Raw genomic sequence first — 144179 nt, 5'->3', positions numbered from 1 at the left:
TGCTTCTGATCAGTGCTTGACTCTTGAATCTGCTGTGGTTCCTGGGGTCTTTTTATTTTTCCTGAACATTCAGCCTACAGTCAAAAGTCAGCTTCTCAAAAATAAATGGTCAGCCTGTGGTTAAGGAGTGCAATGTAGAAGATGATAGTTAATTCTCTGCTCTGCCACAGACATCCCAAGTGAGACTGACCCATTTTCTTAAGGCCTGGTTTATTCCAGAAGAGCTAAGCTGCCCTAGACTAAGTCGCGGTCTACTGAAGTTTTTTGTGCTCAGTGTATTGGAAGTCAGGCCCTTCAAATCTCTGCTAACATCTCTGTTGCCATCAACAACTGTAGGGTAGAGACAAGTGTATTACCTTTCACTTGCCTTGTCTGAGCTGGAAGCTCATTAAGAGACACTCTTTTCTAAAGTGCTTGTACAGCACCTAGCACAGGGGAACCCAAGTGAGTTTAACAGGGAAGCAAAAAGAAGCAGTCGAAGAGCAGAGACACCTCCCTTGTGAAAGGCTCGGCAGGAAAAAGGGTTCTCCTAAACCCTAGAAAAATGGATCAGAATATGCCAGAGGAAAAAAAAGATTCTAATTCTCTCAAATACACTTAGAAGATTATACAGGCTGACTCACGGGCACATTTAATGGGTTTTTGGCAGAGTGATTGTACCTCCTCATTTGAACTGCTCAAAATGAAGGCAGAATTTTAGTCACACAGAAATTACATCAAAAGGAAAAGCCAGATGTTTTGTGAATCCCACCACTAATGAGCTACAAGTGCTGGTTTCTTCCATTGTACAAGAAAATTATGAATTTTTAAACATATACAAAACAAATTGTTTGTGATTACATTAGACCTTCAAAAGAAAGTGGGAACATAAATTCAGAGATGAATAGCATAATATTGGATGCTTGCCTCACTGCTTGACTTCAATAACTTATCTCAATAAATCCCCCAGCAGAAAGCATCTTATGTACTTCAAGTCTGCAGAAGATGAGCCATGAATGCTGGAGGAATTACAAGACAGAGGGGCTTTCTTGCAACAGTGAACAAGCTGAAAATTACAAGGTAATGGAAACTCAGCGGGAGGCCCCGTACCCTGCCATTAGCTAACTCCTACAATGATTGCTGCAGAAACCACTTAGGTTATGTAAGCACTGTACACTGTTTCTGCACTTTGCATCTCCCTTCCACCTAAGCACAAAGACAATTTAATGAGGCAAGAGGAGATACCTGAGTAACAGGGACTTTGGCTTGCAGATGAAACAGGGTTACAACCCTTCGACCCCAACAGGACTGTCTGCCCGTCTCTGTTGCACTCCAACACTGGCTATACAGATCTTTATATTAAAACCTTTACTTTTTTAAGACAGCATAGCCCCATCCTCCCAAAACCACACTGCTCTGGAGAATGAAGAATGAACAGCAGAAGGAGAGCATCAGGGTTGGGTTGTTTATACAGTCAATTGGAGCATGTCCTTCACGCTTCTTACCATATTCTAATCTCATAGAAACACTTGTTATCCCAGTCTTGGTTAATAAGTCCTATTCATAGAGGCCTCCCTATGCTGTGGCTCTTCTTTTACCAACCAGGAGGTACATGAGGGTGAGATCCTGTTTTTCAGGACAAAAAGGGAAGAAGGAGACCAACACAGCAGTGTATTAGAGCAAAACGGGAAGTGTCATTACAAGAACGTACAAGAAAGTGGGCAAGAAGACAATGCTTCTTCAAAGCAGCTAGGACACAGAGACAGAGGAAACCCTTTGCTAGGCATTGCGAAGATGAAGGAGACAGAGGGGAGATCACATTAGGTTTTCCTCAGAAGTTGGGGAGGAGGAGAGCAGCAGTAAAGGCTAACGGAGCCTCACTTCATGTTTAGAAAATGACACTGGTGCTGTGACCGGACTTCACAATGCAGGCACAAGGAGGCATAGTGCTAGGATTATGGAGCAGAGGGCTCATCCTGGGGCTCTATACACTGCAAAAGGGCCTTCCCTGAACTTCGGATTGGGGGCACTAGGAAAAGAGCAACAGTCTTCAAATTTTGCCCTCTAAGAACTGCTCTCCTCTTCTCTCCTTTAGGCTGTCACATCTAGATGTTGTCAGTAATCTTTCCTCAACCCTGAAGACCAAGGCAAAATGCTGTTTGGGAGCTTGAGGTCTCAGAAGAATCAGGTGAATGAGATGACCATGTCAGCCTGAACTTCATACTTCTTATCTCTCAGTACAGCGTTGACTCCACAAAGCCTTGGGTACACTGCCACTGGCCAGCTTTGGCCCTACCACAAACGAGTTTTAGAGATAAAGAGGACAGCCTGTCCTCCAAGGTCTGAGGCAGACACAGGGAGATATTTTACACATCATACACTGCTAGGTCTCACCAGCCAGCATTCACCACAGCAGAGAAGAAACATAAGTCACAGGTGAATCAGACCCTCAGTCCAATTTTTGATTTTCAGTGTTTAAAAGATAGGCATCTAAATCCATATTTAGGTACTTAAATGTCTCAATGAAGTACTTTGGAGTGTAACAGCAGAAAGCTTGACTCTCAAGAACGTAAAGCCAGATATGACTTGATACTCCTGATAGCTGTGATCTCATTAACCCACACGCAAGTCAGGCCTAACCTTGCCTGACATCCATCACAGCATCCTCCAGAGAGAGGTCAGAATCAAGCCCAGGCTGCAGCTAGCTTAAAGCGTGCATTAATGGAAACTCTTGCACCATCTCTCTAATTCCTTGGCACCATCTCAGCTCTTGAAAAGGAGGCTGTGAGTTATCTCCTCAGAGACTGTGCCCTGCATGTGCCCTTCCACACTATCAGCCTGTGCTATAACCATCAGCAACTCCTTTGACATATGCTGCTTGCCTTTAAACTCAACCTTCCTCCTGCATTTTCCATCCAACACTATGTCAGGATATCTGAGACACCTTGATATTTTCCAATAACTATGACTGAAAATGCCAGATGTATTGCAAATGCCACTGAGGTCACTAGGTGACATTTATTCCTGCACTGGACCTCAAAATCAATGGGACAGATCGTGTTCAGAGCTGAGGCAGGGATGGATTTCACCCTCCAGGTCTCAGAGATGTTTTCATCGTGGTGACTGTTGCCTCCTTGGTATTAAACGCACAATTCTAAAATCTTGTCTCTTACTCTATTCTCTATTGCTTCTAAAATTCCTGGTATTAACTGTTAGATATTCCTGTCATTCACATGCTGGAAATGTTACCCTCCAACTTCTGCATCAACAGGACAAAAAGTTCAGAAATATTGGTACTCCATGTGCAAAAGTGAATCTCAGATCCCAGAAAGTGTCTTAGTTCTTATGGGTTTCATTTCAGGAGCTGGCAGACTTTTCAGTTCAAATCACTAAAATGCATGGGTGCATTTACACACTCATCCAGCTTTCTTAGTCATGCTAGAATTTTTTCAAGCTTGCCTTACTCTAATAAAAAACGGACCACTGGACAATAAATTTAAATTTGTACCAACTTGTAATTACAATATTTGCTCTATAAATAAAGGTGGCAAGGGAGGAGGGACTTCAGTGGGATTTTTTTGATGTTGCCCAGAAAAACCTAAGAGCAAATCGTTTGTCCTAAGTTTTAGTGTCAGAATTTTTCTATAACAACTAAAATAGAAGAGAGTGGAAGGTAAAAATCTTAATACCCGCTATGAATTGATGCTCATTCCAGTCTTCCTGCCATCTGACCAGGCTTCTTACATGATGAGCTGTCGCTCTCTGTTTTTCAAATCAGCTGGTCATTTTCCTGTGCTAAGTGTTTTTATAGGCACATCTCAAGCTCCTGCTTGACCATCCTAAGGCAGAGTGTTACCTTCTTCTGCCTTTCCTCCTCCTCCATCATTATTCAGGCTGTAGCCCTTGCCAGAAATACAATCGAGTGCTTCAGTTCTGCTTCCCTGACCATCCTCCCTTCTGAACTGATTTTTTATGAAAAAGATTACTCTTCTCCCTGAAGAGCTATCCTGCTGCTGTTTGACCAGCACCTCAGCATGCAAGGTCCATGCCTGATTTAGCCCAACAAATCAGGCTGTTTTCTTCCCTGTCTCAGCACCTGGTACAACAAGGTGGTTCTTACAGCCTCAGCACAATAGTACGGCAGGATAATGCTGTACGGCTAAAATGTTTCCTGTTTCCTATACCTGTATGATGAATTCCATATCCCATCCCCAGCAGTAGAAAGCCACTGCCAATTTTGCCTCTCTAATTCAAGCCCTGTCAATTAAATGACAGCAAATAAATGACAACTTTAATGACACTCCATAACTAAAACGACTTTGCAACAATTTTTGCTTTATTGCTCACTTGAGTCACATCAAGTATCACACAATTCTGAAAAACATCTCCAGAAGGAGGGGGGGGGGGGGGAAGAATAGAGCAAGGAAGCAAAAACTGTGAAAGAAGAGACCTGCTTTCGATTGTGTTTACATTGTCCATCTCTTCTCTTACAGTGGCATAGCTCAACGCAATTGATGAACAGGTTGATAGATGCTCATGGTGAAGCTGATCTTTCACAGCAATTCGCATTTCCATCTGATATTTTTCATGCCAAGACAGTCACCTATTGTCAACACTGAGTCACTGCTGGATATTCAGAGAAAAAGTACACTGTTCAAACCTGTGATTTAATACTTTGAAATGCTGCACTTACTCTGCTCTCAGTGAGATATCGGCCAAAAGCTTAGGTTTAGGAGAACCAAATTACTCAATGCTGACATTAACTTGTTTCATTGTAGATTCTTACTTGTTCTGAGTGATCTTCAAGACTGGAGTGTGTAAAATGTACACCACCAACCAGGAAATGCTTATAAAGGCATTTACTTGCCATGTATTCTCTCACCACCAGATGTCTGCAGGGTAGATGTAGGTCCTGGCAAGCAAGGAAGTCATAAAATAATTAGATCAGAAGGGACCTTCAGGAGGTCTTTAGTACACCCTTCTGCTCAAAGCTGTCCCAACTAAATCAGGTTGCTCAGGGTCTTGACCAGTCAATTTTTAAATAACTCCATCAGTAGAGATCACACAGGATCTCTGGGCCCATTTTCTGGTCTTTGATCACCTTTATGAGGAAGGTTTTTTTTCCTTATATCTGGAAAGGTGTATCTAGAAAGGTCTCATATCTGGAAAGGTTTCTTTATTCTTTTTTTCTCACATTATTGGAATTTATTGCATTGCACCATGTGTCTGTTGCCTTCTCTCCTAAGAGAGATAAAGCTGTGTGAAAATCTCTTTGTCAGCATCATTATTTTGCAACATTCTTTAATAATCAGCTCCTGTGCTTATATCAAGAGATGTGTAAACTCTTACGAGGATCTGAGGTCTAACTCTGACGCTGCTAAAGTTAATGAGACTTTTCCCTTTAGTGATACCTAACATCCCTTGATGTCAGTCACAATTTGTGACTGTTCAACAGCATTTTAAAAATATTAAATGGCAAATCAAGTGAAATCAGTCCGACGTAGGATTTTGCTGGGCTACTGCCTACGCTGCAGTAACTTGCGCTGTCAACCAAATTTGTGCTTTTGCAAAAATAACAGGTTGAAGAAGAAGGATCAGTGAATTTACTAGAAAGCCTGAAGCACGTCAGCACAAGAGACAGGACAGTAAAAGAAAGGTTATCACCGGCTGACGTATTCAGCTCAGTGGTCTGCAGGCAACTCCGGCTAGTACTTTGCTTATCATTAAGTACGGAGTCACTCAATTTCTCTCCCAATATTTGCTGCCATAGACCTCAAATATAATTCTCTGTGAACAGGGAGGCACTCCACAGATGTATCCGTTCCATTCACCATGAAGGCAAACTGGTCTGCTTCATAATTGATTTTCCACAGACAATTGATTTAAACTTTGCAAACCCCTCGTGATGGTAGGATTAGATCTGAGTCTTTACAGAGCCCTGCAGTTTGCAGGGGGAGCTCTGAGCTACGTTCCTCTTTCCCTGAGTTCTGCTTAATTGGAGGAAAGGGACAGAGTTCAAGGACAAGCCAACAGAAAGTATTTTATTTAAACACAGCCCTAAAGTACCTGTAATGAGAAAGTGTTTCTCTCACTGGCAGGTATAAATAACATCAGTACTGTATTAATTCCATTTACTTCTCTCGGCTAAGTGGTTAATACAGAAAACTGATGTATTTTATCCTATAGCGTTAGTTCAGGGAGATGTGTTTATTATGAGTTCCATTATAATATACTTACGTAGTCCTTTCAAGTGATGACTAGAGGTTTATTTAGGAACTAATTCAGCAGCAGCTGAGGTTAAAAAGGAGCTTTCACACGTCAGTGGAAACTGCAATGGATCTTTACTGGCTGTTACAGTTAAAAATAATTATTGCAGTGATAGAGCTGAGGGAAAGAGATTAAACATTTTTACTTGGAGTTTATTGGCATAAATTATGCTGCTTTATCTAGTGCATTACTGTTTCTAATAAGTTTTCTTATTAGGATAGGTAGGAAACACCAAACCTCCACGGCTGCTGAGTGAATGCTTTTTCTTTCACAGAAGTGTGATACTTTGGAACTCCAGAATCTGGAGTTCTGAACAGCAACTAGAAACATTTCCACCTTGAAGTCATCCTAATTTTGTGAAGGTAAAAAAAGATTAAATTTTGCAGTGTTTCCACATCCTTAAAGCATTCACAGATTTAAAATCAAATATGAAAAAATTTTATGTGCAAGTTATTCTATTTCTCACTCTCCTGTTGGGCACTCATCAATTCTGCTGCCCTCCAGCGGAGAGGACATACCATCTCCACACACCTCGCTGTTTATACTAATAATGGCTAAATGAGAAAGGAGTAACAGTTTATAGAGAGAAGATGTTTTAGATCAATTAATATGTCTGAGATTCTTTGGCTAAGAAAAACGAGATTGAGGATTTGGTGCATGGTAAAGCTGACAACCATATGTCAATAAATAAATGCTAGATTACTGAGCCATTTATGTTTGGAGTACTATATTTAAAATGATCAATATTGGATAAAATGCTTGGAATTAAGTTCCTGTAATGAAAGTTTCTAAATATATATATATTTTAAGCTAGCTGGGAAATGCTTCTAGGACAGAAGCTGAGTTGGACAGGTCTTCCAGGTAGATTTGCCTAGTCCTGCTCTCCTCAGCACCCCACGAAAGGCCGGCGGCTTTAGCAACCAAAACACGGGAACTAGAAGTAAAAGCTTTTTTTTTTTTTTTTTTTTTTCCCCTATACTCAGAATCATTTGGGCAAGATACTAATCCCCATTGTATTCCTGAAGGACAGATCCCCTCCATGAGGCTTGCTCTCAGTGCAGAGCTCAGCAGCTTGCTGGCTTGCAGAGGGTTCTGGGCAGTCCACATGGACAGCTAGAAAACTTTTTCGCATGCCACTTGGCCTTTTTTTTTTTTTTTTTTTTTTTTTTTTTTTTTTCCCCAGGTCCAGCAGGCACCAGCTCCCTGCTGTGCTCTGGGCTCTCCACTTGCAAATTTCTCCCTGCCTGAAGTCCGCAGCTGTCTCGCGAGCATCCCCAGCACACTCCAAGAAGGAGCAGTCTCCCTTCCCTGCAAGGCTTGGACCTGACACAGTAGCTCCCTTCTGAAAGGCACATTATTATGGTCACAGAAGTATAAGCATCACCCACCACAATCACGCATTCACCTTTTCCTACCATCCTTTTTGTTTTTTTCAGTTAACTCAAGGACTTGCTACTCCTGTGAGTTTGATCCAGAAATAGGTCTTGCCTTTCAGAGAGGAAAAAAAAGCAGCGGGAATTTCCTCCAGTCTGTACTGGTTTTGTGTCTGCAAGCAGAGGCAGAGCTTGGTTTGGTAATACCACCTCAGGGATACATATGGAACATGTGTCTCCAGATAGAGCCGAGATTAGTTCACCAACTGATGTGACCAAAGGGTCTCCTGCGCGGGGCCGCAGGGGAGTGCCACTGCGCAGGATTAGGGGACCCCAAGCCGCTCCTCCTGGGCTTCCCACTGCAGTTTCCCACCTGAGCACCCTGCAGGGTTCTGCAAAGAGGCAATCGCCCCCAAGACAGCAGTTCCCACCTGCTACATTCATGTCCCTCCTTCCTAAAGTGCAAACTGCAGTAGCCAAGCAGTGACACAAGGGTGATAAATGCCATTGTCTTCTACACTACCAAAATACTGCTGCTCTGCGAAGAAACAGGCACATCCCACTTCTCCTCCTCATATAAAAACTGGGCTGTTTGTTTTTCTTCACAGTGACACTGTTAAGTTATTCTGAATTGCTAGAGGAGCCAGTCAATAGAAAGGGTACTCTTTGTGGCAGGCATTCAGGACTCCCAGCTGACAAGGTGTTTTTAACATTAGAACAGCAAGATTTTTAATGGAGTGTAAGTGTCTTTAATCACATAGGCTAAACAGCACTAAGCACATGTTCAAGGTGACTCCAGCGGCTCCTATTCAAAATCTGCATTTCCATCTTCCTTAGATTAATTCATATTTTAATTGCTCGTATCACTGATTGAAGTGCTAAAGAAGGGAGCACTTTCATTCCTTTGATCTCCTGCTTTCACTATACACAGGCAATGTTGGACGTTAGACAAACCTTCAAAAATTGCTCTGCTTCAGGGGACAGCAAGTGAAAAAATTGTGGAATGGCTGAAATTACACTGCAGGAGTGGAAGCAAGACCCAGATCAGCTCACCTACTGCTTCTCATATTATCCTGTGTGTTTAATTGCTTACACCACTGTCGAAACAACAGAGACTTTAACAATTTTATCAAAATTTGAACCAGGAAGATATTTGGAGAAACCAAAATGTATACAAAAATATACACAAAAGACTATGCAAACAGTTTTTGCAGTAAGCTTGCAAATGTCCACCCCAGAGTCACTGCGACACAACCCTGCCACAGTCGGCTCTCCTGGAGATCACTACCCCTCATACCGAGCTGTATGTGCTGAATGACAAACCAACCAACAAAACTACTCTTGCACAGACAGAGAAAAGACAGGACGGTAAGCCAGTGCTTCACAAGGGCAACAAACAGGAATGACTGTGATAAATGGAGGAACAGCACAGACAGGCTGGAGAAGGGACTATGAGACCACTGCACACGGTGAGGAACTTTCAAAGAAGCTACACGGAGATAAATTCAGAGCCAGCAAAAAGCAATATTTTTATATTGTGATTAGTCTATGGCACTCAGTGCCACAGGATATTCCCAAATAAAAAAGATTCAAAAAGGCACTGGAATTACATATTGCTGTGATGACTGTCTAATGTTAATGGCTGTGAATAAGGAGGAAGGGATCTTAATCTCTTTCAGTGTCGCTCTCCTGTGAGATGTTTGGTCCATGTCCGTCTTTCAGCATAGTTTTAGTACTACAGCCCGAGGTATCTGCTTCTGACTCCCCTCAGAGGGAAGATCCTGAGCTAGATGAACTGCTGATGCTGCAGTCTGAGATGTCCCTGTATTCCTGATGAGTACAGATGCCAGGAAGTGAGCTCATGCTGCTGAGCACAAGTATCAGCTGTACCATCAAGGTATTAAAAAAATGTTTGCATTCTTCACACAGAAAATTTGGGTGCAGCAACTATTTTTCTCTTTTTTTTTTCTGGTGATCCAGGTAGTGCAGTATCCCTGCAGGGCTTCTCCTGAGCACACAAGCCCACAGGACCCCTTGGCAAGTGAACCCAGATCATTTCTGAAAAATATATCCATACTTAAAAAAAAAAAAAAAAAAAAAAAAAAAAGGCATTTCCGTGTTACCAGAAGAGGTTTTGCACAAAGCCCTCCCTCTCCTACCTATTTCTGCTCTTACTCATTTCAAAGCCCCAGTGAAGTTGGGAGAACCAGCAAGAGCACTCCCCCAAGCCTGGCCCTGGGGCCGGCAGAGGGGCCCTAGTCCTTCCCTGCACCAAGGGAGATTCATTTGGCAAGAAGCTGCTAATGCCCATGGGAATTAATTCTGACAGCAGCCCTGTGTCCGCCTCTCAGTCCTTGCAGAAAAGGCCTTTCAAACCAGACTGTCGCTTTCCTCCTCTTCCTGCCAGACCAGTTTCCCCAACTTTAGATTTGGACTTCCTCCTTTAATTTGATTAGTGACAGCTGCTATTATCTGAGGAAATCTAAATTGCCTCTTCCTGTGCTAATGAATCACTGCATTATGCGTGTGGGGATTAGAGAACAAGATGGATTTATTAATACGCTTCTAATTAAAGGGACAGTTCCACTGTTCCAGTGGCATTTGGTGAAGGGGTTGCAGCAGGTTCTGGAGGTGGCCTGGAGAGCCATAGATTGTCACTTCTAATTATAAGCCATATTTGCACCTATATATCTTCACAGATTGCAACTGGTGAGTGATGATACTAATTTGTGTCAAAGGAACAGGATAGCCACATTGATGGAAATACTACATTAAACCCTCTTGTCTCCATGAACTAGTTCAGGTTCAGCATGGTGCTGTTAAGGCTGCAGGGCCCATTCCAACAGCCAGGATGTCCTTAAACCGCTGATGACTTGGAGCTGGGAGGATGTACCAAGCAAAGAATCACCCTGCGTTGACTTCTCTCCTACATTCCTTCTTAAGCATCCTTTGCTATCTATCACATAATAAATCACATCCATCTGTCTGATTAGATGGATTTTGGGTATGACCCAAGGTAACCATTCTGACATTAGATTTTTAAGTTACAATTGCTCTGCTTCTAACATAGAAGACTTCAATAATCTTGTTTTCGGGGTAGCTGGGCACGTAAAAATCTCGAGCTATTTTGTAAAATGCCACTGAAGGACTTTGTAAACTAAACCTAATTACAGGAACAACAGACCTATTCCCCAAAAGATGTGATCTGAATACATGATGCCTCAGAGAATTTCTGTCATTCAGTCTAGTTAGGTAAAGAATAAGGAATGCAACTGAAAAATTGACTCCCTGTATATTCCTCTTTTCTTGTATCTAAAGCCAGGAACCCAGAGAGACGGCTTCCAGGCTCCCTTCACAAAATGTAATGGAGAAACTCATCTCCTGCAGTAGTGCAGAAAAATAGGACTGGTCAGGAATTGCAGCACAACATCTCCCCAGTCACAGCCCAGATCAACAGCCTGGAAGCCCACTGATAAAAGAGCTAAAAAAAATCCAAATGCAAACACCACCAAATAATTTAATCTTTTTGGAGAGCAGAATATCTAATCCGGTACGGCCATTCTTACATTATTAACTCTTTAGGGAGAATCTTGACTTCACCATGGGATGAGCCAGTCTGGGACTCTGTAATAGAGGGAATGTAGGAAAATCTTTCTCCCTGAACTCACTTTTTGTCCTAATTCATTTTATCCCTGACTCATCTAAATATAGATTTGGCATTAGCAGGAATAAAACAGAACAGGTAGTGAATAAAACAGTAATACCACATCCAGGAGGATAAGACGCTCAGCTGTTCTAAGCTGTTTACTTCTAAACACAGCCTCAACTGTTCAGAAGAGTAATGTTTACACTAAAGCAATCTTGTTTGTGTGGTGAGGATATTACTTAGATGCCTGGGCAATATGAATATAGGTACTAATAATCTTGTTTAGGACTCATTGAAATCAACAGAAGCTTCATGAACTTCATCTTTGGCTTTAGATCAGACCCTGTGCACCAGACCGTCAGCAGATCTAAATCTCTGTATTCCCACTGAATTCTCTAGAACTATGCCAGGTTAGGCCAGGTGATGCTTCTGCCCTTTCTCTCTACCTTACACTAATTCTATATGCATAATTACCTGCAGTCTTGTCTTCTCAAATGAACCATTTTCACTGCATTCTCAGGTTTTTCATCTTCTCTAATAACTTCATACTCTAGGTGGATTATGTATCACCATAATATTGTTCATTCTTTCATCAAGTTAATTTTAATGAGGTTGGCATGGACATTGACAAGCCATTGATCCGTGTTTTTAGATATAGTAAACAACTCAATTTCTTTCAGTCCTTACACTTGAGTGTGCTAAATAGATTTAGAACATTAGCCAAATTTGCATGCTGGACATAAGCCCACCTTATTACTGGAGAGGTCCAAACAATTCCTACGAGGTGATCATTGTGCACTTTGCTGTAGAGAAAGAGAAACTAAAAGTATATTGGTGTGAACAGAACTGCAGAATAACTTGATTTCCTGTAATCATTCCAAATAAATGAACAAGATTCAGGCTTCTGTTATCACTTTGTAAAGCTGACTCATAGCTCACATTGCCCCAGGAGAAGCCTGAGGAAGCAGAAATGCTTTTCATTGTAGATTCTCTCTTTCACTGAAGGGCAAAGATTAGGGGTATCCAGACTGCTGTTATAATGGAGGAAGAGATGACCTCTGTTTTGACCCCAGCTAATCTTGGTATTGGGGAGCTCACCGCTGTGGTCAGTGGTGACTCACATTGATAGCAGCAGGATCAGATGGAGAATCCTAGTCCAAAAACTGTTATTCAAAACATAAAAAGAAAACTTTTCCCAACACTTTCGAGCTATCTGGCCCAAGTCACTACTCTCCATGCTCCTGTTGTATAGATACCTGCATTTAGCCTGTATGCGTGCTAAGATAAATCTCTGCCTACACCTTAATATATAACAGTACCCTTTTAATACATTTAAAAACTGTAAGTCCCATCCCAGTGTCGTGCTTCAGAGCTGCTCACCTGCCTTGCCTGTGGGGCCTCCCCGGGCAGTCTATTCTTGTCCTGCACAATCTATTCCATGAAAAGCTTTTCTTGGCAGGCAACCTGAATCTCCATAGCTGCAATTTAAAGCCTGAGACTCCTTGTCCCATCTCCCGTGGATAAGAAGAACAAAGTAGTCTCTTCCCTTTTATGTGTTTTAAAGACTCTTCATCTTCCCTCAGTCCTGCTCTGTCATAACCACGGGCTTTACTGTAGGTTCCTCTAGCTTTCACTCTCCACTGACAGCAAAAGGAGAACAGCACCATGCCTTTCTTCCTCACAGGGACAAACACATTTAGAAGATTACGACGTTCAGACACTACTGTAGGCAGGATGAGATTTTTCAAGGTACTTTGAGGTGATGGATAACACTGTCAACTATAAACTTAGCTCAAGCATTGGAAAACAAGAGCACTTCCCTCACAAAAAATTCAAGTGGCCTCATGTATTACCCCAAGTCATCACAGAAAGTCAGCCAGGCAGCGTGCTAAGTGAATACTACAGCGCTCTGTGATATCCAGCTAAAGTTGGGAAGCTAAATTATGAAACTAAATAATAGGAAGCTTTTGTAAAAATATGCCACTTGATTGGACTCACTCTCATGGTCCTTAGCTGCTACACTGATTGGATTAAGCTGCAGACATGCTTCATGCACGAGGAAGGACTGGATACAGATAGGACCTCCAACATGAAAGGGGGCCCTGAGGGGACTCCCACTGCCTGGACAACCTAGAGCACATGCTGAATCAGGCACAAGCAATAAAGGGGGCCATGGCTCTTGCCTTTCATCAACACATTAAGCATTTTGACATGCAATACAAACAACATTTTCACTTTCGCCTAATTAAGAAATGTTAATTTAAGTGTGGGTTTCAATGTTTGCTTAAGAAGTACAATTACTTCTGCTTTCATAGTATAAAATAAAAATCTCAATTAAGCTCCAAAGATAGGACCTTGGGTTTAGGGTCACTGAACAAACAAACAGGCTTTGGCATCCTGGGATTCACAGATCATGAAAACCTATTGCTGATAATGTTCTTATGAGACAAATTCCCAAGTCTTAGGGCACAAATCTGTTAAACAGTACTTTAGCTTCTATTCCTATCTCCAACGATAAGCTGATGTATGCACAGATCAGATAAAACTGAGTTTTTAGACTATTAAGCAAGTTAGATGTCCATGTTTCCAGAAGGCACAAATGAAGAAAGTAGATACACGTATATTTTTAGGCATTTAAATGAGGTACTTAAATTAGGACAACATGGTTCCCCATATAACCTATGGAGACCATGTAGTACTTCTTAAGATTTTGGCCCATCCTCTGGAAGCAGTTGGTTCCTTCCTTGGACTATAGAGCGATCTTTGCAGCAGCGCTATTCCTAATTTAAGTGCTCCACTTCTGATTAGGACGAATCTAGTCCTAAATGTAGTAGAGTCTTAGATCAAAACAACCTGAGAGATGTATCACTTCTCCCAGCACTCATTCAGTTCCAAGGGGATAGGAACCACTACAAGGACTACTTTTGGCATTCAGCATGAGAATATGTCTAGAAAAGTTGAATAGCTGTCACGTGTTGTACATGGGTTTGCAAAACAAGGCTTAGAGAGACCCTTCTCAAGCATTTCAAAGGACGCTAGCCCAGAGAATGAGTCTCTAGCCATGGTTCCCTCTTCGCTCCTCCTTCATGCTGAAAGTCATGGAAAGGAGAAAATGAGAACCCTTCTATGTTGATTAGGGAGTGGAGTCACAAAGGACATGTGGAAAAGCAAATGGCAGTGGGTCACCCACAGTGTTTTCACAGGGGCTATGGATTACACATCACCCCCAAAGCTTCCCTTAGGAATGCTGTTGCAGCGCCTGGGACAGCTTGGAGGTGCTGTAAGAATCATGTGTGAGCACCAGGGGGGTCCTGAGCCTGCAATTCTCTCACTGCAGGGTTCACAGGAGGGACCCACTGGTGGAACATCTGCAGTGTTCAATAAACCCCTTTATCAGCATTTGCCAGAGCAGAACTAACAAAATGAAGGAGGACAGGATGAGAAAGAAACCACTTCACATTCAGTGCTCCAGTAAACCAGCACTGTAGCATATAACACTATCAGAGGAGAAGGGAAGGGAAAATGAAGCTAAACCTGGGTATTATTAAATGCAAAATGTAAAAACATTTAAAGTGACACCTTCATGAGGAGAGCTTTTAAATTATTCACAGTCGATGCAATACAATCCACAGCTAATTACAGTCTATACATGCAAATGAAAGTAATGATAATCATAATTACTTTGCACTTATATACCGTAGCAATTTTCATCTGAGGGCCTCAAAGTCTTTATAAACATTAATTAATCCTCACATCACCCTGGTGAGCTAGGTAACTGTTACCATAATTCGTATTTTAAAGACAGGTAAACTGAGGTTCAAAGAGGTTAAGTGACTTGTTTGCCATCACATTTTGGTGAGGCAGGTGGGAATAAAACGGATGGTGATGTTGTCTCATCACAGCAGAGCACACAGTCCTGCCTGCTTACAAGCATTACAGGTAAGGGAGGAGAGAGGTGCTGTGTGTACAAACAGTGCAGGGTGAAGTACAGATCCTTGAGCTGAGGAATGAGAGTCCGAGAAAAACATTTTGCCTATGCTATAAAGACAGCACTATAGTGCATTACACTGCAGTATTTCCAGGGGCAAGATCCACCGACTGACCCTAAGGGTTCTGACACTGTTTTTAAGGTTTCATTTGCCTTTTGTAGTGCTGTTTCATTTTGTTCTTTTGTTTTATTACTTCAAAAAACAGTTCTCTCACAGTGACTTCAACAGGAGACAGGTTTGCAAAGAAAACAGCAAATACTAGAATCACCACTGTTATCTGCTATAGCTTTATCGAATAAAGACCTTTTATCCGGACTTTACAAATGTAAAGTACAAGGACATAGGCCATTGCTGGGAAACAGGGCTGCATTTATGGAAAATTTTGGCACACGGGCTCAGATTAGGACCACTCAGTCAGTCCTGTGCCTCATGATTTCTGTACACACACTCCAGGCTCTCAGCAAAGCTCCACCGCTAGGTAACACCAAGCACAGAAGCTTAGGCAGTTTGGGCTGGATGTATCTGGCAGGCAACATTAACAAGCCTCACAAGTCAGGTATCTATTTCCCACAGACATCCCACTGAAGTTCGAGACTCTAGAGAAAGAAGTATTTTTTCTGTGCTGCAGCACTTGCTAGGGGGCAAGCTGACGGGTGTGACTACAATAAAAGTAATTGGTCTAACACAACACAGATCTCCAGAACAGGTTTCTTGCTCTTTCTTGGGCTAACAATCTGAGTCACAGGACTCACAAGATGAACAGAGTTCAGAAATCCTCTTGGCAGAATATCTGAGTGTCCAAAAGGACTAGGACAACCAACAAAAAGTAACTTTAAATTCTTCCCACCTGCAATTACTTTTCTGTATTTGCAGCCAGTGGCTCACAAAATGCACTAAGATTTTTGTCTGTGCACACACTTCTAAAGGCTGTTGTGTGTTAATCATTGTCTGGTACCATAAAATACAACAGCCATCAATATCAAGCCTGCCAACTTAACAGACTCTTGTAATGGGTATATTTCTATAGACCTACACAATAAGACTAATTGCATGGGCTTGCTGTAAAAGCCAGAGGTCGTTTGATTACTAGCTGTTTTGTACCATGAAAGTGCACATTAATTATTTAAAAGATGGACTTATAATTATTGTAAGCTCTAAGTAATTACCTATAATTTTGGCAAGTGTTAGAAAAACTGATAGTCTAGCAAATTCAGGTTTTAGTCATTAGTAAGCTCATAATTACATTTAAATTGCAAAATGAGAATTATGCAATTTATCTCCCCAATAATGCATAAACATTACAGTGATTGTAGGTTTTAATGGACTATATTATTACTATAAAAAGCAGAGCAGTGATGGGCAGTGAGGGGCAATTTGAGTTCATTGCTGTTATTTTACATTATAATTGCTTATCAGCAACTGCACGGTGATCGTTCCTCTCCTCTGATTAACATGGGATAAGTCTCTTTCATCTATCAAGCTGTACAGGAAAGTATCAAAACTTACTGAACAGTCCGTAAAAAGAAGTGATTAATCTTACATCAATATAGGATTAATTACTGCAAATAAACAACTTAGAATTGGCATATTTACTCTTTCTCTAACCCAACACCAGAGATCATTATGAAAAGCAGAATTCCCAATTCATGCTGTTTTGGATAGGGCTGCTTTTTCATTCATTTTTTCAGGATCTGTTCCAACAGACCCCTAACCCTAAGGCTATTCCACACTATCCCACTGTGTACAGAGAACAAGCATGAATCCAAAATACTACCAAGAAACACAGGTGCAAGAGGATTTTTCACATGCTGCTATTCCCAAGCACTCTGCACCTGTCTCGTATCTCAGTACATCAATGGCAAAATCCATTTCAACATTAGAAGAGCAGTTATTATACTAGAGAGAGTTTACCAGATAACAGGACTGGTGTGAAAGAGTAATTCTGTCACTTAGTTGCTCAGCATCTCTTCAGAAAGAGGAACTTTCTAATAATAATAAATATAAGCTATCAAATCTGACTAAGTAACTACAGATGTGCACGTGAGAAGCACTCTGGGCAGTTCACACGCTTACAGATTTTAATTAATATATTACCCATATATTCTCAAGGGCAGCATATTTATTGCAATTTAATAATGCCATCATCCCTTTGCTTTCAGGAGAGGGGTGGAGTGATTTGTGTATGTGGATTAGACACTTCATCTATCAGAGAAAAGGTGTCAGTCACATAAGATGTAAGAGCCAGACTAAAAAACAGATCCAGATAGGAACGTAGGATATTTTATCCATCTGAGGATGACTGTAATTAATTCGCATTAGAATCTGTGTGAGACAGAAGGGTTTATATCAAAAACATGGCATTTTCAGCCTATTTTCAGTTTCACTACAGTCAAACAGTGATATTGGAGTTCAATACTTCCTGAAACGAAAAGGCAACTCCAACCACTCTGAATCAGTCATGCAATTTCCTTATGGATTTTCACTGTCCCTGTTACATGGACTTCTCAGAAAACTGAGCAGACAGATTGATAGAGGTGAAGACCATGTCATCTACCTTAAAATGGGGATTTGCCCATACTATTAATTGTTTCATGAGTTTAATCTGACTCTTGTCTGCAGCAGTCCCTCTCGTCTGTGGAAACGAGTTCCCTTACGATGTGGGAGGAATCACATGCTGGGCCTGTAGTTCCAGGCTTGTCTGCAGCGAAACACTTTCACGCTGTGTGCACCTTAAAAGCTGGAGTCCTGCCAGTACAACTGGCTTGGTTTGACACTGGGGAAATTTAAGAGCTGCTTTGTATTGTTATTTTACAAGCCCTTATACAGTGTTTGTTTTAAATGATGTGCTGTGTGATTTAGTGGTGTTTGCTGAACTGATGAAAGCCAGTGCTTGATGTGCTCTACTCTGTGATGGTTGTCTTCTCCCGGAAATGAGATACTACTTTTCACTGGGATTTCAAGTTTAGCCTTTGGGGTACCAGATTGGCTCCAAAATTCCAAAAAAATAAAATCCAAGGGAAAGGAACTTACTTTTAGCCCAGCTCTGCACACCACTGAGCAGAACAGCTCTTCCAGGTGATGGATGGCAGATTGCTGCTTTGTGTCTCAGACAGCACGGTGCCCATTGCAGGCAGGGGCCCCAGCAGCACCCACGCCTCACTGAGCATGCCAGGATCACCAGCAGCACAGTAAGAGCCGTGCTGAAAGCGTGCATGAGCTTGCCTCCAACCCACTAATGTCAGTGGGGGGTTTGTTACTTACTTCAGGGAGCACAGGGTCAGGTTTTTATTAGCTATATGTTTGAAGGCCACAGTCAGATCATTTCTGGTGCCAATAGCCAGGCTGACCCTCCTTCCCGTTCTACAAGTGGTAGAATGAAGGGTCTTCTGTCTGGACAGCCTTGTTAACTCAGTCCAGTCTGGTTGGTGTGTATTTCTTATGCTGACGACCAAAGTCTCTGCCTCACAGGACTGACAGGAAAAGACAGTCAGCTTTTTTTGCATACGATAGACTCTAACTTTCTTAAGAGCAATACAAAATCAGCCTTTGAAACTCAAAAGCAGGTGAAATTCCTGTCCTGTGTAACTTCCCGACTTCCAGGTTGCTACTGGGGTGTAAGAGTTGAAAATAACAGGACTCTTGGGACTTCCATACTTCTCCAGAGACAAAATCTTGTCTCTGCCAATGCCTAGTATCGGGTACTTCAGTGGAGATGTAGTAAGCCTTACAGGAGGTATGGAAGGGATGATGTTACCCCACAAAACCCTCTGAAGGTTTTAGCCTAATCCCATTAGCAGAGTTTCAAATGGACGCTTGAGCATGAGAATTTATATCCCTTTCAAGCCTCTTTACTAAGTAGTATAATTCTGCACTGAAACATTCAATGCTTCTTTGCACCTCCCTAAATTCTTGCCATTTGTAGGAACTGCTAATTAATATTACAGATGCATCAAAGCATTGAAACAACTTTCTTTCTCTGGCAAGTGCTCTTTGCCCTCTGGTTCAAAGGTGCAAGTGGTCACAGGTCAGTGAGTAACCACTGAGGGCATCTTAAAAGAAAAAACTTTCTTTCCAATGCATAGTTTCTCTTGGCTGATGATAGTGATGGTTATGTGGAAACATAAGATCACAGGGCTGGTAGAGATTGGATGGGTCATCAAGTCCCATGTCCTGATAGCACAGACTGCTACATCCCTTCATCTCCTTCATAAATGTTACAAGTTGTATCTTTAAGCAGAGAGTATTTTTGCTCCCATCTTTCAACGTGAACACTGCTCTGTTCCAGAATCTTGCTGCTCTAATGATCAAGAACTATCTTATTTCCAGCCTAACTTAACTCATAGTTAGTTTAAATACGTTTTCTCTTTGGCAGTTGTGTTCCTCTCTTTCTGCTCTTTAGTACCATGCAATATTTTTAAACAGTGACCAGATCTTTTTCTTGGCCTGTGGTTTGCTAGACATCTCAGATCTCCTATTTTACAGTAGGTTCTACTTTTCCTTGATTCTTCTGTTGAAGTTCACCTTTCCTGGATATGTCCTAATGGAATTGTGTTCAGCCTATTTCAGACACGGACATCTTGCCTTGTATCCGGTATGATAGTATGGATATATCCTTTTCCCTCAAGGAAGATGCTCATCTAAGAAAATTCAGCATCACATTGTCATTTCCATAGCTGCAGCACACTGATGCTCCTCACATGATCCACCAGCACAAAAGGAGGTTCACCTCATTTGTTTCTAACTGATTGATGCTTGTTAATCTAATAGGAAAAATTCTTGCAAGTGTATGACCTCTCAGTTATTACATTTAAATTACGGCAATTAAGTTTGCAAGGTCGGAGCAGCCATGTAGCAAAGCTCAATGCAGGCTGCCGAAGAGGGAAAGGTGGTTTAAAATTAAAACAAAATTGATTTCACTTTTTCACTGCCACTCATGCCCACGTACTGATAAGCACTAAGATATGTGTGTGTCCAAATTGACTTCCTGAGTTACTTGCAGTGACACAGAACAAAACGGACACCAGCTACCCAGCCCTCACCATGTCTTCTGAGTCCTTTTCCTGCTAGTGACCCCAGACTGGTTTGGATGTGCCTTTTGAACCTTTTAGGAGCTGACAGTGATTCTCTCACTCCTTCCTGTCCTGCCTCTGTCTTTTGTCTCCTTATCTGGGTGTTTAATGGCTTCAGTTCTGTTCTCTCCTTGCCATCATTTAACAGCCCCAGTCTCTATATCTTACTTCACTTTTGTATAGGTGTGTGCTGTTCTTTCCGGATCTGGGTGTCCTGAGAAGCTGCCTGTACTGTGAAGCGTCTTGTGATTTTGGTGAACTCCTAATCTAGCGGCATCAGCACAGGCCGTTCTTTTATTTCTTTTTCAGCTGTTTCCTCAGGTACTTCTGCATGCAGACCTTCCCAGTCTTACCTCATTCGTATCAGTCTATTCTATTACAGATCGCTACAAAATTTCATCTCTTTTCTATTATACTAGATTTCAAGGTTATACAGTTCATCTGCTATTCTAATCTTCCCTTCTAAAAATGATGCCTCATAATTTATGTGACTAGCAAATTTAATCTGCAAACTCCTGCTTTTTGCACCAGATCATTAATGAGAATGTTACAGATGGGTGACCAGCTATGTACACAATATTCCAGATGAAATCTCATCAGTGCTTTTGCAGTGGTACTAATACTTCCTTACCTTTAATGCTTGGAGAACTCCTTTAATAATCTTGTGCATTCTGATCTCTCCATTCTCAATGCTAGCTATTCTCTCCCTTTAATATTTCTTACTAGCTTTGTAGTTCTTCTATTGGCCTTCATCCACTCCAGCCCCACTAATAATTTGTCATATTACGCAAGGACAAACAGAAGCCAGGCCTCAAGTCCAAGTAGCTCATAATTTAAGACCGCATTCTTAGCTACTGGATTGAACCGCATAAATGCAGCCTACCCTTTACTTTACTTCAAAATCTATCCTTTGCAAGGTAGTGTGAATACAAAACATAATCCTCAGCATGAGCCAGACCAGCACAGCTCACCTAGACCAACAGTCAAACAACCAAAGCCAAAATTTGTTAGTCTACAAGCAATACCAGAGATCAAGCTATTTACCACCACGTCAGTGTGACACCAGTCACTTTTTCCAACAAATCAAAATTCCTTACAACTACTATAAACCTAGTTGAGTAAATGCTTGCTCGAATTCTTCCTACAGGTGTGGCTTACACAGCTGCTAGCAGCAAGGACTCTGCCAACGTCTTCACCCTTGGTCTTGAAGGAACATAAAGCTGTTCTCCAAGATCTGCAGGAGGAGAGAAAGAGATGCACAGTCTTGGCTTGACCCATCTCAAGTAAGCTCCTCTCTGCATAGCCCTCAAAACTTTGGGGAGCACATAAAATACAGTGATAGAACTACTGAGCCCATTTTGCATGTGGTTCATGAAGGGAAAGGGCAAACCTTTGTTCTGTCTGTACAGCTGAGAGTAATTAGCTAGCAGGCACTTCTGAAAGGTATTGCTGCTTCTGAAGTCACAATTCTTACTTTTCTGTGAAACAAGCTTACTTCGTTTAGTCTCCTTAAGTCTTCTTTGATAATCAGTGACAACTTATTAGCCTTTGGAAATGCTAATATCTACCCACATACAGAAGGCAAGGAGCAATAACATTCACAAGACAGGTATCCCAGGTATCACCAGTTTGATGAGCCTAATCCAGATCTTGGTAACTTAGTAATAGAAACCCCAATATACAATTACTTTGATCCTAATTCTGTTCTTGCTGATATCCAAGGAAATAATTTGTAAGTAATATTTACATCTTATGAATTAACACAAAAATAATTTCTTTGATTTTACTGGCACAGCAGAAATAACCATTTGCAGTGCTCTGTATATTAGGATATACTAACAAGGGATGCACTTTTAAGGACAGAAAGTCAGTGTCTGAACATGGGAGCAATTCCTGCTGAGAGTGCATGAGGTGTCTGCATGTACAAAACCCACCAGTGACATTGCTGCCAGATAGGCCCAGTTACTGGGGGACTGGAGGGAATACCTCTGAAATCCTCATGACCAGGTTTTACAGATCCCTCTCCAGCCTGTCTGGGTCTCAAAAAAGGCATCTGAGCCTCATTAATGAATCAGCCAAGCAGGACAGGTAGCCTCAGGTTACACTAACGAGCCAATTAAGAGGTCTTATAAAGGGAGCTTGGCTGGGTAACAAGGGAGGAGAAAGCCTGGCAGCCCTGGCTGGGGAGGCAGAGCTGTGCAGTCAAAGATGGGCTGCTGCATAATTAAAAAGGTTTTTTGCATTGTGTCATTGGGGGAAGGATAACCTTAAAGGATTAAAGATGGCTGATTTGGGACTGTGATGTTGTTAATTTGTCTCATCAGAGCCTAAAGTAAACCAGATACCAATAAGTAATGACATCCATGCCCTCCCCATAGACCCTGTGTGACAGAAGGTCTTAGGGCATTTTGGAGGCTCTCCTTGATCTAATGACACTGCACCCAGCGTCCCACCAGCCCGCTTAATGCCCTTAAGGCTTTCTGAGTTAGCCAGATGTGAAGGTTGCTCAGCACTTTACAGCAGTGTTTTCTCATGGCAGTAGACTGGGCCCTATCTAGCAGGAAGGAAACAGATGTTAATTACAGGGTTGTTACTGTGATGCACAATCGGCCAAGCCAGAAGCTGGAAGATCACCACTTTCAATAAGTGCTTGACAGGAGATGATAATATACGTGACATAACAATACAACCTGAACATTGCTCCATCTTGGTTCTCTCATGCGTAAACACTGACCAGTAAGGCTGCTTAAAGAAAATATAGAATCATAGAACAATGTATGTTGAAAGGGACCACTGGAAGTCACCTGCTTCAAACTCCCCCTCAAAGCAGGCAAGCCTTGAAGTTAGAGCCTACTTCAAAATTAGATCAGGCTACTCTCTTACCATATAAATACCAGTGAGCTTGCTCACACAGATCAGGATTTAATTCAGCAACCCAGAACACCACCAGACGAGGTGAGAGCAATGACCAGAGTGACCACATTACTGACAGTGCAAATAAATGTACAAAACTTTTACTTCCAAACAGAAGCTCACAGGCTTCTAGTCATAGAAGTCCAGACTGGGGTAAATTTTTGAAGGTACTCTTACATCTTCAGCTAGCAAATCTCAGCTTCTCAAAAACACAGAATTACATTCCAATACTCAAAAGGAAGTTGCTATTAAAGTGTAGTGTCAAATGAACATCAGATGGATTCAGATATGTGAATAAATATCTTTCATATATTTCACACAAAGGTGAAGCCCAGAAAAAGAGGTGAGAGCAAAGCAAACACAGTACTTCAAAGTGCCTGTTCTTTCCTTACAGATATTTCTCTTCAGTCACCTTACATTCTGGGATTTTTTTTTTTTTTTTTTTTTTTTTTTTGCATTGCATAAAACACTTAAACTTTCAACTATTTTAATTCTTCAGTGTCGTGGATATGCAACTCACAGACTTCTGGTGTCGTGACAGCAAAGTGTTTCACACAGAACAATTCCATTATACACAAGTTTTTGGTTACCAGAGACCAAATCCAAATACACCCAGATATCTTACGGAAGTCAAATTTAAACCCCGATCTGTCTGGGTCTTCCTATGAGGGTGGAAATTAAAATCCTAGTTCCAAAATATGTTCACATTTTAATGAAGTTATGAATCTGTCTAGAGAGTAGACTACAGACAACAATATCTTTCTTTTTGGGAAGGGGGGTTCTGGGCTTTTTGGTTTGAGCTTGAGGTACCTTGATCCTTAATATGCAAACTGACCTATTTCTTTATAAAGCCATTTGAAACTGATACCTGAAGCTATTTGTTGTGTCCTCAAAGATTTGGTACAAACAAGAAAGCCAGGATCAATCCACTGAGATTTAATAAATTTGGTTGGCAAATTTCTTACAAGTTTTCTGAAAGTCTGAGCTTGAACTTCAACCTGAAATCAGAGAGCGCACAATAAATATTTGGCCAAGAAACTGGGTAAATAAGTTTTATGTATCAAGCCCAATGTCCTGTTTCTTCCATTAGCCAATATCCAGTGCTCTCTTTTCTAAGCAGTTCCTTCTGCACAGGTTTTAGCGGAATCTGCTAAGCAAAAATGGCCCATAAAACTGCATAATCATTTTACATTATATGAGAAGAACATACAGAGTTCTGATCTGAGTTAAAGTCCATAGCACATTGCTAGCATTAGACAAATATTAATAATAGCTGCTTGCAACAAAGTTGCTCAACTGGAAAGAATCCCAGCTTAATCTCATGGAACAAAGCTGCCTACAGGAAAAACAAACACAAATAGGTCCTGTGACACCTGAATGGGCATCAAAACACGTATTCCATCCAGATGGCTGTCTTCTGAAACCACAAACTGGAATGGCAGACAGTGAAACCCTTGTTTGTATTTAGCTCATCTGAATGATTGCATGACATAGAGTTAAATCAGATCTACATGACTGGATATGGGTTAGAAGTTATCTATCCTTTTCTTTCTTTCTTTTTTTTTTTTTTTTTTTTTTTGGAAAGAATTCAACGGTTTCACTTTTGAAGTATTCAGACAAGGAAATCATAAGCTCTCACTTCATTGCTTTTTTTCAATAAAGTACATGGATATTCTTCTGTTATTTAAACAGATGGATACCATGCTTGGAAAGAAAATAAAATTTAGTGCTTTTTGTAGCTGAGTCACAGTAAAATTGAATAGATCAAATAAGATTTGCTAAGATCAAAATATAATGGGGCAAAGAAAGAAGGGTTAGTTTTGAGAGCCCTGGGTCTGACCCTGGAATAGGAAGAAGAGGGTAAGGCTTGTTCCTATGAAACATCTCAAGGTCTACCAATTTCAAGGCCTCTCAATATAAGAAATATATTATCTCTAGAATATCCATCAAGACGTGGTCTTGCTGTTCAGCCTGGAAACCTTCTAAATTACTCAGTGGACATACGTATTTGACATGGAGTGAATGAGTTTATCATTTAATAGGTTTTGTATTTGACTAAATGACATGGAAGAACATCAAAGGTTTACTGGTCTAAGAATTTTTTTAGAGCGCTAGAACATGATTAGGTATTACAAAGGATCTGTGAAATATTCATTAATATTCTATGCTATCCTTCACCCAACTCTTACAAAAAAGGTTGTTAACATGTATCTGCAGATATGCTACGATTGTCGAAGTTGTATGCAGAATTTGGCATCTTAGGTGCAAATTAATCAAAGTTATTGAAATCAGGCTTTCAGGTGTCCAACTAAATTTTTTAATAAATAGTGCTCAAAATAATACTAGAGAGAAAAACATCAAAAGATGGTCTTGGTGGCAACAGCACTGACATTCGGGCAATCTAGACATAATTGCTCTCTCTGGTACATATTTCCTGAGTGAACAGTAAGCACACTGCAGTATAACTGTGTCCCTGCTATAAAGCAGAGATAATAGTTTTTCTCTTCCTCCATTCTTAATTGAAAATAAAAGAAATGTATGAGGGCTTATGATGTTAATATATAACACTTAACACACTATCCTATGGATGCTGTTAGTGTTTCCAAATATTAATAGCAGAGAATTATAACTCGAGCCACCACAGACTGCTTGGCGTTATCTTCCGTTAGACCAACATAGTGGCTGGTTAAGTTAAAGGCACCACTTTTACTTCTAAATCCTTCCTCACTTAAATTCCCAGATCACCACAGTGATATGAACATCACTGCTACTATGAATTACCTTTGCATGAAACCCTCTTGATAGAATTACAAGTGGAACAAGAAGCTTTCAATAGTGTGGATACAGAAATAAACAGAAACAGATTTTAATATGAGATCTTCTATACCTGACAAGGGGGGAAAAAGAAAAAAGAAAAAAGAAAAGAAAAAAGGAAGACTTCTTAGAATAGCAGTACTATTTCTTTAGTCTAATGTCAGTAAAGGTTGATGTAAAGGTTTTCCATCTCATAGTGAAAGAGTTTTCAGTGATTAAATTCATGAAGATCAGAGGAGACTTTGAATTTAACCACATTTTTTTTTTTATCTCCACGTGGAAATATTTTAGGAAACTTCTTTTACACATGAATCTCTGAGAAGGTGAACATGAAAACTACAGTCATCTGCACTGACTTTAAGTAAACTAGAAACATACAGAAGCTAATGGAACATTAAATGAAAATGCTCCTATCTTTAGCTACTTAATTCCTCATATCTTGTTCTTCAGAGGCAAAATGTAAAGATAACAGGAATAAATCCACAGTTTTGAGAAGCTGACACTGAAGCAACCTTTCATGCAGATTGGTTCATCACTAGCTCCTGTTCAGTCAAGAAGATCTAATCTCAGCATCTTCCGACCTTTCTCCATAGTTCATTACTTTCTAATCACTTACGGCCCTTATCGAAGAAAGCTCTGAGCCTCTCAGACTGGAACAAATCCATAAATCAAAGACAATAGCTTTTTTGCTTTCTTTAGCAGCTTGTCTTTTCTTTACAATTTCATTCAGCTGTTGAATTTGAAATTCACTTTGTGTATATATGTATATACTGCTAAAGAATAAATGAACTAGAGAAAATATTTTTGGTAGAGAATAAATTGTCCATTGACTTTCTGAGCTAGTATGATGAACTAGGCCTGGCACAAATCCAGGGAACCAAGAGTACCTACTGCAATCTGTTATCTTGCTTGTCTTCAGCAGAGTTTCTCAGTATTCTTTTATTGATATATAATCTCTTACCCATGGGTAGACAATAGGAAAAAAAAAGAAGTCTAACAAAATAATGAACTGACTATTTGGATGGCTGCCTATAGTTTCCATTGAAAATTTTGCAATGCAAATTAAGAACATGTGCTTATTAACTATCAATCTTTGTGTCAACTTCTGAAAGGATTTAACAATAAATAAAAAAAAATTTTGCTATCAAAGAGGGCTTTTTCCTCCTAATATTCTGCATCAAAATCATTTTGGGGGGCTATTTTCTTAACTTACAGCTAGATCTCTACACTTTAAAGAAAATTGCATGAGTGATATTTGGTCTAGTAATTATACCCTCTAGATCAGAAGAGAGCTCTGCATTCAGACCTTTTAAAATGGACATCTTGGAGGGTTTAATGGATTTAACAAGGATTGAAACAACACCTAGGCTAAGAGGATGACAGCAGCTAGCACGAGCTAAGAAGATGAGAAAGAGCACCTCTTCATTTCAGCTGGATAAATAGGACCTGTATTCACCCACTTTCAGTAACAAACTCATGAGGCTTGCCAATTAAAAACAGCAGGAACCAGAACAGTGCAAAACAAGGAGAAGATACACTACGGACTCTGCTCCTTCTGCAGATTTTGGCCATGTAATAACTGCCCATGCGCAGAACTGAATGCAGGGGAAGATGGTGGATGCGGCAGGGAAAAGAAATACAGAAGGGAAGAAAGATGGGAGAAATCAGCTTGCAAAATCTTCTTCGCTTGAAAAGGAGTGAGATATAAATACAGACTGCGAAGAGCTTGCCATGCTCTACTTTTTTGGACATCCTTTCCAGGGCTGGTGAATGGATTAGAAAGACAAATTTCCCACTGCATACAGCAGCTGAGACCCAGCGCAGTGGAAAATTCCACAGCATCTGCCCACAGCAGTAACTTTCTAATGAATAACAATATCACTCGTGAAACTGGTAAATCAGTCTCTCTAATACAAGCATATAAATACCTCCAAATTGGCATTTAGTTTCACCCCAAACTGTTTTTGCGCTCTTTGTATTACCCTAGATGTGTGCCTAAAGAGAAACTCAGGCTCCAGTTCTGATTCAGAAGGAGCTGATTTGATCTATCTAAGATAAAACATCCATCTGGTGTTGAATTTACAGACTAAAAGCACTGGAAAGCAATAGGAATCCACAAAGATAAAGATAATACAGTTCTGGAATATAGATAAATTTAAGACATATACTGTAAATGGGTTAGATTTCTGAGGCAACATAAAATGTACTATACCTCACCTCTGAATTCCCTTTACCCAGACAACTTATTGGGATTTATTTGCAGCTGTCTGACATTTTGATGACATTCAGACATCGTTTATCTCCGGACATGCAGCCAAAGTCGACCATATTATTTAGGAGCTGAACAACCACGGGATAAAAGCTGAGCTGCTTCTGAAGATCAGTCTCATTTAAAAGTATTTAGATAATTAATAGATGGGTTTATTCTTCTTTTTAAGTTCTTTTTTTGTCGTAATAAAACTGCCAACAAAATTAAGCCTGCTTGTAGTAATAACAAAATAACAGCTACAAACACTGTTCCTCACCCTTGGCGCGTTTTAGTTGCCATACTTCTTTTATCTAAGTGTAGGCCTAAATAATTGCCTGGTGCCAGTTACTTCTGTCGGACAGCTGCTCTGCGCCTCCCCAGAAGCTGCATCTCTCTACTGGGTAAGATAACGTACTCTTCAAGTACTTTATAATTTTGAGACCTCTCTGGACAAACAATGCTGTAAAGGATGTGCCACATCTTGTCCTCAGTAATCCATCTCACTGTCAACTGGTTACCATGAAATAAGACCCCAGAGCAAGTGAGGAGTAAGGTAAAAAAGCCTCCTTAATGGGGGGAGGGGGGAAGTTGATGTTAAAAGTACTGCTTGTCATCACGAATGATTGTTTTTTTGTAAAAGTTCTGCCCCATCTAAGGACTTGAGAGGCATCTTTCCTTAAATCTGGCATAACTTTAAAATACAACCTCATACAGACTATCTCAGGCACAAAAGCAAAGGACTGTCATGTTCCCCAACTTCTGAAGAGCCTGTGGAGGATAACTTCCCTCATATGCCTTTGTCTAGCTCACTTTTCCTGCTTTAAGGATGGTTTTCAAGTTTAATCGGGAAAAACATTTTCCTGGGCAGGAGCTAAAAAGTTCAGGTTATCATGAACTGCCACCATCATCCAAAACTCACCATCATAGTGCCAGCCTAGGCAGATTCAGAAGGGATGCATCATTAGTGAAAAGGAGGAATCAGCTGAGAGTCTCCCAGGTTTGGGATACTCCCAGGTTTGAGTTAAGTAACACAGACAGAAAAGATGAATCTTTAGACCCTAAATGACTTTTCCAAGCGGGGCCCCCATGGTGCAACCAAGCAATAACCCAGGGAGACAGCAGATGCATCCATCCCAACCCCGATGCCCAAAGCAGCTCCTATTGTTTGAAGCCACTGCACATTTGGTGTGTCTGTGTGTGCAAGACAGAGAAAGAAAAGGAAGGTTATTAAAAAAGCAGTTTGGCTAAAAAAGGGAGCTCATTATGTGTGCTATTTTTGTTCCTCAAATGTCTGCCTTCCTCTCCTTCCCATGAGATTTCCAGAGAAATCTGACAATCAGATTGAGGTTTACTGTCAGCTTCCATTAGGCAAATCACCTAGGTTGGGGGCGGGGGAAGAACAAGGGGAAGACTGCCCTAAAAGCAAGCTGATTCAGCACCAATAACGTCTCTCTGTGTGTGAACATACATGCATGCTACCAAAAATTACTTAACTGAGGCCCTGTCCTGTAAAACAAGTCCACCCACAATCTCCTGCACATCTCCCTGCACCATGGCTTGAACACAGTTTTCTGTCAGGTCTGCAAAGCCAGGCTTGGCTAACAGCATCTGCCATCATTGCTCCAACAAAGCAAATGACCTTCTGCGTGATCACCTGTCAGGGAACTCCTTTCCATATTGTAAATGATGTGTAAAAATGATCTTCATTATTTGACCTAAAGACGAACTAGCCTGCAAAACAGAGTTTCCCAAGGAACGGAACAATCTCTTCAGGGCAGAGAGGGTTTGATTTGACATTTTAAGTCTCAGATTCTCTTCCACTCACTTTTTTTTTTAAATTAATATTTTAAAGCTTAGAAATAAAGCTTTCCAATATATCTAAGTGTTTTGAGCTCCCAAGTCCCAAAGCTAAGCCTTTCAGTGGGAAAGAAATCATTTTAAAAATGAGGTTCTCCCCATTAAGGAGTCCAGAATTTCAGTCTCCCAAGTCTAGATTTTTTTCTTTTCTCAGAGAGAAAAGCACTGGTTCAGTTCACAGGTTTGGGAACTCCTGCTTGAAGCATTAAAGAAATAGAAGCTCCAGCCTATGTTTTTCTTTGGTGTAGCAATGGAAAAACAACCTGCAAGCTAGTCCCAAGGAACAGCCAATGCAAGCAGGCCCACGAAGACACAGCTAGCTCACCGTTCGACCCAGTGGGGCAGACAAGTGGGGCCCCTTGGGGCAGAGCTGCCCTATGGATGTGAGGGGCTCTGACAGGCCCAGAAAGACATGGAGAGCTCTTTCCAAGGTAGTCTTAGGCCACAGAAGAGAAAACTAACTTCTCCCCAACACAAGGGCACTCCTGCTGCACACCCATGTTAAGGGCCCAGAGCTGAAGCTTATGGCATAAACCATTCGACCTATGAGGAGTTGTCAGAAATGCAGCTAAATGGCAAACACATGCAAGTCTCAGGCATTTCCCTGAGCCTCACTTATTCTTTTTTTAGCCTGAGGAGAAAAGCACATTCTTCCGCATAATTTATTTCTTCAGCAGAATTATACAGAAAACTGCAACTAAATTGCTTTTCCTGATTAAAAACAGAGTATGTAATAGTTATCCCTTCCTCAATTTGTGGATTGTTTGCTTTTTTACCCTATAGCCTCTTCTCCCTGGATCTCACTGCTTAATTTTGCAAGGAGGAAACAAAAGCCTCTTTCACTCCTAACTTTATAGCATGTCCCCAGGTGTAGGCAGGGTGATTTCCCTCCCGCAGCCCCTGCACCACCCCTCTAAATAGGGCTTGTGACAGCCCAAGAGATGGTTCAGTGATGGGTTTTTGTGGTTTGGGGATGTTTAGGCTTCCTTATGTGAAAGAGAGCTTCCTTGCTTACACTGGAGGAAGGGGGACATCATCTTATCTCAGGAAGTAAAACAGCTTTCTAAAAGGGCTTATGCTTTTGTACAGTGTTAGAGACAGGTTTTCTTAACTGAAGGTCTACAAGTAGGAGTTAATAGGATTGAAAACAAAACAATTCTCTACCAGGAGCTGAATAACGCAGTTAATAGCATAGGCATTTCTATAACAACAGAGCTAGGCTCCAGTGCTCAGAAATCACAAGGCCTAAAATATATGTTTTCTCCCTATGAGTGTGGGATACTAATTTTGTCTAACCTGGAAAGAAGGACTGGCGATCAGCAGTTTGTGGGAGAGCAGGCTTACCTCCCTGCCAACTCATTTCTTTGTGCAGTAGTGACATTATTTGTATTTCTTTCTAGGTGAACATGTTGTCTCAGCTCTTCAAAACCCCGTCCTTTTGATAGCAGTTCCAGTCCGGGGGCTGGTTATAAACCTTTGCATGCCCATTACCATACTCTTAACAGAAATAAAAAAAAATGAATGGATTTTCACTTTCATTTAAAGTCCTTGCCTGGTACTAGGAATCTGAGGTGATGAGTCAGTGCTGAGCCATGCTTTACGGTGTCAGCCCGCATCAGAGAAATTAGGGCTGTGGTAGCTAAATACAGACATGCTCTGTACTATGTGACAGGCTTCCTTTTCAAAACGACGGTGCTGCTGCTCTTTGGATGTCTGTGTTTCTAGCACTATAGGATGTTTAGCAGCACCAATGGAAATAAAAATGCAATTGGTGTAGCTCTGCGGGGATCTCTGGGTTTTCATTATAAGAGTATGGCCATTTCCCTCCTCATTCTTGTCTTTATTAACTATAAACATAGTAAGTGCAAAAGAGCAGGCTCTGGGTCATGTTCTCAGATGAAGGAGGCCAGAAGATACGTGATAGGGAGCTGGTGTGTGGGGGGGTACTACTTTTTTTGTCAGCTGATATAGGCTGTATTTTTCAACAGAGGAACAAAATATTACTACTGGTCTCCTTTGCATCTCTCCCCTCACCCTTCCTTTCCCATAAACCAGCAGTCTGTATGGCTGCTGTGTCTGTATTGTTCACTTGTCTGCTCTGGTAGGTTTAATCTATACTTAAGGAGTCTTCTTCAAATACAGAGTTGAGAGGTAACAACACAAAAAATGTCTAAAATGTCAGTGAGTCCATTTCATATAAGGCAACTTAGCTGTCAGTGAATGAAGTGCCAGACAGTAAGTTCAGGCAAAATACATAGCAAATCTTAAATAATCTTTGTTTAAATATAGGAATATTCATCATAACTCTTCAACATTCAGTCTAACTTCTCAAAAAGCCTGGGAGAAAAGATGGGTTTTGAAGCATGCCTCAAAAACATTCAAGGCCTCATTGTGGCAAAGAGAAAAAAATCCTACTGTCAAGAACTCACCCTTGGGAAAGACAGTGCCAGGAGTCATTTTTATTTATATACCAACTAGAATGCCACCGCTGGAACAGAGATGACCTCTAACATGTCTATCTCTACTCTATAAATGGACTATAAGCTCACTTCAGCTTCTGGCTGCTCCTGGGGCTTATTCCTCTGCCTCACACTGATTGAGCATGACTAAGAACGTTGAAAGGCCCAAGGATATTCAAAACAGACGGGCCTGAACGTTTTATGTATTCAGACTGTGCTAGTTTTATTAGTGCAGGTTGCACTAATTATGCATTAATACTATTCTGTTTATCATTTCCCTTACATTAAGGAATATCAATGACTATAAACCCATCACTGTAGAGTCTATTGACACATCCAACATGTGTCAGAAACATTTCTCTCTTTTTGAGCAACAGATCATTAGTACAGTGATGCTGGCTTTCTTCTTGAATCCATTAATCATTGAACTTGAGCTGAAAACTTCAAATGAACTGTTTTCTCTTATCTGACCTATTTTTTTTGCTATTAACTTCACTCATGACAATATTATGTAGTCACGTGAGGTTGCCTAAACTTCCTGGTAGGAAAGAAGTTCTCTTAACAGGAGAACAGAAAATGATGATTAGTATACTAATGGGCATTTTTTGACTGGTAGATTTCTTGAATGAATTTAATTTGAGCAAAAATTCCCAAATTTCTCCAGATTAGTGAACTTTTTGGTTAATTCCAAGGTTAATACATATGATGACTCCACAAAACCCAGAGAACAATATTTAGTACTTTTATTTGCAAATTAGTCTGTACTATTAGGCCAGCTTTACTTTTGATAATACCTCTTAAGGTGTTCTCTGAGAACAGGAAACCAAAATCATCAAAGGAGCTTCTATACTATTCAGTTGCAGAAAGGTGTTTTTGTTCCCTGCTTTTGACTTTGCATTGCATTATTGCAGGTAATAATCTTTCAACAGCAGTGATTAAATGTACAGATTGAACAAGTCTGTACATATTGTGCTTTACATTCCAGCTGATTACATTAAATATGCCAGATTCACTGGGTCCTCTCACTATATGCAATGCTCCGCTGAGCAGACTCTCATCATCAATATTTAAAGGTTCTTTCATATCAAGCTGCTAACAGTACTATTTGATGTAGCAATGGCAATGATTATTAGATTGGAATAGGTGTTTACCCTTTTGCCAATATCTTCTGACTACACCGCTATTTTCTTTCTCTTCCTGAGTCCACCTCACTAAGTAATCCAGTATTACAGTCCACAGAGCTACTCTAATCCTAGAGACTGGCCATCCTACTAACAGAAGACAAGAGACCCTTTGACCTGATGTCAAGAACTTCACTTTCTTTAGGCCCGTTTCCTTAGGGCTTCACTGTTTTTATCTTGTGCTTGTCACAACATGCTGCTTCTGTCAAAAGCCCCTCCTGAACTATGTACTTCCCAGAGACCTTCTTCTTCTTGCTGAAGGAGATGTGAAGCCTTGGGTCCCGTGTCTTCTAAGCTATACATTGGCTGACAGAGAATGGGCATCCTAGAGCCACTTTTCCTTGTAAGCTTTTTATAATCTGTCAAATGAGGAGCTGCACCAGCTGTGCTAGATGGCACATTCAACCAGAGCCCAAGCATAGCTTCTCCCCACCAAGCCCAGCACCAGTCCTGCAGCTCAGATGGAGACAACAAAAGGAAAGGATGCCACTCTGCAGATACTAATAACTGAACTTTCAGCAATAATATAACATGATATGCTCTGCTAGATATTTCATTTAAAATAAAAGCCTGTGACACAGAGATATCATTATCATTTTTATCTTATCAGGAGTAAATATCACATTTGTGAGGAAATATAATAGATTAAGATGGATGCTCCTTAGCAAAGGAATCTGTATAAATACAAACAGTAGAGATTAAGGGGCTAAAAACAATGGTCTTTGCTGGAGAAACTTCAGTAGCATCCTATGTACATCCTCAGCAATACGTTTACAAGGAAGATTTTAAAACTAAATCTATGATATTACTTCTTCTCCCCTGTCAATAATCTGGTAGCCTTAGGCACGCATGCCAATAGAAAAGCAGGCTGGAGTTCAAAAGATGTGGCACATGAGAAAGTAGCAGGGATAATTTTCACCTGATATCACATCATCAGAAACTGCTACACAAAATTATTGTGAATTATGGGGGCCTGCTGTGCATTTGATTTCCCACAGCTGCCACCACAGCAGTCACTTTCCTGAAAATTAAGTGCATGTTTCATCTGCTCACATGAAGGGAAGGGGGGAAAAAGGTAAAGAAAAGAAAAATTACAATGAAAAAAACCACAAAGCGCCTGTGCCATACTGTGGAGCCACAGCCTGCTCCATACCAGTGCTCTGCGCCAGGCTCCAAGGAGATGTGGTGTGGTGGCACTAGGCAGGACGGGCTGCATCAATCAGAAGCAGAGCCAGAGCAGATCTACCAGAGCTGTGTCCAGCAACTGCAATATGTTCATTCAATTTATATTCCCTGCAACTCACTTCCGCCTCTTATCTCCAGCAAGGGACACTACACAAAGCAGATTATTCCAGCCTCCCTTCTCCAAAGCAAGCAGTAGCATTAAAAGCCCTTGCAATTGCCAGGAGCTGAGCAATACTGCAATTAGAGTCTCCAAGCCTGTCGGAAATAAGGGGGCACGAGGGAGTGAGGGGAGGCTGGTTCCTCTGCTCTTACAGGCGAAACTGCAACACAAAGCTCCTTCCTAAGCACTTGCTGTGCGAACACTGTGCCTGATTTGAATGCCCCCAGTTGTCAGGTTGGTACTGCTTCCCCACTGTGAAGCTGACAGGGCACAGCACCGGACTGACAGCCCAGAGCCTGAGCAGAAAGGGAACAGCACAAATGTGTTTCCCTCCTCCACCCATTATCATTCTGCTCCAACAAATGTTGACCGGAAAAGCCATGTGGTTATTTCATTTTCTGGCAGATTTTACTAGCATGGAAACAAAGATACTTCAACCGCACTTTTTTGTCCCGAGACCAGCAAGTGCTTCTTTGAGTGCTAATTAAATTTCACAATCTCCTTGAACAGTAGGTCACTCCAATGTGACATTGCTGTAGCTTTGTTTTCTATGGAAATGAAACAGAGGTGACCGTGCTGGCGGTCTGGGTGTGCATTTGCATGCTCTCCTGTTAAAATGAACCAAAACCACTGGTCTATTTAAAGTGAATTTGACAGAGAGGTAGAATCCCAGGAGAAAAAGAACCTCTTTTTTGTTTGTTTGTTTTTTGGGGGGGGTTGTTTGTTTTTTTTTTTTGTTTTTTGTTTTGTTTTGTTTTTTTGTTTTTTTTTTTGTTTTGTTTTTTTTTTGTTTGTTTGTTTGTTTTTTTTTTTTGGTTTTTTGATGCTGAGCAGAGAAGCAACATCACTTCAGGACATAGAAGCAAAGACTGTTGTGTGAGATCATCAGGCAACACAGGCCTGTACTGAAACACCTCAGCCACTGAAATGCTTCAGACAAAGCTTGCTCTTTCTTAGACAGTCGACAGAGAAGTATCTGGAGGCAGCTGGCCTTGGTCCATTCTGGTGCTCACTAAACAGATCATTTAAGGACCAGTGGAACATAGAATAAGTTAGTGAAGAGCTTTCCACCATCTGAGGCATCTAGACCTAGGACCCTGATCCAGAAATCTTGGCTTTTATTCTGTCGGAGTTATGCCTTGAACCTCATCACCTGTGATGCTCACAGATACGATTGCTATTTTGGGTTTTGTATTGCTCCCAGCACCATAGGATTCAATGCATATAAAATCAAGAGTGTTAGAAGGGTCCTCACTGGGCTTCATTTTAAGCCTGGACATTTCTTTTAAGAAGCTGGGTTTTATCTAGGCTTCAAATTTTTTAGTATTTTCCTTTGAAAAGGACATTGGTATGGGCCCATAAGGTAAAAAGGGATATTAGTGTTGATCTCAGAGAACTTCCTAACAAAGCAGAATGAATATGGATCCTGAGTAGAAGTAAAGAAAAAACACTGTGATTCCTAGGGCAATTTAATTCTCACAGGTGGCCTTTTTCAGATCTTCACAGGAACTTCTCGTGTTTTCTGGGTCTTGACCTTCATACTGGAAACCTGAAAGGACAGGCTTCATCTGAGATAATACAGGAGATTTACAGCTGCTGCTCCAGACTTACATCAGCACTTGTTTTGCAAAAAACCTGGTTCTCCTTCACTATGAAGCTGAGGCAAAGAAGAAATCTCTAGGACTTCAGAAACAAATTTACCCTTAGCAAAAGCTAAACTTTCTTTTGGTAACAAGCTAGTCTTTAGGATAGATATGGGGTTATTCTGTGGGAGTCAATCAAACAGGAAATGGATTCTTTGTGTAATATGAAAAAAAATTGAAATTTTGGGGTGAATTAGAAGTATTAAATACAGTTACAGAAAAATGGAAAAATAGAAAAAAGCTTGTAGATAGTAATACCTCTTCATCATAGTATGCATTCAACTGTGACATTTTTCTGCTTATCTGGAGGAAAAAAATAATAGTCTCATAGGCAGTAGTGGATATTTTTGTGATCTGGAATCTCCTTTGGGGGACAAATGGAGAAGGATGAGAAAAGGAAACGAGAAGAGTTTTGCTTTAATTCGAAGCACCTTAAGCTGTTACATTTTAGCTTTGCCTTGATAATAATAATGGAAAAAACACCCCTTAGCTAAAAGCATCTATTTTTTCAGAAATCTCCATTTCAAAAAGCCATTCTCCATCACTAATACATATGACCTACAATTTAATAAAAATAAATATACCTCAACAGTTTTTTGCTACTCCCTTTGCTCAGTGTAACCTGACAGTTACCTTCTTGTCCCCAGAAGTGGGCTGTCACTGCTGATTTGTGCACAGACAGAGCTCTTTGGGCAAGACATGGCCTTACATCAGCTGGAACTGTTCAATGGAAACAGCCATATTAGTCCCAGCGTTATTTGAAATGCAGCAGAAGGAAACATAGAAATAACACTGAGTAGAAAAGCAGAGAATCATTAAGGGAGAGGAGCCGGGGGGGCTGCATTTCTCTGGCTTTTAAGACAGTATTGCCAACAATAGAAGGAAAGGGATTATCTTTTTTCTTCCAAGGTTAGGAGTCCTGTTTCAGGTTTCGTATAATAAGAACGGTACAGCACAGACGGCAATAATAACCTGCTCTGAAAGCTGCTTGCTGCACAATGGCAAATTGCTCATGGGCAGTGATGGCAAAATTTAATCCCTGCTCTGCTTAGAATGCAACCCACATAGCCACTCAAGACAACATAACAGCACTTTTGTAGCTCTCTGCTACAAACATCACTTTGAAAAGGATACAGCTGTGGAGGGGGGTCTCCAAATGCGTCATTTTTGGCTAGCTACCAAGATAGCAGAGCCTCAGACACGCGGTGCTCCCTCACACAGCTCTGCCAGCTACTGTATAGTCATGTTTGGGGAAAGGAAAGAAAACGGATGGAGCTGTGTGAGCATTAAATTCAAAACAGAATTAACTTGCTTGGCCAGGTGAACAGGTTAGGAATTTATTTGCTGAAAAACAGAGATGAGAGAAAACAGTGAGAAAGCTGTAGTTTGAGATTTCATTTATAATCTAAAAAGCACTGTATGGACTCGCATAAGTCTCTAAAACTGCTAATGTATCAAAAAGTCAGCTATTCCTTCATCAGTTGCTGACCCTTCCCTATATGTGGTATTGTATCATGGATGGAACGGAATCTGCTTCTCTGCTCTCCCACTGTTCCTCAGGCCAGTTTCTCCAGCTCTTCCCTTCCTAAACTATGGCTGGCCTATGCCTTGGGAAGCGTGCCTTGTAGCCTTCACATAGCCAAGTGACACAGAACAGCTAGGAGGACACAGACACTTCCCCCCCCCCAAATCCCTGCACAGATAATATGCAAATGGCTTGGAAAAGCTGATTTGCTGTTACACAGGAAGAAAAGGCTATGGCCATACTCATAGATAAGACTAGAGGTACCAGCAGCTATTTCTCTGCCTAATTTCCCTCCACATTTTCCTAAGCTTTCAATCACACTGTTTACAGATGCCAAATAAATCAACCAAGGGATCAAAGAAGGTCAAAGGAAACCTTGTTTCTTCTCTCCAGTGTGCTGGTTCTGCACAGCCACAGAAGCGTCCACATGTCCTGCTCCACGGTAAGCAGAGCAATGGCAATAATTGCTAGAAAAGAGAACTAGCTTGGGGAACAGCAGCCTCTCTGCAGTGAGCAGCTTGCCCAAGGCCTTGAGCACTGAGACCATGGGCAGCTTGTCATGTGGCACATTGCTGTGCTGATGGGAGCCTCAGGAGCTCACTGGTACCCCTCCACTGGAAGTCCTGCCCTTAGATAGCAAAACAGACCTCGGCAGCACTCCCTCACCGATGTTCCAGCAGAGCCGGCCAGGGAGCCCAAAGAGCCAGCAGAGCCAGGCTGCCTTTGCCTGCAGCAGTCTGGGACATGCTCACACACTAGTGCTACTGGCTAAGATGCATGTGTGGGAGGAACAGTGCTGATGTTCTCCAACTGGAGAGCCATGACAAGCAGCTGAGAGCAATAAAATAGCCAATGGACACAACCAGAATCAAGAGAGGACATCTGAGTCACTTCTGCTCAAGGAGCCTTGCTTTTGCTAGAGGATTACAGTAGACAAGTGAGGAAGAGCTTGGATTTTTTGTAGGCAGTTAGGGACTAGTACAGATCCCCACCTGACCTGACCAAGGCAGCTTGCATTTTGAATCGCTACCAACCTGCTGTTGATTTGCTGTGAAAGCACTTCATACCAAGAAGTACCAGCCAGCACTAACTCATACATAACAAATCCAGGAAAACTTTAGGATTCTTACAAATTTTTTAAAGACAGAAAACATGATAGTGTTTGTTGAATTGTATCAACCTCTCTGAAATGCCTGTACACCAATGCACGCAGCATGGGGAACAAACAGGAGGAGCTGGAGATCTGTGTGCGGTCACAGGGCCGTGATCTCATTGCAATCACGGAGACATGGTGGGATAGCTCATGTGACTGGAATGCTGCCATGGATGGATATGTGCTTTTTTAGGAGGGACAGGCCAGGGAGGCAAGGTGGTGGAGTTGCTCTTCATGTGAGAGAGCAACTGGAATGCATCGAGCTCTGCCTAGCGGGGGAGGAGGAGGAGGCAGTTGAGAGCTTATGGGTAAAGATCAAAGGGCAGGCTAACATGGGGGACACTGTTGTGGGTGTCTACTACAGGCCACCTGGCCAGGAAGAGAAAGTTCATGAGGCCTTCTGCAGACAGCTGGAAGTAGCCTCATGATCACAGGCCCTGGTTCTCATGGGGGACTTCAACCATCCTGACATCTGCTGGAGGGACTACACAGCAAGGCACAAACAGTCCGTGAGGCTACTGCAGTGCATTTATGATAACTTCTTGTCACAAATGGTGGAGGAGCCTACGAGGAAGAGTGTCCTGCTGCATCCTTACCAACAGAGAGGGACTGGTTAGAGATGTGAAGGTTGGGGGCAGCCTTGGCTGCAGTGACCACGAGATGGTGGAGTTCAGGATCCTGCAGGAAAGAACTAAGGCAACAAGCAGGACTGCAACCCTGGACTTCAGGAGAGTGGACTTTGGGCTCTGCAGAGACCTAATTGGGGGAACCTCAGGCCGTAGAAGGAAGGGGGGTCTAGCAGAGCTGGCTAGTATTCAAACATCACTTCCTCCAAGCTCAAGAGCAGTGCATCCCTATGAGTAAGAAGTGCAGCAAAAGGGGCAGGAGATCTGCATGGGTGAGTAAGGAGCTCTTGGCCAAATTCAGACAGAAGAGGAAGGTACACAGAATGTGGGAGAAGGGACAGGCTACTTGGGAGCAGTATAAGAATGCTGTCAGAGTATGCAGAGATGCGACGAGGAAGGCTAAGGCCCATTCGGAACTCAGTCTGGAAACGGATGTCAAGGACAAGAAGGGATTCTTCAAGCACATCAGTAGCAAGAGGAAGCCTGGGGAAAATGTGGGCCCGCTACTGAATGGGGCGGGGGCCCTGGTGACAGGGGATACAGAGAAGGCGGAGTTACTGAATGCCTTCTGTGCTTCAGTCTTCACTGCTAAGGGTAGCCCTCAGGAATCCCAGAGCCTGGACGTGAGGAAGAAAGTCTGGAGAAAGGAAGACTTTCCTTTGGTTGAGGAGGATAGGATTAGAGACCTTCTGGACAGGCTAGACATCTACAAATCCCTGGGCCCTGATGGGATCCTGAGGGAGCTGGTGGATGTTGTCGCCAGGCTGCTCTCCATCATCTTTGAAAGCTCGTGGAGAACTGGAGAGGTGCCTGAGGACTGGAAGAAAGCCAGTGTCAGTCCTGTCTTCAACAAGGGCAAGAAGGAGGACACAGGCAACTATAGGCCGGTCAGCCTCACCTCCATCCCTGGAAAGGGGATGGAACAGCTGATTCTGGATGTCCTCTCCAGGCATCTGGAGGAAAAGAAGGCAGTCGGGAGTAGTCGGCATGGATTCACCAAGGGCAAATCCTGCTTAAGCAATCTGATAGCCTTCCATGATGGCATGAGTGGCTGGGTAGGTGACGGGAGAGCAGTGGACATTGTGTACCTTGACTTGAGCAAGGCTTTTGACACCGGCTCCCATAACACCCTCTGAGGCAAGCTCAGGAAGTGTGGGTTAGATGAGTGGACAGTGAGGTGGCTTGAGAAGTGGCTGAAAGGCAGAACTCAGAGGGTCGTCATCGGTGGCGTGGAGTCTAGTTTGAGTCCTGTGGCTAGTGGCATCCCCCAGGACTCAGGACTGGGTCCCATCCTCTTCAATTTTTCATCAATGACCTGGACGAGGGGACAGAGTGCCTCCTCAGCAAGTTTGCCGATGATACCAAGCTGGGAGTAGTGGCTGACACGCCTGAGGGCTGTGCTGCCATTCAGAGAGACCTGGGCAGGCTGGAGAGCTGGGCGGAGAGGAACCTCCTGAGGTTCAACAAGGGCAAGTGCAGAGTCCTGCACCTAGGGAGAAATAACCCTAGGCACCACTACAAGCTGGGGGCTGACCTTCTTTAGAGCAGCTCTGCAGAGAAGGACCTGGGAGTGCTGGTGGATGACAGGTTGACCATGAGCCAGCAATGTGCCCTTGTGGCCAGGAAGGCCAATGGTATCCAGGGCTGCATTAGGAAGAGTGTTGCCAGCAGGTCGAGGGAGGTGATCCTGCCCCTGTCCTCAGCCCTGGGGAGGCCTCATCTCGAGTACTGTGTCCAGTTCTGGGCTCCCCAGTACAAGAGAGACATGGAACTACTGGGCAGAGTCCAGCGTAGGGCTACGAAGATGATCGGAGGGCTGGAGCATCTGCCCTATGAGGAACGGCTGCGAGAGCTGGGCCCCTTTAGCCTGGAGAAGAGAAGACCGAGGGGGGATCTTATCAATGTGGATAAGTACCTGAAGGGAGGGTGTCAAGGGGACGGGGAAAAACTCTTTTCCGTTGTCCCATGTGACAGGATAAGAGGCAATGGGCGGAAATTGAAGCACAGGAAGTTCCGCCCGAACGCGAGGGAGAATTTCTTCCCTGTGGGAGTGACGGAGCACTGGAAGAGGTTGCCCAGAGAGGTTGTGGAGTCTCCTTCTCTGGAGCTCTTCAATGCCTGCCTGGTTGCAACCCTGTCTAACATGCTCTAGGTGACCCTGCTGAGCAGGGAGGTTGGACTAGATGATTTCCAGAGGTCCCTTCCAACCTTACTGATTCTATGATCATTTGAGTCTCTGGATCTAAATATTTCTAAATAATTGTAAAAAGGACTTCCTTAGGATGGTTTGTTTCTCATAGCAAACCTTTAGGGTTTACCCTTCCTTCCCAACACAAATAAAGATACAGGATTTTGATCGAATTGCCTAGTAATTCTGTCATGAACTGAACTGCTTCCTCCTTCCTCTCCACCTCATCATACTGACGGTAACAAGAGAGTTATTATCAATCAAGGCATGCTACATTGTGATCTGTGCCACAGAAATCCATTTCAGATTGGAGGATAAAATGTGATTATATTTACACTTCCTTGACACAATTCAGGCAGCAAAATAACAGCCTTCTAGAGACATTTTTCTTCTTCATATTTAGATTTGTCAGTATTGCGGAACTGTGTAAGAAGGGAGCGAATTATTAAAGCAGCTGGGATTCAGTGATATGTTTTACTTGCCTTACAAATGAAGATGCTCAGTTTATTGTGTTGTCTTCCCATCTTTTTCATCTCCAAGCTCCTTGAATACTGTCCAGAACATCCTCCAGATTGATGAGATTGCATTTCAATCAATACAACTCTATGTAAATCTATTTTTGCTTTTGACACATCCCATAAATTATTTCTACTTATAACCTTAATTGGTCTGTATTCATCACAGGAGATGAAATTTCTAACTCATGCAGCTGTTTATAAATTAAATTTGCAATTAATGAAGAAAGTATGAGATTAAACACTTCATACTTCCCCAATCTGAATTTGAAATGATATAATCGTATTTTAATATGGTCAGACTGTGCTTGGACAATTTTACATTAAAGGTATAAGCTCTCAAAAATTTAAAAATGTGGAAACTGGCATGAACAGTACAGCCTTTCCCTAAGTAAAGGTTGGTTGTGACCTGCTGGGGGGGAACAAATACTATTCTTCATAACCAGTAAACAACCAGATGCTCTCTTCTCCTTCTGATGCCAGCAATAACTTTGAGCTCATTCATCTACCCAGAATACCAGGGAAGCTTCCTTTCTCATTTTAAATTAGTGCCTGTTGCAGAGCGTCCTACACACAGTCAGAAAAATCCCCAAAGCTCTTCTCTAGTATAAGAAAGAGAAACAACCTACTCTGACATTTGTGCATCATTTTAGGAATTGTATTACAACTTTTAATGTATTTCCTGGGTCTCTACAAAGTATTTCAAGGAAGAGTCATATCTTCAGATTTGCAGAGAAAGTTTTTAAATCACTAGCCATCCTGTGAATGATTTATATTCTCCTCACAGCCAGACGCTACGTAACAGGAGAGCTGTGAAAGGGCGAGTTAACCAAAAGCATCAATAGCAATTTTTAAGGAACAATCATGTAGAATTACTGTTCAAACTTGATAATATACTATAATACACAGAGTTTGTCTGTAGGGACTAAAACTAGGAAAGAATGAAAAATCCTACCTTTCTTTCAGAAGTGGAATTCAAAACCTCTTCATTGGGTAATTTACTAATACCTGCAATTTTTATTTTCTCTTATTCAGTGCCTAATCCTTCCTCGTGGTATCCTGCCTTAGGCAAAGACGAGCTCCTCTCCATTTCATTTTTTTCTCTTTTACCTTCACTGCTTAAACTGTGAATTCAAAACTACAGAGTGCAATTAAAAAACTTACCTTTGCTCTATCATTTAGCTACAGGCACAGAGAATTCAGGAGAAAAGATAAGTACAAAAAGAAAATCCTGTAGTGCGATTCCATTTTAGTCATTGCTCATCGATCATTTAGGTCGCCATGACCTTCTCCAAATATTTTTATATAAATAAGAATCAGGACTTTGATTTTGTGATGCCTCAAACTACTGATAGAAGTTTATAATACAACATTTCTAACGATTGATAATTACTTCCATATATACAGAAAAAAAAAATCAGATATAATGCTGCAAGCTTCCACAAGTAACTCAACTAATATAGTTCAAGTGTGTCTTGGAGGGATTACCTTATGTTTATAAAGGACTCCATAGTTAGTAATAGACTGGAAACTAGTTGTACATGGTTCTTAGGGATCACACTGACAGCTCTAGAAACCTATCCTTACACAGTCCCAAAACCTACTCTAAGCGAGCTGCTTGTTGCTTTCAGAAAGCAATGGGCTCTGCTGCACAAACAGGAAGGGTTTAATAAACAGCAGTGATTGCCAAGAGGAATACGGTGGGGGAAAAGCTCGAAGTCAGTAAACAAACAGATGGTTAAAGAGGAAGGTTAAGTGGAGGTTAGATAAAACATTAGAAAGGGAATGAACCAGAGGCTGAATACTGGAGGAAACAGGAGCATTAAACAGTAACAGTGTGTATACACGTGTGTCTTCAGGGAACCATCTCCACCGCGTTCGTTTTCTCTTTCCTCCTTTTATATCCACAGAAGAGCCTCACATACTTGTTAGAAAGTACTACATATGTCTATGGCATAGTTGGAATAGCATTGCAAGGTTTTGTAAACGTAGGAGAAAGAAAATGCTTACAGGAGATGTGTAAATCTGTTGAGAAAAACTTAGAAACTTCTTGTCTTGAGAAGGTTCTTTACAAGGTTTGATATGCAAGTATAAACACTCTCTGGATGTGGCTCAAGCCAAGGCATCCTCCCGAGGCCCTAAGGAGGGGAGATGCATCTCTTTTACACCTATCCACTCAAAGCTATCCACCTTCTTCAGCACAACACCAACGAGACAGCACGCACAGAAGCGCTTTACTGATCAGTGGCGTAACGTTACGACGCATTACTTGATGGAGCCTGGAGGATGGCTGCAGCTAAGCACCCGCGGGGCCTGGGCTGAGCGAGGGCTGCAGAGCAGGACCGGGCTTCCAGCACCAAGGACAGCAAGCGGAGCCGAGCCGGGCCAAGGCCCAGCGCGCGTCCGTCCTGGCACCGGAGCTTTCGTTATCACCGCCTTTTCAACCTAAATTATTGCCCTGTTTTCAAACATTGTCAAGCCACCTACCAGAGGAATTCCTTTCTCCCTAAGGTCAGTTTGGGAAGAGTAGTAACTTTGATAATGAAACACTTAGCAGGCAAGAGCATGTTCACTCCCAGCTTTACCACCATATGGTTAAATTTTCCCCTTCATCAGATTTAATAAATAGTGTTTACAAATTCTTAGGCATGCCTCCCTAGCAAAATCCACTAAACCCACAACAAATATACTTATCATAGCATTAATTTGGTTAGAGATTTTCTCAGAGTATTGACAGCCATATCTAATATCCAAGGGTTTAGTTTTATTTCAAAATATATTAGATACATACTTTTTTTACCCACTACAATTCCTTTATAATTGTGTTTCCTCCTAAATGCATGGGGCAGCTGCTTTACAACCTTCTACTGGTAGACGATATCCCTTCAAAAATATCCTTCAATAATTAAGATTTTGTATTTGTTCACAACTAAGAACTTAAACTTTCCAACACAGATCTATAGAGCCCTAAATTCATTCTTGCTAAAACTGAATATTGATATTCCATGGTTCAAGTACCATTCCCTCCTGGGAGATTTTCTGGTACCATGGTCTAGATATTAATACTTGCAGTCTGTGAAGTAGGCTTTAATAATTTTTAAAATAAATTTTAATACAAATTCTCTTACTCTTACCTGTTCTTTCTTAAAAAATGAAACCAAGCAGACAGCTATGAAGCAGGAGCTTCAACCTAGAGTCAGTACCATTTTTTGATGAATGTCCTTTCTCAGTCAATGCACCGGCCTTTGTTAACATCAAAAATATCTGGACTAGTAGCAAACTGTGTCCAGCTGATAGATTCAAGTACCTACATTTCTTTTGAAATGAGTGTTATCTACCATATACGTACAAGACACTCTTTCACGCCTGCGGTTTTAGCATATCACTTCAGAAATGTCATGATGAATGCATACTAATATTGCACAGAATATAGCCCACCGCAATTATTAGCCTCTTTCCATGTTCCCTATTTACTGAGAGCCAGGGATTCATCCTCACTTCTGTTTCTAAGGAGAAATATTGTCAGAAGAGTCTGATCACTGAACAGCTGCTCAGCTCCATGATAGAAAAACCCACATGTCAGCAACAAGCAAAAGATTCCCATCACATTTATATTGTTAAAGATCTCTGAGAGTCCAGGGAAGAGTAAAGTGTTTATGATGAGTGATCTCAGGAAGGGTGTTCCTTTCTGTAGCCATTTCTCTTGATGTAAATAGTTAGAACTGAGTTAAAATGCATGCAGCACAAAGCAACAGAGAAATAACTAAACCAGAAAGCAAGCACCCTCTGACATCTGACACTTTCAGATTGTGTTATGCTTCCTGCACCAGACTCTATTTTCATTTCTCAAATCCATAAGTAAGCTTTGGAGGACAGAGAGAGAATCGCATTCCCTGATTGCAATGGCAGACTATCAGATAAAACAATACACCGCCTGAATTCATCTTCACACACCCTTCACCTACCTTAAACAACATGACAGCAAACAGAGATTAATAAATCTTCCATTAATAAATCTACCTACCTCTGTGGTAGATATTTTCCTGGAAAGGAAGACAGATGCTTTATGTGAGCAAATGAACAGATCCCAACCATCTACTTAGTCTATTAGCAGCTGGACTATACTGCATTAGTTAGCTGACCTGGGAGCATGCCTGGAATATTTTCAAAAATTAACATCCATCCAAAGAAGATGGCAATTATATCCAAGTATGGGGAGGAATCTCAGCAGAAGAGCTGGCACAAAGAGTTTTCTAATTTTTCATCCCCTTTCATAAGGAAAATTTTCCTTCATTTATGGTATTTAGTCACTAGGTTTCCAAGCTTAAATATTCAGGGCCAAAATTGCAGCTGACATGAAAGATCATTGCTGTATCAAAGAACCACAGAATCACAGAACAGTTGAGGTTGGAAAGGACCTCTGAAGATCATCTAGCCCAACCACACCTGGAGCACATTGCACAGGATTGCTTCCAAGCAGGTTTTGAGCATCTCCAGAGAAGGAGACTCCACAATCTCTCTGGGCAACCTGTGCCAGTGCTCTGTCTCAGATTATAAAACTTGAGAATCGTGGTCTTAGGCTTGATTTTTCCAGAGTCATGTTCTCTTTCTTTCCAGTTGCTTTGGACAAGGATTTTTCACAGAACCTGTGCTTCCCAATGGCAGGAAATGCTTTTTTAAAATAATGCCTTCCTACTCCACATACGTTATTAGCCACACCACAGTGCAAACTGCGACCTCAGAAGAACTGATACAAGCCTTTCTGTACAGTGTCTAGCCCAACGGAGGCCTGGTCCATACCATGGCTCCGTGATATTCCTTAACGAATAGTTTAACAACAATAGCTCTACAAACAGCAGCAAGAAACATATAGACAATGGCAGTTTGATTCTGGTGACATTTATCTCAACATGGCAAATCCAAGTGAGCACACCTATCCTGTGGGCTCCATTCCATACCTTAGGTTATCTGTTTTTGCAAGTAAAGGGCCACTGATGGAAGGAATTCGATACATTCCTACATTTGATTAACAAAATAAGCAGTAAATGCAATGCATCCTTTGCTAAGGTGTTCAATCACTTATGTTTAGAAAAGGAGAAGTCAGTGAAATATCCTGGATATAAACACGTGCTAACTTCCCAGTCATGGAAATGTATTTTGCCCTTCCCTTACATTCTCTCTGTGACTTATCTATTCACTTCTGCTAAATCAACATACCCTTGATTCAGTCCCCAGCCTCAAAGCTTTTATGTGGCTTCTGCTCCACTCCAGGAATTTTGCAAATAAATCACTGCACTGGATTTGTTTTAAAGAAGGTATTTGTTTGTTTTCAAATCATATACTTAGCTAAATGAAAAGGATCCAGCTTTGTTTTCTCTCAGGCTGTTTGGGTTCCAGAAATTGTTTGCTGCTGTACATTCGAAGGAGATTAAGGGGAAGAACTATGGGGAGAACCATACTTACAGCTCCACGTTAACTGTGCCTGAAGAAAAACATTGAACCTCCCCTCAAACCAGGGAGAAGGTGGCTCTCTCCTCTTCTAACTACATCTCCTGTGCACTTGTCTGTATTTTACCTTAGACTATTTTTCACTCCAAGGAGAAGTACATGGACTTCCAGGGCAGCACAGTAGATCTGGCCTTTCTCTTCAAGGCCCACTTTAGGGTGCAAGGAATCAGACTATAAAAGCATCCTTTTCCTCTCCTTTTCTTTCAAAGGGAATTTAGACAGCTGTTTCACGTGCAGATGACAAAACTGTAGGTGTAATTTGGGGCTGGTTAATTCTTTTCCTAGTATTTTCCTTTATTCTTTAGGCTGTGGAAATAACATGGATCCAATTTAGATTTGGTGTATATTTGTATCTGGGCTTCCTGCCCCTCTGCCAGCTCAAAATCTCTGTAATAGGTACTGACGTCGGAAAGGCACCCAGACATTTCAGCTCTATCAAAAGGCTTCTATACCATGGATACCCATTTACATCTTACATAAGCTGCCTCTTTATACCTCAGTTTACCCAATACAAAACAGAGATAAAGATACTGAAACTTCTCTCATTTAAAAATCTTTCCGTCTGCAAGGATCAGGGGGTTAGCAGTAGTAGTAATGTAATGAGCCCAAGAAGCAGAATGAGATTTGAGCTCAATGATTTCAAATGACTGATCAAAAGTTGTTGTTCAGATGGTAGATGAGAAAGACTGAGACCTTGTAAAATATGAAAGCTCAGGCATCAGGGGCTTTGAGGAAAAAGATTTTGCCTGATGTAAGGGAAGAAATTCATGTCAGCAAAGGATTACCTTGTAGATAGCAGCATCATAATAAAAAAGATACTTGTGAAAAGCCACGGAACAAAACTTCAGGAGTCGATGGATACCAGCCACATTTGGTGACAAGGGTATTTGCTTCTGTAACCCTGAGTCATGTCAGGGTCAGGAAATAAAGTTCACAGTCAGAGCACACACTGGCTGTATCACACCTTGATCACACACAAGGGAAACTGCTCTAAAAGCAAGGACGATGTTGTTTTACACTATGATAGCAGTTACCAGCATGTCTCAATTTCCCCTGTGCTTCAGCAATGGAACAAGCTTCTCCAGGTGAACAGCAGGGCAACAATTATTTTTAGTGTCTAAAAAATTAATCTGATTTTCTCTTCTTAACATCTTCACATCTGTATTAGTCAGTCACAATTAGGGCTATCACTTCTACTGAAATATCTTTAGCATAAGGCAGTTTCATTCTGCCAGAAAGATACTTCACGTCTTTAAAATATTATTTACTTTTATCATTAGGCTACAAAAGCAAGGTGACAGATAGCCCAAGTTTGATAGAAAATGGATAGAAAACACTGCTACAGCAGCAATAACAAGTGTATATTATGGAGTATCAATCCTGTAACAGCAGAACTGGCATCTGTCTTAATCAGCTGCTAAATTATTCTTAGCTAGTCCCTAAATTAAACATTTAAACAGACAACCCTACAGAGGATGCTTCAGAGGTGGTTTTATGAGATCTTAAGGGCCTGATTTGCAGGGCTCTGGAGAAAACCAGGTGTTTGTCTGGCTTTGGCTAGTGCTTCGGAAGCTCAGCCCTTCTGAAGGCTAAGCCCCAAAAGCTGTCCAAAAGGGTGCAGCTTCTTCCCGAGCACCATGGAGGATGCAGATATTCCCAAGTGCCTCACTGGAACAAGAAAACACAGACAGACGAAGGGAAGGGAACCTACCACTGATCTCAGTAGGATCTGCTGGATGCAACTGGGAAAACCTGACCTTTTGTGGCTCTGCGGGTTTGAGGAAGGGCTGGCAACTAATAAGGCTGCTGGTCTGAAGATGATCACCTAAACACTTAACTTCATGACCTTGTGCAAATTGCCTCACTAAGCATCATCTCCAGCTGTAAAAGTGGGTGAAAAACACAGCCCAGGTGATACATTTGAAAGCATTATGCACAGTGTGTATCTGGAAGCTGCTTCTAAGTCATTTCAGTACAGAAGGAAGCTATGCTGTATAAAAAGCTGCTGGAGGCAGCAAGTACAATTCTTTACACCTAGAAATTCCTAAGTTTCCAGTATTGACCAATAGCTCAATGGCCACCCAAAGAATAAACAGACATTCAAATATGAGGAAAAATGCACATACATTGAGGGATACAAATCTCTAGAGACTTCAGTATATTGAACCCTGTCCTACACCCAGGGGTCTTTCCACCTCCTCCTCTTCTCTCAGACAGGACTTACAAAGCGCATCACAGGGTGGTACATACCATTTAGAAAAATTCAGTGTCTAGTTGGTCACTACAAACAAAGCCAGAGAGAAAGAAATGTTTCAAACTATTTTTAGCAGGTGGGAAACTGAGGCACAAAGAGATGGATTTGAACTAGGCTGAATAGGAAGATGGAAGGCAAATTCAGATTTGAATCCCACTTGAGATAGTGCAGCTACAGAAATAGCCTTCTGTTTTACTGCATCTCTTTTAATCTGAATGCCATTATCTTTACCTTTCTGTTTTCCTTGTAGATTACAGCTGTAATTATGTGATAGCATTAGATATGCTTTGAAACAATAATTGTATTTTCTGCATCCCCCCAGGAAAGGAATTCCTACTTTCATAGTTGTTGTAAAAGTGCTGCATCTAGTGTCACAGACAGTAACAATTATTGTTGATATACACTTGAAGAGTAAAATACGATTTGATATAGAAAGTTTTCCTTTAAAAAAGAGAGACACAGACTCAATCACCTAGTGCTCATGCACTTATGGAGTGGAAAGTTTTCTGGATTGCTCCCAGGCACCAGGATAGGGGTTTGGGTTGTTTTATTTATTCTTTTTTTGCCCACTTATATTTTGTTGCCTTTCATCTCAACTCTTTTCTGAAGCTGATCATCCCTGTGGTGCCTAAAAGAAAGATGACAGTGAACCCATGGGGAAAATAAGGCTGATGAAATGCAAAGTAGTTTATTTTTGCCAAGTCTGTGAGCAAACTGCATTTCAAACTTCCCCGTTTTTAAGTAATAACCAGTGTTGTGAGGGAAGGGGGCAAGCCAATATTTGTAGTCAGTATTTCTGAATACCTCATATTTTGCTCTCTCCCTTGGATCTGTGAAGTATGATTTTTTTTTTCAGTTTGATTTGAAGATTTGGGTGGTAACTTAAATTCTGCAGGAAATGTAACCAGCATCTCTGAGGTCTGCAGTTAGGAGAGAGGAAAAAGAGAGCTGGAGAGGGTGGGTTTGGCTAACTCCTTCTTTCAGCCTATAGGAGATGGATGTCAGCTGCTCAGATTTTGAGGCACATTGCCGTGGTTGCTTGGGAACCTCGCGCTGATGCTTACAATGTCATAGTCCTGCTCCCCACTGAAATGAATTACTTCTGTTTGAAGCATTATCATAGTTGCTCCTCTTTAAACAAATATCCTGTCTTCCTGAACAAAAGACATCGGCTGTAAAGTGCTGCTCCAGGGTTGGCCACCTCCAGGCAGGGCTGGGGAACAGCCGGCAAACCCCTCTCTGCCACACGCTCAATCCAGCATGCATTTGGCCAGGAGTTTGACAGTGAAGAGCCAAACACTGATTTGTCCTGAGCCCCTACCATCCCTAGGACTGAGTCAGCACTGTGTCAAAAAAAAAAAAAAAAAAAAAAAATCATGTAAGGGATGTAGGATCAATAACATCCACAGATATCCACCTTGGAAGTATGACTGGAGGATCCGTCTGACCTGTAATGCAAACCCAAACAGATCAAACTCTCTCTGATATATATCTGTGACATTAGTGAAATGTATCAAGTCAGGCAGCAAAACACAAGGAAAAACTATCCTATTGATAATGTGACATTCTGCCTTTGCTCCTCATATCGCGTAAATCAGGAGGGCAGCCTTCCTCCCACTGCTTGCATGACGGGATCCTTGCTAATTTTTCACACGTAGCATTAAGAAGGCAGCAGTGCGGGAGAAGGTGAGACAGTCATCAGGCTCGCAATAACAGATTTGCAGCTCTCAGGCTCAAGACTTCCCCACAGCGGCAGCTCCGTGCTTATGAACACTTGAAGTGCATCCCTAATGATCTCACCCAGCCGGAGCAGACAGCATGGGGTTTGCTGCTGGTTATCAGGCACGACGGTGGACTAGCAGCCCTGCTGTGTCACTGAGAATCCCCAGCAACTTGTGAATGGAGCCTCTGTCTGGGATCCTTATCATCTTCACTGCGATTATTACAGCTTTGTAACAAGCAGAAGGAAATCCAAGGAACTGATCTATCGTTCTGTTGCTTGTACGAGCATTCAGGGCATTCCCAATGCTCTCACAGCTCTGTGCCCTCTCCAATTTGGGCTCCCCTATCCACTTGTTTGCAACTCTGCAGAAAAGAGGGTTCCAGAACAGACAAAACGAAGCAGGGAGTTCCAAATTTAAAAGGTGCCTCTGTCTCCCTGGAGCAATTCTTTATTGCTTCTAGTGGCACAGCAAAGGCTTCTTTTTTCCTCCCAGGTTAGGCTAAGCAGCTAGTCCTAAGTGAGGTCCATTTTCATATTTATTCTGCCCGTGTCACAGCCATGCCCTACAAAGATGTCCATATGAGCATGGTAGCTTGAAGCTCCTTGTTGCCAGGGTGTCCCTGGAGTCCAGCAAGCTCTCTCAGCAGGCTGGGAAACCTGGGCCCAGCAGTGGGAACAGGTTTGATTTGAGCTCAGTACTGCAGGAACACAGGTAACAAAGGTAAAGTAGCCACAGCCTGAGTGTGGTATGTTAATATTCTGGTGCACTTTGCTAGTAAAACCCCCATCCAAATTAAGGACCCCATTTTTCTTCAAACAGTGCAGGCAATTATTTGCTTGCGATGTATTCTGAATAGCTACCACTCTAACTTTTCCAACTAACAACTCATTGATCATCAACTAGGCAGGAGAAATACATGCTCAAACTGTAAATGTTCTTGAAATTTATGGTCACAGAATGCTATAAAGAAAACTGTACTGCACCCTTCCCTCGAGCACTCGTGTAACACCTCCTGCCTCCAACCGACTCCAGTAATACAGCACAGACCTCTCTAGTCCTCAGCTGAAAAGGCAGCCCTGTTCACCAGCGCGTGGTGTAGGCTGTTTTTTCCCACTGGCACAGGCATTAGAGGGGAATACCAAACTTTGTCAGCTGTTGCATTGACTTCCAAAACCATCACTGTAAAAACCAACTATAGCCCTAAAATTAGTGTAAATGAACATAAATTATTTCAAGCATGCAAACAGTAAACCTGCTTGTAAGATTTATTATTGTCAAGCTGGGCAACTACAGCATGGAGTCAAGTTTGTGTTTTAATAAATGAAGTACCAAAGCTCTTGCCAAAAAAAAAAAAAAAAAAAGTCAAACTTAATCTGATCCAGATGGACTGCCCCAGGTTTTACTCAGCGTGGCACTGGTTTGATAAGAGCACTAGGTCTCCTGCCCCAAACTGGGAAGGCTGCCCCCCTGCCTGAGGAAATGACACACTTCAGAATTCATACTGAAAGAAGATGCAACAGATTTTTAAATGACACAAATTAAAAATTAATTAGCTCTTTGTTGTTTTTTTTTTTTTTTTTTTTTTTTTTGACATGTGACTCTTTCTGTGCTCAGGCGATTAACTGCCAGCAGGGTGGCCACCAGCCGAAACAAGCTGGGCTGCAACCCCACAAAACACCAGGTGTGCGCAACAATACCGAAACAGCTGGCAGCAAGGCTCTCCAGGACAGCTCCGAGAAAGGTGGGAATATCCTCCTCGACCTGCTTATTTTGCAATGAAAAAAAAAGCGGTGACACCTTCTGCCAAAGTAATTAAACTGCGTGAGAGAGACACTACATCCTGTGCCCTTCTTCTCTTCTACACGAATAGAAGAAATACAACTAGCATCGTCGTCCACTAGACACTGCCCCAGCGAGCAGCACAGCTTAGTTTGTCTTCCTTCCCTTGAGCAGACACACAGGGCCACGTGCTGTCGATAAGGCCCTGCTCAAAGATTTTTTTGGTCCTTTGCCTGCTCCCACAGATCTGGTACCACCGGTGACCGTGCTCTGCTTCGTCCTCCTCCCCAAGGATCAGGCAGACTGGTGCTAACCAATTGCCCACTTATCAAACAGCTTGAATCCAGACCAGGGATCTAGCAGCTGAATTATTCAATTCCTGGATATGTTTTGTCTTTTGTGGTAAAAGGATCTTGTGGACAGAGTCTGTCAAAAATAGAAGGATATTCCAGCACAGTCCCACATTATGTCACTCTATAGTCTGTTTGCATCTCGGTGTCAAATGAAGCAGCTCTTGCTTTCTCCTCTTCCTTTTGCTCTTCTTACTAAGAATGCCTCTCTTGGGAACAGCAAGTCCCATTTTGCTGGTTTTCATAACCCGATCTCAATAACCACCACCACAGCACTGATAAAGATCAACAAGAGAGCCAGAATTCCCACAAGCTGACAAGGCAATTCACTCGATTCTGTCGCACAGTGGGCTGGGCCAGAGGATGGGGACAGATGGCAGGCTGAAAACTGGCAATTCCGTGCTTACCACCACCGTTAAAAATCTATTTTTTAAAAGTCTACAGCATAAGAAAATAATGTCCCTGACCTGGCAACTTCTGAGTTCTATCATTTAATATTTTCCAAAGCACCTCATCTTGCCATCATATTCTTGCCTTGCTACTTGTCTCAGCATTCAGGGTCACAAGCAAATGAGACACATCTGCTTTCTATTTAAACCAGTGAGGAAATATTTATGCTGCAAGAGAACTTGTGGTTTTGCTTGCAGTGTCGGAGGAGGCCATTCAATGTACAGCAGGAGGCTCCAGGGCACCTGCAGATAGCGAGCTGTGCTAGATCAACTTCTCTGTATTTAAGCAGCTGGCAGCAAGCCATTAATTGTGTTGGAGTTTTTGCCTTCAGTAGGTGGTTTCACTCCACTGGAGCCCAGCATCACAGGGGGGAGAGGGAAGAAAAACAGAAAGGCATCGCTGGTGTATACCCAGTACTGTGACATGCTAGTTAAGTTCTAAATTATGTTTTTAATTACTTGGCATGATTTATTGAGACAGCGTCTCAAGGTCATAAAGCACCGTGAAGTGACACAACTTGCCTGCCAGCTTGAATCTCTGCCACTGAAGTGTTCCTTTCTCTTCTGTTTCTCTCACGCTCCCTGTGCCTCCTAAACTCGATAGCTCTCGTGTTTCATCCCTGCTTCCACAGGCCCCTACATTTCTCTGGAGGCATTTATTACTTCATCTCTGTTTCTGTGAAAGTACAAAAACTGGCAATTTGGAGCTGGTAAGCTGATGCCCATTTGGTAATGATGCTATGAACAACAGTGGTGTATTCAAAGGTGTGCCAGGGAAATCTGAGTGGGGGCAGCTTTTTCCACACTATCAAGCTCTCTGTGGCTGGATGGGATCAGTCTTGACACTTTAGGTCCTTGCCAGGACTAAACTGGTAGCTCTGAGCCAGAGCTGGAAAGGGAAAGGTTAAGGTTTTGAGTAGTAAAGCTGGACTGAAGGGTTGAGTTCAAGGTATGTGTAAAACAGGCCTGTCAAAGCAGTAGTAAAAAGCCAGTCCCCTTGTGCACCTTGAGATGAAGAAATGAGTTTTGAACCAAAAAGTGGTAAGTGGGGACAGAGAGAGAATTATATTGCTCTAACACCTCTAATGCTGCCACTTCATTCAGTGTGACACAATCTGCCTGGCCAGACAAGAGACCAGCCCCGTGAGCCACAAAACTTGTCCTGCACCCGCATAAAATAAGCAACGCGCTGGTCAAGCCCCTGCCCTGTCCCACCCTGTAAAGCCAGATTCACTGACCTCAGGGGTATACCAGGAACTAATTTTGCACTCACCACACAACCCCGTGTGATTACACACCCTGTTGAAGAAGCTCCCATGTCAGTACCTTTGGGAAGGTGTTCGTGCCCTTTCTGTGGCAGAACGGGGCAACGTGACAAGGAAGAGACTGTGGAATCCAGCCATGCTGCATTTTAAGGCTTCCATAAATAATTAAGGGAGCTCATTAATTAATAAAAAGAAAATGAAATTGAAAAAGCAGGAGGAGAGGAGCAACGAATACCCACTGGGGGATAATAAGTATGTCCTACACTGCAGCTTACACAGACTGAAGTCTTTTAGGGAGAGTTAAAGTGGCTTTGTGGTTTGAGCTAGAGAAACAAATCTTAGCTGGAAGAAAATCCTGCTGGGAATGACAAAGCTACTTCCTAAATCTAAGTTACACTTGGGAAGATTTTTCAAGATTTACACACTCAACTGAGAACAACAGGGGATATATACAGATATATAAGGGCATTTCACAAATATATGAGGGGGGAAAAAAAGGGGATCTAGCTAGTGCCTGAGGCTGGCTTGTACCAACAAGTCTTTCAGGAAGAGATAAAATACAGCAATGCTGGTAAAAACATCTCCCATTAATTAGATCATTATTAGTCTCTTATGGCTCAAACACAGGCAGCTTTGAAACCCTAGCTGCTATCAAAGAAAAGATTTACAGAAGTTCCACAAAGACGGAAAGAAACAATAAAGTCTGATAATATCCCAGTGGGCTAAGAATTGGGAGAGTACACTAACTGCAAGTTACTAATTAAAGCAGCTTTGAAATCAGAAGCTTAAATCTGTGCTAAACAGCAACACGGTGCTTTGGGCCACAGTTTCAAATGCAGAGATGAAACGTGCCAAACACACACACCAGGGCAAAGACAAGCCATTTCAAACGGAAACCAGGAAATTGCAGGTGCAGCCGAACACTTGTGAGTGCACAGTTTCCCAGCAGGTGTTTGCAACTGCGTATTTCATATGCACGATTACCTCTTTGCACTGTTGCTTGCATATTTTTGTATGCCATTTAAATGCCTACTTCTAAGTATATGACTTCAGCATCCCAAAATACAAAACTTGCCCCAAGTGCTGATCCTGAATGTCTAGGAAGCATCAGGGTTTTAAAAAGGGGAAAGGGCTGTTTTATCTCAGATGCCTGACACGCTGCCTGGGTGCTTTGCTGCTGACAACTTCTCAGCTCCTGACTATTTCCCTTGGAAGTTCTGGAATGTGGCTGGTGAGCTGTGCCACACAGGAGAAGGCAGAGCAGACATGTCTATGCTACAGGACGGAAATGCAGGAAAGGGGATATTAAATGAAGTTGAAGCCTGTGATCTCGTCAGATCAAGAAAAGAGAAAGCAATACAGGTTATTGTGCTGAAGGGCTATCTTCTGCCGTCAAACAGCCTGACATCGCTCTGGTTTCAAATAGTTATAATCTGTCATGAAATATCCTTTGGATTCAAGTGCCAGTGGCACTGTGGAGACGCGGGGTCTGCGGCTGAGCGGGAGGAGGAGGATGAACGAGTACGTTCAGCCTGTGCAGCGCACCCGCCACGGCCCAGGCTGGGCTCCCTGGGAAAGCAGCGTGCTTATTTTCAACCTCTGTTAGCAAAACCTCTACCAAGAAACAAATATAATGCACATTTGATGCAAAACACATTCAGTTAGGATGTCTGAAAGGTCCAGGGCAGAGGGGGCAGGGAAGCAGCCAACAATAAGACAATACCTTCAATCAAACTTATTTTCTGCATGACTCTACACCATAACAGCTGTTTAATAACACCCAGCAAGCTACGTGAAAGTAGCTAGTAAAGAGGCCTTTGTTTCTCAGTCCAGGGCCAACAACACCAATATTTCTTCATTTTCCTCCCATGGTCTAAGAGACTCAAAGCTGGATTAACTTTCAAAACTCCCCCGTCGTCATGTTTCAGTGGTCTAACTCCTCAGTAGCTATATCTCCCTCTCCCAGAAAAAGGTACTAATCTGAAAATACATGTCTAGTGTAATGCCTATAACTAAAGTTGCAGGGGGAAGGGGTTGTTAGGTTGGGTTTTATTTGTGGAGCCTCAATTGCACTGTAGCAATCTGCTGTGCCTTTAAAAAAGAGCAAAAGAAGGGAACAGAACTTAAGATACTGTAGTAAAGAATGGAAGTTAGTTGCAGAAAAGGTACACAGTTTCTCATTACTACTCCATAGTAGTTTTAAAAGACTTCATAAATCTAACAATTGATGGATGAAATAAAAGAAAGATATTGCCACCTGATAGGGGAAAATATCTCTGTCTAATGCTGCAATGATTTATTAATATAAGTAATCAATAACAGTAGGTCCATATCAGTTTTACATCTAATTTAAACTTTCAGGTCTCAGTGTACTCATTAAATAATATAATAGATTTACATATTTTAATTATATTTTATGGATTCTGAACATAATGTAATTAAAAGGGCTTTTCAGCAGAGATGATTAATGAACAGGGCATCCAGACGTACTGCACAGCCATTGTGTGGAATGGACTTCAGCGTGATACGAGCTCAAGCTCCAATCTGCACAGCAGTAGATTCACCTACATGTTTAACCACGTGCATTTAACAGCTGTGCAAGCACTAATATTACAGCCAAAGGCAACTAGAGCCCAGAGCAAAGGCACAAACCCTTTTGGCTTTTAGCTCGTCCCTTAGAAATCAGTTACACCAGAAACATATCAAGATTTGCGGAAATACTTAGAAAAGAATACCACCACTGATCCTCCTAACAGAGCACTTGTTCCACTGAGCAGGACTGTACGAAGAATAGAAAATACATTTCAGACTTTGTACCAAGGACTTACCAAGGTGATATTTCTTAGATCACACAGAGCACTGCTCACCCACCACTCTGCACACACTCAGCTGTGTTATGTGTCTTACAGATGAGAAGCTGAGCCCCAGAAGAGGAGGAAGCAACTTGTCCAAGGTTCTAGAGCAGGCAGTGAATCAGCAAGGACTAGATACAGGGCTCCCTAAATCCACCTTTCTTATCAAGGTTGAACAAGCAGAGTCAACAAAAGGCTGCTGCATCCAAGACTGATTTTTCCAATTGTATCAGACCGGTTCATGAAAGACACTCAATCTCTCTGTAAACTTTGCACATCTCATATCCCTAAATTATTGCAACTACAATACCACCACTACTACCTTCCATGTCCAAGTGTTACTCTCAGTAAAATTCAGCTCCCTTGAACCAAGGTCAGAACCTATAGAACTACATCCCCAAGAACTTCAGCAACCAGAACAACTACTGAATAGAGCAAGCAAAGAACATCAAATTAAAGTAAAAACACAGCAGAAAGGATGCCAGCATTGCTAGCTATTATGATGCCGTAGAAGTTCTTTGATACTTCTTGTTTCCTCTGCAGCTCCAGCTACTTGGCTTTGTGACCAAGGAAATAAAAAAAAGTTTATAGTCCTCATGACTGTGGAATAAGACATGAAAATGCAACCTCAGAGCAATAAAACAAGAAACCCTAGAAGGTGAAGAGAAAGACACCCCAAATTCATACTTAAAAATACAGCCCACTAGTCTCAGTGGAAGCCTCCAGGTGCTACTAAGGTATAAAGTAGAACTACAGCTCATAACACAAGAATAAGCAGTCGCTTGTCCTGTGATTTGTTGGCCCCTAGTATTTGAAAGCCTCTGTATTTTGATTTAGTAGTCAAGGCTGAATTACTTCCCAGCTTGCTTTCTTCTTTATACAAATCCATTCTCTAGAGTACATGTCAATAATAAGTCAATAGAGCCCTAAAGCCCTAAAATCTACGACGTAAGATATTTGATAGTTTTAAGATTCCTTCACTGATTTAGGGAAATAATTCATTATTCTTTTTCCCTTCCTACTTCTTTTAAAACAGTTTTGCCCTTCGCACCCTTTACTGTTGTGAATTGTACTGCCTTCCCACCTCAGTACGTTCTTCCCTTCATAGCAGTCCCTGCAGAAGTGGGCACAACATGACTCACTGGCTATCCAGATTTGGAGAGGGCAAAATTTAAGTCACAGGTAGAGTTTGACTTTTGTATTGGAGGTGAAGAGGAACTAGATAGCCAAAGCAATTATCCATGCTGCTTAGGTGGCGTGGTGGTGAGAGGGCAACACTCTCTCAGCAGTCTTGCCATCCTGATCTTCAGTTACGTTTTCAGGGGTTATTCAAAACTCTTGCTGCTTTTTACAAGACAGATCCCACATTCCCCTGTTCAGAACGAAATATGTATTCCCTGATCTGCCATCGCTCTCAGTGGTTTCCATATACTTCCCCCTCCCCCTTACATTTTTCCCTTAGCATGAACTGCTGAGACTCCTGACATGGAGGTAGGACACAACTTTGGCTTGGCCTGACACACGGGCAGATGCTGGCAGTGAAAACATCCCTGGTATTTGCGTTTTCATCTGAGTCTACCTGAGTGACTGAAATTTGATCCTGTTTTCTGGTAGAGGCAGGTCCAGTGAGACTCTGAATGTGTGTTTTACCTTAACAGTCCACAGACCTCTCAAGCTGAGGCTTAGTTTAAACAAACTTGAGTTGGGCTAGAGGCAACCCAGTTGAGACAACTGGGCAAATTATAAACTATGAATAGTGTCTATTGACTGCTTTGGGCTGTTTCATGGGAAGTGTTCCCATCCAGCAAGATTCTTCTTACTATTACTCAAGCCGAGTTAGACCTTATCCAGCAGAAAACACCACTGTAGTGAGCTGCAGTGATTGATGAGAATGCACAGCTTGAGGCTGGCAAAGTTGGTAGACGTTTGCTTTTGATTTTTCACATATTCTTAGCTCTCCTTCAAAACAGTATGTTGGTCCTTCAATCAGAGTATTGGTCTGGGCTTGTGACTAATATTTTGATACATCTGTGTTACCTTCTACCCTCAAGAAATTATTTCTCAGTCACAAAACATGTTTATTTTCTTGCTTAAGCAGTTCTTTGTTTTCAGTCCTAATACCAGTTGCCCTGAATATTCACACACATCATGTTTTAGTTCCACAGATTTTTCAGGAAAAAGTGGATTTTGTATGAAGCATATAATGCAGATAATTCCCAGCCCTTGTTACGATCTTCATCCCTTTTTCCTCCCTGAAAAGTCAACCTATAATGGCTGGAACAGGTATCAACCAAGATATTCCAAAACGAGACAATTCCTTTCCAAGAGAATAGTACAAGATCCACTTGTATGGATTTACACGGTGCTTACATTCTAGCTCTCTGCTTGAGCAGTCTCTCTCTTCTTTTAAGCACAATTTCCACTGCAAGTATTAGTGCCTTTATTATTTTTACACATACATTAGCTAATCAAGGTCAGTCCTAGAGTTGCACCTACATCCACTACCAGATCAGTTGTGCTTAAACATCCAACTAGTTGAGACTGTCAGCTTTGACCTCTAGACAAGGTCTTTCCTCACCCTGCTCAGTTCTACCTTCAAATCATAAAACAGGTTTCATTATCTTCTCTGAAGAACCTGAATGCATCACTTTCCGTTATTGTCCATGCTGTTACCATCAGAAACTTGTCCCCAGGGCCTCATCTCTGAGATGGCATCCCTGTTCCCTTCAGCCTTGGCTCCACTTCCAACTCACTGATGTCTCTGCATCTGCTCAGTAAACACATTGCGTTCAGTATAATGTAAAACATGAGCATCTCATATACTGATAAAATTACCTCTGTGCTTACACAGCTACTTAATTCCATTTTGCCATTGATTTGTCATTTTAAAGTTAAATAATAAACATGGATTGTAGCCAGGATGCCGAGTGCTGCTTCTCTCCCTCTAGTTTTTGATTTATGTGTTTATTTACTGATATATTTAAGTACTCCCCATTGCATTTCACACATAATCTGGCAAATCCGGAGGATTTACTTTCACAATTGATTAGAAAAGTCAATGTTGTACAGATAGGATTAAAACGGAAAATATCTAGAAGCCGTGATGGAATCTCCTTACGAAAGCTATTATCTCCAAAAGGCTCTCCAGCACTTAAAATCTATATTGTATGCTGTCAAACACACCGAGTACATGATACCTGTAACAGGATATGATTATGTCAATTAAAGAAACATGCTTGCCCACTTGTCCATTGAGGGAGTACCTTCTAGGCTTTTCATTCAATCAACACATGGGAAAAGATCACTGTTTTTCATTTGTTCGTATTTTTCTTCTCTTCAGAATTAAATCAGACAGGCTAGCAGGCAATACTGAGGCAACCAACACATTTTGAATATTTTCATTTCAATAATCTAAATTTAAGAATTCCAAGAATGTCAACATGCGACATTCAGGGGGGATTTTCTCCCCCCCCCCCCCAAACATGTATTACAACTTCAGTTTTATTTATTTCTAAAGCAGCGTTTAGAACACTTTAATGCTTTATGATATAGCAAACTGCTTTTTAGTTTTTTGATTCTCTGTCAGATGGTGAACCTGGCTTCCTTTTGATCCACCCTCACAACCACGGGGGAAAGGGGGAGAAATCAGTTATCCACTCACAGCTCGCTTCACAGTGAAATCTGAGTGATAAAAGGATTAGGCTGGTGTCAGAGAGCAAATTACAGGGCAGAGTAAAGAAAAGGATTAGATCTACTCCTGATGCCATTTCCTGTAGCCAGGGTTCTGCTGCTGGCCTTCGCTGATGCTGCTGGATGGCAACATTCAACCCTGGTGCACAATGCAATCAGTGATTTGACTCCTAAGACTGTTTCATTTTAAGAGGGACAAATGAAAAACAAACAATTATTCGTCGTGAATTTAATGCCAAAAAGGTGGAGAAGGTGCCTAGCAAGAGCAAGGCATTAGCTGACCACTGGAATTTGTGAAGAACTGTCAATACTGATTGCCCCTGGCTGTTCTGGAAAGGTCAAGCGAGCAGACAGGATAAGGTGCTGGGGAAAGCACCAGGTGTATGTCTCAGTGCTGTCGAGCCACATACAGCCAGAGATAGACAGAGACCCACACAACTCTAAGGCACTGGGAAAATACCCCAATTAAGTGAAAATTATCATCCCCATTAAGTGGCAGCCATCATCACTTAATCGCTACCCAGGGAGGTATCCTGATTAAGGGCAGAGGAAGTTTAGCACATCTTATGCAGTGGGTTATTGCTTAGATATTAAAGGGGGGGGGGAAGCAGAAATAAGAGAGTCAGTTTGGTCTAGAACTGGGGGGGCATTCAATTTTGCTAAATAAAAACAGAGCTTGTGCTGACCTAGGGACGCACTGTACTGGGGACATCTTCCTCTCCTGGGGACATCGTCCTCTCCTTGTGCATCAGGACTAGGTCTTGCAGGTATTAAGATTGGGACACCTCAGTTTTGCCTTTGGTTGTTCCCAAGCAGGAAGGGAGCAGCAGGCCAGTCAGTGCCTGGCAGGGCAGCCACCCAGCGTGGGCAGCATCCTGCTCCACTTCCTCTGCCACACTCAGGGCAGCTCACAAGCACATTTTTGTATCAGCTAGCATCAGGCTAGCTCTTCCCAACCTAAATCCCCTGGCCTCAGTGGAGAGGATGGCTTTGTCAGGCTAATATAAGCACTCCCCTCCCCCCTTTAATGCAGCAATTCCTCTTTCTTTGGAAGAGCTTTGACCTTTAAATGAAGGTGTATGCCAAGAAAAATCCAAAGCTCGTTATCAAGACAATCTGTGGCATTGGCTGTGTGGTACTGTCCTCCTGAGGTGATGAATCAGATCTATCAGTGTCTAGATACTAAGGCCTTTTTTTTATCCTTGCAAACTCAGGGCTTTCCAAATCTTTAAGCCGGATCAGAGATAGAGCACTACAAGAGCTTACTTAAATCTCAGCAAGTAGAAAAGAGGGCAAAGGGGAAGAGAGCTCATATGAAGTAAAGAACACCACCTTTTTAAAGATAAAACATAACTCCAGGTAAAATAAAAGCCTTTAGAGAACAGAAGAGATCTTTGTCAGGAATGTATCTCATTTAGTCCCATTGTTTCGCTGCACACTTTTCAGAGAGAAAGCCATTTATCTTGCCTTTTTGTTTCCTTAGGTTTTTTTTTTCCCCTTCTTTTCAGATGCCAATTTTCATTTCATTATGGAATGGATCACAGATGAGGTGCTAGTCCTATCCTTCCCCTTGTAGGCAGACTTTAGAAATAGGGTATTCAGAAGAAAAGAAAACATACATCCTTAAGATAGACAAACCTTTTACAAGACCAGGTTCATTTATGATGTGTTATAGGTATGTGTAATAGATATGTTGTGTTATGGATAGCTCATGTTTCAGTGTTTATGGCTTGTAGATTAATTATTCCAGTTCAGAATATCTATGGTTACATACCTTCAACATGTGTTGAGGCCCTAAAGGAACAAATTTTAAAGGGGATAAGCAAAGAGCAAAAAAAACTCCTAGGTTTCCACAGCCCCACAGCTACAGCAAGCTAAATCTTCCCAGTTCACAGCACGTTGTTGAAACACTGTACCTGTGTCCCTGAAAGCCTCTGGGGGATCTCGTACTGCATACACACCAGTTCATGGAGCTACAGGCCCAGACAAGAAGGCAATCACACTTCTGTAGCTGAAAGACTGTTTTTCCCCAACTGTATTAGTCTAATAAAACACATTACTTCTCCATACCAACCAAGACTCTTTTACATCCTTTGACAGTATTCCTACATGACTACCATGATGATGCCCAAGTCTTTTCCACTTCCAGATATGTTTGTGTTCAGTTTCACTTGGATAATCACAAAAGAAAACAAATGTATTCAGCATCTGTGGAATCTTCTCCCTCAGCATTGCAAGGGTAAGATATATAATGCATATCTATATATTAATGCAGCTCCTAAATGACCAATCTGGATTTACTAACCAGGAGCCTGATTTTCAGAAGAGTCAAAAACCCAGCAGTCTTTGCGTCTCCCTTCCCTTTTTTTTCCTGCTCCTTTGTGTCTCCCTTCCCTTTTTTTTTTCCTGCTCCCCCCCAAAAATGAATACATGGGCTGCATAACTTCTATTCATTTCTGCCTATGCAGAACATAAAACCTAACTCCATAAGCTCCTACAGACATCCGCTATAATCTTGATAGAGAGTACATCAACAGATCAGGAACAATACAGAAAACTTGATTATTTGATGGGCACAGACAGAGCACCTCTAAGGCTTGGAGCTAAAGACATGAATTCATGGATGACAACACCAGCAGTTAGGAACTTGTTTGAGAAAGATGCAGTCTGGAAGAATGTGCAAAGGATGAATATTATCAGACTTAGAGTGTAGTAGCCTTGCAGTGGTGAACTTAGACCTAGGTCTTTGACCAAATTGCTTCATTTCTCCTCCTGCCTTTGCCAGATTTAGGCAAGGACCCTTTCCACATGGAGTGGGTGAAGAGCTTAAGGTCATGGTGCAATCTAGATCATGCATACAGCCTCTAAAAAGCACTAAAGAAAATCCAAATCCCATTTCACACTAGGCATTAACCCACCTTCTGCTTCTCATTGAAAGTACTTTAGTTTTGCAAATTTTGTTGTTTCCTTGCTTGTTCTGCAGCAAGTTGTTTTGCATCTCAATCCTACTTGTAACTAGGTAAGCCTATTATTACACTTTTTTTTTAATGCCCCCCCCCCTTTTTTTTTGTATTGGAGAATATCTAGATTTTGGACCATCACCCCCTGTGCCCCCCCCCCCCCCCCATTTGTATAGCTTGTAGTACACAGTTTTCAGTCACAAGTTGGAATGTTTTTCTTTGTGGCCTGTTTTATTTCCTCTGTTTCTGTTTTCTCTCTTTTTGCACTAGAGAGAAGAAGAAACCTCAGATGAGTTGCGGATCAGCCAACTGACTAAGTGAGGTACCTTTCCAAGCAGTAATTACTATTTCCTAAGCAAAACCCAGACATATCAAATCACTTCTAATTCTGTAGACCCTGCAACTCAGAAAGAAGTGCTAGTCATGAACAGACAGTATATGAACTGCCAAAAAAAATCCAGGTTGCGAACAGATCACTTATAACCTACCTAGCCCAGGGTCTCAAGAGGTTTTTAGCCACTAAACATCTCATACATCATTGACTACCTTTAAAAAGATAACAATATTTTTAAAGAGGTAAGTGGGCTTGGTCTCAATCATTATGTTCTGCCTCTAGGGCAGGGAGTTGAAAGTTTTTATTTTCTTCCATCAGTATAAGTCTACCCAAGGCCGGGGTGTGATGTTCAACTTCCACTACCTGGAAACCTTAGACATGATGAGATCTGAATGCCTCCACATTGGTCTCAAGTGATGCTACTACACTGGTTCAGAAGTAACTGCAATAAACTATGAAATATCCTGGGGGTGGGGAGCATACTCCTTCAAAACCAGCTAAAGCCTACATCTGCTGTTCCACCTGGTGGAACATTTGTGGTGTTCTATCAGTGCCTCCCCAAACAGGCCAGAACTATATCCCTTCCTGCACCTGAAACCCATTTTGTTTGCTGTTTTTTTTCAGTCTTAAGCAATGACTATTGGCTCTGGGACAGTAATAAGCTTTTGTTGTTATGTTTGTGTAATCCTGGAATGCTTCATTGCAGCTGGTGCTCTGACATGCCACCATTTCAGCCATGACAACACCAGTCATTATAGATAAAAACGCAGCCCTGAGCTGAGCATTTTTCATTAATACAGTATCTTCTTTTTGAAGGAGTGTACACCCATTTCACTTTTTCCTCAAATGTGCTATTTAAAATCATTTGCTGAATAACTTATGACTGATTTTTAGTATGTGCATTGTTTGTTTGTTAAGTTGGAAGTGACTTGTTTTTAAAGCCAGTTGTAGTCATTCTTTGTATTCCTGTGAACACACAGAGTCATTCCAATACGAGCTAGGTGGAAAAGTGGGACAACCTAGGTGGAAAAGTGAGACAACCACAGTCCTTATAGCCCATAATCTTAAAGTCATAAGAAGAGACAGACAAGCAGAGGGCAGTAAATAGGGAAGTTGACAAGCTGCAAATAGGAAATAAGACTGTTGCAGAGACATCAGTAACAATTGCTTGATTACAGCTTACCTGGAGTTCTTGGCAGTTCTGCAGGAATCACAGAAGTAAGGAGGTCAGCACAATTACACACACTGGATGCTCCAAGCCTGAAACGTGCAAGTTTTGAGCTTTCTTGTGGTATGTTTCCAACCTTCAGCCTAGAAAACGAGATGCCATACTAATATTTCAAAGGACAAAGCAACTTGGAGCAGAGTCACAAACCTGTTCATCAACAATTTGAAATGCTGGCCACAGCTTGTTGAAGCTTCTGTAGGTTTAGGCTTTGGAGTACACTGATTTTGAGTATGTCATGGTGCACAATAGCACTCAGGCAAAGTATTTTCTCAGATGCTCTTCCGCTGTTGAGATTGCTATTGGCTTGCTAATCCTCACATGTGAGCTCAGGGCTGGAGAAAGGGGCTGGGTTCCTGTTGCTCAGGCAAAACTGCCTGTCTACCAACACAGCAGGTACTCAACAAAATTGAGTAGCCTTACATCATACCAGCTATGCAGAGAAGAATCACTTCTGCAGACAAAGGGGAAATCAGGGCACCAGGTCCATTGCTTTCTTAATCCATATACCACTACTGCCTGTAAGGAGTGTCCTGCTTTTAGTACCAAATTCAGTCCTGCCTCAGCTCCAGTCTAGCCTTAAACTTGTGTCAGTTGTTCACATTCAGACAGCAAGTCACCCACCACTACACTCATTCCTTGGAAAAGAGTTACAGACACTGTTCTCTACAACAAGACCACAATAGCTCCCTCTACCCTTCTAGAGGCCTCCACAACTCTTTTGATTACAAAAGCAATCCTATTTCTCTTAACATTTATCAAGGATTTTCCCCTTAAGCTAAATATATTCAAATTGGGCAAAATTTGCATAACTGGCATTTTGAAAGGTTGCTGACAACTGTGCCAGAAAACACAAATACAGATGCGATCAAAGACTTCAAAGCTACTGCTTTGCTGCAGAACACCTACTGCACACTGGCAACTGCAGTGGTGCCGAGCTCAGAGGAAGGACCGAGCTGCAAGGGACTCATCTTCCCTAGCTACTAGCTTAAGCTAGCTACCCTACTTACAGTTTTCAGCCCTCTGTTGAGAATTAATTTATAGTTCACTAGGAGAATCATTCTGGTACTTAAACAAAATTCATTTCAATGAAAGGAAATTGAGTCTAAAGGAAAGATTTAAGAAGGTATGGCACTTTCCTCAGATACGTTGTTCCTACACTTACAAAGTCATGATATATGCTCTCTAAAATCTAATTTCAATCTATAACATTTTAGGAGGAGCACATTACATTTAGCTGCTTACCTGGATCCTTTTTTCAAATTAAACTGAGGCTCCCAGCAATACTTATCTTCATTTTGTTCTTTGCCCTCTCATTATACTGCAGTACTAATTATCTTATGAGCAAAACCAGTCTACACATTGCTGCTTCTTTTAAAACTCAACCACTGCTCCTGCCACTCTCTCATTCTTCATGAATATTTTCATTCAACCATTAAAAAAACATAAAAACAATAAAAGTAGAACTCAACCCCAAGTTTTCTCCTCTTTTGCAGGTTCTTATCTCCTCATTTCTCACCTGCTTGCTATCACTACTGATTGCCAAAGCCTGATTCACATTTATCCTTGATTTACACCTACTATCAATGGCACCTGTGCTCTAAAAAGTATAACTCTTTTCTGAGTAACATGGCTAAAAATGTTAGGATCCTTTCCCATAGCCTTATTTGGATGAGTAGTCTGCCTCTAAGAATAATCTCATCTCGAGCAATTTAACAGCAGCTGTCAATAGTGTAACCATGAATTTTTTCATCTGATAAAATGATTGTAAAATTGGATCATCACAGAGCACATTTCAGTGAAAACACAGACTTTCTTTAAAGAATAGACTAAATAAAAGATGTTTCTAATGTTAAATCATGCAATGTTAACTTATAGCTAATGGCACAAATGTATGCTCACTTCACAAAATCTACCACATTAAGACCCTCTAAAGAGAGACAAAGAGACATCTTAACAAATTTTTTAATTCATCAGCTCACCATGGAGTCAACTTAAAGCATTGATTAATAGGACCCTTGCTATCCTAGCTGAACCTGTAAGTAGCTTAATAAGACATAAAATATTCTGCTCGGGGTTTTTAGTTTAATACTTTTTTATTGATTTTTTTTACAAGAAAATACAATAACATTGTGCATATAAAGCAGCCCATGCAAGGCCTTAATTTTCCACAGGCACATCAGAAGTAACATGCATTCATTTTGCATGTGTCACTGATCTGCACAACCTTTAAACTGTTATTCAGCAAGAAAATTAAATATCTAGCAAAAAGCTTTCAAAGAACAACTCATTAGAGAGTACCTAGTATGCGCTACGCATTGTGTCAAGTCACGCACATATACACCCATCTAATGGGAAACTGCTGACACCTTTTAGAGCCAGCGGCGAGCATCGCAGTCCTTGCTGTGGCGAGGAGGTTAACTTGCCGTACAGGGACAGGATGTAGCTGGGCATTTATGAGCCCCATGAGAAAACAAAGAGGTCGAGTAACTTCATCAAGGTCACCCACCCTTTGTAACCGTCTCTATGACTTCCTCAGCTATAGTATCTACATAGCTTGTTCTTGTTCAGGGATTTCATTCCCTGTTTCTCTGCAGCTCTACGTTACACAGAGAAGCTGTCACAGCTCTCGTCCTGCTCAGGCCTTCTCACGTGTATCCCAGTGCAGACCCACAGCACTCAGCTGTCTCTTCAGGACTAAAAATTAAATGGAGGCAGTTTGACAGCCCTACCCTCAACCTGCACTTTACCACCAGGCCTTCCTTCTGCCTCTCTGAAACCAGCCTCCCTGGAGCTCATCCTTCCAGCTGGCACCAGGAAATAGCTTGTGTGTGGTTTTGAAGTGTTCGCAGAATGTTCAAGTGCTTCTGTTTGCTTGATTTCTGCTGGCAAGGACAAACTGCTCCATACATCTCAAAACCATCAACTGCTTCCAACTACCCTCATGGCTAGCAGCTGGGAGCATTTTTATCTCCATTTGTCATGGTGTCCATGCTATGTGGCTCTGAAGTCATCACATTTGGCATGAGAAGCAGTTGCCTAGAGCATTGGACTGTTTAATGGGAAACCAGGTAATTTTTGTTCTCTATTTTTATCTTACTTTATTTTTAGATGTTTTGCCTGGAGCAGTAGAAGGCCTAGAGTCACCAGCATGAGGAAGCCTCACTACGTAAAAATATTCTCCATGAGTCAGAGCATAAGGCAGGTTTCAGACATGCTTATAACATCCTACACAAAACTATCTTTTCCCTGTCCAACAGTGACCCCTTTATGACATTGCTCAATAACAAGCGTACACTTTGAGGGGGAAGGGGATTGTAATCATTGAATTGTAAATCCCTTTAAATGCAAAGATCAAAGGGAAAGTTTCAATCCAATGACACATAATTAAAAATGCAGACGTGAACAGCTTTGATTCATGAATGCTTATGCACTTTTAAATTGTTGCCAGGGAGATCAGGGCATGAGAAAATTAAAAACCATTATGCTTCAAAAGGATAAATGATTTTCACAGCTTTCTAACATTATTTCCTGTTGCGCAGATTTTTGTGTGTTTTAACATTTCCCCCGCCCTGCCTAGGCAGATTAGTTCTGAAAAATGTTTTCCAGAAGATGTTCAAGACTCAATGAAATTAAAAGGAGATTAGTGAACTTGTTGGATGCAGAGCTCCCATTGGTACTTAGTGGTAAATGCTCAGGGCAGTGAAGGAGGAAAAGACTGACACATTTTCCCGTCTTTTACCTGCACTTTAATTTGAAGAGCTATGACCTTTTAATTCATTATTCTTTTTCTAATTGAACTAGTACAATACAATATGATATAGGCCATAAGCCAAATCTTCCTGAAGTTAAAGGAAATATTCCCATGACTGTAGCAGATTCAATCTGTTTGTTTAACATTTCTCACTTGTAAAAGTCAGAGCACTTAACTGAGAGGAAAAGGCTGTTTCCTATTTCACAAATTAAAAAAATGGGACATACAAGGTGGACATGATTTTTTACTACCACATCATAGAGGCTAGACTAAAACTAAGGTTGTCAAGGTACAACAAATGCTCTGACCTCTGATCTATGCTGTCTCAGATCTGCCCTGCTTCAATATTTAACTTCAACATTCCCAGCTGGCAACTAAGAAATCCTTTGGCGTGCTTTAAAATCATCCTGACTTTACAAGAGACAAACAATGTCACTTCTTATTTGCAGGTGTTCAGAAGTAATTTCTTGCATAGAAATGTATCGCTGAAATGCAGCTGTGAGTTGGTGGTTTGCAATGAAATCATGGGCAGCATTTTTATTAGTGGCCTGATAGTACATGTGAAAATAACAGCTATCACAAGGAAACCTTTAGTGTGAAGACTGTCTTGAACTCACATGGCTCCTTAATCGCTGGCAACACGAAGGGTGAGGATGATCAAACGAAATGTTGAAGCCTATACTGTATGTAGATACATATGAGCTGGCCACCTTCTGCTCAGCTGACGGAATACAGGGACAATTCATCTCATCTATTGACATCTACGTATGTAAATTTAGACATCCCTATGTCAGGTAGATACTTCCAGTTTATATGTCAGACATTACATAGGATGGGATCATCCTTCAAAATGTGTACCACTGGGAAGAAGGAGCAGATACAGCCCCAAAGGCATGGCAGCTCTAAACACACTGGAAATTACTTCTGTTATTCTGTTTGCATGCTTTGAGATTTCAAGATCCCACTTTTTTTTGTTAACAATGCAAGATCCAGCTGAAATATCTGTACCATGTTGGTTTGCTCCTCACTCTACTGTGGGTCCACTACATTCCAGGATGCCCCAGATTAATGCAATGTATGTAATGGTTGAACCACTATACTGAGGACTGTCATGCAATTTCTGTCTCTGCTACTCTTTCTGTGACTTTTTGTATTTACTCATATTAGAAATGAAAATTGGACATGAGATTCTTCAAAAAAAGCAGAATCTTCCCATTGACTTCACTGGGCTTTGGATCAAAATCACTCAACAGTATTCATGAAACCACTGGTATGTGAATGTACTATCAGATCTTTGAGTAAATGATAAAAAGAAGGCAAAATATTACTGCCTTTTATTATTTATTATTTCTAATGTCTGAGTAGAAAACAAGACATATCTTTCTTTTCAGTTGGCCGTTGTTCAGGAATATGGTAATATTATTCTTTGTTTACAGTTATTGGATCAATAATATCTCTGTGTAATTTTTATTCTGTAGATTTCAGTCCAAAAGAGATTTTCCAGTCTGAGTTTCCTTGTGGCACAGTCAGTAATGTTTAATTCATTTACTCCATTCCTGAGCTCAGTAACTTGCACTTGATCACGGCAAATGCATCTGGTGCTGACCTGAGGACTTCAAGAACTGCAGAACCCACTATCCACCTTAGCAGTTTCTTCTGATAGCTTTTTTTTAAACCACCTCATTTTTTATGTGAATTTGCTTTTCTTTATCTCCCCACCATTCTTTCTCCTCGGGCCTTTCTCCTCTATGCTAATGTCCCCATCAGCATTTTTTACGTGCAACAACAAACATTCTTCATCTTCAGGCAGCTGGATCCCTTTGCAAACCTGGCTGTTGCGTTGTCCTGCTCAGCACTTCAGGAGCAATACGCTCCTCGTGAAACAGCGGACAAAAGAGTATACATTGTGCCGAGTGGTGCCCAAGGCAATGCTAGGATCACCCCTGTGTATCTGTATCGTGTTTCTGCAGCAGCATACCATGTGCAAGGTTTATTCTCCTTGTCAGCGATCATGGCACACAGGGCCCAGGATTTCAAAGCTTTGATGCGGTGATTCTCAAATCTCTTTTCCATTTAGTAGAAACATCAACACATCGTCCCTCTTTATTTTTGTGCTGCAAATCTTGTGATTTTTCTCTGGGTGTATTTGTCAGCTGCTCTGTTCTGAGATCAGGTCTGGGGTTCTTTATTATTCATAGCATCTCTTTATCCCACTTGCCAAATTAGAATCAATCTTTAGTACAATGACATCTCAGTATACTGTAGATCAGGTTACGGCTTACCTCAGGCATGAAGAGGAGATGGGGTGAATCAGAAGCTGTCCTTTGCACCAGTAAGGCACTATTCTGAAGTACAAGATGCCATCCAACTGCCTTTCCTCTTGGAGCTGATGTGCAGGAAGGAGAAGGTAAAGTGCAAAAAATGACTTTGTCCCTCAGTACTTCTGAGCTGTGTAGCTGATGCTATGAAAAGTGTGAAGGGAGGGAGAGGAGTTACAGGGATCCCAATTCTTTCTGGCTCGGTATCCCTCCAATCGCAGTTTCTTTTGATACCAGCTCTGAGCAGTAAGTGTACCAAAAGAGCAGGTGCTGTTTGTATATAATATAGGCAAGACAAGTTCCGAGAAAATGGATGCAAGGGCAGTTTTCTGCATCATGAATCTGTCCAGCCACCATGCCAAAAGCATTCCAAAGCTCTGAAATAATGGTCAGGATCTGACTCTTACTAGGACTAATAGCAGGAGCTCGGCAAGAACAGCTGCTCTCATTTCCAGCATGCTTGATACCCGCGGCAACAGGAAATCTCACAGCTGAATTAACTCCACAGGGAATCTAGTTTTTGCTGTTTGTTTTTCCTTATGTTCTTTCACACCAGTCTCAAAAACAGCAAAGTGGCATTCAAACACTTATGCACGTTTCAGGGGCTGGTGGTGTGATTTTTCTTGCTCAATTCACATTCTGGTCCCAGTAGTGATTACCTTGATCCTAGGCTCCTGGCAAGTCAAAGAGAAGGAAGAGAACAGAACTTAAGAGTCTGGATGGGGTTCATCAGTAATGAATTTTATAAACTCTTTGACAGTTTACACTAGCTCTAACTTATCGTGCTTAATTTGCTTTCTAGGAAAATAACCACCACAGTTTCTGATGAACTCAATGATTTCATCATAACATGGAAAAGATTATTTCAAGATGGATTCGTACCTAGATGGCTAGCATCCTCTTCTTTAAGGAAACTCTATATTTGATGAAATTCTCTGCCTTGACATGCACTCAGCCTCACTGGGGCTTGGGCCATGATGAAGAAGAAATTCCCATCCAGGGATGAAAGAGCTGCTGGCTGCCTTTTCTATACTATCAGGAATTATATTTAAAGTTGGGAATATGTCTTCTCACCTATTAGAGTAGCGGACAAATGAGCAGCATCCATACCATAAAAGGTTCTCAATCCATTCTTCTGTGCACTTTTCAAAAGAAATCTCCATGTTCAGCAGGCCTCCTTTACCGTACAGCTGCTTAACAATATGCTTCCTCTTCCCAGCTAGTCCTTGAGTGTGGAGGGATTGATTTATAATGGGACAAAGAATACATTATAGACATGATTTCAGAAATGCTGAGGTCCTAGAAGAAGTGGATAACTGGATTTGGACTCAAGAGATTTGGGTTCATCTTTTGACTGACTCACTGGATGATCTCAGCCTCACTGTCCATAGGGTGGTGATGAGAATAATCGAATAGCTACTTGTGTGTCAAACACACAAAAGCTGGGGGTAAGCACTGCTGTAAAACAGTGAGACATGATTATTAATAGCTTGCATGATTATTTCCAAACACATGCAGTCTCATAATATTGCCTTCATTTGGCATACTGCTGCCTGAGAACACCAAGAGGAAAACACTATTTTGCTCTAGTGTTTTAGTGATGACTGGAAAGGGAGATAGGAGCAGAATATCTGCATTGCCCCTGCAGACAAACAAAATCCCCACGTCCCACAGGTAATTACCATCTCCTAATTGGGTTTGAAAACAGGAGATTTGAGTCTGAATGCATAGAGTCTGCACCAAAATGAACAATTACTTGTCTGAGGGATTCAGTGGTTTCAAACCAAAACAGGAGGAGAGGCTAAAAGTGAGGCTTACCTGTGAGTCCCCAAATACCTCCTACAGGCATCCACTAACAAGCTGGCTACTTTTACAGGTTGGAATCAGAAGCCATGCTCACCCTATTGCCATTTTTTTATCTATCACTCTAGACTCATTACATCAACTTAATCATTAATTTAATGGCAATTAATATGAAAATTAAAATTGATAGCAAAACTAAGTACTCAGAGGAGAGTCACTGTTCCTATGTAAGTCCAGCATGCCTAATTATTGTTGTAACAAAACCAGGGTAACAACGTGTGCATTGCAGACATGGACAGCCTGACCTGACCCAGCCCCACACACCTCTTCCCTTCTGCTGTCCCCAATCTGGCGCTTGTGTCACTGAGACAACGCTCCTCACTTCCCACTGTGTGTCACTCATCAAACCCCTGTGCAGCAGGCAAATTTGAGAACTTTGGAGAGGTTGCGCTGAGGTAGTCCCCCTTCTTGCTGTGGGCAAATGAAGAGATTTTACATTACATTTGCACTGCAGAGATCAAAAATAGCTACATTGTTCAACACTAACACAAGCCTCTCTGAAAAGTCAGGTTTTCTTCCAACAGATTGTCAAAGTCCTGCACCTGGTGCAGGAGGAAAGAGAAAGCTGTAAACCTGTCTGTGACCTTGGGGTTTGGTTTCTCTGCAGCTCAGTTTATAGAATATCTACCTTGCCAATCCAGATGTTTAATTATTCAGAGTTTTTACAATGCTTTGAAAATGTAAGCTGTATCCCAGTGTTAAAGTGTTATTATGAACAGAGTTGATATTTTACAGACTGCCCTCAGCAGCACTTTTGAAGTTATTTGCACCAACATTATTGTGACAATAGCTTCTCACACTAGATCATCAGCAATGTCTAAACTTTCCACTCATGACATGCAGTATAGAACTCATTTACTTGAACTGAGCTAGCAGAATTAGAATTATCCTCTCCATATTTTCCATTACCGAGGCACCAGACACACATTTTACAAACATCCTTTCAGCAAGGCAGTATGTCAGTTTACTGATAATCAACATAAATCTGCAAAACTCTTTTGCTGACATTTTTGATAGGAAACAAAACACAGTGTTAAACGCACTCAGCCCTCATTCCCCCAGTGCAGCTTATCTGGAGCTGCTTGGTAGAGAGGATATTGTGATTTTATGCTGGTATATCCAATTTTATATTGATACCTGCTGTGTATGTGTGGAGCTATAACTGTGTTGTGCCCAAGAGCAATCCTTACTATGCACTTCCTATGCTGTAACTACCTCCATCATATGCTTATAAATGGTTCCAAGCAGCGAAATAACATCTGTATTGATCTAAAGAACATTTTATTGATTAAAGGCTGCAGAAGAAACCATACGAAACACTGATCCATTATTTAACAATGTCTTTCCAGTACCTGTGTTGGAAATAGGAACATGAGACTGTTAAATTTTTTATCAGCTGGCTCCCACTGAGATTGCTATAATGATGCAAACTCAAATTGCTAGGGGTTGCTTAGGGTTTCTTCCCCTTCTATACTCTTCTGTGGGGGGAGAGGAAAGACCTAAAGATGAAAACAGTTCTGGATATTGACATTAAAAGGATAAAGCACAATGAAATTGCCTCTCCATACTTTTTGCTGCAAGCTGGTGCACAGTTCTAGAGAAGGAAATCAGTGGGAGTGAGTAAACTTTGTAAGGACAGCTTTCAAAGACTCCCCACTGGCCTGCACAGCTTGCAGTATGTTATATTTTGAGTTAGAAGATACTGTGGCATGTTGACGGCCCATCCATCTCAAAGGCCTTGTTCTTATGTTTGCAAGTAGAGGAGAGGGATTTGCAAAAGAGTTCTAGGAATGGCGCGTGTTGGGCAGTCATCTGATTTTAAAGAAACCTCACTCACTTGGGTAGCTGAGTGTTTTCAGGTATAACACACAGCAGGAGAAACTTGGAGTACAGGTACAATAAATCAGAAAAGGGGTGCCTCCTGGCAGAAGCTGGCAATTTACTGTACCTTTTTGTTCACATCTTACATTCCTGTTTTGTTCCTGAATAGAAACTCAGAAAACACCAAATGACATCTCTGCCAGGAAATAGTGAATGTAAATAAAACTCAACAGCCTCTCGGGAAATCCACATTCAAAGGCTTTCAGACTCAATATCTACACAGCTCTGAACTCCCCAAGATATTGGGAGCCTGCTCTTGTATGAGAAATCTAATTTCAATTGTTTTACCATTGATGTTGTATTATAAGGGGAAAGATGCCACGAGAAGGTGACGAAAAAAAGCTAAGTTGGGAAATAGGATGAAATTAACATTCGTGGGGAGGAAAAGGGAAAAATTTGATATGATCCTGGATTGTGATATAGTTCAAAGAGGGTTTGGCTAGCTATTACATTATGGCCACATTATGAACCTTTCTGGTTATAGCTCGATTTTAACAGTGTTTCAGCATCCTCTTTGGCCTTGTTTAACAAGCAGAGAAAACCTACTGATTTTGATACTATCAAATCACAGAAATGCTAAACATATGTTTTTAATGTATATCAGTTTGAAGAGGAATCCAGTGAGTATGTAGAAACCTGAGAAACAGGTTACCTGGAGAGGTTGTGGAGTCTCCGTCCCTGGAGATATTCAAAATCCGCCTGGACGCGATCCTGTGCAACGTGGTCTAGGTGAGCCTGCTTGAGCAGGGGGGTTGGACTAGATGATCTCCTCTTCCAACCTCAACCATTCTGTGATTCTGTGAACGAAAGTCTTGATAAAGTCGGTTCTGAAGATCCTTGTTTTCTCTCCCTCCTCAAGTTTTTTAAAACTAGTCTCTATTGAAGATTAATTATGCAGGACTGAGTTAACACAAACTGAATAGTCACTCTGTTAACTAAAGAAACCCTTTGTATTTTCCATACCAGAAATTAGATATTTATACCACTTGCCAAATAATATTTTCTAAATTGCCTCTTGTCAGCTTGACAGTGGATGCTGATGACTGAGCACAAGGCAGGCAGGAAGAAAGGACCAGACCTCTAGCTCTAACGCTTCGAAAGACTCACTGCAATCTTTAATGAGTCTTTTCACGTCTATTCCCACACCAGTGTACCAGATTTAATTCAGAACAGGACACACTGCCTTGGCTTTGTTAAGTGGCTTATTTTGAAGACAAAAAATACTATCAAAGTATTATTATTACCAGGGCTAAGAAGGAATTTATTTTTCCAGCTTGTAAGAATTTCCTGCATTATCTTCTTAATCTTATCTGAAACCACAGAAAAGTAGCATTTATACACACATATATATGTAGTTCTTCTTGCATGTACCCAACCCAATTGCAGTTTGAATTAAAAAATATATTGAAGATTTTGAAAAGAACGTTTCAGTCACTGTCTTGGAGAGTTACAGGACTTAAATTCTCTTCAGAATAGTTTCATATTGGTATTTTCAGGAAATGAAAATAGTTCATAAAAAAAATACTTGCCAGACTTACTGGTGACGGGTAACTGACTATTTGCTTATAAATTGGTACATTCTTGCAACTACCAAAAAATAAACACCTTTTCAAGATAATAAAGAATTTTAGAAGGAAGTTTATCCTTTAGAAGTAATAGCATATGACAAAACAAATTGGAAATTAAAGAACATTTTGTTTTTAACATGTGAAAAACCGTTGTAATGATTTGTAAGAGGATAAGTAAAACTTTGAGCATTCTCTCAGGTGATGGGTTGAATGTTCAGCCTGGATTCGATCTGGATTCCTCGGCTGAAGCTGAAGAGCCTTTCCTGGTCAGGGCACTCAATCAGGGCCCAGACCAGCCGGGTGTAGTTCCTAGTTACACTTCAGATATCCTAAATCATTTTTGACAAATCATTTACTACCTCCTTTACCCACCTGTGAACAAGGGATAATAATGCACTTATCTCTACCTTGGCTTCTTTATTAAAATTTCAAGATCTTTAGCTTGACATTCTTTGTTCCTGGGGGACATACAGCAGTCAGCATAAGAAGGTATACTCAGATTAGATGTGTGGACAAGCCTGACTGGTAATACTGCAGTCTGAATGTGCCAGCCACAGTTTTGAAGGCCAGCCAGCGTTTCACCCTCCTTGGTCTTGCCTACAGAGTGTGTTGTTCATCCTTAGCTCCAGGCTGAGGTGCTTCTGCAATGGCTCAATCAATAAGTTGACTCAGAAGGAAGAACCTGTCAAACCTTTTGGTGACATGCAGAGGAACAGAGGAAATGGCTGAACCTGACAGCACAAATGCAATAAAACTACAGATATTGACATAACTAAAACTGAGCACAGGAGTCTATACAGCCATACATGAGGCCTTCCCCCTTGGGCTTCCCTTGTAATGTCTCAAGGACCCTGGAAATCATAGAGTCAAGGATACAGCCGAAACGCGCTCTGGCTATGTAGCCTGTCACAACATACCAGCAACTCCCTTAGGGATGTTTACACAATTTACTGGTGACAGGTAATGCAAATGCTGTGTTCACAACATTTACAAAACAAATTGATCCTCTCTTACACTTACTGTTTTGCTACTGGAAGGAGACATTTTTTTTCAGTTAGTTACAGTTCATTAACTGCTAACATTGAATGGTCCTTATTTTAATTTCTTTGATCTAATTCAGACAAGTTTTCCCATTTTCAGCATTCAGCCAGAGTATAAGTTTTGGCTTAGCTAATGATATATATAACTAATTTACATTAATGACTATCACAGGACACCTAGAAATGTTCAGCTAATCCAATCACTCATTATGCTGAACATTTTAATCGCTTCTCTCAGAAGAGAAATGCTGTCTCATACAGTGGAACAGTTAGAGGATCACTCACTTTTTCAGCATTTGTTTAAAAAATGTTGGAAGAATTTTGAAACATCTGAATCAAAAAATGTAAATGCACAGTTTTGGCAGAAGAAGGAAGGGGACACTCAATGAACATGCAGTCTCTCTGCAGAGCCATACGAAGGGAGGCTCTCAGGTGCTCTGAGACAGGAATGGCAATTTTCAGTTTGGACTCAGGTCCTGCAAGTAATTCCATCAGTGATGACCTGAATGCCAACACCTGGGAACCAATGTGTTTCCCAGTCTGAGATTTGTGGAACTCCAATCTAACAGGCTGAAATGAGGTAACTTCTGGAAAAAGAATGAAACTTCTCTAACTTAGATCATAATTCAGTGCTTTATCACAAAAGGTATTTATCTCTATGCGCTATATGGTCATAGGAGCCAGAGAAAGCTTTTCATTCTGTTTGTGTTATTTTTTCACCATCTTAGATTTGAACAGTCTGCAATAAAAATAAGCTGCACCTCCAGAAGAAGCAGACTCCAAAGTGGAGTAAAATACTCACAGATCTGAGGAGCAAATGGGAAAGGGATAGAAATCAGAGCCATTCCCATGTATTCACCTTTTCCACTTGAAGAGGCAGAACATCTGAATGGAACTTAGCAAAGTGATTCCATAAGCCAAATCCAATAAATTGCTTCTATTAAGTCAACAGAAATGTGTTGTGTAAAAAGTAAATAATAATTCTTTATATCTTTAGTATTTTCTGATGCTTCCTCACGATCAGAGGATTGAGAGGCAACTGTAAAAATTTCTGATTAGAAAAACTGGAGAACATACTACTTCTAGTTCTCCCAATTTAGGAGGAGGACTTGGGTTAGCATAGGAAAACACACACACACAAAACCCAATGCAAACCTGTTGCTTATCCATAGCTCATCATGGGAGGGCACAGTCACACAACAGTGTGAAGCTGGAATAAGGCAAACTGATCTCCTACCAGGGAAAAATGCAGAGCATTGCAAAGGTTGGAAAAACAACATCCCTGTTCAGTTTTATGGCATGAGTCTGACATTATTTCAGTTCAATTATCTATAATAGAAGCAACCAATCTCTAAAAGAGAAATAAATTTTGACAGACAAAATCTGCTCGTTGAAACTTTTTCCTAACCAGATCTCAGCACTAGGCACAGCTCCACAGTGACGGACCATGTTGCAGGGTGGAGCGTCAGTCTACTGCATGCTGGTATGTCTACAATAAATAAAAATATCAGGAGTGCAAAATGCCTTTGGAGTCTTCTTTTTTTTTTCTGGACAGTTTGTTTATAAAGCCATGAATGCTTTCTGTCAAATTCCTGTTGGTTTATTTATGAATGGGGAAATGAAGAAATGGCAGGAAAGGTGGAGTCTAAGGCAGAACAATTGTTTTGATTATTCCAATTACAACCACCCCAAACTAGTTTCCAGTTAATTTAATTGCAGCTAAGCATCTGGGATTTTATTAGCATCATTTTTAGTAGTGAGGCACTCTCCTTCTATTCCATTGAAGCTTCTCCTCTGCCTCCTGATTTCCCAGAGTATTGTAAATGTGGGACGATATAATATAAGCTACAAAATAGGCTATTACTTAAATAAATGGATGGAGTCATTTTCATTTATTTCACGATAGCCATCCTCCACCCTCTGTTTTTCTTTATGGTCATTTTTTGACTGTCTTGTTGTGAAGCCAGGCAATTTGTCCCACACTCACTGCTGTTCACGGGCTAATTAGAATTTTAAAAGTAATTTAAACATCCTTTGCAGTGTGATGTTAATTCCCTCCAGATTGCTGGGAGCATCAGCTTCAGCATTCATTTGTTTATTTCAACAGGCTCTAAAATATCAAATACATTAGGAGCTGTACCAGATTTAGGATAATTCACCTTTAACAGTAAATTTATTACAAAAGTAAGCATTCTATTCAATTAACATCAGCCTGTGCTTGTGGAAGGATCCACGCCCCAGAAAGACCATGCGGCTGGGTGGCAGGGTGGCATATCTCTGCAACCATGGTGTAACAGCGGAAGTCGAACCAGGAGGCATGGCTCTGGCATGCCGGAGTGACTGGCATTTCTCCCCTTAACGCTGAAGCCCCTGCTTCTTGGACAACCCTGCTGCCGTTATCTGTGCTAGCTGGACTGCTGCTGGACTGCATGTGTGGGCCACTGCAGAGACTCTGTCTGAGGCCCTGAGAGCTTGAACCAGCTCTTGGTTTTGTTCTTTAAACAGGCGTATAAGAAACTTCCATGGTAGAAGTCAAACCCTGATCTGGCATGGACAAATCCTAATGAATGATATCCCCTGGCATGTCAAGCCTAGCTACATCCAGGGTCGGATGCACTGCAACTCCACTGGGACCCCAGAAGGACCATCCCTCTTCCTGTGCGTCGCTGCTGTCCCAGCAGACACACAAAACTCAGAGCGCCCCTCCACGCTCCAGTGAGACTCTGCTGAGCCCCCGGCTTACCCGATCTAGGCCACTATCTGTGGCTTGCCATGGTGCAAGAAACCCTGAATCAGATCAGAGATGGAAATTTCTGACCACCCTTACGCTGATTTTTAACTGAAAATTAATATAAGAAGATTTTGTAAATTGAATTAACTGTATAAGAAATAATCACAGTAATACTAATAGCAGGAACTAGCAGCCAGGAATTTAGTAAAAATTAAGTGGAAAGAAATCAGCTACAGTTTACAGAAAAGAATTAATACTAAATTATATTCACAATCTGTGGAGTCATTACATTTATCTTCTTCTAAATCTCTTTGAAAAGTCAAGCTATTTTATGAAAAAATAACTACTACACAATCCTGCACTTTGCAAACATTGCATTATTTGTGCAAATAAAAAGCTAGCGTCTTTCTAATTCTCTGTAAAGATTTGACACCACATTCTAGAGTGGGCATTATTATAAGCAATTAAAATTGAACTCTACTTGTAAGATAAGTGCATAAGGTGTACATAAGCAAGTACTAACCACCATTTTTATCTGGCAAGTTTGCTGATGCCTTAATATTCGGATTTTTCCAGCTAACAACATAGGAGCAACTCCACCTGGATTCATCTAGCTGAGTGTCCTGTCTTCAACAAGGGTGGTAAGCTGACACCTAGAGAAGAGTAAGAACACAGCAAATGTACATAGCGCTTTCCCTGAGTGCTCTCCCAATCTCTGTCAATTTTCAGCTCAAGAGGTTTCCTGAACCCGGCATTATTTGCCCATCTAGCAACACTCAACAGACGTCTCTTCCAAATGCAGTGCAGACTCTCTGGAACACACGCACATTCTCTGCAAATAAAACATCCTTCACAGATCTACTACCCTTCTTCTGTCTGTCCGGAACACAGCTGCTAGTCCTGTTCATACCTCCTGATTTTTGTGCTGCGACTGGCGGTGAACACACTATCCCCATCTACTCCCTCTGGATCATTTTAGTTTTGTAGAGCTCTGTTGTGTTTTAAGTCTGTGAAGTCCTGACCTGCTCGGTCCCCTCTCCCAAAGAAGCCATACCTTACTTCTGACCGCCCTGTTACCCTTCTCTGAATCTTCTCCAGCTCTAATACAATGGATAAAGGGAGCAAAATTGCTCACAGTATCAGGTGTGGGTCAACTAAGCTTTTATAAAATGGCTTAGTTTTTATATTTCATCTATTCCTTTCCTAATAACTCCTATTTTTTATTTGCTTTTCTGGTAGCTTTAGAGTATAAAGGTGATGTTTTCGTGGAATGTCAGTATGTCCTAAAGTCCTGTGGAATGTGTTTCTTGTATAGCTATTACACTTCAGAAATGCACTGTTTGACTTCTTATGTAGTTACTAGTGCATTATTGTAACTTTAAAAAGGTGAAGCACTTTTATGCCCAGTGCAGCTACACCTGTATTTGAGGGTTGCACTATCTTAACTGCATACCAGCACACCAATTTTAAACTGTGTAGCAATGCACAAGCCCAGAAAAAAATAATAGTTTTAGTATCTAAGAAATGCTGGCTTGGAAAAACAGCGTGAGTAAATTGGCAATACTCTGCTGGAATCAATGGGCCCAGCTCTGCTGATGTAAAATCCACTCCTCTACCTTTCCTCTATTATTAAAACTCTAGGCTTTTGTTTACCTCCAAAAGAGCCTGTGTGTAGTGTTCAACCTCTAATATATGGAAGTATTAATGAAGAGTTTTTAAACTGTCATGTTGGCATTGACAGAAAGTTGAGAAGCAGTTTCTCTCACAGGTTTCCATGGTTACTTCATGCCCAAAGTGCGACTGAAGTAACCTCTGTCAAAATTTGCTCCAGGTAGCTATCTGAGCTGTCACTGCGGAATCTTCCTCCTGCAGAGCTGTAGGTGTATTCCAGGGATGGCAGGTACAACCCTCCTCACTCAGGCACCCAGGCAGTGTCCCAGGGCCGGCTGGAAGACGTCCCACGTGTGCCTTGCACTGAAGTGTTCAGCTGCCCTCTTCTGCGTTGTGGGCCGTGATAGCTCTTGCTGTTGAACTCAGCAGGATTCACACAGGCTTTTAGCTCAAGGCTAAAGCCTGGCCTGGCTGGAGTAAATGATATGTAGTCAGTGGCTGAATCAGCTTTCAAATGGGAAATATTTCCTGATGGCTTTTATAAATCTGGCATTTTCCAAAGTGAAAGCATTAGGCTGGTCACGGGACCAGCTTGCTGGCATTCTGGTGCAGGATTCTACAGGCTCAAAAGCCATTGAGGGACATAGCTGTACTTCTGCAAATACAATGATGAAGCTAATAGAGAGCTTGATGGATTAAAGCCAATGAAAACCCACTTAACAAGCATAAAGAAACATGAGCAACAAACAGAAGTTTGTAAAATGCACATTTGTAAATATAACTGGCAGATAATAGAATAAAAAGTGCAGACAACAATAGTTTGGACTAGCTGAGATTACAGATCTAACACACATTTTCCAACTGCCCAGACCCACAGATAATGCTGTACTAACAGGAATGGCCATGCAGGCTGTTTGGGCCTGTGGGATAGGATTCTGTGCAGCAGAGATGCAGAAGACCATGCATTAGAGACTAAACTTGAAAAGAACCAAGTCTTTTAAATAAGGCATGGGGAGCACAGCACCATGGTTCAACGTATGCAGCCCTCTTGGGGCTGAATTATGGGATGGAAAGCAAGACATTCTGCAGATCAGTCTACAAGAAATGGATCTAAATGCTGATGCCTGAGGAAGTGAAAATTCTGTTATAAATGCAGGGCTATATTCTGCCATTCATCCTCTCCCAGAATAGTAGTGTCCCATCTCATGAAAATAAGGGCAAGATCCAAAGATGTTCTCCTTAAGAAGAACAATGATGCATGATCGAGCTAATCGTTCCTAAAGTGAAAAGTAATTTCAAGATTCCTAGACTGAGCAATCTTGAAAGGCCAATTATTGTGCAGCTGTTAGTTGAAAACTGGCCCTGCTTGAAGTGTCTAGGAGTCCGGAGACGGAGGTGGTTTTCATTCATTTTTACAGGTCATGGCTTGAAGACTTAAGAAAATAATTCTGACTGAAGTAAAGCACATTACCAATGAAGACATACAGGCAGGAGAAATCACCATGATAAATAAACACAGAAAATAACATACAAAATTTACTTCTTCAAGCCCTTTACTACACTCAGTTAAAAATGTTTTAATCGGTCTAGTTACGTTTATCTAAGAATATATATAATGACATTATAGGTTCCTGCTGGTTGATAAAATGGCAAACAGCTAACAGCACACACACAGAAAAATTCAGGAAGGCAAGTGGAAGCTCTTTTCTACTGGAATTTATACACGGAATCGAGAAAGAGAGAATAATCACTCCCTTGGACCCTCCAATTAGCCAAATCCGACTTGTAAACAGCTGCAAGATCATGCTATCAAGGAGTGGGTAACTCTGTTTTATGTCCCACTGGCTGCTCCTGAAACATTTTTCCCCTGATTTGAGCTGATTGGCCCTCTCATTTACCAATTAGAGGATGAGATTGAACAGGGAGGAACAGAGGATGATTAAAAATCTGCTCTTTGCTATTTCTGCAACAACTGTGGACCATTCTTTTCCAAATTAAATCTGGCTTCTGGCTGCCTGGTGAGCTAGCTGGCAAATGCAATCTCGTTCCCCGAGTGCCAGAGCGCATCAGCTGTACATGTGCCATTCGTGCTCCATCTGCAGGAAACACGACATGCCAACTGCTTTCGGGTGGGCTGCGAGGGGGAAGCAGCACTGGAAAGAAGCATGTCATTGAGCTCTCCTACTCCTGCCACCCCAGGGCTAAGGTTTGGGAGTTGTGGAAGACCATGCTTTAGAATAGCTTTGGCAATAAATGAGTTTCCAAAACCTGCTTTTTGTCAACAGGTCTGAGTACCAAAGTATCATTCCCTACCTGAGAGAAGATGTCTGAAATCAGCCAGGGTAACTGGCACCAAACTTGGGAAAAAAAGTTCAGACGTAACTATTTAAAATTCATGCTGAGCCAGAAAAGAAATAATATTAAGACCCCATAGGAGATTAGCTGAACAGGAAAAAAAGACTCTATCTTCCCTGTGTGGCTCACCCACAGGAGAGCCATACTCTGCACGGGAGAATTTTTGGGCCCAGACCTGCAGGAAGGATTTAGACTGATTTTATAATTTCCTCTCTTTATCTTGGGAGAGAAGTAGTGCTTTGAGGTGTGCTCTCTTCAAAGAAACACCGCTTCTTCTGAATAATTTGGATGTCATATTCCTTTTTTTTCAGAAAAATAAATGTCATATTTTACTTTCTGACTTCACACTTCCTTTCAGCATATGCTCTAGCATGAGAAAATACCTTAGTTGAACAACGACGTAGAGATAGCAGTGCTGACCAGAACCACAACTCCCTTCTCGAGCTCTAATTACGTGAATAGGCAAAGTGAACCAGACAGTCTCACTGCAGTAACGGAGGCCCATTTGTCCTTCTATATTTTGTCCTAACTACTCTGTCTCCGTAATTGTCATTACCAGCAAATTCAGGGGAGGCTCAGGAGGTAAACTGCTCGTAACTACCAGTGCAGATTAAAGCGAACTGCCAGAGTTGCAAAGAGAAGCTAACAAGGCACCTGACTGTATTATGCTTGGAGTAAGCTGGAGCTGCCAGTCTTCCACCCCTGAGTACTCGCATTTGAGAAAAGCACAAGCTCTCAAGTGCCTCTTGTCCTCTGTGACTGCATCTGCACTCCAGTGCTGCCGTCCTCTTCGAGCCTGACTAAGCCCCATGATCACTGAGAGCTTGCTCGCTGTTTTCGCAGCATACGTGGGGTCGATCCACTCCTTTTTTTAAAGCCCTTGTTGGCCTTGCCACGGCTGAACGCGGATGCTCGCAGATACTGCCCGACGTTGTCAATGGGGAAATTACGTCAAACATTGGTACCCTTAATGCTGATTGCAGCTTACGCCAGAAACTGCAGCAAGTGGCCTGGCTGCACAGCACTGAATTAAAATGTTGTGCTTATTCATAAGCTTCCTTGACATTAATATGAATAAAATGGCAATAAGCCTATATTTTACATTCTGTCATTTCACTCTGCGTGACTAGTACTGTAACTTTGTATGCTCCCACTACACTCACACAGATTACACTTACAAATTGCCCCTCTGAATAAAGAGCACTATGCAGGGATGACAAGTATTGATTTTCAATCTCCTTCCAAAATGACTCTATCATTGCAAGTAAGTCAGGCAATTTGCCTCACTTTACACTTCAGGCTATGGGCCTCAGATCACATTGACAGGCCTGATCCTTCAGGAAATGTTTAATTAGAAAAAAAATGAAAGGAATTACTGTAAATCAGCACTTAGTCAGCGGTGCTGCAGAATTTGTAAAGCTCCTTCCCCCTCCTCCAATGTAGGAACTGCCTAATTTATTCTCTTATCCTTACCAGGAAGTTTGAGAAGGTTGTCTCACATATTTAGCACTGCTGTCTTCTCTCTGGGAAATGTCTTGGCCTGGTCTAGTCGGTGTTTTGCTCCTCGCTGACAGATGCTCCTACACCTGGCACTGGGCTCACAAAGGTGGGTGCCCGCCACCGCTCGCCACCCCGCCGGCCAAAGAGGGATCGCCTGGTGCTTTCAGCCCTCGGAGCTACAGCTGAACCTAAACATGACTAACGTGCAGTAAAAAAAGAAACTCTGAAAGAGGCTTTAAGAAAAAATTACCTGCTGTTGGAAGGGAGTAGGGAGGGGGGGAAAAAAAAACTCCTACAATTTTATTAAAACTTGCTACCAATGGTGAGTGCAATCATCCATCACCTTGCCTGGATTACTTTTTTTCTTCTCTTTAGTATGAGAAATGAAACCACTTGTTTGCCATAGCAGCAGTACACAGAGAACTACTCTCTAGGTTCACAGCTGTGACCCTTCTGCTACTTACTTCAGAAGTGACAAGAAAAGAAAAAAAAAGAAAGAAAAAAAAAAAAAACTAAAATCACCAAGAAAGAGCCAGCCGGTGGATTCAGGTGTCCATGGTCTTAGAGTCGACGGCACATGCCTGGTCCTGCTTATGCCATACAAATATATTTGACGGAGGGTGGTTTGGTTTCCAGCCTTGTTGAGGCAGGTTCCTCTGTGGTCCGGAGGGGAAGGAGGTAGCAGAGGATCGTGGGCTCCTCAGTGAACAGATTCAGAGACTATCCTGCAGCGTGAAGGGAACGCATACTTCTCTTTGTGCCAAGGACAGCAAAAATGCTTGATTAATTTCTGTTTTTGCCATAGAGTCAGGAAAAGATCGTTTTATTTTTATAAATGTGTAGAAAATTCAAAACATCTGGAATCTTAAGTATTTCTTGGAGCAAAATGTCGTTAGTTTAAGCTCAAACCTATGAACTTTAACAAGTGTGTGGCTGTTATTGGGGTGACCGAGATCACCTGTATGACTGGGACTTCTTCCTTCAGTGTCATGAGGAATTCTGGCTGCAGGAGGCTGCTTTCCAAAGATGGATGGGGTCAGCCAGCTGACTACATACAAAGGCTTTTAATAAATACGCGCTAGTTCAGCCTTGGCTTGTTGGAGTCAGTGGAGAAAATGCTGGATGGAATTTTATTGCCTGAATGATTCAGGAGTTTAGAGAAGAGAAATCATTGAATTAAATAATAACAACAAAAAATGCAGCACTATACTTCAAATATATTTCACGATTAAAATATACTTGGCTCCTCAAAATTCATTAGAACAAGAACCAACTACACAGAGTGAGCCATCCATGCTGTGTTACTACCACCATTAATATTTTCAGAAATTTCCAGCTGTTTCAACCGTTTGTTCCGACAGTAGAAAAGCACACTTTGATTTCCAGTGGTCTCAGCTAAAAACCCCAAGTTGTTCCATGAACAATACAGCTAATGGAGTCGAGCTTCCTACGAAGTCGAGCTTTTTGTTCCCTTATTCCCTTCTCTTTCCACACACAGTAACCACAGCCTCCTTGGGTGCCCTTTGTGAGAACCACGCTGAGCTAAACAAGCCAGACGGCAACCCCCAAGCAGAATACCTAACCGGTGAAGTCTGCTTGCCTTCTCCTCAGCAGAGGTGCTCAACTGGGGCTTTGCTCCAGCTAGATACTCATTTCCATAAAATCTGTGTGAATGTAATTATCTTTGAATCATCTGTACCTTTGTAAAATTTTGTTAAAATGGGCCAGCACGTTCATAAATGTGTTTTTTTTTTTTAAGATGGTAGATATATATTCACAATATGATTTCATAACACGACTCTCCTGATTTTTCAGGAGTTTCGGCCACAGGGTATAAATGCCTCAAGTCTCCACTCATTATCTTGGGAACTTACTTAAATTATATTTTGGGGACATTCAAGAATGAATAATTCTTCCTCACTGTCATACAATGACTTTATGCATGGGGTTTAAAGAAGAGTAATGCACTGAAGGGAGGTCATAGTCTGGAATAACTAAACCATCAAGCATACACGAGATTTCTACAGTTTGGGATTAGAGGACAATGTACCTGGTCCAAGTCTCCATAGCTGCGAAGGGCTGCTGAGGTAGCTAGGACTCACTGCATTGTGCAAGTTAAACAACTGGGCAGGTCAGCCACTACTTCTAAAGGGGTGTGAAGTCTCCAGGACTCTACTACCTCTCCCAGAAGTAGCAATGGCTTTGGGCTGGGTATGGAGCTCCTTGGCATCGCACTCAGCCCCAGCTTGCTGGGAATTCTTACAGCTGCAGAAACTCCATTAGCATCAAGTTTGCACTGACTGAGGGGATCAGCATCTTTTGCTGATCTCCTAGCTCTTTTGGAGAGGAAGCAGCGACCTACAAGTTACTTTTTCAGTCCTCGTGGCCAAAGGAAACTAGTTCACTAGGGGTCTCTTTCAAAGTGCTCCTGCAGTTTGCAGTCTCTGACAGAGTGGCCAAACTACCCAGATCCTGTAAGCTTAGTTGTCCTTTCCAGACTTTCCCAAACACCACTGCAAGCACTATTCTGAAGTTGCAGAGAATATATAATTTTAATAAAATCACAACAACTTCTTTCATGCAGATGAGACCTGACTGATTCAGCCAAGTGCCTTCCTCACTTGTCCTCCCTTCCCTACTGGGCGTCAGCCATGGGGCTGTTCTCCTCCCTATCTCCTGGCAGACATCATGGAGAGTTGCCCTTCTGCTCCTTGTCCTCAAGCTTTGGCTTTCCAACCTTACAAGAACAAGCAAGGACTAAAAGAATTAAAAAATCTTGGCAGCTCCTCAGGATTGTTTTTCAACAGATCTCTGCTGTGTTATGTACAGTCTGTGATTGTAAAGTCATTTTGCACTTACAAATATTTTCTGTTAGCAAACAGTATGCTTTAGCCAGTCACTTATTTCCAAGTGTTCTGTAATTTTTTTATAATTTTTTATTTAGAAAAAAACCTTTTCATCTAAATATGCCAGAACACAGGGCTGAATTTTCAGCACAGAAGTTATTTATATACACTGCAAAAGAGATTAGAATCATGCTTAATATAAATCCCTTTTTCCTTTTTAAAGCTCTTATGATGTAGGTACAAGCTGTACTTTACAAACGGGGAAAATGAGGACACGGGGAAAGGAAATTACTGAAGACCGTGCAAAATTAGCAATGGTACTCATATCACTAAGTATCCTGTTGCTCTTATCTCAGGAAGGAGGGGGAGATGGAAAGTGTATATTCATTTTGAAAGCTTCAGATCACTGAAGAAGAAAAATGCTTTCTGATTGCCTGGCAGGAATGACTATTGGAGGGCATCGCTGTGACTCCTTTGGTGAGCCACTGCTCTTCAGTTCATCACTCACGCTGCTATTTTGGTCACTTCTGGCCTAAATGCAGGCTCTGGCCCTTGATTCCCTTTGACAGATTGCTAATGCATGGGGTGCTGTGGGGCACTCTCTGCCCAAGGGCCTCCTGACTGCATGTGATGGCTTTCAGGGTGGAAGACTGCCTCCTTCCCCATACAGGACCGTGAGCAGCCCAGCCCTGGGCAGCACCTCGACTCTTCGCTGTACACCGAAAGGCCTGACTAAAGAACAGCCCAAACACGATAATGACCCTATTCTTCTCCCTTTTGCACACAGATAACTAAAAATCATCCCATTTTGAAGGGATATAAGCCTCCTCATGCTTTGTGCACTTACTGAGATGACTTCTGACGGAAACCTTTTCATTAAACCAATTTCAGCATGCTCTATTTAGTTTTACAGAGGAGGGGAGAGAGATAAGTGACATAGGCTATTTATCGAACGAGTCCAAAATACTGCACTTTACTTAGATTTAAGTACTGAAAACGGTAACTTAATTGAAAGCATTAATTAGGTCTTTGTAACTCTGCTCCTACTGAATAGCACACATGACATGAGGGGAAAGAGGCAATTATTTGGATGATGGAAGAATATCTTGTTACCAGTCGCTCTCCATCTGGCCAGAATAAATGTTGACCTTGTCTTGCACCAGTTGCCTTCCCCAAGGACAGATCCTACTTCTTATTTTAAGTTATTCTCTTCATTAGTTTTTCAGTTTCCCATGACACTTTTCTTCCCCTTCTTGGACAGTCTTAGCTGGTATTTTTCTCAAAACATGAGCCCTCACTCAGCCCACAATATCTGTGTAAAGTGGAGAAGGAAAACATTGCCTCAGAGTACTCCTCTGTCACGGGTTGTACTGGAAATCCCTTGTCCCTTCAGCAGCTTATTGCTCTGCTTCTTTGTCCCATGTTCCTATCTGCCTTGGCCTATATGTCTGCGTTTCTCCCTCCTGTCTTGGGAAAAGGCTTGCTGTCGTTTCAGCTGTACTAGGGCCTGTGTGGTCTGAAGCAATCATTTTACTTAAGCTGCATTTTAAAAATAAAATCTGCTCTCCACATAATTATAGCATTGCATTAGAAAATACTGGATGTCTACATATTGCATACATAGACTGTACTGCCTGCACTGAGATAGCTGCACCATCTGCTCCCCTGCTCCCTTTTCTTACTCCTGCAGACATTAGATAAACACGTTGAGAGAGCAGCAGGCTGTTTTCGATCATGACATATCCGAGCTGTGTTTAAAGTCAAAAGCCTTTATTTACAGCTCAGTGAAGAGAGAGGACTCATAATCAAGGGCAATAAACTAGATCCATAGCAGTTTAATGGTTCAAAGGGATGGGAGCTGTTTATGGCATTCCTGTCACTTCTTGAAAATGGAGAAGGCTCCAAAGAAGAAGAGCAGAGCAGTATAACGCTTCCTGGTTTCCATGAGATGGCTGGCATTCAGTGCTGGGGGTGGGTTTGCAGACACAGAAGTGGGGTAAGTGTACCTTGCCGCTTATAGACTGGGCTGAAGAGAAATTCACAGGCTTCCACCTACTGCATAGTGCTGAAGCAGTATGCAATGTTGGCAGCAATACTTGCAGGAAGACATCCCTCCCTGGGATACATTACCTCAGCTGCTGTTGGTAGAAAAATGGATCTTCCTGCTGCATGGAGAGGAAGGACAGCAATGAAAGGGAAGGAGTACTGGCAACATGGTCCCTGTAACGGCTCAGAAATCAGCCAGTTTTTGTCTCATTCCATGCTATGCAAGAACCCACAAAATTCAATATTCACCTTTGAACTTGGTCTTAATGAACATCGAGTCAGGCTTTATCAACCGAGTTTGGTCAGTCCAATTTTTAACACCACCAAGTGGCTTCCACATCTAAACCAATCTTCTAAATTATAATTGAATTGGGACACTGAAGCTTTGAAATGTTACTCTTGCAACCCTTAATATTTCAGCTGCCCAGAGAGGGATTATCTGCTGAAGGCTATAACCTTGAGTTTAGTCTTACAGTGCAAGATAAAATTGGAATGGTCTCAGACAGGGCTTCTGCAATGTGAAGATGTAATGGTGTCCAGTTAACTTCTCAGTGTTGTGAATCTGAGACTGGCGTTAGGATGAAGTCTTAAACCTGTGGGATTAGCTGCTTCTGTCCTTGCAGGGGTTGTAATGGCTCTGGGCTTCAGTCTTCTGTTCTAGTGCTAACACTGAGTGGCCAAACTGATTCAGGATGAGACTCCTACAGCATGAGCTTGCAAGAAATTCCAAAGCCAAGTTTTTCAAGCTCATGTTCTCTAGAAATGTGCATTTTCCCTCCCATCAACTTTTTTGATTTTACTTGTTTTCTCTCTGATCCTTGGAATTCAATTGTACTGATTTCCTGAGCATTAAACATACATGAATGTTCCCCTAGTCTGCTTAATGGCCCTAGCAAAAAGTATTTCGACTCATTGGCAATGCAATTGGAGCAATCACTGAACAGAGTCTACTCATCAGGACTGGATGTTGGGAACAGTTTTTTTTTTTTTCAGTTAGTGAGCATGCAAAGTTATGATATCAGAAACAGCTCCTGAGAAATGACAAATGGCCTTACAACTGCAGCATAATGATCATTACAACATGGGGTTGCATTTTGTTCTTGAACTGCTGCACACGTTTTATTGAGATGGGAGTAAGGATCCCCTTCAGTAGCCAATACGAATCCAATTTGGGCTTTGGCAATGAGGCATTGCATGAACTTGAAGTCCCATATTTCTGGGAACGTTGCTAAGAAAGGATGATGTGGCTGAGATAAATAGGTGAAAAGCGTTTTGGTGCAGAAGTACCAGCTTTTTTCTGATCCTGAAACACTTCACAGCAGCAGCCTTCCAGTTAATAGCAGTTTATATAGCTGTAACATTGCAGGAGCTCAGGAGTCTGAATTCAAGTTAATGTTGATCTGACAGTCGTCATCTCTCTCAGTATCTGCTGACTAAGCAAGCTGTTCTTGCACCAAACACGATGTACAATATCTACACTGTTCTGCTGGTGATGTTAATAAAATGATTTTAGCAACCCAAAGAGCAGGAGACATTGGTTCTTTAAACTGTATCTATCTTCAGGCAAGTTGACCAGTTTCTTCAGTCTGCTTCAAGAGCACATCTGATATAGTCATATAAAGCTGTTCCTAGCTGATTTCTGTCCACCACCAGTCTCCCACTTACTCAGTCCACAGACATTTCTGCTCCCCTGAGCCCCACCCAGGAAACCTTCCTGGCACTAGCAAGCTTTCTGTATCCCCGGTAGACCTTATTTGTTTATTAAGCCATCCAGCGGAGAGGCTTAAAAAGCCTCTAAATGCAGCTCATGATGACACAGAAATATTTCTTCTTCGGCTCAGTTATTATATGGTGCTGCTTAGCCTGCTCAGGCTAGGGGGTGCCAGCATCTGCCATGAGGTCCTGCATTGAAGCATCGTGTGGATGTAGGCTCCTGTTCTGCATTCATTTGTAGCCAAGGTGCAGATAGGGAAAACTTTCTCCCTCTATTCACCAGTAAGATGATCAGAGGGCTGGAGCATCTGCCCTATGAGGAACAGCTGTGAGAGCTGGGCCCCTTTAGCCTGGAGAAGAGAAAGCTGAGGGGGGATCTGATCAATGTGTACAAGTACCTGAAAGGAGGGTGTCGAGGGGACAGGGACAACCTCTTCTCACCTGTCCCATACGACCAGACAAGAAGCAATGGGCACAAACTGAACCATGGGAAGTTCTGCCTGAACGCGAGGAGGAACTTCTTCAGCGTGAGAGTGACAGAGCACTGGAGCAGGTTGCCCAGAGAGGTTGTGGAGTCTGCGTCTCTGGAGATATTCCAGGCCTGCCTGGATGCAGCCCTGTCTAGCGTGCTGTAGGTGACCCTGCTGAGCAGGGAGGTTGGACTAGATGATCTCCAGAGGTCCCTGCCAACCTTACTGATTCTATGATTCTGTCATGGTCACAAATTGTGAGGAGGGGCTGAGGCAGCAGAGGCTTGTGCTGCCCTTCTGAGGGCCCTGGACACGCTGTGGAGATGGGCAGAGAGGAGCTTCCTGAAGATTCATGGGGGAAGTGTCCTGCCTCTGTGGAGGAATAAGCCCTGGCCCCAGAAGGGGCTGAGGCCTGACCCGCTGGAGAGCAGCTCTGCAGGAGAGGCCCTGGGAGTGCTGGAGGACAGCAAGTGCCAGCAGTGTGCCCTGGTGGCAAAGGCAGCTCACTGGTATCCGGGGCGGCAGGAGGAAGTAGGAAGCGCCACCCCAGGGAGGGAGGTGATCTTGCCCTCTCCTCAGCCCTGCTGAGGCCACCCCCAGGGACCTGTGTCCAGTGCTGCGCTCGCCACGCCAAGCGAGCCACGGAGCTGCTGGAGGCACCCCAGCAAAGGGCTCCCAGGACGGTGAAGGCACTGGCGCTCCTCTCATCCGAGGAAAGGCTGAGCGCGCTGGGCCTGTGCAGCCTGGAGACGGGAAGGCTGAGGGGGCATCTGCGCCGAGCGCAGCAACATCTGAAGGGAGGTCCGGGCCAGACTCTTCCTAGCAGTGCCCAGGGACAGGCAGAGAAGCAGCGGGCCCAAAGGGAAACACGGGAGGCTCCGGCCGAACATAAGGCAAAACTTGTTTACTGTGAGGGTGACAGAGCACCGGAGCCGGTTGCCCAGGGAGGTCGTGGAGTCTCCACGCTTGGAGACATTCCAGCGGCGTGTGGCCAGGGCCCTGGGCAGCCTGCCCTTGGTGACCACACTTGAGCCGGGGGGCACCAGACTAGATGCTCTCCAGAGGTGCCCTCCAGCCTTGCCTGCTGTGCGGCTCTCGCGCGGCTGCCCCGGGCCCGCAGGCAGCCCCAGGGGGAGCCTGGGCGCTAGAGGCGCAGGCTGCAAGAGCTGCCGGCCCCACTGCCAGGCTGGCCGAGGCCTCGGCACCCACCGCCCCCGCGACACTGGGTCCACATTTGGCCCTGGCGCTGCCCCCGCACCAGCACCTGCATCACAGCGGGGCCCTGTGACCCGCCGCCGGTGGCGGGCTGAAAAGGGCTGGGCGGCTGGGGCAGGAGCTGAGTCGGGAGGCAGCACCTCCGAGCTACCTGCGGAGGTGCGGGCAGGGGAGGCAGGGGCTGGCGCGGGGCTGCCCGGGGACCAGGGGGTGCCCCTGCCCGGCGGCTCGGGGTGCCGCGCTGGAGACTCGCTGTGGTCCCGCTTCTCCCGCAGGGTCAGCAGAGGAGCGCGTGGAAGGGAAAACCCGGGGCTGCGGTGCCCGGCACTCTCCAAAGCGCTCTGTCCACTGGCCCGTGTCCGCCATGAAGAGGAAGGCCCCCGACTCGCAGGAGAAGGGTGAGGGCGCCGGGCCCCTGCCCGCGGCTCCCGGCAGCCCGCTGCCCGGCGCAGGTGGTGTTGGAGCGGTCCGTGAGCGGTGGCAGGGGCAGGCAGGAGCTGCCCGAGTGCCCCGCTGCGGAGCCCGTGCTCTCCTGAGCCTGGGCTGCCCAGGCTGGGCACGGGCGCCCGACGGGACCCCCATCCCGGCCATGCCCCCATCCTCTGCAAACCCCATCGCGCCGTTGCCGCAGCTCCGGCCCTGACCGTCCCCCCTTGGCGAGGCTGGGCCAGGGCAAGGCCTGAGGGCAGCTGCTCAGGGATGTGTCCCCAGGCCTTGGCGGGCTGCTCAGTGCTCGTGGCATTTGCTCTCTCCCCTGCAGCCTGCATGCTGTGCCGCCGCGCAGATGTCAGCGCGGACGTCTGCGGGCCGAAGCATGAGAAGAGAGGGCTGTGTGTCCACGAGAACTGCCTGGTGAGTGTGCCCGGGGGCTCCCCCAGCTCGGCCCCAGCACCGCTCTGGGCCTCGGCCACCTCCCGAGCTCCGGCTCTGCTGTGTCCTGCAGTTCTCTGCCAGCTGGCTGCACCAGCGCGGGAGCAGGGAGGAGGGCATCTGCGGATTCCTCCCCGTGGACATCAAATGGAAAATAAAGAGTGCGGCACAGAAGGTGAGGACGTGCCGGGGATGGGGAGGTTTGTGCATGCAGAGGCTCGGGGCAGCTTGGCCTGGGGCACGGGCAAGAGCCACCAGTGCCTCCGAGCAGCTCTGGCAGCGCTGCCGGGAGCGACCTGGCATGGGAGGTGGCTGTGCGGGCTGGGAGGCAGCAAGGCGCAGGGCCCTGGGCCTTTGCTGGAGGAGCGGGGCTGGCCGGGGAGGCGCAGGCACGTGCCCGACGGCTCTGCCGTGCTCCTCGCAGGGCTGCTTCGTGTGCGGCGAGCGGGGCGCTGCCATCAGCTGCCAGCAGAAGGGCTGCAGCCGCACCTTCCACCTGCCCTGCGCCTCTGAGCACGGCTGCGTCACCCAATTCTTCAGGCCCTACAGGTAAGGGCAGCCGGCCCGGCGCCGGGGGTCCCTGCCACGACGCCCCGTGCCAGCACCGGCCGAGCAGCCGAGCGAGCGTCCTGGCATTCTGCATCGGGCCGCGGGGGGCTCCTTCGCCCCCTCTTCGCCCCCTCCGCGGCAGAGTGCGCGGTCTCCGCGCTTCCCGACCTCGCCCCTCTCTATCCCTGCTCCCGCCAGGTCGTTCTGCTGGGAGCACCGTCCGGAGCAGGCAGTGCCAGCACGTCCCACTGCGGAGACGACATGCATCATCTGCCAGGAGCCCGTGGACGAGCAGCTCTCGTACCGCACCATGGTGTGCCCGGCCTGCAAAGGGGCCTGGTTCCACCGGGGCTGCATCCAGGTCGGGGGCGCTTCCCTGGCGCCAGGGGCACGGCGGGGCCAGCCACAGTGCCCCGCTGACGCTGCCTGTTTGTCTCCTGCAGGGACAGGCCGTGCACGCCGGATTCTCCTGCTTCCGGTGCCCGCTCTGCAAGAACCGCAGGAGATTTCTCCCGGAGATGTTTAAAATGGGCATCTCCATCCCCTTCAGGTTGGCTCCCCGCTGCCCATGCTCCCCGCTCCCAAGACAGAAGGGTGCCGGCACTGTGTCACCCCAGGGGCCCGAGGCCGTGGTGGCTTGTGCCAGGCCAGGGCAGGCTCCTGACTTTCCCTTCCTTCTGCGGCAGAGGACCATCGTGGGAGGAAGGCGGCCGCTACCGCGACCTGTACCAGCGGCACAGGCGCTGCGATGCGGCCCGGTGCCTTCACCCGCGGGGCAGGGAGCAGGCAGAGCCGAGCGGGTACGTCAGCCACGCGGCAGATCTGCAGCGGGGGGCAGCATGGCTGCTGTCCCGTTGGTGGCGGCAGGTCGGGCAGGGAGGTAGAGGGACGCCCGGGTGGGAAGGGGGCAGATTGAAGGGGACAGCCCTTTGGCATGGGGGGCCGTGGTGCTGCCTGGGCAAGGGGGGTACCCGCAGCAGTGCTGCAGCCCGAGGGGTCCTGCAAGCAGTGGTGGGTGCTGCTGGAGCTCTGCATGGGCTCTTGGTCTCCCCAGGGGCTCTGGGAGCCGGTGCTTGGCACAAGAGCTGTGCCGGGCACTGCCTTGCTGCGCTCCCTCGGCCCGTGGGGGCCTCGCTGGCATCACGGCCAGCAGCCCCAGCCACCACCGCCACCAACCCGTTTGCTTGGCCAGGCGCTGGGAGCTGCTGCTGTGCTCGTCCTGCGCCGCCCAAGGGGCCCATCGGGGCTGCTCGGGCCTGGGAAACGCCGCCGTGAGCTGGGAGTGCGACGAGTGTGCCGGCCTGGGCCCCGGTAAGAGGCATCGCGGCCAGGGCCCCGCAGGCTGGGGCTGGGGCTGGGGCCAGGCCTGGCAGCAGGTGCTCAGCGCAGCGCTGCAGCAGGGTCTCTGCCTGCGGCAGGGCCGGGGGCACCGCTCGGGGCTCTGCAGCCCCGGGGCCGTGCTGCTGACCTTCCTGCCTCCCCTCGCAGCCTCCAGTGCGCAGCCGGAGCCGGCCGCCCCCAGCACCAGCAGCCAGGCTGAGCCGGCGGCGTCCTCCAGCTCCGCAGCTCCCCGGACCCGCAGCCCGTCGGGCGGGACGGGGCCGGAGCGAAGGCCGAGCCGCTCCAGGCTAGCCCGCCGCTCCCAAAATCCCTACCGGCGGCCGTGAAGACTCCGCCGGAGGGGGTGTGTGGCAGCCCCGAGCAATGGCAGCGGCACCCCGAGCCCCCAAAAATAAAGCTGTTGGCTCATCTCCACTGCGCTGGGAGCTGCCCCGTTCTTTCCTCGGCTTGCGCCTGCTTTGCCTCTCTGCAGGGGCTGATTTGGGGGAGGGCAGGGGTAGGGCTGTGGTGTCAGTGGCTCTTGGCAAGACCTTGCCCAGGAGCTTCCATGCTCTGGGCGGGCCTTGGCCACCTGTGTCTGGCCTTGTTGGCCACAGGAGGTGGAGTGGGCTGAGAGGGAGGGAAGGCCCCTGAGGAGGCAGGGCCCCTTGGTTCCTTTGGAAAGGGAAGGACTGCGAGTGCTGGAGTAGAGGCCTCCCATTTTTCTGGCCAATCTCCACGGCCACAGGGTCACCAAGGCCCCTTTCCCCTTGGAGAGCAGGCAGAAAGTCTGGAGAAAGGCAGACTTCCCTGCGGTGGAGGAGGATGTGGTTAGGGATCGCTTAAGCAAACTGGATATCCACAAGTGCACAGGGGCGCTGCTGGGATACAGCCACGAGTGCTGAGGGAGCTGGCTGACGGCATTGCAAGGCCACTCACCATCAGCATCTTGGAAAGGTGCTGGTGGTGTGGAGATGAGGGGCCTGAGGCCTGGCAGAAAGCAACAGTCAGCGCAGCCTTCTCAAAGGGCAAGCAGAAAGCCCCAGGGAACTAGAGGCCAGCCAGCCTCTCCTCCGTGCACGCGGAGGTGCTGGAGGAGCTCCTCCTCCTGGAGACCATTTCCAAGCCCGTGAAGGGGAAAAGGGGAAGAGGAGCAGTCAGCCCAGCTTCACCAGGCCAAAATCGTGCTTAATCAAAGTGATGATAGCCTTCTCTGCTGAAAGGCGTGGCTGGGTAGCTGAGCAGAGAGTGGTGGATGTTGTCTCCCTTGCCTTGAGCAAGGCTCCCATTACATCCTCTGAGGCAAACTGAGCGAGTGTGGGCTAGCTGAGCAGACAGTGAGGTGCACTGAAAATGGGTAGGAAGGTAGAGCTCAGGGTGCTGGGATCAGTGGCGCAAAGTCTAGTTGGGGGCCTGTAGCTAGTGGGGTAGCCCCAGGTGTCAATCCTGGCTCCCATCCTGTCCAACTTACTCCTCGGTGACCTTGACAGCAGGACGGAGTGCACCCTCAGCAAGTTTTTCAAGCAGCACTTCCTCCAAGCTCAAGAGCGGTGCATCCCAAGGAGAAAGGAGTCCAGCCGAGGAGGCAGGAGACCTACATGGATGAACAAGGAGCTCCTGGCAAAACTCCAACAGAAGAGGAAAGTACACAGAACGTGGGAGAAGGGACAGGCTACTTGGGAGCAGTATAAGAATGCTGTCAGAGCATGCAGAGATGCGACAAGGAAGACTAAGGCCCATTCGGAACTCAGTCTGGCAACGGATGTCAAGGACAACAAGAATGGATTCTTCAAGCACATCAGTAGCAAGAGGAAGCCTGGGGAAAACGTGGGCCCGCTACTGAATGGGGCAGGGGCCCTGGTGACGAAGGCTACAGAGAAGGCGGAGTTACTGAATGCCTTCTCTGCTTCAGTCTTCACTGCTAAGGGTAGCCCTCAGGAATCCCAGAGCCTGCAGACGAGAGAGAAAGCCTGGAGAAAGGCAGACTTTCCTGCAGTGGAGGAGGCTTGGAGATCTTCGAGGCAAAGCTGACAGCCATAAATCCATGGGCCCTGCTGGGATGCACCCACAAGTACCAAGTGGCGGATGTTGTCGCCAGGCCGCTCTCCATCATCTTTGAAAGGTCCTGGAGAACTGGAGAGGTGCCTGAGGACTGGAAGAAAGCCAGTGTCAGTCCTGTCTTCAGAAAGCGCAGGAAGGAGGACCCAGGCACCTACAGGCTAGTCAGCTTCACCTCCATCCCTGGAAAGGGGATGGAACAGCTGATTCTGGATGTCCTCTCCAGGCATCTGGAGGAAAAGAAGGCGATCGGGAGTAGTCGGCATGGATTCACCAAGGGCAAATCCTGCTTAAGCAATCTGATAGCCTTCCATGATGGCATGAGTGGCTGGGTAGGTGAGGGGAGAGCAGTGGATGTTGTGTACCTTGACTTGAGCAAGGCTTTTGACACTGTCTCCCATAACATCCTCCGAGGCAAGCTCAGGAAGTGTGGGCTAGATGAGTGGATTGTGAGTTGGCTTGAGAAGTGGCTGAAAGGCAGAGCTCAGAGGGTTGTGCTCAGTGGCGCAGCGTCTAGTTGGAGGCCCGTGGCTAGTGGAGTTCCCCAGGGCTCAGTACTGGGCCCCATCCTCTTCAACTTCTTCATCAATGACAACATGGATGAGGGGACAGAGTGCCTCCTCAGCAAGTTTGCCGATGATACCAAGCTGGGAGGAGTGGCTGATACACCTGAGGGCTGTGCTGCTGTTCAGAGAGACCTGGACAGGCTGGAGAGTTGGGTGGAGAGGAACCTGGGGAGCTTCAACAAGGACATGTGCAGGGTCCTGCACTTAGAGAGGAATAACTCCAATGACCAGTACAAGCTGGGGGCTGACCTACTGGAGAGCAGCTCTGCAGAGAAGGACCTGGGAGTGCTGGTGGACAAGTTGACTATGCGCCAGCAATGTGCCCTCCTGGCCAGGAAGGCCAATGGTATCCAGGGCTGCATTAGGAAGAGTGTTGCCAGCAGGTCGAGGGAGGTGATCCTGCCCCTCTCCTCAGCCCTGGGGAGGCCTCATCTCGAGTACTGTGTCCGATTGTGGGCTCCCCAGTACGAGAGAGACATGGAACTACTGGGCAGAGTCCGGCATAGGGCTACAAAGATGATCGGAGGGCTGGAGCATCTGCCCTATGAGGAACGGCTGCGAGAGCTGGGCCCCTTTAGCCTGGGGAAGAGAATACCGAGGGGGGAATCTGATCAATGTGTGTAAGTATCAGAATGGAGGGTGTCGAGGGGACGGGGACAACCTCTTCTCACCTGTCCCATACGACCAGACAGGAAGCAACGGGCACAAACTGAACCACGGGAAGTTCTGCCTGAACGCGAGGAGGAACATCTTCAGCGTGAGAGTGACAGAGCACTGGAGCAGGTTGCCCAGAGAGGTTGTGGAGTCTGCGTCTCTGGAGATATTCCAGGCCTGCCTGGATGCAGCCCTGTCTAGCGTGCTGTAGGTGACCCTGCTGAGCAGGGAGGTTGGACTAGATGATCTCCAGAGGTCCCTGCCAACCTTACTGATTCTATAATTCTATACTGATAATCACTATTTCTACTCCTCAGCTAGCATCACTAGCTGACAAGGCCAGACTTTTTCCTAACATGGTGCTCAGGTAGTGCAGGCTGAGCTCTGAAGTGCAGGGAGCAGTGGCTCACATGGCACATTCGTGACATGTACTATGCCCTCCAGAGGTAAAAGCTGGATTGTCCATATTAGTCCTCTAAGAGCAAAGACCACATCTTTGCCTGCAGAGGAAAAAGTGTAATGCCCTGTGTCCAATTTTCTTTTCATTGCTGTTTTTATTATGGAAACAAAATTTTCACCAATTCTAAAATGAAAATGGAGAAAGCTAATTTTTGTAGTTCTTGCTAATAAAATTCTTAATGTGCTCCTCTCCCATTATCATAAAGATTGTTATAGTTTACTTTATTTCTGGAATCTTATTATTTTCCCCAGAACACATGGGCATTCCTTATCTTCAGAACTATTTCCATCTATAGAGATACTCCTCTTTCTTATCTCCATCCTCATAGTTACTAACAACATATCTTTATTATCACTCTTTATGAAAATACAAGTAGAAGTGGCTATTGATCAGAAAGGCTTTAGGGTCTTTGGGAAGATGAGGTAGCAAGATTTGCACAGTATAAGCCTAAAGGAAAAACTCTGAAACTACAAGCAACCTAAAACACGCTGGATAAATTAATGCAAAGCATTTTATAAGTGGGCATTTCCAGTAGTATTGATAAAGACTCAGCCTCATTTGCTAAATTCCATATGCTACAGATGAGCTGAGCCGAGGCCCTATTTACACTGCTGAAGTACAGCTCAAGTGTGTGCATCGAGCATATTGTATGGTTAGGGGACAGGTCAAATGTAATCCAGCTGTACTGCTCAGTTCAACTCTAAGCTGTCCCGTGCCTGAGCCTGTTTAAAAGTGGGGTTGACTGAGGGCTAAAGGATGTTTTCCATTCATAAGCTGCTTTTCTTTCTGAAAATAATTTGAACTTTATACACACAAGCAAAACAAAGTGATATAGTTGCAAAAGACTTGCTGGGAATACACCTCTGAGCTGTTTTTGTATTGTCTGGTTCCCACTAACATCTGTGAATTACAAGCATGAGAAGTGCTCTGAGAGTAAGAAAATGTGAGCATGAACTACAACTCACTTCCTGGAAAAGGGCATTTTCAGCACAGAAGTGTGGCACAAAGCTACTGACAATCTCAAAAAAAAAAAAAAAGAAAAAAAAAAAAAAGAAAAAAAGAAAAAAAAAAGATGATGAGAGAAAGGCCTTTTTAAAAAGTGAAAATCTTCATCCCCAGAAAACAAATATGAAGAAAAATCCAGGAATTCAGAATGCTTTTTGCCTCATCTTGCATTGCAATTGCATACAGACAAACGTTTCCCCCCGCAAAAGGACAGGGAAACACAGAAGATCACATAGCTTATGTCCCACTGACCACCTGGGAGAGCCCATGTGTACACAGAAGCTGTTAAAACTGTCACCAGGTGTGCCACCACTCACTTTCATTCATGGGGCTCTGCCATCAGCTTGAGTTGAGTTCACCTAATAGACCAGGCTAGTAATAGACGGAAGGAATACAGCTAATCTTAAGGCATCAAAGTCTTTATAACTGTGCTTAGGCAGTAATTTAATAAAAGGAGAGAATTAGAATTGTCAAGGAATTCTGTGTATTTGATGACAACTTATGAATTCCTGAGAGTTTATCTGTCGTCTCTTGCAATGAGAGCTGGGAGGTTAGTAGTAAGCACGTCAAGAGGAAAGACTGAAATGCCTGCAAGACATGCACCCACCAAACCTGAATTCACCTTGCATTTCCTTCTGACAACTGGGCAAAGGAGTTGCCCTCTGCTGCAGCAACGCTGGAAGTTGGCAGCCGCTCGGGAGCCAGCACGGTGATGGATTGTCCCAGTAGCCACAGCAATTCCAGTGTCGGCAGGTGATTAGGCAGCTGGGATCCTTCGTTTCCAGAATGCCACTTCCATCTCCTTTGGGCCACCAGGACATCCAAAGCACATGAAATACAGCACGGCTCAGGCCAGCTTTGCTCACGGCACATGCCGACAGCAGGCTCCCTGGTTCACGTCCTCGCTCCTGCCGTTAATCTGTCTTGCACTGAACTGATGCCCGCAGTGGCTTTTTCCTCACCCTCTCTCGAAGGCAAACTACAACCGCTGCCAAGGTGCGAAAGAGAGGACAGGGCAGGGGATGGGGCAGCCTGTGCGTCAGAGGATCGAATTGCTGTTGACAGGGAGAACGCGTAGCTCTGGTCCTGCTGGAGCCAGGCTGGCCTCGGCAGGCATTGCTATGGCAACCTCAAGCTCCTGGGTGACTCGATGCCATCAGTGAAACCTGTAGGTAGCATGAGCTGTGCGTAAAGCATTTTGAAGCTCTCCTTGTATTTCTTGTGCTGACGCCACTGAACCTGGACCACCACCGAACTTGCCAGCTGCTGTGGGGCACAGATTGTAAGATTCCTGGAGACATAAGCTGACAGTCTCTGTTATCATGTCCACACACTGCTAACATAAGAAAAGGCAACAGAAAGATAAAAACTAGTTATAGCTTTTGGCAAAAAATGGTAGAGACTCTCTTCATGCTGGCAACAGTTCACCAGGCATGTGATTAATGGTGGTTACTGCAGGCACAGCCAAAGCTTGTCCAACCATAGATAAATAATAGTGAAGTTTAAAAAGATATATACTCCTTGAGTTAATAATTTTAACAGCCTGTGAGAAATGTTGCTGTTCTCATGGTAACAGGAAAGCTGTAATTTCATCTCTAATTTGAGAATGCTTGTATAATGCGTGCAGATAGCTTTCTGATGGGGAACTTTTTTTCCTCTGTCTTCTTTAATTGAAGCCTTTTTAATGAAGTGATATTATTGTGTAGTTTAGGCAAACAATTCAAAATGCACTAATTAGCACTAAATATACCACTGAAAAGCGTAGTTAGAATTATTTGGATGTAAACTAGCATTGCTGCTCGGAACTGCTGGGTTTTATATTAGTAGGTGCCTGATACTGAGTGTGTGGCACATCTCAGGGCTCTTCTGGAGATGCTGAATGCATCTGCACCTCTCAGGAAGCTGCATTTGTAGAGATGTATGCATTATATAAGAAATGCATCTACCAGTTCTCATTCCTGTTCTACAAACATATGCCTTCAACGTGGTCGCTATTTGAATAAATACCTCAAGAACAGAGACTGAGAGAGTACCAAACAGCCTAAGGATTCAGATGTTCAGATTTTGGGGGTTCTTTGCATATAGTTTTGACCCAACAATGAAAAGACAGTGTTCATCAGTTCTACAGTAATCCTGGAAAAGCAAATACAAAGCAGGCACCTAAATCGTGCTGCAGATGCAGGACTAAGAATCCGAGTTTCTTGGAAAGCCAGTAGGATTTAGGCCTGTGATTCTTAAGCACCTTTAAAAGTATTTCAAGGTCCTTTTCAGTTTATTACAATAGCTTAGTCATGGAAACCAAACGAGAGTGAACATAATAACAGAAGCACTTCTGCTAGCTGTATTAAAGTGTCACCATTGACTACTAATCTTAAACCATCACCACTGATCATTTTTCCTATTAGAAGTCTATATTCAGGTTTATTATTCCAAAGCAATTTTAGAATACATAGAAGTATGAATTAATGCTTTATCTACGGGAAAATGAAATGCAAGCATGCCCCGAACGTATGTCTACAGGGATTGAGCTGGCACCTCAGTTACCCAGGGCACGAAGAGATTTGTAGGCGGCTTGATGAGCCTCGCTCACCAGAGGGAGCTGAAGCTGAGCACAGAAGAGCAAATTGCCATTTTCAGCCTCATGTTTTTATCTTTCAGCACAGACAGATTGACATGTGATGAAACATGCACATTTCACAGTTAGTTTTTCAAAGGCTGAGCTACTTCAGCAGAATCATTAACCTGGCTGAGTTGTTTGTATCCTTATCTGCTTTGTTCACTATTTTTGTAGCAGCAGTCGGTGGTGGCTTGCATACCCTTAAAGCTGTAAAGCTAGCATTTTAATTTATCCTAATTCAGAACCTAATTGTCTTGCACCGTAGCCTAATTAAATGTTCAAAGAAGTGATAAATTAGGCAAGATGGTCATTACAACACAAGTAATTAGTTAGCCCAAATGAAACTGAGCCTTGAAACCCTCATTCTCAGAGATAACAAAAATTTTGGGGGTAGGCAAGAAAGCAAGTGTGTGTCAAGGTTCAGAGGGGAAACACTGCCCTGAAGATTTCATACAGGGGGTCCAAATCTTACATCAACCTGGGGCATCCTATTTTGTTTACAAGCAGTAAGAAAATGAGAGAAAATGAAGTTCCAGGAGAACTCCTTGAGATGCCGAGAGTTGCAGCTCATTCCCTACAGGATCTGACATCTTCCTGTATTAGACATACACAGCATACTTTGAAAATGGCTATGAGTAGGCTTAAAACAGGGGGAAAAAAAGCTGTTCTCTGTATTTATAACTGCATATAACAAATGTAATATTCCATGGTAGGGAACTTCCAGTCACAACAGTTTAGTGTTTTGGTAAAACTTCTCCCTAGGATCAAATCATTATTAGCTAAGATCTAAAGACAAAAATGTATATCCTGGAAAGTCTTGCCTATCTTTGCACCTGCCCAGAATCAAAAAATAACTTTCTGCCAGAAGAAAAAACAAAACAAAAACACTATACAATGCATCATCATAGCAGCTTGATACTCCTCCTGTTAATATATTCAAGTGCTGCCTAGCCCTCCCACGCAGCCCACCCCATACAAGGTGTGCGCGCCTAGGGAAGGAGCATGCTGGTGCACTGCCCACCAGTGCTACGTCACTGGGACTTGCTGCAGCGAGATCCTGGGAATGGCCCATCTAGGATGGACAACTCATCTCACAGTCAAGGCAAGGATAAAAAAGGGTCAGCAGAGCCACAGAGATCTTGCTCTGAGGATCTTGCTGATCTTCTCTGTTGGTTCAGTTCTCAGCATTAGGAAAATCTTTTTCTTTTTTTTTTTTTTTCCTTAAACCAAAAAGAAGAAATTAAGCAACTCTTTGCATCTTCTTCACATCTTACAGTGTGCATACAGCCTTCTCACGGTATTTGTAGTCTTACCATTCACTGGTCAGATCATTAATAGGATTTTCTTCTCTCTTGCCTTGCAGTAGGATTGAGGGTTTTTTCTTTTTCATTCAACATAACAAATAATCATCAACGAGTGTCTTTCAAGGATAAATTTCAAAACCAGGCTTCCCACAGGCTGTGAATATTTTTCCAACTAGCCACAGTGGCTGTGATGTGGGACCAGCACTTAGATCCTTTCCTACTGCAACAGTTGGACTACAGTTGTCTTCTGCCTGACTCCTCTGGAGGTGATAAGTTTTAAAGGTTCTCTGTCCTCTCCCTGTCACAAAGAAAGTGTCTTGTCATGGCTTTTTAGTTTAGCTATTCTCTCTTTGTGCAGTGGGTTATAACTTGTTTCCAAAACTCAGAACTCCTGTTTGCTTTGCTGAATCAGCTGCTCTTTTGTATTGCAAATGATACTCTTAAAATTAAAGCTCCTAAAAAGTTATAAGATTTTCTGTGCTATAATTGGTCTAGCTGGATTATGTTAATTATTTCTGACCAAAACTGCTTAATTAGCATGTCAGGTCAATTAGTAAGGGCCTTTGCGGTTTGGGGTAGTTATTTTTATTTTTACTTATAGGGAAGACAATCCACTGTTATATGTTTATATTTCTAGAACTATCCCTGAATTAATGAAAAGTTAACAGACTGGCATATAAGAAAACGCTTCATAAGCGTCCACAGATATCTCACACTGGGGATCACTGGAACCTAAAACGCTGCTCTAATGCTTCATTATTGAAAGCAGCGTCTTGAAAGTGGAGCTCGAGCCTCGCAGCTGGCCCGCGAGGGGACACGTGCCAGGGGAGCAACGAGCCGCCCCGGGTCCCGGGCACGAGGCTTAGCGCAGAGCAAGCTGCAACCCCCAGAGCTCTCCCCTCCTGACCATAAAACATGCGATAACGGTAATTTCCCCATCTGTGACATCCATTTGAGGAACTCCTTGTAAAATATTGAATGGCTACTAAATATTGTTATATTTATTTCTCAAGTAACTTGTTGTAACACCCTTTCATGATCAGAGAAACTTTTAGATTACAGTGGTATAGAGGGTGTCAAATAAAAAAAAGAAAAACATGGATTTAAGTCTCTTTTTTTAAAAAATGTTCAGAATACTTGATTTATTTCTGCGGGTGTAGTTTTTCATGAAACCATCTTTCTCCTTAATTGAGCTAATAACTTTACTCCTGTCCTCCTCTTTGTTCAGTCTGGCAAGCAATTTCCCAGCCTCATCTCCCATGTCATATATCCTTTTTTGATCTGATCATTAGCATTTAATCTTCTACAACATTCAGTGTATGACATTCAAGCCCAGCCATATTTAAGGAAGTTTCCTTTGTAAAGTAACAATTTTATCTTACGTTATTGCAAGTTATTTGTTCTCCATTTTCGTTTTCCTCCTCCCCTTTTTTAAGGAGTATATGATATCTCATAAGAAGATATAAATGGAAACGCAAATGCAGAAAGAAAATTCAGTTAAGTATAGATCTACATATCAAAAGTGCCCAACTAGCAAGCACTAGGCGATTTCACTCCAAAGTTAACTCACCTGCTTCCAAAGAAATTTATTCCTCCAGGTTCTCTAATGGAGACTTCCAGAAACCACTAGACACCCACCCATCTCCTGGCCTTTCCTTACTCAATAAACAATTTTCTGAAATGATTCCCAGAGACCTCCTGTTCAAACTGAAATCCGGAGGGATCTCAAGCCATACATTTCTGTTTATCTGGAGTCACCTGTCAGACAGGTCTTCGTGCTAACCAGTCCGGACCTTGTGTGTATAATCTGCTGGTTACAGATTACGCAGGTGGGCGATCAGCTGACTTGGCAAGATGTACATATGCGCCCAAGTCAGATGGGTGTAACTAAGCAGGATCTCTGCTAACTGCTTCAGTTCTGTTCTACGGCTGGCCCTTCAGCTCCAAGCACCATGCACACGTGCAGCGCGCGAGGCAAGCTGAAGACAGAAGTATTGCAGTGTGCTCTGATCTCTCCAAAAGCAAATGCCTAATCTCTGGACCAGCACAAAGCCGTCAGTGCATATATACACAGAGCAAAGCTCTTTCGCTTCGAAACCTAACTGGAAAGACAGATTAGAGGTAAACAGTTCAGAGTTTAAGAACATTTAGATTTGAAACATCAGGGTGTGCGGAAAGATCTGATAGCCAACAAGAAGCCTCTAATGGAAGAGTGTAGGACACAGGCTTGTCTGCAGTGGGCTGTCCTACTGAGGAGGCTGACCACTATGTGTTACCATAGCACGTTCACAATAACGCTGCTCTTTCTTTCTCTGCTTATCCATGTCTTTCCTTCAGCTATTTTAGCTAAATTCCCAGGGATCAGTTCTAAGCTTTTTCCCATAGGAAATTTGGCATTTTATTTGTTCACAACAATAAAAAAACATGAGAAATGGTACTGAACAATTGGTGCACAAGTTGTATGGTAACACCTGCTGTCCTACTCACTCTTTCTCTAGCTACAACTGTCCTGCTCACACACTCCTACAGTTCCAGCCATCAAAAGACATCTCAGCAGGGCTCACATCTGTGAGCCTTTCGTCCTGAAAGCAACAGCCACAGCAATGAGAGAAAGACTTTAAAAGTACCTTTTTGCAAAAACCAAAGAAATTGATAACTTCAGTACTTGATTGCTAGCAGGAGTAGGCATTACAAGACAGTATGCACTGGAAGATTCGGAATGGCTAGGCAAAAACTCTTCCTGATGATTAACAACAGCTTTGCTCTACACTTCTAGGCCACATGCTTTGAAAACAGTGTGCAAGAGGCATGGCTGAAAGCAAGGAGTCCTGTGTGCTCTTCAAGCACCTACAAAACAGGAAGAAAATCTGTGATGAGGACACAGGAGATGTATGCTTATTTTCAAATTTTGAAGGATTCCTGTGTGACCGCATCTACATACCAGTTTATTCTACTAACTGAACCTGGAGTGCTACCACACTCCAGTTATCTACTCACATTGTAAGCGCCTCAAGGTACAGCTTTTTACTTAAATTAAAAAAGAAAAAAAAAATCCACACACAACAACACATGCCAGCCTAATAAAGCTGTGATTTTACTTCTTGTATATGACTGTAGTATTCACTCGTGTACTAGGAAGTTCCAACATTAATGACATGCAAATGGTCTCCCATAGGTGAGCACCTCCATGGTAGGACATGGAGATGACATGGCAAGCTTCTGTGTTGTATATGGGCTTTTTTTTTTTAATACAAGTAACTAAACCAGATTTTTTCAAATGTGGCTCAGTATTTAATGCTTCAGCAGAAAATGCAGAAGACCACATTCAAGAAGCTGGATGGCTTTTTAGGCACCTACTGTTATACCTGGTAATGCAAACATGGTGCGTAGGTTTGTTTGGGGGTTTTGTTTGTTTTTATTTTTACTTAACACGATGATACATCACAAAGTTATGGTGTATGCTTCAGTGTGATTTGAGCACCTAGTCTATTTTGATGGAAGAAATATAGCTCCATTTTATCTTCTAGCAAATCCTAGGGCTATAAATCTCTTCCAGACACCTATACAGCCCAGCCTTTTAGTTTATCATCAAAATCAATTCACCTGTGCCCATATACACAAAAACATCCCGAAAACATCTTTGAAGCGTCTTTTTCACGTTGCTTTCACTGCGGTCCCGCTACAAGCAATTGTGTCAAATAGCACACTTATTCCAAAGAGAAGGGAATCTGTAATTTATAAGAAATTAGCCAGTTTGAAGGACTTACCGTGGAAATACCCCACAACTGCTCCAGGCTCCTTGTGATCCCGCACTGCAGCTGTGCATGGTTGCTTTCCGTGTATAAACACACCCCTCCAGACAGAGGGAAGTCCAAACTTGCCTTGCCAAGCTGGCACAAGGGATGAGAGAGCTTTAATGCATGCACATGCTGTTATTGTCATCTGATGTTCATTAGTCTTAATTGCATGGTGCTGGTGAATTGTAAGTGACAAGAGGGATGGCAACAGCTGGGGAAATCACTAACCAGTCTGACAAAGGCCAGTCCTTTAGCTAGTTCTCAGCTAAAACAATTCAGAACAAAGCCAGGCCTTTAGATTAGCAAGGGAAAATTAATTTTCGGTATGCAGAGACTGAGAAAGAAGCAGGACCTACAGATATCTGGAGACCTGGCTCAGCCAAAGCCTAGGTGATCCAATAGGAAATGAAAGTCTTTTTAAGCAACAGACCTTGGTATAAGCACACACTAAATGCAGCAGGGAGAGAATAGTTCAGAAAGACACTCTTAAGCTATTATGTTCCAATAGACATTCTTAAGAATCCATGAAATGGCTTATCGCTTCTTATAGGTTTTTGCACAATAACAAAGCTGAAATCAAGCGTAATGGAAATGTCTCTTTTCTTCTCTCTTAAAAAAAATGTAATGAGAATGTAGCATTGTGGATTTTGTTTAGTGTTTTATTTTGGTTTTGGTTTGTTTTCTTTTCTTCTCCTCTCTAAGTATGTTTGTACAAAGTTTCAGGCACAGATTCTCTAACTTCTTATTGAAAAGTCTTCATAAGTACTCTCTCTTCAACAATGTATCTAAAGACATTTTGATGTGTAAAAGCTCATGAAGAGTGGTTAATGTGATAAAAGCAGAAGCTTGAAGCAATGACATCTAAAGAGAGTCTGTCTGAAGATCTTGAAATCAGATAGAATAAAGAGAAGGCTAAAATGACAAACATGTTTGATCTTATGTACTTAAACAGAAAATCATTTCTGAGCCCTGTCTTATCCTATAAAAGGGCTGATGAATGTCTTGGATTTAGATACATGTAGCTATATTTTGCTACTGAGAAAATTACATACTCGCTCCTTTGCAATTTAACTAGCACTATATTTTGGGAGTTTGAGTTTATTCCTTTAAGAACCCAAATCATCCACTTCATTCCTCCTCCCCTCTCTGTTGCCTAAAAATGTATTCAAGTGGAAAACAGAACTCCGCTTTCTTGTACAATGAAGGAGTTGATTTCCTTAAGGAAATGCAATGAAATACTCCAAAAATGAAGCAGTGAGATAAGTTTTGGGGCAAGTAGGGAAGAGCAACACACAGAGAAGCTGTAGTAAGGAAATACAAAAATTCTGTTATAAGCCAAGTATAGCAATTACAATGCAAGTATGCCAATTTCAGGGGGAAGCACAGGTAATTAGGGTGAGAAAAGACTGTTTCTATCATTAGAACCTGTAAATGAATGGAGAATATGAAGGAAGCCCTAAACCTGTCATTTCTATATTCAAATGTGGAGTTCACAGATCAAGACAGGTAGAGAGCTGTGGAAAGGTGAAGGTAATGATGATGATCCAACTGACCTTAAATATGGCAATAGACTTGTAGAGGCATAGGCAATCTTAGATCTAGAGTCTTTCCTTTTAAAACATAGGCCTCATTCCTGAAGAATTAAAGGAAAATGGCTTAACAATTGTTCTTATTTTGAAATATATTCCTCCTCCATAAAGTTGGTAAGATTTTAAAAATGTTTTTATGCAAGAAAGTTATTTTTCTAGTCTGCATATTCAGTAGGTGCTTCATCTAACCCTTTTAGGTGCAAAAATCTTTTGGTACGTGACAGCCCTGATTCAGCAAAGCATTTAGTCATTTTACTATATGTAACTACAGAGTCCCATGGATGTGACTGGAACTATATGTATTTAAAAACCAACCTCTGGTTTTGGTGCTTTAAAGAATTACAGTGAACATAAACAACTCTGAGCTCCAAGTTCAGGGGGAAGAGGACTTGAACCTGAAGAAAGGTGCATTAAGAAATTCATCTCTATTAACTTCTGCCCCAGTTCCCTCACCTTCCAGGTAGGTGCAGAGGGAGAAACAGAAGGCTGAGACTGCACTATAGGGTTACTGACCCACCTGACCAAAAAAGCAACGAAGCTTTTGTTTACTAGTACTTCTCCTTTCTTGCAAATCTGCTTTTCTCTCCTCCACCCCTCTCTAAAGGACCCAGGGTCATCTTTAGTTAGTTACTACTGTCTCTGCTCAAAGTGTGACAATCTCCCTTGAGAGCAAGTCACTGGCAGAGCACGCCTAATTGATGCCTCCTTCAGGACTGTGTCACCTATTTTCCAGTATTTCATTTCAAAGCTAAGCATATTTATGGATGTCTTTGGATAATCTGTAGCTTTCTGATATGGCCTACACTGCACATGGCTGCCTTTTGTCTTGGCTTTCACCCAGCTACCTCACACCAGCTTCTGCTGGCAGTGGTCACTACTGTTACTAGTGCGTGGTTATTATCAATATTTGCATAATCTAGCACTAGTGCGTCCCATAAATGATCTGCATTTCCTTCCTCTATGAATGGTTTAATATGTCAACCTAATACTGTGAGGCTGAAGCAAGTTTCAGAGTGCTGGCTCTTCTCTGGAGGAAGAGCAGTGCCCCTCCTGCTGCTAGAAGAGGAACAGGCCAGGAAGAGGCAGCATGGTCATGCAATTGGATATGAGCTTGCCACTTGGAACTACAACAGCCTGACTTCTTTCATGTTGACATCAGTAGTGAACATAAGTAGTCGTGTAGCCATTCCAAACTGTAGCTCATACCCAGCTATTATGAAGAGTCAGATGAAAAGAGCAGTACAGCTATACAACAGGTACAGTCGTGGCAGCAGGGCAGGTTTTCGAGCAGCCCAGTTCAGCCTAGTTCAGACTGGACTAGAACCAGCTTCATAGCTGTGAGGTGACTGAAGGTGTTTCTCAGCTCCATATCCCAAATGTAAAGTAACTGCATGAATAAAATCTGTAATTTCATGCAATGAAAACTGCTAAAAAAGAGTGGGAGGAAAGCATCAGCTCTAGACACAGATCAACAGAGTCTGGGGCCACCTAACACACTGTACAGAGGCTCCAGCCAGTGGAGAGAAACCGTTTTAATATTACTTCTGAGACTGTACAATTCTTCATACACCCACATCTCTGGAATTACATTGAAGTTACACTTGAATGTACGATATTTGCATTCCCACTTGCTAATTCATGTTGCTTGTTCTCTCTAATCTCAACATCACAGCACAAATCCTTTTCATGCTCTATTTCCTATGCAGTGCAGGTTTTGTAGGGAGCATTCTTCTTTCCATCAATTCTGACTTTCACTCACCCACCTCCTCATCCCCTCCTTGAGAGGAGCTACGTAAACAGGAGGCAAAGGGACTTTTTTTAAATAGCTTTCCTACCTTACGAGCTAATGAAAAAGCGTTAGCAACTTCTCCTCCTCCTCCTCTTCTAAGGCCTGACTCAAAGCCAGTAGGAGCTGTTGCATTCACACAGCTGTGGACAAAACTTCTTCTGCCAGGTCAATTGCTGCTGGAAACTTAAGGCATCACTGTGAAAATACTGAATCAGTCAAGGAAAATAAGAGATATCTGCTGAGTGAGGACACCCTTACACCTTTGTGGATGGAGTCAGTGAAGAGGAGATAAATTCTGAAGGTAGCAAGTAAAAAACAAATGGTCCATGAGGAAAGTTGAATGAAAGGAAGTTCCTGAAAGGATGCAAAGACTTTGCAAAGTACTTTTTTAATATGTACAGTGTTCAAAGAAAAGCCACTTAACTCCTTTGGCTTTGTGACCAGGTGGTACTTTCTGCAGTTGCCATGCAGGTCACCATTACAAGGAGGAACAGCCAGAAGTCAGTCCTGGGTGTCTCTCAAGATACCCCATGCTGTGCATATTAAGTGTAAATTAGCTCCTAAAATGAATGGAGAGTGTGTAAATATTGATCAAAAAATAGGTATGTAGGGAGAAGCATTTCTCTGTGTTTTGTATGTACTCATCAGTACATCAGTCATCAGACTGAATTTTGAGGCACAACAAGACAATGAGTCATAGTAAAATATTGAGTGAGCAGATGAAGAGTTGGACCTAACTGAAGCATAGAAACTGCCAGTTGTGGGTAACAGCCCAGAGGAAGGTTTGTAAATAACAAAAGCAGCGTCACACATAACACCAAAAGTTTCCACACTAGAAGGAAGGGAATAGGACAGATAGGTGAGAAATTTCTTGGAAGCACTCTTAGTTTTGAGTCTACAAACTGAAGGGAGTTGAAACCTAACCTAAATCAGCACATCTGTGTGTATAAAAAGTTTTCAGCTTCCCTCAATGAACACTGACCAAAATTTTTACTTCTCTTTAATCTCTGTGTTAAGATATCCTTCCTAAGTATGTCAGGAGACAGCATCAATGCATTTTTGGTGGCATTTAACTAAAAACTCTTTATGAGCTTCACTTTTTTTGGGGGGGGGGGGCAGAGGGGAAAGAAAATATTGTTCAAGTCGACTTTAGGGTTTATGCTTGTTAGTTGACATGAGTGACATTGATATATGAGAAGTGGAACTAACAAGCATTAGCAGTAGTGCATGCTTTAAATGACTACTCATTTCTTCTGTCTTATCTCCTTTGTGTTCACAAACAGCTTAAAGAAAGGTGTGTTAGGATTCAGTTCTGTTTCGTGTCTAAATTCCTGCTGACTTGTGCTGTATTCAATTAAGGTGCTGAACAATCAGCTCAGTCATGCAGGAATAGATACTATATCTGTAACTTGTGCCGTGTTCACACAAACTTAGCTTTGAAAACAAGTCCCTGTTGCTGTACAGCTGTTTTGGAAAAAATGACAGGCCAAGGTGCAAATCTAGGATTCAGCTGCCCAAATATCACTCTAGATGCTGCAGGGTATCTACCCTGGTATCCAGTTTCCACTTCAGATCAGTGCAGCTCTTCTGCAAGTCCTGTGCTAGATCCACTGGCCTGTTATGGATGCCTCCTGCTTTTAAGCAATCAATCCTGCCTTCAGGTTCAATTTCTGGCTCTGCCACAGGTTCATCTAAGACTTTTTTTTTTTTAATAAATCTCTTGATCCCCCTGTAAGATAAGGATAATAATCCTTTTTATTTAAAGAGCAGCAGGCTCAAGAGAAGAACAGCAGTTACTATGTGTGTGTATATAGATCCTAACTCAACAGGACCTCAGTCTTAACTGATCCTCATGCACTGGACTATCGATATTTTTGTTTCATGTCTCTCTCTCCAAGCTGTCTGCATATTCCAGCCAAGAGTAAACAGCCCAGGGGTATTTCAGAGGTGGAGACTGGTACTTCAAAGTGTTACTTCTGCTTTAGACTAAGAAACTTTTCCACTCTGGGACAAATGATTTGTTTATATACACTGTCCATTTTCAAGCTTAGTTTTTAATCTTGAATGTGAATGGGCAAGTGTTGGTTTGTGTTTTGAAAGTTTTCCCAAGCAGACCTAGAGAGGGTTGTTCCCTTTTGTGTAAACACCCTTTGCTAGCAGTTACAGTTAATAGCAAATTTGTGCCTCGACACATACAATGCTTCATCCATCTCTGGGGTTTTTTTGCCCCCAAGAACTTACCAATTCAGCTCAGTGAGAAAGGCTGTGGTCTTAAGAGGTAGGATCCCATTCTGCTACAAGCAGTAGTGACTATAGCTATACCCAACATACTGAGCTCGTTGCCAAAACATGGTGGGAAGGTTATATTCCTTCATAGCTTGATTTTTAATTATTAATTTTTTTAATTGCTGATCCTTACACCTACCACCCATTCTCTGAAGGAGCACCATTTGCATACTAAGTGGAATATGGTATACTGTCATATTTTAGTCTCTTTAGGAAAAACCTGATGTATCAATTACCCCGTCATTTTGGCTAAAATACTTTCTGCATAATCCTCTTCTATTGAGCAATGCAGGCATTTGCCTTAGCTATAGAGGAATTTCGGATAGGTTACTGACTTCTAGAACAACATTAACAGAAGCCCCGTTTCTGTGTCTACATTAAGGGCTAGGTCAAATCACATCACTGCCTATAAATGATGACTACACCAGTTTTCCCCTTCCGCATTTCTGTCACTAATTCAGAATTATACAGTACTTGAACTTAAACTTCTCTTATACAACACTTAAAATACTTTGTTCACTTACTAAATGCTTTGGTTCAGTATTTATGGTCTGGACTCTTCAAGGGTCTTGGAATACAATAGATTCCTCCAAACCTCCTTTCAGAAGCCTTATCTCTGAAAGTACATTTATGGGGCTTTTTTCTTCTTCCCTTCATTCTGTTCTCCAGAGTACACCTTCACACAGTCACCTGCACTTTTTTAATCAATAGTAGTGCTTAGAGTTTGACCATAATGACTTATAATTTGCTTGGGTGGACATAGTATGTGTTATTTCCACTCTCCAATATCACTTAATTCCTCTTGGAAACATTCCAGGGAAACTTTTCAGGAGGTTCTTTTAATAACCTCTTATCCCATGTTGCTCAGATGCTAAGTACTGAATATAGAAAATATTCTTTACTATACTTTATGGAGATCTATTTGAATAAAACATTCTGCTCTTTACCACCTCTACTTGTATCTTTCTGTTAAGGAAGTACCTCTTGGCCTCTTTTTGTAGTCAGCTGGCTAACAGACAAGGGTTTTTTTTTTAATGGTCATTCTCCTTCCTTAGTTGTATTGCTACTTCCCATATAGAGTAACAAGAAATTCAAGATCATCCTTACAGATCTTCAAACAAACTGTTGCAGTAGTCTGGAAAAACTGCCTTTTCTCTGACAGATATTTTTTCCAGACTCTTTGGGGCAGAAGGATGTTGACTGCAATGCAAGCATGCAGAGTTTGGGTGGAGAGGGCAGTCTGGGGATTAGAGCCCAAAGGACGTAGAATTTTGTGCCTTGCAAATCATTGAGCTGTAGCCAGTGCAGGACAGGAGACCTTTCCACAGTCTGAGCTCTCTGGAAACCACTCCATTTAAAAAATGAACTGGAAAAGGTATGGTCTAGTGGAAGGTTAAACTGTACTATCAAAAATGGACAACCCAAACTCCATCGCCTAATTGGGTTGGTAATACTGAGCAATGAGCCAGAGGTTTGAAAGTCCTTTCTGCACAGAAAAGACAATTCAATATATAGAAGCTTTTAGTGTTGCACTTGTTGAGCAGATAAACGTGGAGAATTAGTCTTTAACAATTTTCTCTCAAAAAAAATCAAGGTGTGAACAGGAATCACCTCTTTAAACTCAAAATCACAGGCAAACTCCAGTCTAGAAAACCCATCTCTTGCCTCAGGGAGGAAAATGGTGCTGGGCTGCTCCTTCCAGCCGTTCCATGAGCGGCAAAGCTTCCACGGAGACCAAGGCGACTGGCTACGGTACAGCGCTGCACAAACGCAATTGCTTTATAGAGCATCAAGAGTGATGACTTGCCACTCACAAGCAACCTGCTGGAAAACAGAATTTTTCATGGGATCATTTGTAGTTTACAATTTAACACAAAACCTGTTAAGGCACAAAAGCAGTCTGTTATGGTCCAGAAACACTGTGCACAGCAACTTTTAGTGTTTATTTATGAAAACAATACAGTGTGGTTCCAGTGGGAACTGATCAAGTTGCATAAAAGATTTAAGAGTCCATTCTGTAGCTGCAATAACGCTTTTAGCACTTTCTCAGATCCTTCTCTATATTCCTACATAGTGCCTTGTGCTAGTTTATCTTCGAACCATAAAGCATTTTATGCCTTCAGTATTTTGGAAGCAATACTATGGTAAAACAGAGTTAAGCTACAAAATAATACACTCTTCCAAACAGAAAGTGTGTGAAATCTGCTTTTGGGAAACTAACTACATGTTAAGCTATTAACAGGGTATTGGTAAAACCCTAGAATATCACTCTAAAAGTGATGGCAGGCTCTTGCTAACCAACAATCAAATTTAACATAACTCTATTGAAAAAATAATCTTTAAAAAATGATGTTCAAGAAAAAAATACACAATTCCTCTCTGAGACGTCAAGCAATTTTTTTTCAAAATTTAATCAAAATCAAGCATTTTTGAAGTTTTTTAAAAGAATACCAAGTTTTCCACAAAAGAATGATCTTTAAAAACAACTGCTTTCCTGAACCATGCTGAGGGTTTTCTCAACTTTCAGCAGGTAAATCTGCTAAAATTAAAATTCCAATTCCACATTTAATATACTAACAACAGAAGCAGGGTGATACTGTCCCAAGTTAATATCAGCAGTGCACATCAGAAAGGAGCACGGTCTCGGAGAGGACAACTTAAAAGTACTACTTTTGTAAAGAGAATTCAAGTACTGTAGCTGGAGCAAAGCATTAACATCAATACCCATCCTTTCAGAGGTATACGAGAAATAACTCCCTCTGCAGTGCTCAGGAGAAAGTAATTCCATTTAGGAGTACATAAATTTTCCATTTTTAATTAGGTTAGGAGAGAAAAATAGTATTAGGAACTTTCACTGGAATTTCTATTGGCTCCAAAATTGAAAAGGAATTGAAAAAGAATTTATGTTATTCAGTAGCTTTGGCAATCAGCTCTACTCCCAAACCAGAGCCCCAGAATGGCAAAATCTTCATTTAGACAAGTGTTCCCATTTCACTCTAGTATTAACTTCTTTACTTATCATTACCACTTCTTGAAGCCAAACATTTTGTAAAATGCCTATCTGAAAATATAAAACAGAATTATTCTGAAATCTGTCAGTTTATGAAGCATTAGCCAGATTAGATACACTCAGCTTGGACATGCCAGATCATAGTTAGGAATTAGCCCAGAGAAATGGTAAGTAGCTGGAGACCCTTTTGAAAATGTCAGGTCCCCTTCAGAAACAACTCGGGCACGCTGAGAGCACCACCTGTGATCATTAGCATTGGTCCATACCCTAGGTATTGCTAACTGATAACAGGATCATCAACTGCTAATAACTGATGTGATTCACTGAATCTCGCTGAAAAATAACAATCTTCAATCTTCAGGAGTGTGGAAGGACTCTCGGGATTTTTTTTTTTTTTTTTTTTTTTTTTTTGATAACAAAGAGGGGAATTGAATCTAAATCTGAAACTGGCTTTGTATCAGAAAAGTTTTGTCAGCTTCAAAAGAGAGAGATTAATCCTCCCCAAACACCGGAGTGGTACTTTAGGCACTTAAATGGGAGAACAAAGCTTTGAGAGCTGTCTTTGAACTCCCAGCCAAGGATCCTGATCATTTCAGCGGTCTCTGTGATTGACATGCGCATATAAATTGCTAAAGGTCTCCATCTCAGCCTGAGGTCGAATTGGGATGTATCTTAACCCTTAAGCTTTCATAGGTAAAAATACTTTTTCCTCATCTAGCTCCACCTGGAAGATGAAGGAACGGTACTGAATGGGGCAGGGGCCCTGGTGACAAGGGATACAGAGAAGGCGGAGTTACTGAATGCCTTCTGTGCTTCAGTCTTCACTGCTAAGGGCAGCCCTCAAGAATCCCAGAGCCTGGATGTGAGGGAGAAAGTCTGGAGAAAGGAAGACTTTCCTTTGGTTGAGGAGGATAGGATTAGAGACCTTCTGAGCAGGCTAGACATCCACAAATCCACGGGCCCTGATGGGATGCACCCACAAGTACCGAGGGAGCTGGTGGATGTTGTCGCCAGGCCGCTCTCCATCATCTTTGAAAGGTCCTGGAGAACTGGAGAGGTGCCTGAGGACTGGAAGAAAGCCAGTGTCAGTCCTGTCTTCAGAAAGCGCAGGAAGGAGGACCCAGGCACCTACAGGCTAGTCAGCTTCACCTCCATCCCTGGAAAGGTGAGTGATGGAACAGCTCATTCTGGATGTCCTCTCCAGGCATCTGGAGGAAAAGAAGGCAGTCGGGAGTAGTCAGCGTGGATTCACCAAGGGCAAATCCTGCTTAAGCAATCTGATAGCCTTCCATGATGGCATGAGTGGCTGGGTAGGTGAGGGGAGAGCAGTGGGCGTTGTGTACCTTGACTTGAGCAAGGCTTTTGACACTGTCTCCCATAGCATCCTCCTAAATAAGCTCACAAAGTGTGGGTTAGAGGAGTGGACAGTGAGGTGGCTTGAGAAGTGGCTGAAAGGCAGAGCTCAGAGGGTAATCATCGGTGACGTGGAGTCTAGTTTGAGTCCTGTGGCTCTTGGCATCCCCCAGGACTCAGGACTGGGTCCCATCCTCTTCAACTTATTCATCAATGATAACCTGGATGAGGGGACAGAGTGCCTCCTCAGCAAGTTTGTCGATGATACCAAGCTGGGAGGAGTGGCTGATACACCTGAGGGCTGTGCTGCCATTCAGAGAGACCTGGACAGGCTGGAGAGCTGGGTGGAGAGGAACCTCCTGAGGTTCAGCAAGGGCAAGTGCAGAGTCCTGCACCTAGGGAGAAATAACCCTAGGCACCAGTACAGGCTGGGGGCTGACCTACTGGAGAGCAGCTCTGCAGAGAAGGACCTGCGAGTACTGATGGATGACAGGTTGACCATGAGCCAGCAACGTGCCCTTGTGGCCAAGAAGGCCAATAGTATCCAGGGCTGCATTAGGAAGTGTGTTGCCAGCAGGTCAAGGGAGGTGATCCTGCCCCTCTCCTCAGCCCTGGGGAGGCCTCATCTTGAGTACTGTGTCCCGTTCTGGGCTCCCCAGTACGAGAGACACACGGAGCTACTGGAGAGAGCCCAGCATAGGGTTATGAGGATGATCAGAGTGCTGGAGCATCTGCCCTCTGCAGAACGGCTGCGAGAGCTGGGCCTCTTTAGCCTGGAGAAGAGAAGACCAAGGCGGGGGGATCTATTCGATGTGTATAAGTACCTGAAGGGAGGGTGTGAAGGGGATGGGGACAGACTCTTTTCAGTTGTCCAATGTGACAGGACAAGAGGCAATGGGCAGAAATTGAACCACAGGAAGCTCCGCCTGAACGTGAGGGGCAATTTCTTCCCTGTGAGAGTGACAGGGCACTGGCACAGGTTGCCCAGAGAGGTTGTGGATTCTCCTTTCCTGGAGATCTTCAAGGCCCACGTGGATGCAACCCTGTCTAACATGCTCTAGGTGACCCTGGTTGAGCAGGCAGATTGGACTAGATGATCCCCGGAGGTCCCTTCCAACTTTACTGATTCTATGATTCCATGACTTTGACCACTTTTCATAGAGCAGTAAGGTTGGAAGGAACCTCCGGGGATCATCTAGTCCAACCCTCCACATAGCCCATGCGGGGATTGAACCCGTGACCTTGGCAGGAGCAGGACCATACTCTAACCAGCTGAGCTAAACCTGCCCCCAATGGACATGAATTCCTACCTCAATACCTGGTTCAGGCAGGAAAAAGACCTCACCTTGTAATTTTAATCCAGTAACTAATACAGCTGGTAAATGTCTTGGACATGCTGTGAATACCTAAAATATCAGAATATGTAGAAGACCTATCTTTTGTTTATGAATAGTTATGTCTGCTCTTAAAAATGTTAGTTCCAGATCTAGGTGAATGGCTCTGTCCAACATACTAATGACATAATAGGTAAATAGAAATTTGGATGAGGCACCAGTTGTCTTATATGCGACTGTGATCAGTCCTAGGGCTGGTACCCAGATTTCTTCTCTCAACAGGTTTTTCTAGGCAGGTACCCTCTTTCTGAGGTTTCCGCTCCTAAAAGCCCAACTTTAGGAGTTTAAGTGTTTGCAGTAGATGAGCAGAGAAATGATGTAGTCTGAGAAATGAAAAATAATGTCAGTCTCGGTGTAACCCCTGCATACACTCTGCTTGCTGGCAGTTGAAAGCTAGCTGCTCTCAGCTCCGCCAGCAATCACAGGCAGATCTCTGAGCTCTTGCACCAGGCTTATTCTAACATGGGCATTCTCAAACCAGAGCAGGGACAGGGCATGCCTGGGGCAGGCATGAGAAGCAGGCCCCTCCAAAAGACCCTCCACATCAGGCTATGTTGCCAAGGGTCACCCCAAGCTGGGTTTGAGGAACCCACAAGGGCTATTATCAGGAAAGTGGTCCTGATACAATTGTAATTGCCACCTTCCTTGGGGACACAGAAGGCAGGAGAGGGGGAAGTCAGCATGTGGATACGAGAAGAAAAGTCTGAGAACTACTGCTCTCATCTCAAGATTTAATTTCCCTTTTCTGCAGTTTTCTCCATGTGGGTGTTTAAGAGGGATCACTGGCACTACGAGTACCCTGGAACAGCCTCACTTACAGCATGAGGCTGTCACAACCGCAGGATGTGCAACACTACTACAAGGTATACACCTCAACACGCTTCAGGAGTCAGCTCCGTGGTGGGCACATAGCCTCTAGCTATACTTACCGTTTCCATTTGATTTTAGTCCCTGCTTGTTATCTGCAGCACATATTGAAGGGAACAGCATGCACCTCATTATTTAGACTTACCGTTCTATTTGCAGTGCTTCAGAGCAAAGTGGAAAGGTTTAATAACCCTTCCCCTCCCAACGAAGGGCTAGGGAAGTCAGTGGGAACCTACAGCCCCGCTGTTTGCTTCCCCTGGCGGCAGGGTTTGTTTTAGTTGTCGTCTGCTAGGATATTGCTTTGTGTTCTGCAAGGAGTTCTCTGCAGTCACTTGATGATTTTGCGTATACAGCCGGCATCTGATCAGATTTTTAACCTGGGGGAGAGAAGCAAAGCAGAATTCTGGTGAGTTAAATTGCCTTCTGCTGCATACAATCATCTGGCATAACGCAGCTCAGCAGTAACATTCATGTTGCCATTAATAGAAAACAGTTTGCATTGCACTCCAGAGATTTTTTTCTTCTTTTTCTTTGCTTTTGGTATGGAAGTGATCTGTTCAGATTGGAGCTGCCTGAACAAAGCCTGGGGGCTCAGGCACCTCCAGCAGCATCTCTCTAAATACCTCTGCCTTATTGTGTAATCTCTACATTGAGTTGAAAGAAAGGTGCCAACTGCAGAAGCTATAGGGCTCTGTATGTATAAAATACACACTTAGACTGAGTAGCCCTATGGGGCAACATGAGTTATTTGCTGATTTACCTCAAGTAAATCATGATAATACTTCAACAGAATTGTCTTGGCTACAGCAAAATGTGTCAAAGCCTAGCATGCTTTTAAACAGAACACTTAATCCATGCCTAGCTCTCTCATAACAAAGAAAAACGTGACTATCTGCTACACTGGTAAAAGTCTGAAAATCTTGACAAAGTGCTTTCTGGGTGAGGGGAAGAGTGGGGTGTTTTCTAGCATGCTCAAAGACCTCTAAGCTTTCTAAATAAATAAATTAATACTTGTCTTGGAAACTTTTGCTCATCGTGAAATATAAATGAGAATATTTAAAAAGTAATAAAGACAGACGACCAGAATCAACAGTTCCTCCTATATAGGCTGCTTCCATCATACTGACAGGTGCCTGTGGACCTGAGATAAGGACAGACTAAAAGATGATCAAGTTGGTAGGCAGCCTGGATCTGCTAGAAGCATGCGTGGGGCTTGTGGAGGCTGGACCCTGGTAGATACGAGGGGACTGGGGAGTGCTTGCCGGGACCCAGGGGACCTAGGCTGTGAGCTGTGCAGTCTCGTGGGAAGAAACCTAAAAGTATGTGTTGTTGGTTGATCAAAGCTTACAGCAAAAATAACTTCCTTTTTTAGGGGTAGTGTTACAACAGTTGCATTCATATTTCTTGTGGGCTAGTGCTGATAAAGGACCCTGGTAATGTAAAAGGATTGCTGAAGGACAGAGAAATAATTTCAGCAGGGCAGTACCTGAGGTGCTACATTATTTTACAACCATACTCCATACAAAGTTCAAGGAATAGTTATTCCCCCAGACTAAAGGATAGCACTGAGTCATTTAAAAAAAAATATTCCTATATTGTTTAATGATGGGTTGCATATCTTAAAGCTATCTACTCTGTTAAAATTAGCAACTGTGCCTTGTGATGGAAGAAGTCTTCCTGTTTTCTCGATGGAGGTCAATCATTCACAAACCAAGAAGGGATGCTGCTGCCAGCCCTTAATTGAATTTTGTGGCATTTGGAATGATAATGCATGAGTCTACTCTCCAAATCAGGAATGAGAAATTATTACACAGAAGGGTAAACAGGATAAAAATGAAAATTAATGCTTCTGGAAAACAAATCAAATATTTCTGCAAATCTGTTTACTGGCATTTCTGCTCATAGACTCATAAGTTAAAAGTCTCTGTTATTGAACCCAGACCAATCAGAGATGATCATCTCTTGATTCCATTCCTTTTTATCCTGGTGAAAGACCATGAAGTTGCATAAAGCATTAAAATTATTACTTTAAGCAGCATGGTAAATAGTCTGAGCTTATTAACCTCTTCATATAAACAAGTAAGGTAGAAGTTGGATTATGGTGGATAAAGCTCATGTTTACACACATTTATCTTACGTAATTAGACATCGGGGGGGGTAAGCCACAAACGGAGAAAAAAAATGATTTATTCTCTGAAATTGTCTAACTCTTACAGTGAGATCTAAAAGCAGATCCTATCAAGCAACTGTTTACTATGTCATTTGCAAGGTTTAGGAATGAAAGTGGCAATTACCAGCCCCTTCTTATATATCAAAGTTTGCTAGAAAAGGTTGGCTCAGCATTTTCACAGCAAAGAGCTTTCAGGTCTTTCAAATTCAGATCTCTGTCATAATTGGACATCAGAGGGGTCCATCATAAAATAAGTAGCAACAACACAGGCAGTCTAGTTTATGGTCAGCTCTCCTTGTGGTAAAGTTAGGGAAGCTTAAGGCTAGGAGGCTTGCTTATTTCTTTTTCTAGAAATAGGAATCAATTAGAAGTCTTGCTAAGGTTATTAGCAGTTTGAAATACTTACTCCTACTCTTTTTGCACTGGGAAGAGAAATAAAGAACAAACTTCAGGCAGAATAAGTCCCTGGGGCAGATCTATTCCATTATATACTTACAGATATTGTTGTCTATATGATACAATGAGTTAATGTTAGTTTATTAGAGCTACCGATGAGATCCTGTAAAATATCATAAGCTCTCCAAGACTTACCTGAGTCTGTTTTCAGAATGTCTTGCTCCTATAAAAGTAATTTGCTTGTTGAGTAGATACCTTCTCTGTTAAGACCAGCAGCCCTATATATTAAAAAGCAGCTTTAATTCATAGCCTTTGTACTATTTTGGTGGGAGGAGAAGGCTGGACTTTGTTCCAGGTGATCAGAGAAATTGTTTTCTTTTCTCTCTGGTCTTCAGTCTCATAAGCAAAACAATTTTTTTTCCCCTGTCTCTTCTTGACATACCAACTCGTTTTTCTGAAGTTGAGTTAATAAGCCAATACTTTAAATGCCAAAATTTGTAATCTTTCGTACATTCTTAAATTTACCTGGGTTTAGCAGACTTCCCAAGTGCCTTTTCTAGCTGAAAACAAACACACAGAAAGCATCAGAAAACAAAACAACAATTAGTTCTAAAAAGACTATAATGAGAAAACAATTTAATCCCTGTAATTAAAAAAGAAAAGTTTTGGCTCAATAAAATCCATTATAAAACAGCTGAAGCAGAGAGGGTCATGCCTACCAAGAAGTTACATATCTCTAATCACATGGAAACAACAACAACAAAATCCTAGTGCTGTTGGTCTTCCCATCGAGGATATTTTTGCACAGATCTGATGCTTTGGAAGTCTGATTATGGGAACATTGGGGCAGATGATTCCTTCCTGAATCCAAAGATGATGTCTGTGAGGCAGGGGAGTTTTTTGTTTGTTTGTATCACTTCCAATCTTTGCCCTTCAAATGTGTCCAGCATCAGCGTGTCTGACGCTTTGCTGGAACGAGAAGGGCTGTTTTATCTTCCCGCATAGTCTATCTCGTATACAACGGGGACGTTTGCAGAAGTGAGGGTAACATCGCAAGGTGGGTTTCCCTCTTGTAACAGAGACCTTGAAGACAAATTGTTAGCTAGGTAACAGCTAATAGGAGGGTAGACTTGGTTTTACATCTTTTCTGACGTCTGTGAACCATCCACGCAGTTCGTCGTTAGGAAATCCCACCACACGGCCCCTTGTTCCTTTGTGAAAGCCGTGCGTTATTAGGAGTTAAACCAAGACAAGGCAAGGGGAAATCTAACTGCAGATTTCTGGGTAAACTTGGAGTTGTTTTCCCATTTGGTTTGCTATTCATAGTGATAAGCATCTTCTCCAATCAGCACATCAGAAAACTAGGCTCTGAACTAAATTCGTTAACCTTTAAAGGACTGGGACTGGTGAATGCCTCCTACTCCAGGAAATGAGACTGCTTTTACTGAACAGGCTATGTGAGGCCACACAAATTCAACCCTGGCCATCCTAGTCAGAATACTGGGGGGAGAGGTCCCCTTCTCTTAATATTTCTGAGGATTCCCACTAGTTTCCTTACTCAGCTGAGCATCTCCAAACCAATTCCTTCATCCCTGCAGCAATCAGCCTGAGTCTCTGATCAAGGCTCTTGACATTTGTAAAGTTCAGAGCATTCATTTTCTCCTATTACTTACTATTTCATACAGCTCTCTAAACTACAGGGTAAAGCAGGGTCAAACAAAGCATTCTGGAGTCTCCGAGGGCTTACAAGAAATCCTCTTGCTGGGTTTCTGTTTGGTGTAGAGCTCTCCCCCAGCCTTGAGCTACACAGATTCCTGCTGAATTTCATCTTTTCAAGGTGAGCAATCCAAAGTTTGTTCTAAACAAACTGCTCCATAAGTTGTTCAGACCCTAACAAAGGCGACCGTCTCTTATTCACTACCGGCTGCATGGAAATATCTCAGTCCTGTCGAATTGGCAGTGATTGCTGATCAGAGACCTTTCTTCTTATGCTCCAATGCCCTGACAATTTATCTAGTAGGAAAGACTATGTGTTGGGTCAATACTTGTTACTTGAAAGCTTTTAAAATTGAGAACTAGAACCAAAACTGGGAGGATGAGGAAAGTTTTCAATATCCCCTACTTCCTGCCTAGTGTAGCACTTTTTTCTTTTAATACCAGAGCAAACAGAGCATACTATATTCCTAGGTTTGACATGCTATCACTTTACAGCAACCTCATTCTTCTCTACAAGGGTTTAAACATTAAAGGATTAATAGTAGTAGCTAGTCCTGAAATGTTTTGGCCTCAAACAGCCCACTGCAGATCAGCATTCAGAATCTCAGAAAATACTTGCTTCTACTATGGTGGGTTTTTGTTGTCATTCTGAGGTTGTTCTTCCATGTGTGTGTGTGTGTGTGTGGTTTTTCTGTTTGTTTGTTTGTTTTTTGCTTTAATAAACTTTGAAATAGTCTATTTCTGGCCAAAATAGAAAGAGTGAATCTGTTAGACCGCCCTCCACATGAAAGGAGTGATCTTAACCGCATTGAGGACCAGAGTGACATGTGTCAGAAGCTGTTTGTAATGATGCTCCCATTGTGTACCAAAAACTTCGGATTCCGGACCTATTTGTGTCTATTTGATACATTATATTTCTCCTTTTGTTGTTAGCTGATTCATAGGCATGATAAAATTTGGCACAGATAATTTAGGATAAGTGATGGAGCACTGGCACAGGCTGCCCAGAGAGGTTGTGGAGTCTCCTTCTCTGGAGATATTCCAGGCCCGCCTGGACACAACCCTGTCTAACATGCTCTGGGTGACCCTGCTGAGCAGGGGGGTTGGACTAGATCTCCAGCGTTCCCTTCCAACCTTACTGATTCTATGATTCTGTGAATGGTCAATTATTTTACCTGGTTATAGAGCCATTTAGGAGTCCTCTACAGAGTTTGCTTACTCACTCCTCCCTCCTCCAGTAAAAACATCAAGAAATCTACCCTAAAAAAACAACTACCAGGAGCTTATCACATCTTAAGGTGTTTGACTCTTTCCATGTGAATATGGAAAATCAGTTTTGCCAATTGGTAGAGTATCAGCTCAGCCTTAGCAAGCTGGCTTGAATGCAAAAAAAAGACCTTTTTACATTCATATGTATCCATCTCTCTAGGATTAATCATCTATTCAGCTGGTAGCTTATTTAAACATAAACACACAGAAAAGGTGCAGTAAGAGGGTTTTCAGAATCCAAATATTTGCTTTCTACTTCTTTAACCACCTACCCACCACAAGGGCAAAAGCTGCCAACTGGCAGCTAAAAGCAGCATTTTGTCTTCGATTAGTCATATTTGATTTTTTTCCCCCCCCCTTTCTTGTGAAACAGTGCCGCAGGGACAAACATACAACAGCAGAGGACAATCTAGGTCACTCAAAAACTAGCTCCTGGGGCACATCCGGATTGTGAATGAATTCATCGCTTTTGGTAGGAGCTCCAATTCTCCCACCGAGGTTCCCTCTCCTGCCTTCAGCCGATCCCGTTTGCTGAGCCAACCACCGCCTCGAGGCGGGCAGGGTACAACACTGTGCACCAAACAGCGCAACGCTTAACCTGGTGAGCTATTGCACACAGCGTGCGTGTGCTAGTAAAGAAGAGGGGGAGGCCTGATAACATCACTAGCGCTGACACCACCGTGCTCTTTCACAGTAGCGTTCTCTCAGCTGTCTGCTCCAAAGGAGAGAACTGGATTAAGCAGTTCCTCTCCCTCACTCTATGAGAAATGCATTTTATGGCTATTAAGGTTAATCACTCGTGCTGGAGCTAGACCAAGGTCTCCTAGGGAGAGAGCAGGACCACACTAGGTGCTTTACAGACACTACAGAAAAGGTTACTTATTGAGAGGTCAACTTGTTAGCAAAGTATTTGTGTTACACCTCTCTCCAGAGGTCAGACTAGTGCAGGCATTGCTAATCGTATTCGGGGAACACGGCTTTGGTGGCGTGCATGTGTTCGAGCAGGAGGGTCATTCCCAAACAGACCTGCTGAGTCTGGCTCTCGCACTTATATTCGTGAAGCCTGCAAAGCTCAACCAGAAAGACTTCCAGTGAAAGGAGTTGGACGTGAACAGCTTCCCCAGCTTACATTTCAAGGTGGCAAATTCTCATAGGGGCAGATAATAAAAACAGCAGGGCTAAACCAGAGCGCACATCCTCCAAAGGCATGCTGAAAAATAAAAAGAACCCTGAGCTTTAATGTAGCACTAGGATCCCTTCTCCCAGCACTCAGACAATCTCTATGACTAAATAAGAGGCTTTCTAAACGTAGGGGCTTTTCCTGAAATAAGGAGGAGAAGATAAAGTGTCCTCAAATGCCTACCTTAGGTCTGCTTCCTCTGTTACAGCAGCAGCTTGATTTTGAAGTAGGGTTAAACAAATACTTTGCACTGTGCTGCGGCTGGCATTTCACTGCCTTTTAAGCTCAGAATGATTCTGGACTGTAGCAGATTGACTAACCTCTAACAAACATAATATTTAAAAAGTTTTCTTGAATTTCCAGAATCAGAGCCTGGAAGATGAGTTGTTCAGCATAACTTCACCCAGGGCTACGCAATCTGTGTGGGACTATAATCTCCTGCCACCATTTATTGTCATTTCATCTGACAATAAACAGAAGGTTTCTGCCCAGCTTTGCTTACGACCCAAGAACAAAAGCATGTGAATCACTGCGCAGCTTACAGCTATTTCTGCCAGGGCTGCCTTCAGCACCAGTTTTCTGAAAGGACTCACCACTGTTCCCACACTTTGGCACACGGAGCCTAATCCTTGTAACCAGGGAGGACGTGAGGCAGGTGCTGAGGCTTTGATCTCTCCCAGAGAAGTGCTAATAAATCCAGTTAGGGAACATGAGACATCTCCAAGCTAAGTACACTTGGCCTCTGTGACTTACCTTCAAGGAGAAACAGCTGCTCTTCATCCTCACTGGCAGAGTCCTGTGCTCTTTCATCCCCCAAGCAGATCACCAGGTTTCTCTTTGCTGCGAGGCTGAACACATGGAAAGGATTGTTGCCGCAAAATAGAAGGCTCTGCTACCAGATACAAGAGTGGCTTCACTAACCATGACAGCAAGGACCTCTGTTCAGAAGCAACACTCACTTTACTAGCTGTAGGTTAAACACCACAGCCTGATCTCACTAGCACAGTAAGAAAGAGTTAGCATAGAAATAAGCATTTATCCTTATGCCCAAATCTTCCAAGTACCTTAATGGTTTTCTTTGTACGTTGCTTTAATAAAAATTACAAAAAACAACTGCCCAAAACATGTTCCCGAATAATCTAGTGCCTGTTTGTAGGAATTTGAAGATAGATGGCACTGCACTTCTGGTCAGGTTAGTCTCTCTCCCCGGAACAGCACTCCCCAGTTCCAAATCTCAGTATGGATTACGACAGGCCTGTTAAGAAAACGTGATCAGAAATAAAACAAGCAGCCACAGAAAAAGAGATCTGTCCACAGAGATGCATAAGAGTATGTCACTGAGGAGTAATAGTTATAAGCAAGTAAGATCTACTCAAAGCCAATTTGTTTTCTAATGTCCTCAAAGGAGCTTGCGTTAGACTGACACGTTCCTAATTGACAAGCCTACAAAACGTAACAACACTACTGTACAAAAGGATAACAAACCTGCTCTGTTGGCATCACCTGCATCCCTGAGAGCTCCCGTTGCCTGCAACTCCGGAGCCCATCCCGTCTCCGAGAGCCGCCTGGGTAGCCTCCTCTGCTCTGCTCCCGTGAGCACGCGCATTCTCAACGGCATCCTTAGAGCTTTAGCAGTTTCCATGTGAGAAACCGATAAATTTTAATTTCCCTCTCCAGCCCCTTCTCTCAGCCATCAGTTTTGAGAGCTTAGATGCCTCCAGCTTTTAGGTCCATGCACATTGTTAAACACTTGGATAGTTTTTCTGAAGAAAGCTTAAGAAAGCTCTAAAAACTCAAATAGGCTTATTCATTGCCAAGTCTCCAAAGGATGTCTAATTTAAACTGAAGTCCTGCTTGGGGAGGAAATGAAACAGAAAGGCAGGAGTTTGGGACAACTGGGGTTTTTTTAATTAGTTTGTGGTTGAAGTAGTGGAATTATATGTTGCAATACCCTGGTGCCTCTACGCACGTCGTTCTCTCCAGGGTCGGCTCTGTGAATGTGCCGAGTGACAAAAGGAAAAGGTAACCTTATTACTTTCTCCTCCCGTTTCCTTGCCTCAGATCAGTAGTGTTAAATTCTACTTTTACCTCTACCTCTCCTTGGCCTTACAAGAGTTAGCCTAATGCAGAAGTGAGGAGAAACGACAGTTAGGTCACGTACATCTCGTGCTTCTGGACTCTTTAATCAGTGCCGTGGTTGCAAGGCCAGGTTGTTTTGTTTTGTTAAGTATTTAATTCAGCGATGACCTACTCTGCCTTTTGTACGAGGGCGCGCACTTGGCTCATAACATCTACTTTGTATTATGTCCCCGGCAGACAGTTCAGCGTCACTCATGCAGCACTCACTGCATGGATGAGCAAAACAGCTGCTGAAGCTCTAATTTTCCCCAAACGAAACGCAGCGTAAACAGTCTTCGGTGCTTGTTCTCCAAGCACTGCTCTTTCACGGAGAACAGGCTAAGGAAACGTACAGCACTGGTAAACTTTTCCATCAGCATAATGCCAAGCATTTAGAAAACTGACTTGACCTAGTTTTTGATTTGTAGAGCCAAGTGACATGCAGTTTATTATGTGCAAGAAAAACCCCTACTTAATAAAAAAAATTATGTAGCACACAGACGGCTTCCTTAGACTCTAATATTTCTATCATGCTATGCCTGCTGCTAATTCAAAAGGCTGATATGGTCACAGACAGCCCAGCTCCTAGGATTTACCATTCAAACATACTTGAACTGGCATGAAAAACGCAATAAAATAATTCTTTCAGACAAGTTTAGAGAGAGCTATTCCCAAAAGACAGAATTCTGGCTTCCAGTCACATAAAGCTTACACTTTGTCAATAACACAGTGAAGGAAGGCATGAATGAATTTTATTTCATTGGACAAGTGACTTGGAATACAGATAAGGCAGGGTGAGCTTATAAACCTTTAAATAAATGTTTTAGCACTATCTGGAAGGGAAGAATGCAATTGATTCCAATCTTTTCTGACAGAAAATCAGTTCCTCCAAAGCTCTTGGGGCAACAAACACTAACTAAAAGCGTCTGTTACTAATAAAATCTTTAAGTACAACAAAATAAAATGTTGTCATTTGCAACTAATAGGCTACAATTAATGCAGATTACTACTCTGCACTTTAATCGAAATATTCAGCTGTGATATGAAATCGTTGTTTCACTATCACTTTACGATCTAGGTAACTTTAAGGAGGGATCCTTAAAGAGCCCAAGAAAAATCCAGCAGAGAACCAGTTAACAAAGCCTCAGACAAAACTTACTGTAAACACCGTCAGGAATACACAATATTCTGTTGCTCAAAAGCCTGAGTTTTTTCTAATGAGTTTATAGCAATTCCAAGGTAACCCAGATAAACAGTTCACAGAAAACACTGTGATTACACCTAACAATATTCTTTGTTCAGCTTTGTGGATCACACAACATACGTGAAGTTGTTTTGTGGGAAATCTTGACCTTTTCCTCCCTCTCTTCCTGTTTAACATGAGACTTCTGTTATTCTGTGCAACGATTTTAGAAGCTCGAGCAGTAAAAATTGCCGTTATAATTCTGTTGGTTTTGCTTTGCAAAAACACTATGCTTTAGATTGCAGGAGTGCATTTAGTCCCTTACAAACGCAATGGGTGAAACTTCCACAAGAGACGCCAAACAAGATGGCTTTTTTTATAACGTTAGAAATCTACCTCAAATCAGAACTCTGCTTCACTTTTATTTGCAAAATCACAGCTTGTTAAAATTCAAAATCTAGCTCTCAACATTATCATCTTGGGGGTGGGAGGGGAGGAGATATGAAGAACATTGCTGGAAAAAGATTGTATTCAATCACAACCCACTTTTCAAACAAAATAGTACTTTATTCACATTGCCTATCTCTTCCTATCACATTTGCTGTGTGCCTGCTGCTGCTTCCTTAGCCAGTATAAAACCTGAACTAGGATCCACACGGGAAGTACTAAAAGGAAACCATACTACTCAGTAACTTGGAATGAGTTACATGCACAAGCTCAGCTATATTAGACTTAATGAATACACAGATGAGCGCCCATCTGTATCATGCGTTTCAGGTGTACAACTTCACCAGGAAAGGCATGAAAATGTCTACTAGCTATAAATTACTAACCCAAAAGAAATAGTGCTGTTGGTTTTAAGTACCTTAGAGAAAGCAAAAATTTGGAATAAAGGCAAATTTATTTGACTGGTACAATTCCAATGGCCTCTGCAGCTGTTTGAGAGAGAAATGGTTAAAAATGAACCAGCATTCAGACACCACTAGAAAACAAAGCATCGGATCCTTATTTTGCATCCTATCTCAGGTTACTTCATGTTGCCAGCTTTCCTCACGTGCAGCCGCAGGAAGGGCAGCTTTTACACCACCTGTGTTGGTTTTGTAAGACATTAGTGCACAGTCCTTCGTTTACTGATTCATGCCTTGCCCTGTTTCAGAGCATTAAGTTAATCTTGTACCTTTCTGTAGCTGCATCGCTCTTCAGTTATGAAACATTTGCTTTTATGGAGGGCTGAATGTGTTCCGGAGCTCCTGAAGTTACCATTTCAAAGGAGTCACTGTTTTCAGTATCAAATGCTCTTTTCCTAATGCCTTCCGCAAAGGAAATTGTCACAATCCAAATCCACCTTCACGATTTCCAGCTTGTTGACAAAATTTCCTTTCCAGATAAACCTGCAGGCCCCTGTAATTTCTCATTTCTCCTTTAGTAGCCATATAGACCTCTAAGGTGAGGTTTCATAAAGTAGGGTTGAGGGTGTCCCTACACATTCAGTGGCTGCACTGATGCTTTCAGCCTAAAACACATAGTAATGTGCTCGTTACTCGATAGAAAACACACTTTGGATTGAGTGTGCTTTCAGGCCACTGCTTTTTGAGATAGACAATTTCAGATTAAATTAGCTTATTACGGCTAATGTGTTTAAAAAAAAATCACATAACTTCAAAGTAAACATGCTTGCTTGCACTTTTATTACCTAAGAGCTCTCACGGTAGAAATTCAAATCTAGGTCTAATCTTCCATGCCTGATCCACCCCAAAAAAAACACAGAATTTTGGGATCTAACTTCTGCCTTACCACTTGACTTACTCTCTTTATTTACAGTTAACTAATTCAACCTTCTGACTTCTGCATGAACAGATTTTGCCACTTTATAAATTTTGACTATGTTGTTGTATCTCTAGAAACAACCAAGTGGCAAAGCCAATGCTAGAGAATAAAAAATTCTTATTCAAATTTGCACAGTGACAGAGGCAACAGAAGCTATTTTGGTACAAAACCAAATTGCCACCAGTCAGGGTAGCTATTTCTTAAGAGACTGTTTTTCAGTTTGGCCAAAGAAAGCATTTGGGAACTGCAAGGAAACAAAAGTTACGCATTAAACAACCGCCAACATTTTACTTAGAGCCTGCGGATTAGTCTATATGGTAACATAAACTGCAGCACTGTTGAACTCAAAATAATTGCATAAAATCTCCAGGGCTGGAGACTCATCACTGAAACCTCTAATAAGCACATCCCAGAACCCAAAGAGCTGGAATAACTCCTTCCTGCAATCTCCTCTCTGAATTGCTCACTTCTGACATCAGGCACCATATATATAAACACTGTAAAAGAATTTTTGTTTTCAAGTGACACTAAAAAGCGCAAGTTTACATTCTGCACCGAGAGGCACCAAGAGCTAAAACTAAAACAGAAACACTCATGCACTTAAGGACCATTTCTCATCATCACTTTCAACATTTCCTCGACAAGGCCAGAATTCCCTGGCTTGTGGCAGACTGCTTTAAATTGTAAGTTTAAAAATGTTTCTAAAGAATTTCCTCCCTATTTTCAGCTTTTATGGAAACTTTTCAAAAATCCTTTTGATTTCAGACAGAAGGAGGTGGAGAATTTCTCTCTCCCCCCCTCCCAATCCCTCTATAACTTGCTAATTTCCATCCAGCCCTAATGATCCCAGCTCTCTTCAGCGGCAGTGGGGTCTGCTGTTTTACACAAAAGCTTCCTGGCTAACCTTACACCTGGGAATTGAGTGATTCTGTAGCCAGTGCTGACACCGTAAATCTTTCAAATCACTTACCTTACAGTAATTTGCTTAATTAATACGAACTCACTGAAGCTGACTGACATACCATGGAATAGCTTTGGCTGAAGAGGACTTCTTTCATTAAATATAAATTCACATATACTTTTCCTCAGCACTGAACAGAACTAGTTTTACCTCTGTCATGGGCCAGCTGTGACAAATGACTGTGTGAAGCAGTAAACCAAAAGATGACAGATAAATGCTTAATTAAATGAAAATCCATGAAATACTATAAACAAGGTCAGAAACAATAGGTCTCTCTCCATAATTTAGATGCAACTCTTTCAAAGAGTTTTATAAACCTCTTCTAAAGCACTCCTTGTTTAGTAAGAAAACATGCAACCTGGAAGTCCATTTAAGGTGAGGTATGACTGGAAATCTGAGTTTAGTTCCAGAGTATCCTAAGGCGCATGCTACATTTATCATTTGCACCAGGGAATCAAGTGGGCCTCGCATCCACATTTCCCAGAGCTAGCACCAGTTTGTAGAGGCTGGCCACATCCACGTCCCACAGTATTTGACCTGGGGGCCCTCTGAGACCCTATGGCCTTCAAACATTACTTTCCAGGGGTTTTGGTTCAAAATAGCCAAAATAACGGTACCTACCAGAATAATGTTTTTGCAGCATGATGTGGCAAGCTGACATTTGAGTGCACATGACTACCCGGTATACCAAACCCCTCTCCTGCCTGGAAAAAGCCAAATGAGTGTTGGATGCACCCATGTTGTCTGGGGCAGAGTTAATAACAAACTGACCTTAAAAATAGGTTTATGCTTTCCTCTGGGATTAGCTTGGGCTCACTGTGGAGGGGAGCATGGGCGTGAACTAATTCGTCTGCAGTATGGACAACTGCCCGACAGCAAAGCAGGGAGCGAGTCAGGTCGACATGCAGACGAGCTGAAGACTCTGCCTTCTCTCCTTGCACCAGAGGCACCTTCCTTAACTTGCAGTCCCACCCCTTTCATTTCCTGACTGCAGCGCGTCTTCGGATTCCCAGCCCTCCTGCTATTCTACAGAGCTCCTTTACCAGCAAAGAAGCTTGTGGTAACGATTTTTTCAGAGACAGCAGTTAAAAGTATTAAATGAACACAAATCAATAATTTGCGGAAGAATCTGGTTTTGATCAACTAAAGCTTTTTCAAAATGTTAAATCTAAGGCATGTTAAGACATTTCTGCTGACTTTATAAAATAATTAAAGCCTGTGTAAGAAATTATTATTGTTTGGGGGTTTTTTTTTTTTTTTTTTAAACCAGCTGTATCAAAAAGCACCATTAAGATTTCAGCATTGTGCATGTTCTCCCAACTAGCCTAAACTGTTATATTTCTTGTCAACAGCAGGCAATGATTTACATGGATGACCTGGACTTGCTGCATCCTATTAACGCACCTGTAAGTCTTTAAACAGCTACACTTGCAGCTGCAACTGCTTCCAGAAGTAATCAATCTTGAACACATTGTTCCACCAAAACAACTATGTGATTTTAAAGCTGTCTTCTCCCCATAGTGAGAATATCAGGCCACTGCCAAGCTGTCACTGCCACCCACCTTCAGGAAGCCCCTGCGATGCCCAGCCAAGTCCGGAAGGCAGTCGGCTTTGCATCCCTTCCAGTCGGGGGGCAGCGCTAGATCAGAAGGACCAGCGGCACCGGAAGGATTCCCAGAACGTAAGCCTGCTAACAAACCACAACCGGACAGATCTGCGGTGACGATTTTGCTGTGCAATTCACACTGACATCTCTCAAGTGCCTACAATACCAGGCGAGTACCTGGGTGCCTCGCAGAGCGCTAACAGAGCGCTTCTCTTTTCTCCTGCTGCTCTCTCTCCCCGCCGAGCGGACGAGGCGCAGGCTGAACTCGCCCCTCTTCGGGAGGGCACTGGCACTCTCAATTCACTCGTCTTCAATTTACTCCAGTACAGAGAGCAGAGCAAAATCCACGTGCAGCTTCGCCACGTACAGGGCTACACCGCTTGTTGTTTTAACACAGCCCCGAGCAGATAAATGGTGTTATACAAACTCGGTGCAGTGTAAATCGGTTACAGCTCGGGGATACGGTTCCTCTCCTCCTTGTAGGTTCCTGGAGCAGCAATGGTTGACCGAGATGTCCCACCTGGTCAGGCTGCTCTTTCCCCTCGGGGTGCGGCTGCAGCTACTTCCCGCAGGGGAGGCCAAGGCTCCTCCCATTCCTGCTCTCCAAAGGCAAATGGACCTATTTACTATTATTCTGCACATCTGAGGAAAAACAAGGCAAGTTGAAATAATACAAAGATGGAAGAGCAAGGAAAGAAAAGTTTGCTGAACCTGTGGTGAACTATCTTCAGAAAGCCAATTGCTCTGTCTGCTGTCCATTCCCTTCCTTCTCCCCAGCACCACTGGGAATGGGTTCTTTTCCTTGGTGTAGCTCATCTTGAAGGATGCTGTAGGAGACAATCAGCCTAGAAGAAATACCACTTAGTCTTGCTCGTTGGGCCTGAGTTTCTTTACAACCTAGAATGAGTGAGGGAAGCTAATTTCTCTTCTTGGCTCTGACACAGACCCGTTGTTTGACTCCTCAGTTCATTTTTCTGCATTCCCAAGCCATATAGAAGTGGGAGTTGTTCTTTCTTCCTACCTATTCTATACTTTAACAGTATGGGCTCTTGGTCTACATGTGTAGGTAGTAGTTACTGCAATCAGATTCTCAGTTCGAGGTGTTGCTAACAGTGTGCAAAACAAGGTACAAAACATAGCATAGTATTATGAGTTAAATATAGCTTTAATTGAAATATTTTGTTGTAATTTGCTTTGCTTGGCTTTTCTTTCATGTATAATAAAAAATTGAAATAATTCATCAGAATCAAAGCAATAAAAACAGCATAACTTTAATCTTGATTAGATTTTCTTTTATGGAGGGTGTGTGAGAGGAAGGAAACACATAAATCACACTAACTAGTTAACACATGTGAGGCACTGTATACTAAATCAGTGAGGCCTCATTTACTTCTAGTCTTAATTCCAATATCACCCCAAGGACCAAATAAATGTAAAACCTCATTTTGCTGCAGTACCTTACTGCACTTGTTGCAAAAGTGACAGATTGACAGTGCGATTACAAATCTCCCAATACCAATACTGACAGAGAAAAATAATTATGTACATTAAGAATGAAAACTTCCTATCCTTCAGAAGCATTTCCTTTTGACTTACATTTGTCTTCTCATGAACAACTCATCCATCTAATGCCAAAGGAGGATCTTGTGTTGATATTAAATACAGTTTTATAGTGAGCAAAGACCACATACCAAGTCATTTTAAAAATGGAATAATATTCACAAAAAGACTATCAGCAGATTATGGTTGATATCAGAATATTTTACTTTATAAAGTAAAGCATTAGTTGCATAGTAAAGGCTAGAATATTAGCATATAGCTACTTTAATTCATAGTAGAAACTTGAAAAAAGCTGCCAAGCTCAACATTAGACATGGCTTTCCAGACATCACTCTGCATCTGTAACACCACAGAATCACAGAATGGTTGAGGTTGGAAGGAACCTCTGGAGATCATCTAGTCCAACCTCCCTGCTCAAGCAGGGTCACCTAGAACACATTAGACAGGATTTCATCCAGGCAAGTTTTGAATATCTCCAGAAAAGGAGACTCCACAACCTCTCTGGGCAACCTGTTCCGTTGCTCTGCCACTCTCACAGGAAAAAAAATTCCTGCTCATATCCAGGTGAAACTTCCTGTGTTTCAGTTTGTGCCTGTTGCCTGCATCCTGTCACTTGCCACCACTGAAGAGTTCAGCCCCATCCCCTTGGCACCCTCCTGTCAGGTATTTGTAGACACTGATAAGCTCCCCCCTCAGTCTTCTCTTCCCCAGGCTGAAGAGGCCCAGCTCTCACAGCCGTTCCTCATAAGGCAGATGCTGCAGGCCCCTAATCACCCTCGTAGCCCTACGCTGGACTCTGTCCAGTAGCTCCATGTCTCTCTCGTCCTGGGGAGCCCAGAACTGGACACAGTACTCAAGATGAGGCCTCCCCAAGGCTGAGTAGAGAGGCAGGATCACCTCCCTTGACCTGCTCACAACTCTCTTCCCCAGGAGACCATTGGCCCTCTTGGCCACAAGGGCACATTGCTGGCTCATGGTCAACCTGTTGTCCAGGGGCATTCCAGGTCCTTCTTTGCAGAGCTGCTTTTCCAACAGGTCAGCTCCCATCGCTCTGACCAAGGACAGTACACTATGCAACTAAAACACAGAACTCTCATCTGTTATCACAGGAACAAAATGCTAGTAGGCTGTGGGTTTTTGTTTTTAAACAAGAAGTCATAATTTTTGATTATCTGTTAAATTATTTAGGAAACTTCTGCATAATAATTTGTGTTTCAACAAGGTATTTCCATGTCTTGATGTTGTTTTTTTTTTTTTTTTTTTTAAGTAACCTGTATTCAAACCTAAAATTTAAACATGAATTATTTTTAAGATTGAGTGTGTGTACACACACTGCTTTTTTCTTTTTTCTTAAAGAAAAATGTTCAATAACTGAATAGTTCATTTTGTAGAAATCAATATTAAGGAGTGGGAATACTGTGAGCAGATAACATTGCTTGTCTTTCAAAAGGGCTTTTTCTTAATCTAAATATTGTTATTACAATTATTTACCATTTTATATCAGTCTCTGGAAACTTTCATGTCCTTTATAGTAGACAGCAGAAAACATTAGAAATTCCCCCAAATCCACTTTTGCTTTTTGCTATAGGTGTCATTACTGCTTAGGTACTAGAGAGAGGCAGGCAGTGGTTGCAGACTCAAATTGCTTTTCACTCCTGCCTTAGTTCTCCTTCCCTAATTACATCACAGAAAACCACATAATTACTGAAAAATAGAACATATTCTGTGTTACTTCCAATAAAAGTTGACAATGTAGTCTTCATCTTAAATCAGTTGACTGCTTTACCATACAGCTGACAACTAGAGTTGGTTTTAACTCACCACCAGTTTACCTAGAATGAAAGTCTCATTAAACTCTGCAAGATAAAAACAACTAAGAAACTTCCATTTTGTTTTTGCTTTCAAGTGAGTAGATCTAATTTCAGATTTCTTCAAAGTTCAGTGTCTAATGCCTTCTCCACTGGAAAAGGAACTGATCCTCATAACGATGTTCTCCGGCACACGATTTAGGTGAGAATGACACTTACCAACTTCTCAAGTAAGTGAGGAGTGACACTTCTGGGAATGATTTTGCCTGCTCCCCCCTCTCGCCTGCGTGGAGGAGCCATTCATAAACGTCTCGTCTCTTCATCAGAGCCACGGCCTCATGGAGAAGCAAGTCCTGCCAATTAGACAAGTCAGGCAGCCCAACCAGACTCAGACACAGGGCACCGCTCCTATGTCTTACTGTTAATGTACATATAAACAGAAGCCTGTGAACACGAGCTAGAGCCTAACCCTCCCTCTCCATCCTTTAATCAATATAGTGCCACCTTCTCATGCGATATCCTAGCCTCTTCTCCTGCATCAGAAAGTCCTGCTTAAACACATCACCTGCTGCACACACTAGGAAATAAGACCCACAGAGGATGGTAGATGCAACTAGAATTAAGTGTGGACAGTTTATAACTGAAGATCACTGACATTGCAAATGCTGTCACAGTCCTTCAAGAGAAAATAGTTATACCAAGCAGCAATTTAGAGCTAAGAAAATGCAGTTTTAAAGCTAGATTTTCATTGTTAAATTACTTCAAATTTCCCCCTGCTTTCATTAGTTACTTATCTTTGCTCATTACATACGAAAACTTGGACAAACGACAGTAGAATAAAACAGGTTCTCTTTAAAAAGATCAATTTTTGAGTGCTGAATTTGCAATTGCCTTTTCTCAGGGTGTCACTGAAACTCCCCCCTACCCCAAGCCTCAGCTTACTCTCTTCTGAGAGCAGAGCTAACAGTATGGAAGGAAAGGCAACACCCTTTCTCTAGCAATCCACTGAATATTGAAAATTCATTAACACGCAGGTTAAACAACATCTCACAGGCACACACAAGCCCTTGGATTTCTGAGGTTAATTTTGTGAGGTTAAATGATACAGTATATTCAACTGCATTTTGTCACCTCCAATCTGAGCCTCATCAGGCTTCCCAGGTAAGGAAAGCAATGTTTTCCCTCCGTTGTTCTCATACTTACTATAAAAGGGATTGCATTACACCATCACCACCCCAACCCCAATTACTAGGTTGTGGAAAGAACTCCAATTAAGTGGTTAGCCATAATAGCCCAGCAGCCCTTTAGGAAACTGCTTATCTAAATAGAGATGTACAGAAGGCAGTTTTCTCTCTAATAGTGATGCATTTTCAATTTATGCAATACAAAGTGCATTGGTCTGCAGTGTCCCTGGCTACTGATGATTAATTGCCCATACACTGCAAGGGTCTACAAAGAAAAGTGCCAAGGGAAGCAGATGCAGCGGGTTTTATATCATCATGACTGCAACAAACTCATTCAGTGGTGTCAGCTCTGACTGCAGGATTCTGATTATGAAATATGATGCGTGTTGAATTTAATGGCTTTCTCTGCCCTTCTGGTGAGTTCACTGCTTTCCAATGTCATTTTGTGTTCTCATCTGAGTGGTAATAAAAGGAATATCATTGACTGTGCTAGCTCTGTAACCACTGTGTGTTTTACAATAAATTGTGTTTCAGGACCTTTCTACTCAGGAGAGTGTGCAGGGCCAGAAAGTAATATTCCCCAGTTTTCCAATATGAATGCTTCTGTGAAAGGATAGGAAATTATGCAGGGCTGCCCTTCTCTTGAGGCATTCCTTATGTGAGCAGGACATCTCTTTTTCAAGTGGTTTTGTAGTAAAGGGTCATTATGTACAGCAAATAATAATAAAAAAAACAAAATAAACAGCTACTGCTGCAGAAATTATGATACCTCAATAACAGGAGAATGAAAATTGTTTCAAATAAAATTTACATATGGGAACTGGGTATATAATGGTGTTATCCATGTAAGAATGCAAAGTTGAAGGGGACTCATAAGGACATTTTTCTTGATCTGGCAGGTCACCACCTCATCCAACCTGTCATTAAACTGTGGCCTGCACTGCTGAGTTAAGGTCTCACCTTCAGCCAAGCAGGTTTTCTAGGCTGCCTCGATAGCTACAGGTGTTTTGGCAAATCAATGTAATGCCTGCAAAGTCATTACATAGGCTTCCCAGGTAAAACAAGCCTCACTACAAACGCATTGTGCCCACGTTTGTGTCAAAGAGCACGCACGCGAGACCTTATCACGCTGCTAGCCAACACCGCCCCAAACTGGGGGTAGCTTTACCACAGAGGGGGCTATGCTGATCTGGGCAGAGAGGACAGATAGGAGACTCAAAACCATGACATTCTGCGCTCCCTGAAAGCATTCCAGCATTTTCATCCTCTTTGCTCACACGCACAATCCAATGGTACTGGCAACTTCACGGGCCAGTCACTCACACAGCTGGGTCTATCAGGGGAAAAGGGTACAAGCTAGATAGTAACATTTTTTGAGATTCTCTGGTACAATCAACATAGTTGAATTTTCCTCTCAGCTTCTGCTGCAGGCTCCAGCCAACCCTGAACCATTACAACCACCGCTAGGTTAGAAATTGAGCGTGTTAAAAGGCCCCTTTCACTGACACAGGGTGAGACACAAGTGGGTCCTTCCTCTTGCACACAGAAAAAGGCACAAATCCAAGTATTATTCACTTCTGCACTTTAAAATTTCGTAACTGGCCAAATCTACAGAGCAGCTA

General features: G+C 42.9%; 1 protein-coding gene across 1 annotated transcript; it reads left to right on the top strand.

Annotated features, from left to right (window-relative positions):
* The first annotated feature begins 97262 nt into the window (after window positions 1–97262).
* On the top strand, window positions 97263–99177 carry LOC134149602 (PHD finger protein 7-like). The gene is given in 5 exon segments (XM_062592842.1): window positions 97263–97510; window positions 97709–97874; window positions 97876–98060; window positions 98197–98310; window positions 98565–99177. Coding segments are annotated over 5 exon segments (1326 nt in total).
* Window positions 99178–144179: the final 45002 nt, after the last annotated feature.

The sequence above is a fragment of the Rhea pennata genome, chromosome 20, assembly GCF_028389875.1.
Source record: "Rhea pennata isolate bPtePen1 chromosome 20, bPtePen1.pri, whole genome shotgun sequence".
NCBI classification, from domain to species: domain Eukaryota; kingdom Metazoa; phylum Chordata; class Aves; order Rheiformes; family Rheidae; genus Rhea; species Rhea pennata.
This window is presented reverse-complemented; position numbering and strand designations above follow the sequence as displayed.